Genomic DNA, 139,992 nt, shown 5'->3' with positions numbered 1-139,992 from the left:
TAACAAATCCTGGAGAAGACCCCTAGAGATCACTTGTTATAACTTCATTGTCAATTTTTAGGTAGAGGTCCTGCAGCAGGACTCAAACCTCCCAATACAACTTCACAAGCGATGAATACAGGGGAATAATCACCTCCTTGACCCTTGGCTGTGCTCTTACAAATGCAGGCCTGCATGCACATAGTCAATAGCCACAGAAATTAAGTAGTAAACTTCAGATGCGTAGAGATGCCTAGAATATAAGTTTCCACTAAGATTTAGCTAAAAATCTACTGAAAATAACAATCTTTCCTGGCTTCACCTGGCATTCATTTGAAGTCTCACTAGGACCAAATCCTGCATGCCCTAAGATGCATCTGCATTAATGCATTTAACCCAACAAGATACATCAAAGCAAAAAAGTACTTTATAACTGCTCTGATCAAAACGCATCCAAATGAACCATCCGTCTTCACTTTACTACAAACCCTACTTCCCAAAAAAAGGGACAGATTCTTCCCTGGGGATACAAAAGCACCATAGAAGGGATCAAAGGGATTTCTACAGCTCTTTTTGTTATTGCCACCTCATAAAACAGGAGATTACTGGGCATACTAGAAAGGAGAATCGGGGAGTATACCCAGTTATGCACTGAGTCTGAGATAGACAATAACACACACACACCAAAACAACTGTAGCATGGATAGGTTTGGATAATAGCGTGGTAGCAAGAAGCATGAAGTAAGTTTTCTTTTCTGCAGGGATATCCAAGAATGATATTCATCAGTAAAGAGAAAGCTCAGAAGAACAGTGAAAGTTATCAAAGAAATCCATGATGCTGCATTCCCCTCTTGCATTACACACGTAGCTTCATAAATGGAAGTGGAACAGATTCCAGAATTTGTCTACTCAGTTTGGTTAAAAGCAATTCAGCCCACTTACAATGCTAGAATTCATTTATTTTGAAACCTTGCCATCTTGCATGAAGATGAAGCAGAAAGGTGGCTTAGTGAGCCATAAAGTATTAATATTGCCTTTTCTTAGTGGGGTTGACTGAATAACTAGTTGGAACTGCCATGATTAAAAAAAGCATTTGTCTAGACTTCTGGTTCACATCAGCCTCAAGGTGGACTCAAGTGTGACATTATGGAACTGAAAGGGAGAAAAAGTGCTTAATGGAACATCTGAAATAAAAGGGCAGTACCTAGTGATGCATTTGCTGAACATCTGTAAGTAAGAACAGCACCTCTCTGAGGAACAGGAGAGAAGCTTTCCATTGTAATATTAAAGAAAAAACACAATATACTCATGTAGGTGTTTAAATACTACAGAGAAGTGTAAGGGATGGAAGTAAGCTCTTTTCATTGCCCCTAGGTAAGTAACTTCACCTTGTGGATCCTGACTGTATACAAATGCCTGCCCTGATAACAGTAACCTACTTCAAACATTCTCCTGCATTTCTCCTTCAGTATGAGACCTAGCCAAGATTTTTATGCTGGTATAGCTTCCTTGGTGAGAATTCTGACTTCTGCACTTCTTCATAATCTTTTAAATCCACTTATGATCATAATTTGTCTAACTAACCTGACATTTTATCATTCCAGAGCTATCTGTTTATCATGTGTGTTCAGCCCAAGAAGGTACAAGCCTATTGTACAGCTAAAAGCTCTGCACCAGAACACTCCTGCTTTCTTTAATTATGTCTGTTCCTTTAGAACACCTATTATACAATGCCTTTATCTGATGTTTTCCTTATAGATCCATGCATCATCTTTATGATGAAAATAAAACCAAATTACAGAGTTCTTACAGTTGTACAATATAAGGAATGGCTTCTAGAATACAATACTCAGAACTAATAAGTGAATAGTTAGAATTGCTTCAGAGTTTTAATGTGTTCACACAAAAATCCCTTTACCCCCCCCATACAAAAATACATAAAGTATGCAATTTGTAATGATTCATTAAAAGCTGCTGCTCTCAACAAAATTCAGCAGTGCACAGGTAAAGCCACATGAGCCCATTACTTCCTTGGCAAATATTTCAAAGAGAATATAGAGTTAATTTCTTAATTTAAAGTAAGAGTATTCCACCTTTCATCTTTAAAAGAGATTGGAAAGGTGATAAATGTGATCTGCTGAAGGAGATACTTGCACTTTTTAAAATCTAAAGTCATTGCAAAAATGTGTATTTTCAGAATAATTATTATCTACTTGTTGAGAAAAAAATAACTGCATTAGAAGATCTTAAGTGACAAGCACTGCAGAGTTGTTTAAAGAAAAAAACAGTTATAGTGATAGCAATTTCTTATATTTGTTCTTAATAGTCTACAGCCTCTGTTGTTGACTTCTACTGAAAATAATACTCCTGCTACCTGCCCTGGGACCTGAGTCAGTCATCCACATGGAATGATAACATCGCCCCTGGTCCTACAGAATATTCCACAGTACAGACAGCAGGAAGTGAGGAAACCTCACTGCACCTTCTCCTTCTGCTCACAAATTTCCCAGCAGCGTTGTTGATAAAATGATGTTCTCCTATGGAGCTCTTAGGTGTGGTCAGGAGCTAACACAACATACTTATGATCCAATCACAGCAGGTAATTTTAAAGAAATAAGTGTTTCAGAAACAAAAACAAGATAAGAAAACACCAAGAAAATTCAGACTCCTCTGGCCCCAAAGAGCTGATATGTGGTAAGATCACTTTCAGCACCCAGCAGTTAGTCAGGCTGTACTTACTCAAAGCAGACTGTTATTCAGTACTTAATCTCTGGTTTCCTCTGAGTTAAACTCCACTCTTGCAGTTGGCTTATAATGCTGCCAATACTCAGCCAAGGGTGAATCAGCCTTAATTTCAAGTTAACTGTCTCAAGTACTGGAAATGGTCTAGCCACAGCAACAGTGTCAGCCAGCTTACCTTGCATATGCAAACACACAGATAGAACTACCTTTGTGATGTGTAAATTAGCTTACATGATGCTACACACTGTAGAGTCTTAAAGTGCTTCTGTTACCCAACTAATGGATTTTAAATTTGTTTGTCCATTTCTACACTCGCTTCCCCATCACACAATTCCTCAAAGAGCATGTGTGCAAACTTTAAAGAGACTGAGGAGCATTTCATACAGTTTAGCTGTTACAAATACAAATGCCCTCACATCTGTGGGAACAGCTTCTTTCCCCCAGAGCAAGCTGTCTCCAATTTTGCCATGCAATTGATCTTTCTGAGCTTTCCCTGACACTGTACATCACAACAGCTGATAATCCTGCAAACATCACAGACTTTCATATTGAAGAGGGACTTTCTCTCCTTCTCATTCTCTCTAATTAGGAGGAATCTTCAAATATATTACAACAATACTCTGTTTTCAAAGATCTAACAAAGAATAGTTAAAATCAGCTCTGTAAGACGTGTTTGTTACCAAACAAAGAATCACCTGACAAAAAAAATGCAGGCTGTTAAAAATGGCAGAAGTAATAATGTTCAGACAAAACTTCATGTGAAACAAGTGTCTATGAAAACTGACAATTCCCTGCCTAATGAGTTCTGCATATTGGAAGTCATCTATTCAGAATCCGTGGTATGATAGAGCTCATAGAATTTCAAAGAAACTAAGGGAACGATCTGCTATGTTTCTGCTGCTTTTTTTTTTTTAAACATACCAATTGTATTAACATCTTGAATAAAGAAGAAATACTCTCCTGTTAACTACATAAAACTAAATGAAATTTGAGGACATTGGAAAATGTAAAACCCGAAATCTACTCAAGCGTGAAGAGTTTGAGAACATTTCAAAAACAAATACCATCCATGTTACTGTAAAAGTTAAAAGAACTCTCCCTTCAGGAAATAATGACATTTGAGATCTTTAAAGCACGATCATAACAATAAAAGAGGAGATGAGTCTTCCAAGTTTCACTTCCAATCAGTGCAAGTGATTATTTCATGTTGTTGAAAACCACCTAACCCTGCACGCAACTTTAAATGGATGAAGACATGCAAGACTGATTGCTCTTCTCAAAATTGCTCTCACTGAAGCGCTTCATTTCAAGTAACATTGCTTCTCAGAAACAAAATGTGTGCCATAACGATGCAGAAAATGGAACTGCAGGTGTTGACCTGACCTGCTGAGGAGATCAAGAGCAGCAGAGGATTAGAGCCTCAGGCCTCAGATTGGAATGAGCACAACACAGAACTCTCCAAGAGAGGAGATGGCTGCAGGCTTAAATGGGGCACCTCAAAGAAGGCTGAGCAAGGTCAGCAAGGCAAATCATTTAGGAATTATTACAGCACTGACCAACATAGGGTAGAGAGACCACTTGTTTGGTAAGTAAAGGTAACAACTCTTTCAAACACTTTCCTGTCTCATGATAAGCTCACTGTCAGGACAAAAGGGTGGCAGGAGCCTGTCCTGAACAACAGAGTCTGTGAAAAGCAGTTTTAGGGAGTTCTACTGAGCACTATAACCAAATCAGTAAGACTTCATCAAGTTATAGAGACCTGTCACAGGTCCCAAGCCATCAGTCCAGCAAGATGCAGGAGATTTTCCCAACAGATCTTTTCCTCACAAATATACTCTTTCTATGCCACCATGAACTATAAAGGGTTGATTAGATTACAGGTCACAGATGCACTTTCTACCTTTCTATCTAGAGAGAAACAACTCTTACAGTAGAACAGATTTAAATATATATAAAGTGGTAGATGTAGCTGCCAAGGCTTGGTTAATCATTCTTACTTTGGAACTAAGCCAAAACCATCTGTGTTTGTAACAATGCCTACCCCTCCTAAAACCATAAGACTAGCCATAACTCATAACTGAGAAGTGCATTCATTAAGAAAGCAATAAGCAAGAACACTTATGAAAGATTAAGTGTAATGTAGCTCATGACAAAAAAATAGTACCAATTTATATAATTATTTAACAGGTCTGTAGAAAAGTACTTTATTTTTCCATTGCCTGATGTCTTAAAATATAAGAAATGTAAGTTCTTGCTCTTACACACTTCCTGATTTTAGATTAACCTACTCAAACAAGGTTGAGCACATGAGAAGAGAGCTCTGTGAGGATTAGTGCAAAATAGAGTGTTTTCCTCTACTTTATACTGATATGCTTTGACTGGGTCTGACAACTTTCACAGGAACAAAAGGTAGTGAGGATAGCACTGGGTGCTTTAGGAAGTTCCCTCTGAAAGAGTACATACAACTATACATTCTGTTAGTCACTCAAACAATTATTTTATTCAGACTACTTAATTCAGATATCTATTTTTACTGCTAATCACTACAATACCCCTACAGTCATTAAATTACAAGCCTTCAGTGAGACTCCTGGACTATTTAATGAAAGGAAGGCACAAAATTACTTTGATCACAAAACTCCACAGAAGTCAAAGTTCCTTGTTATCTCAATGGGTTTTTAGATCAGAGCCAGAAAAGCTGATTTTGATATATATTTTGTATTAGAAACTCATAGTTCCTTCTATTTATTTTGAGTTGTAATATTCACTGAGATGCACAAAGATTTCCCCATGGAGATATCCACATGTTTTTATGTTTCTAAGTAAAATTTTTCTTCTTTTCTTTCCGTCATCTTCTACACCAAAGGGGTTCATGTAACCCAAATAGTGACCTAAGCAAACATTTGTCCTTGCAGTTAGGTTCATACAGGTGATGTGATTTTCAGAAGTCCCACAAACCTGCAGTAGGATAGCTACTGTTAAACAGCTAGAAGCTTCTGGAGGTCCTTGTCCTGATGCCAACGTCACCACAACACTGACACCAGAAACAGAGCAGTTCCTAGGAGTCCCTCAGCAGCACCTCTAAAGAGAGCCTTAAAATCTGCTGAGCAAAAGAAGTCTAATTGATTTATTTATACATAGTATGTGTTCACTGTAACTGAGATCACATCTCAAATTATTTCATTAGAAACTCAAGGAGCATATCACTAAATTTGAGAGATCAAAAGCAACAACTACTATTATCAGGCTGCCACATTTATGTTCTACAACTCTTGGTGCTTTGGGAATCCTAACTTTGCCAAAGGTTTGGGACTCATTTTTCTGCAAGATCTGCTGTTCCCTGCGCTACAAGAAAATAATTTCTTTGGCTAACTGCACCTCTCTTAGTTTCTTAATTCTGGTGTTTTTGGCAACAGCTCAGACCACTGCCTTCTCTTTGACTACTGAAAGTAATGTTACCCATTCCAGCTTAGCAGCAGCACAAGGGAAATAAGAGAATCTGAGCAGCAACATAGTGCAGCCTTTTGTTCAGAAGTTATTTCTTCTGTGGAAAAATCCGGGCTCAGTCCCATAACCTTTATGTAGTGGGATATTCTGAACATTTATGTTAGAGTACAGATAATCCCTTCCACTTCAGACAAACAAAAAGTATAATAATAAAAATAAACACTAGACAGGAATATTAAAAGCTTAGAACACATTATAGCCACTTTCAAAGACTACACATAACCCAAGGCAAACCTGTTGTGTAACGACATCCAGTGATTTACTTGTATTTAAACAAAATACTCTGTGGGAGTGCTTCTGAATGACAGACACGAAGCGAGCTAATAGCTGGCACATTGAGTCAAGGAGAAAGAGCTTTCTGGAGAAATTTGATGAAAACTGTGAAAAGTCAGAATCAATACTGCATAATTCAATCAGTGCTTTGGATCTCTGAGAAGCCTTGAGACAGCCTCACTTCACCTTTAGAGAAAGACATTTTGCCCCCAAAGTTTATACAGTATTCAGCAGTAAAAAGGAGGGGGCAAACTAGTTGATTTTGGTAGCATTTTGCTATATTTCTTTTACTTACTTCAATTTTCTGTGAGATTATTAATTAAATTAAAAACAGGGAAAAAAGAAAGCTATCATCCCTACCAAGTGCTAGGGGTTGCTTCTCCATTCCTGGGCCTCATACCTGCTTCTTAGAAAAAGCTCCTCTTTTCCTTTGTGGTGGTGGAGATCTAAAAAAGACTTCCTACATGCTTAAGGTCTTCAATTCAGCCTTTTTTTTTTTTTTTAATCCAAGCCTGTTAATTACGTTATCTTTGTTCAAGTTCAGATTCTCACTCTTCTCCCTCTTTTCTTTGAAAGGTTCTTTCTCAGAAAGAAAATGCTTCATCACTAATGAAATACCCACAGTTTATTACCCTGATCTTTTTTCCCCTCAGATCAGGAGATATATGACACTTCAATAAAATACTCTCTTTGAAAGTAAACGTTCTTAATTACACCAGTGCTGGGAATATTTCTGCTGTTATGCATTTAGCAATCCATAGCTGTGAGAAATCTGTGCATGCAGCATAGAAACAACAGCTGGGGTCAGGGGCTCAATCAAATTATTCTACAAGCTCCAATACCCTAGGAAACACTTTTTTAGAGTATTCTGATGTTTAAATTCCTTCTCCCTTAATATCAATGACAACCTCACTTTCTTACTTCCTTCAGGCCCAGTTCCTCCCCAGAATATGCTCTGGATTCCTGAAAGGACTGAATGTGTAGACTTCACAGTCTGGAAAATACTGAGCAGCAGCCTCTATGACACCAGGCAAACAAAACATGCAAGTGGCACAGGGCTTTGTGTTACCCTCATGTGCACTGTGTCAGCCTAGACAACCTCTGTGCACACAGCACGGACATAGGCCGTCACCAAACAGACAGTACGTCACAACTGGGCACACACAACACACCTCACCCACATTTCCAAACACCTGGCAGACACACATCCAGAAAAGCAGCTGCTTTTTTTTCCTCCCCCCATATTTTCATAGCATGTCACATATGCTATCTGTAATACGACGTGCCCTCTGGGTATCCTCAGTGCAGAACAGAGTGCCTTCCTAATTTTGTCACATTATGTAATACAGGAATTCCCATGCTATATCCCAGCTCTAGCTGATAGGTCACACAAACTCTTTGAAATGCAGGCTTGGGGCCAGGCCCTGTTTGCTTATTCAGTTTTGTAATTTTTGCAGTTCTTGAGCTCATCCCTTCAGGCAGTTCAAACATGTTAAGCTCTGTCTGTCACCGAGCAATTACCTCCAGTGCTCTGAAACAAAGCAGCCTTCAGCTCCTCCCGATCTGTACCTGAGGGAAGTCAGCAGACAGCCTCAGTGTCCCTTGAAAAATCAGCTACTGCTCGCCAAATAGGTGCACAAGTGGACAGAAGTCAAGTGTAACCCAACAAGTTCCATCATTATTACCCTTAATAATGACAAACACCAGAGCTGACAGACTCAATGAAAATGATAGAAAAAAAATCTCTTAGATACAAAACAAGAACGTCGCTTTCTGGAAGAAGGCATCACACCAGCTGCAGTTCTGCTGTGCAATAATAAAGAGGAAGCAAAAGCTGGAAACATGCAGAGGTGGTGTTTTTAAATCCAAATTACAAACACCCTCTTTTGAAGCATGCACACTAATATTTGTCACACCAAATTTCAATTCAGATTGCCCAGCTTGAGGGCAGAGAAAAGAGGAGCAGTTAAGAAAGCAATCCCATTCGTACAGTGATCTGGATTTTGAGTTTCTTTAATCACAAAACAAAGAAACAACAATGTATTTTGATCATAGAGGCTGCCAGAAGGAACTGACATGTTGGCAAGAGATAACACTGTGGTGTCCTGCTGCAGGAGTGAGTGTTTTATCAGTGTATAAATGTGAGGGCTGCTCCAAAAGTAACACTCCTATTTTATTGTGTTGGCCCACCACTTTGGAGGCAGATGCTGGTGTTATGGCAGCAGCAGTTGAACCGTCCCACCAGTGTCCTGCTACATGCTGCCACGTGATGGATGGCAGCAGAAGGGCAGCGTGGCAGAACAGCATCTAGTATAGAAATGGAAATGTGTATGGAGCGATTACAGAATTGAACTCCTCCATGTGGAAAAAAGGGCACTCATTGACATTCATCAGTGCTTTGTGGACATTTATGGAGACCAAACACTGGATGTGAGCACAGTGAATGGTGCACTTCAGCAGTGATAACAGCAATAGTGGTCACCTCTGCTGGTGCTGATCCATACAAGCACAGCATGGAGACTCTCGCTCATCGCTGGCAAAAAAAAAAAAAGCACAGCTAATGGTGTTGAAAATTAATTGAATTCTCAGCTACAAAATGCTAGTTTTCAAATGGCCCATCACATGGTGCTATTTTGCTCTTTGGATCTGTGGTAATTTTTGTGGAAATAAATAGCAGGCATTACTTCTAGAGCAACTTATGTATGATCTGTGCTACTTTGAATGTTGCTGAAGAAAATAAAATCAGATAAAAACCTATATTTTTGGTAGTCCTTCTTTTCTTTCTAAGATAGATTAACATTTATGTTAAAGGCCATCAGTAGGGCGAACGCACACAAATTCCTGCCAAACACTGTTAACTGTTCTGGGTTCTCAACCACAAGACATCAGCCAAGAAGGCAGCCCTTCTCAAAAGGCACGGGTAACTCGGCAGATAACCCGGTAAAAGAAATCCGTCCCTCAACAACGGAAGGAACGCTGTCAGCAGCGGGGCGGTAACACCACAAGGTGCTCATTATGCTCATTAAAGAGAACGGTACACAAATAAGACAACAACAATCAACGCCCATCGATAGCTCCGGAGCACCGCCATCCCCCGCCCGGCAGCGCCACCTAGCGGGCCGGCAGACTGCAGCCACGCAGCCCGCGCGGAGGGACGGAGCCGGGAAACTGACACCAAAGATGCTCGCGACAATTTCTCTAAACAAACAAAGGAGATCTTCCTTCAAACGCAAATACGCCATCCCCACCGAAGCCTTTTGGAGCTGTATTAAGGCGGAGCTGAGTGTTTCACAAGAAACAATATTGCCTCTATAGCGAATGCCCACCTTTTCCTGCTTGTGCAACAGAGATGGCAGGAGCTGTGGTGTAGCTTAGTGTCTCAAGTTTCACACGTTGTCCTAGAGAAGAGTCTCACCAAGAACTAATACCATGGCAAATCTAAGCTTCGAACATGCACCACTCTTCTAAAATAGAGAACAGGTGTGTTTTCAGAAGTGTGATAAAGCCCACTATGGATTAACACTTCTTAAACTTGTCAGTCTAGTAATACGTTGTTCACAGAAACATATTCAACCAGAAAGCTATTATGAATCTTGCAATTTTTGAAAACATACAGTAATCAAACCAAAGGATTTCTCCATCTTAAATTCGCTACTTGTTAGAACACAGAAGCCTGGACCCTGGATTTACAATGCAGCAAAACACCTTGCTTGATATTGAAGTTTTTTTGAGTTCTAGAAGCAAAATTGAAATATTTAGTATCTTTAGATCGCATAAATATAACAAGCAAACACCAAAAAACCAAACCCAGCTCTCCCTTCCCCTCAGTTAACCACTCCCCTAGTTATTATCCTGAGTACCAAGGAATTTGGAAACATAACGGACCAGGAAGTATTTTGAGCATTCTCAGTTAAGCCTGTAACAACTGAAAGCCAACAGCAACAGTCAAGGATAGACCTTCTCTGGCTCAAGCTTGCTTTTTACTGTCTGCTTTGCAGACTAATCGTTGACCCTTGGTGTAAGAATGCTGCTGATTCTTATTTTTCAGTGTTCCTGGAAACCTGTATTAAAACCCTGACGACTTCCCTAAGCCCTGAGCTTAATACCACAGACAAGAATGTTTGCTAATGAATTTCCATTTATTCAGTCTTGTTTTAAGTACCTTCTTGTCTTCATCTGATGAAGCAGCCCTCAGCCATGTTTTTCTCCACAGAGCATCTCCAAACACTATCCCTCATCCTCAACATTTGGTCCTTATAATTCCTTCTTAGATACACGGTTGTTAGAGATTACAATGGTCTCGTGTAACTGTTCCATTCTTTCTAATTATTTACCATTCCACAAATCGCTGCCATTTGTGATGGTTATATATAGTAATCCTGAAGTTGTTCATGAATAACATAGTTCACCACAAGAAGACACAGGAAACACACGGTCTGGGCATCCCTGAGCACGTGGCCTACATCCACGGCAGAGATTTGTTCTGCCCTTCAGCCTAACAACCTTGGGAAACTCACTTCACATCCTCACACCACAACAATGCCATCAAAAATGAGACCAGTGTTGGAACACTATATCTAAACTCTTTAAGACCTACATAGGTATAGTGGTGTGGAAAACACAGCAGCAGGGCCTAGGTCACACCATGGGAAGAGTTGCTCAAACGCAACAGCTGTAGGCAGAGAAATAAAGAAAAGAAGCTGCTTACCTTCAAAAGGCCTCAGGCATTCAGGGATCTCCAGCAAGATGTCCTCACCTTCACTGCCAACACTTAAATGAGGGCTGGGAAGGGGTGGATCCTGGCTCCAGCCCTTCCAATCACTCAGGTACATTGCATGCAGCTGAGCTCCCTGGGTTGCCCTGCCTTCGCACCTGTGCTCCATCACAGCTTCAGGCCAGGACAGTATTACTGCCACAATAGGCCAACCATTTCCTGACAGATAGATAACTCCCTGAAACAAGATAGAAGGTATGTTAGTGTATCAAACTGAAAAGTTGGTTATCACAGAAGTAGTAACAGTCCTTGAAGCCCTCAGTACTTTTCTCTATTTTCTGAAGTAATCTGATTGATCTATTTATTGCTCAGATGTCACACCACTTTTTGAACCCTTAATGCACCGTCTGAACTCCACATGATAAACAAAGAGTGCACTTTCATTTGTTGAAGCTAACAGCAGCAAAATGATCTTTGCTAGTATTTTACTAGTATTACTGCAGCTTTCATATTTACAGTACAGCAAATAAAAATAAGAAAGCTAGACTCATGCTCAATCAGATTATTCCTGTGTCCTCTGGACAAGAGCAGGCCAGGGACTACCAGCCAGGTAGCAGCTCTGCAGAGGATGCGTCCTGCTTCAAGATAAGACAAACCAGGATTGGCTGCGAGCCCCTGTAGTAACAAGGGCTAACTGGATAAATAAAAGCACAGTCAGTCAGTAAAGGAAAATGATTTTTCTCTTTTTGGTACATGTGAGACTTCATCTGGATCTGGAATATTGTGTCCAGTATTGGGAGACTCTTTACAAGAAAGAGGCAGGGAAAGCAGAGTCAGTATAGCAGATGGCACAAACACAGAGGGCTGGAGCACAGGTTGCATGAACAAAGTCTGATAGAGGTGGCTTTCTGCTGCCTGGTAAACAAAAGATTGGGAGCAACCTGCAGTCTGCTCTGCCTATAGGGCAGAGATGCAAAGAAGTTGTTTTTTAGGGATGCAAAGTGTGAGTACAGAACATAATGATCAAAAGTTGCAGTAAAGGAAACAAATTTCAGAACAAAACTGAACAAGTTGTTCACAAAGTATGGAACTCTGATCCTTGGAGACTTTTGAAATATGACTCGTCCTGAATAAATATAGTCCTGAACAACCAGATTTATCTTCACCTACAAAATAGCCCTCCTTTGAGCCGGAAGCAGAAAGCCTGGATAATCTCCACAAATTCCTTCCAGTCTAAATGTTTTCATGGTTCTGTGATTTCTAAAATGGGATTTGATTAAATAAATACATATATACACAAATGACCTTGAAATACAATCATAAGATTGCTGCTTTTACATTTCAGTAAACTACTAAGAGCCAATTAAAACATGCAGTCCTCCATTGTATGTTGAAGTTCCACATGCAGTTGGGAGCAGGGTTTCAGCACAAGGCATTCTGTCAGGGTGGACAAACACAGGGGCTTGTGGCCTTGTACAAGGTGTTTTACAATCTGAGCTGCTTCCATTTCTTATAACTAAGACTACAAAGCCATTGCGAATACCAACGAGTCAAGTTGTCTTCTTTCCCACTGGCACAATTTGATTGAAATTAAATGTAGAAAACCTGCAGAGCTTTCCTTTCCTTTCTTCACCTTTTCCTAGTTTTCAAGGGAAAACGACACAATGCATGATAGAAATGTGACTCTGAAGGGGAAGCTGTCAGTGTAAGAGGTTTCTTTGTTATTAATAAATAAATTATTCAAGTTAGTTTTCTTCTGGCAAATGTAAATTGGAAGTAATCCACATTTCCATTAACATGATGCAGTTTTTGATATAAATTCTTATTTTGTCAAGAAACTGCATTCTTTATCAGTCCATTTAAAATGCTTACATTCATCAGGCCAATGACCTGCTGACTCTGGTAGACGGTAGAGTTACTAGTTGAGCAGGTTTATTTTTATTGCATTTCAGTTCCTAAACTTATGGTGTTTTCTTTGCACAAACTAAGTAGCTGAGGTTAGGTAATCAGAACTCGAAGGGTTATCATTGGTATGAAACACAGGAAATTAGTAAGATTTGGATGGTTACCATGCCAAAAAGTCATTGCTAATACAAATGTTTCTTCATTCAGAGTAATGTGGTAGTTGAACAGTTATGGCGTAGCACACGTTTGTGATACTTTCAGAATCCTTTGTGAGAACTAAGACCAAAGCAAAACAAGAACACTTATAAAAATGTTTTGTAAATGAACTACTCCAGATTACTCTTCTACAGGATATATAAACATTTAGGGATAAAAGTCCCATACGTTAAGAGAGTGGCTTATTCTAAAAGTTAGGATTTTTATCATTTTACTTCTGGGACTCTTCCTACTTGGAAGCAAGCAACAGAATTTAAAGTAATAGTGGCTCTGAAAGTAATGCCTCCAGTTTATTTCCAAGAGAACTACTAGGGATGCAAAGAGAAAAATAATACCATTTGAAAACAGTAGAGGTTTGGTCAGTGAAGTGAAAAGCATTTGATAACTAGAGGCCATGGAGTTAGGTAATGCCCTTAATGCTTTAGCATGGGAAAGGAGCACAAGCGTACAAGAAATTAGACTCCAGTAATACCATCATTTTCAGCTAAATTTGCTGCTTGTGTCAACCCTATTGTAATTTGTACTGCAAATTGAGTAGGCATCAATAGGAAAGGAAAATTGATTTCACAGGCAGGAGGTTTATAACACAGAACTGGAGAAATTAAGATCAGTGGCTAAAGAAGGCCTTCCAGACCCTGCCTCTTCTGAGCAAAGAACATTTCAAATTAAGGAAGCCCAAGTTTACACGGAATAAAATAATGAAATATTTCTACAAATCCTGCAGGCATAGAATTTTCTCATGCCTCCTTTAAGATCATATTAAACAGAGATTCAGTGCAGGAAAGAAATAGTATTTTTTTCTGCATCTGGCAAAGCACTTTGTATCATTCAAAATGTCTCATGTAAAACTTGCTCATATTAAAACAGATGGTGTAAGGTCTCTATAACCCACTGGAGAACAGCAGTTGGGGCCCCTTTTGTGTGTCACATTTATCAGAGAAGAACTTGCTGCAGTCACAGGTATGAAATACAACCTAAGAAATTTGTGTACTTAGATTACAACTTTAGCAACTAAATTCTCTTTAGCAACTAAATTCTGAGTTTCACACACTAAGCTTACTGCTTCACACTGTCCTCCCTTTCCCACACAGTTTATTAAGTGCATAACAAAATAAATTCTACCCTTGTGAAATTCTACAGTTACTATTTTCCTGCTTTGCATTACCGTGTTCTGTGATGCATTTTGATTTAGAAAAATCTGGAGGAAATAGAATTTGGCCTATTCACCAACAACACAGAGATCAAGGCAGCTCTGTGCTTTGTCACGTCAGTAAACAAACTACAGTAAAGAAGGGCACTTGGGCAACTGAAGAAATAAAAAGACCAATGCTGCAAAATGAGCTGGGCACGCCTCTGCAATGCCCTGTGAATGTGTAGGGGGTCTTCCTTTGATCTCTGACCTCAGCTCCATGCAGAGGGCAATAGCCAGCTCATGTTTTATGACTGACTGATGGCACTGAGCCCAAGATTATTTTGGCAACTTGCACCATGGCTTTTAATCCTATTTCTCGTCTCTACTTCCTATGACTCACTTCTATCATTCATCTTCACCTCCCAGAAAGAAAAGTTTTTTTTCCAGGGAAGAAAATTAACTTAAAATACTACAATCTTGGAGCAGGATTTAGCTGCTTATGGAGTTGCATATTTTACCATTATAAATATTTATTGCAATTTAAACAACAAAAACCATCTCCACAGGCTTGAGCTGCTTTTGGTCGATGACTAAAACAGCATTGACACAGCAGTGCTGCAGCTCCATCTTACTTTGATGGAATTAAGCACACTAATTTCTAGTCAAAGAAATCAAGCTACAGAGAGAAGGAAATATATCTGTTTCCATTTAACTCTGTACAACAAAGATACTTGAGGTCAGCTTATAAAATCTGAACAGTAAAGCTTCACAAAACAAAAAATGTGCCAATTACACATGAGCACTGGCACACAGTTACAGTACCCGAGTACATAACAAGACTAAATATGCCACTGACTGACACGGTCTCTCATTGTGTAGATTGTAATGAGAAAGGACAAAGGACAAAGTCCCCCTCTGAATCTGGCTAGTTGCCACATCTCTCTGCGTATATGGAAAATAACCTCACAGAGAAGATGGAGATGATGGCTTCTTTTCATCTTCAGCCAGGTGACAGATATCTGTTACCAAAGTCGATATTGCATGTTTAGAAAGAATCTGACATAAAAACTTGTTCTGACAGCATCAGATGGCCACAAGGACTCTCACCACTTCCTTCAGGTTGAGTAAAACGGTCCTATAGATATTCATTCAAAATTCTTTCAAGATGTGAGCAATTCTGGGAAATGATAAGACTGTGACAAGTATCTGTTTTAAGACTGTATCATGTTATGACTTGTTTCATTAAGTAGTTGCTTATGATTTAATTTCATTCTTGATTCACTGCAGTGGAAATCCTGATTATATTGACATTTCATTTTGTAAGGAAAATACCCAACTGGCAGTTTGCAGTAAGAAGCATTCTTTACTTTCTTTTGGCTAAGTACAGTGCTGTAAGCCCAGTTCTTCTGGTTTCCAGGAGTGCAGTCTAGAACAGCAAGTCAACTGCTTTCCTCAGACATGGAAAAGAAAGTATACAGGAACACAATTATAAACTTTTACTTGACAGCTCACCCAAATGTCTGCCTTGACAATTACTACGCAATTTCTTCAAATATTGAATATATCCATCTTTTCCAAAGAATACAGCATTGTAAGGTATTTTATAAATAAATGTGTTTTTGAAATTTTTTTCCATTAGAATTTTCAGGCTCCTTGTAGCAATCAATCCCCTTTGCCTCTCATGTAAGTGTCAAATTATTTATCATCTGTAAATCATTTTCAATTTCTATTTTTATAAGGTTTTCTTTTAAGGAATTCTTCCTTTGAGAAGATGAGTTGTACTGGTTCAGACTAGAACAATTTCCAGCAGTGACAGATATTCTTAGAATTCCACATGTGCCCAAATCTCCTCTCTCAGTTAAAACTCTCCAATCTATTCAACTTGCATCCTGATCCGATGCTATTCATGTATTCAAGATTTGGCTCTCAGCACAACAGTATTCCGGAAAGCTCCGATCAAAAAAATTCAAGCAGATGAAAAGATGTTAAATTTGCAGTGCTGTCAGAACATACACCATCATCTCCCTCACTGTATTTTACTCCTGTCTTCCTCACCTTCTTGGTTCCAGAGCTTGCACACAAGTGCCCACAAGGATCAACCCCCAAAGGAAGGAATGAATACAAGTGCCCACAGGACTGGACCCTTCGAACTTAAAAGGACATCTGGCTTGGTGCAGCTAGTTTGCTACTCAACTTCATGAGATTTTAATAGCAGGGTCTAATTCAAACAGTCTATCTCAAGAGAATGCAAGTGACATGGCAAAGATTAATCAGGGTTATATATCATGCCAACTGATTCAGCATGTAAATAATCAGCACTCTGAGCTGAGTTAAACTACTGTGGATTTATGACTGTATCTGTTCTTCAGAAGTTTTTTGTTAGAAAATTTCATTGTATTTAATAAAATTTTAAATTTGACATCACCCTGATTTTGAGTTTTACTGAAGGTGAAAGCTGTCACATGTAATCATTCCGCAACGATTAGTGACTAGTAGTACAGTGACTTAAAAATCTACCTGGCATTGACTGCTCCATGTAGCTCAAGTACATAAACATTTAGATTATACATGCAGTGTCATCACTTTAATAGCAAAAACATTCAAATAAAGTCATAGTAAATATAAAAAACATTCTTAAAATATATCAAACTACCTCAAGCAGCTACTTACTATAAAAAGGAAAGATGTCTATAATGTATTAGATCCCAGAAGGATATTGATATCAATTTTGGAAAGTTTGGGAAATTAAGATGACTCTGGAGATCTCCCTGTAAAAGAGGGGTTGCTGGAAAGCAAATCATTCAGGCAGGGAGAGTGCTCTTATTTGGATGGCTAAGTGACAAGAACTTGTTACAAGTACTGGTGCTAATTGGTAGATACAGCCACCTTTAGCTTCGCAGGATATCTGTGATGACACAGAAATGCTTACCTGGTCTCTATAACTGCATTCTCTGAGCATCTCAAAGCCGTCAAAACGTTCAACCTCTAACCAGCCTGGGAGGGATTTAGCATTCTATCTGTTCTACAGATCAGGGACTAAGACACAAAAATTATCTTCATTGTAATGGAAAACACAAACTTTCCAAAAAGAGCAGATTTATGCAACCCAATCTTCTTGATCCTGCGTGCTTTCAGAATACATTACTGCCTGTCAGCATGGGAGGAAAATACCTACACCACTCAGCAAAAACTGATCTAAGGATATTCACTTGGAGAGTGATTTACTTCATGTGTGCTGAGCGGTCTTTTGGTCCATTTAGCCACATATGGACAAAACTTCTCTATTAAAGCAGTAAATATACTTGTGCTTCTACTTGAGCAGGGAAAACTATGTCTCAAACCACAGCAATGCATTCAAAGATACTAGAGCTGGATGAGGAAAACCACCTCCATACTCAGTGTCAACACATTAGCAACACACTGTGCAAAGTAACTGCTATATTTAGGGTGAGCTACCATAGTGTTGACATAGCACTGCCCTATACAAGGAAATATTAATTCTTTGCAATTTGTCCAAGTCACACAGAAAGCCATTAGCCTTAGATTTCAGGACCTTAGAAGAGCAGACACAAGCTCTTTGTTACCTACTTCTTACTCAGTGGTGCTTGCAGAATGAAAAAACTCCACCACTTCTTTTTTCTTAATTCAACAGATAAAATTTCCATTGTGAATTTTAGTTCATTTCACAAGAAGCTGAGATGGGAAATTTTGCTCACACAAACCTGAGTTTGCAAAATCAGGTACGAAGCTTCTTTTCTGTTAAAGTTGTATAGTAGCCATGATTTCAGTGTAATCAATGCGTCAAAGAGAAGTACGATTATTTACTGAGATGAAATATGCCAGATGCCTTTGCTTAATTTCCATGCAGGGAAATATTAAAAGTAGTGAAAGGCTAAACAGGATATTAAAACTTTTCCCCTTCTCAAACACACAGGGAGTTCAACCATTTGATTATGGTAATTAAAGTGACAAAGAACAGCTGAGCTCAACTGAGCTAGCCTGAAGTATCCTCCTAATGAACAGCCAGGAAAACTAAACTTCTAGTAGAAACCTAGTAGCAAAACACTGTCTGCTTTCAAAGGCAGATTCTTGTTTTCTTCAGGGCTTAATACAGCCGTTCTCTCACTTTAACACTGAAAATACAATCCCAATCAACTGCACATCAGAATCAAGATTAGACTGAAAAGCTGAAAGACTTGAGGATCAGCCATAATGTAAGCCACCTCCAATATGCCACAGTAGTTCTCATGATATCAGACAAACAAAATAAGCATAAAAAAAAGCATAAGCAGTTTTGGTTAGAAAACCAAAAAACACAGAGATGAGTGTCACAAGTGATGTGTTTTTGAGCGACATTCAGTTCCTCCATGAACATGACTTCCCATGTCCTCTCAGTCTGAAGTTAAATGATAAATTTAAGCAGTTGAGCCCACACTTTATAATTTAGGGTTGTTTGCTTTGTACGACTGAAAGGCAGTGTTCCCCTTTGCTTTATCAGAGTTTTATCTCAGTGTCAAGGAAAATATGAATCTACCTTGTATCAGTATCTATTGCACTTCCAAGTTCATTGATTATTTACACTATTTTCTCCTCTTAATGCAAAGTATGAACATTGGGCAGGAAAGATTGCAAAAGGCAACAATGAAAACCCAAAAGACCTGAAAAAGATGATGTGCTGACAGAAAGAAAGTAAAGACATTATCAGTTACATCCAAACTCAATTATTTAAGAAGAAAGATACAAGGCACTACTTCTCAGCACAAATGAAACAAATCTTAGAAATGAGAGTAAAACTGCCATTCTCCATAAATAAATTTGTAAGTGGCAACGTTTTCATCATTTTCACATTGAAACTGTGATAAATAGCCTGAAAAACTACCTAACTGGAGCAGAAAACAATAATTCAAGCCAAGAAGAAATACAGCAAAAGAGAAATTAAAACAATGTAGACTTAAGCATTCTGGCTGGATTGATCATGAGGAATTTGTGTCAAGCAAGAAGTATTTAACTGCACTAGTACCAAGCAAGTTTTAGGACAATTTTGAAAGATCTCCTGAGGAAGTGTAAAACTCTCAATTAAAAACCCCACAGATTATTAACATTCTTGGAAGCAAAACATATAGTAAAATTGTGTTCCATAATTAAAGTGGAACTCTCTAAAAACTCTTCAAGCTTGTAAAGTGGTAAATGTGGTGCTGTGACAACGGACCTGCATGTAACTGACAGATTTTATAACATTCCCTCCTCCACAATCCCTCCAAATAAAGAGAGAGATATTATTATTCTCATATTTCATTTAGGCACGTACTCAAGACAAATTCTGCTACACAGAGAATACTATTACTTTTCAACACTGGGATTTTACCCAAACAATAACACAAAATATTTTTTAAAATCACATGGATGGGGTGAAAAGTTTGAAAACTTCTGGTCGACAAAGATTCTTTTGCTGTGAAGTTACAGATTTTCAACTAAAATGAAAGGATTGCATTTAAAAAAAAGCATACATATAAAATAGTAAATTTGATTGATGGTGTGAAAAATAAAGAGACTTCCAAAAGGCTGCATGGAAAAAATACACAAGAAACAAAACCAGAACAATGTTTCCCTTTGCCTCCACAGTTCAGCGCACTACTTGGCTTTCCAAAAGGGATTATGCAATTCCCCTACAGTTAAACAAACATTGGATATATCCCTCTCATTGGATTGGGGCAAACCAGAAGCGTCTCTGCAGTCAATGCACTTCAAATTCAAATATGTTCAGTTAAATCCTACAAATCAGACCTTCAGCTGCTGTATCTACTAGCTTGCTTTCATATTTAATATAATTAGATAGCTATAGTTACTGCTTTTGTCATCCTTCATTCACAGATGCTGAAACAACTTCAAAAGCTCTAAAAGGCAAAGCAAAACTAAGCTAATACCAAGAAGCGCTCCTTTGCCATGAGTGATAACCAGAATTTTCTTGATTTCCTGCTGCTAGCAGGGAAAGACAAGAAGCTCCAGCCAGCTTCAGCTGTTGGAAGGTGTGCTGGAGAGAAGGATGCCAGGCAGTTCCAACCTACTGCTCATTTGTGCTGCAGCTTGTTTGGCTGGACAGCTATTTGGATGCCTTCAATGATTTGTGACCACAATATGTATTCATTATCAGATACATCACAATGTTCATCTGATTTTCGAGCACGTGTATTTTCTTGGGAACAAGCTGTCTAAATATTTTGTCAACTTGTATAGCAACTGGCATGAGGACAATATGGATTTTTTATTTTCTCCTGCCTCAGCCTTAAAAAAGAGAAGAGAAATGGAAGGGGTCAGTAGATGTTTGCATTCTTCCACAGCAGCATTTTTATAGCAAATCACAATTGGTTTATTTTACAGCTTTATTTTATCCTTAACAACTACAACAAATGAAGCCTGTGGACTGTGGGAAGATGCCATAGCATGTAAAACCTTAGTAAATAAGGAATTACATGTTGTTGTGCAAGAAAGGAATTGAAGAACCAAATGTACCACCAGCAGCCTAACCCAAAGCATGAGACAGAGTAATAAGTAATATTCACTTAAAGAACTAGAGGAAAAAAAGAACGTATAACACATACATAATTACATTTGCATAGCAATTCATAAGCCAAAAGAATTTGTTTCTGTGATTTTCCCAAAGGTCCCCGAGACAACAATCTATAATTCAGTTGCATACAACAACATAAAATAGAAAAACAATTGCTTGATTTCATGACCTAAAGTTGGTCCTGCATTTCAGTTCTATGGCACACGAAGCCAGAAAACTTGTCTGTTTGCATAGTTAGATCCCATGACTCTCGTGTGAAACCAATTAAGCCAAAATGACTTACCAAGATATGATTGGCCCCTATAAAACACACACTTATTTTAAAACAACAAATGCAAGGTTCAAAAGGACTCCTCTGGATATACAAAACAAGTATAGGATTTATGAGAAATTGATGGGAGGAAAGATGTTTATTTAAGCATGATAGGATGAGATATTAGTCTGTCAGCTATGCATATAACACAACTAAATTTAATCAAAAAAGTGCATCATGTTTTGTAACTTCATAAAAGCAGTGATGTTGCAGATGATTGAAGAGAGATTTTAAACCAAAGGCAGCAGCTGGAAAAATAACACAACTAATAAAATAGGTAAGAGCACACATTGTTTTTGAGAAGCATCAGTAACCCCAACAAACAGTGTTCCAGGTTGCTACCATAACATAAGTTCTAAGGTATATTTAGCAATGCTTTTGTACTCATCCTTACATTGTTAGTGAACATCAACATTCTACTCTCAGGACAAAAGGAAAGATAAAAAGGATTAGAAGCCTGGAAGTGCCTATCAGAATTATCAGTCTTTGAAATGCATGGCAGGGAACAGCAAGTCCTATGAGCCTTCACTTATGACAGGTTTATTTGTACTTCCATTCCAGCTTTGAAAACAGAATTATGGAACACTTATAGTATTCAGGCCAGAGAGCCACAAATACTGAAAACCTACAAGCCCTGGCACCTCACAGGAAGCGTGGGGAAATAAATCCAATTTTGCTTAACTTCCTTGCTTCATCCAACCATCATCTCTTCAATTAAATGCCCACCTGTTGTTTTTTTTTTTTTGAAAGTATATTCTCCAGTGTCACAAAACAGAGTGGTGTTTTCTCACAAAAGAAAACTGCAATTCCACAGAGGATTAGGAGACTTCCAGTGGTCACCTTGACCCTTGCTTCTAGTTTTGCATGCCTTGCATCAGTGAGTCTTCACTAGTATTTTAGAGATAACACCTTATGCCTTTCCAGTTTATCTTCCTCTACCCAGCAGCCACTTAACTTTTAGTTGGGGCCATTTCTTTGTTTCTATTTTCCCCACTGTAGCTAAACTAATACTAAGAGGAAACTTTATGTAAATGCCATCCTGGAAGACAGCGTACAATAGAAATAAGTCTTGAAAGAGTAGGATTCAATATCCAGAACTGATGACTGTGACATTCTTGAAGAATGTCTTTAATAGCCAGTATCAGATCAAATCTTCAGATGGTCAAATAATAAATGTGCTTGTTTCTAGCATCAAAAGCCCACAGTGTTCACACATGCCCTCTTCCTACAGAATTGTGTTTCCAATGCTTTTAAGACATTCTGTTTAAGTTGGACTTTTTTCATCTTTGGGCTTCTATATTTTGTGTTGGTTCTGTGTCTGTTTTGGAATACTCCCTAAAAGAAGAGAATATATATCAAAATATTTCTATACAATCAACATTCCTGCAGAAAGAGCCTATATTCTTTCTCTAATTCACACGATTTAGCTATCTGTGAATAAAGAGCCTCTTAAAACTCTTCCCAATTTGTGGCTTTTCCACAGTTTTAATTGCCTTTACGCACACTTGATTGTCAAAAGGAAAAGCAGCAGGTGATGACTAGTTATAAAAGCACAAGAAGCAGCACGTTAGGCATAAAGACTTCTCTCAGCTAGTTAACATGCTGCTGACACTGGTCTTTTATCCCTAGTTGCCTACGGGCTTCCTAATCAGGATCACTTCTCCTTCACCCACAGCACTAACTAGTCACACCAGTACCAGCACGTCTGAACTGCTTCACTGAGGTTTAATTATTGTTTGATAACACCCACATGATACAATTTCCCATTGTTATGAAATGCTATTAACTGCCTTCTGCGCTTCAGAATAAAATACATTCAAAAGTGGAAAAATAACTGCTATTGTCTTCGTAGTCTTTTTGCAATGAATTGCACTAGTTCTTTGCCATATTTTCTACACATTCTTGGGCTGCAATTTGCTACCATAAGCTCCAGATATCTATATAACCACCTGTCCAGTGTTGAGACCTTTATCTCCAAACTGAAAGTTTTTGATTTAGGTGGAAGGATTAGATGGAAGATACGACTTGGTTACTTCTGACAGAGCTTTAGAGTTCAAGCCAACACATCACCTCCTTCAACCCTGTTTGCCCACCCCTCTTTTGATGCAGCCCAGAATTCAGTTGACCTTCTGTCCTGCAGGTAAACATTGCTGGCTCCTGTCCAGCTTTTTTCCATCAGCATTCCCAAGTCCTGCCCTGCAGGGCTGCTCTCAGTTAATTCTTTTCCCAGTCTGGACACACATTTGAGATTCCCCCAGATTCCCCAGTGCCACACCTTTCACTGGGCCCCATTGAACCTCCTTAGTTTCAGGGTCCAGTTCTCAAGCCTGTCCAGGTCCCTGGGTGGCATCCCTCTTCCTACTGAGTCAGCTGCACCACTCAGCCTGGTTTCATCAGCAAACTTGCTGAGGGCACACTTGATCTCTCTGCCTACATCACTGACAAAGGTGAGATGTGAGATAAGGGAAGTATCAATCACTCCAGATACAAACCAGCTGATAGGAATCCCTATATAGTTACTGCAGGGGAGAAAAAACAACTTGCACACATAATAGTCCTCTGACCTTCCTGTTCAGGTGATGGGAATAAGAAAGCACAAACAGTTCAAACATTCCTGCTATCCGTGTCACATCTGCTGGAACACTCCTCACAAAAGATCTAGATCTCAGTGATTTATGATGATTTCAAAAAGTAATTAAGACTCATTGATATAAAATTACTGTAAAGAAACATGCTTCTTCTTCATCTTTACATTGAGAGACTGTTTCGGAAAAATAAAGTACTAGTATTCTGGAAAAGAAATAGTGCAGTAATACATATGTGCATGTAAATAAGAATAATCCAAGTCAATTGTAAAAAAAAAAACCTGAAGCAAATTTAATATTCTAAGATTAAAAGTGCAGATTCATACAACGCATCTGGGAACAGATTATCAGCCAATACAAATTACTATAGTTTTGCAATTGATAAATGTTGTTGCATTATTTTTTATTCCTCCAAGGCAGCAATTGCTATGACAAAGCAGACAAACCAGTGTCAGGTAGACATGGGAAGAAGTAGCTGGAAAACTCATCTTCGAGGCTTAGATCCAGAACATGCAGCTTTCTTACACATAAAGTGGCTCTCAATCAAATAGGAAATGGCTAGAAAACTTAATTACACCAGAAAATACATGATTAGATGCTTTTGATAAAATATGCAATGAAACGGTCTTAGTCTGGGTTAAAGGCAGTAGAAACACATTACAAATACATAACCAGACACAGGCAGCTAGACCAAGGCTAAATACTCAGTTGGATAAACTCTTCAGGATTTGCTGTAATTTTGCTAAATTTAGAGCACAAGAAAAAAAATGTCTGACTTTTCTCATCTCTCTTTTCCAAGGGGAAGAAAAATAAATCCTTCTCCTCCTAATTCCAGTATTACTCCCCCCAAATCCTGTGTCATTCAAAAAGAATTAAGAACTTCACCGTTAATCTTGATATGAATTTTTAATTTACAGTTTTTCTTATGACAGTTGAACATAAAACCATTCTTACCATTCTTTTTTTTTTTTTCCAAGAATAATTGAAAGACTCATTTTGGAACAAAATCAGTTTAAAAGACTTGAGACCTCTGTATAATACAATATCCACTCTCTTTTAAAGTGGATTAGTAATATCCTTGTAGACATGTAGGAACTCCAGCCAGAGGCAAGCCATGTTGGGACAGAGAGAAAAGACATTAAAAAGGAATGTTGCCATCCCACTTCAAATAGAAAATTTTACACAACAAAAACTCTGTTTTAAGGCAAACAGATACAGAAAGCAGATGAGAATTGTTAACAGACCACCAGTTGAGTAGGGAAATCTTATGAAAGAAGCCAGAAGATGTAACTCAAGAAAAAAAAATATAAGGAAAAATTCCCCATGTGTTAGAGGACAGAATGAAACAGTTTCTTAGTAGGTAACAAGAGCAGGAGGAATGCTGACAAACAGTTCTAAAATTATTTCCATTCCAGTTAAAGGATGGCAACCAGATTCATAAGCATGCCAACAGTAATTTACTAAACAATCTAAAATGCCAATTTCATTGTACAGTAAAATCAAATTACAAATGGATAAAGAAATCCTCAGAAAGTAATCAACAGAATTTGCCATGCTATGGCTAAACTGACTAAAGCAGAAATCACACATCTCCTGCTGGTTTATAACTCCATTACATTTGAGACATTTTCAAACACTCAAAATTTAACAGAAATTACCACAGTTTCACACTTGGCCAAAGATATTCCTTTGAGCAATAACTGGGAAGTGTTGATTCTGCCAAATTGTGCTTCTGCATATACAGTCTGGTTTCTGGACACTCAGTTTTACCAGTAAAGCCTCTTGATTAAGAGAAAACACTAAGAATTTCTAATCTGAAAATTATACTTCATAAGGGATCTGGACACCTCAGGACAGCTCTCAGCCAAGTTATTTGCAATAATATCATTATTTATTTTAATTCTACCCAGATAGAAACCAAACCCAAATAAACAAAATATAAAATAAGGAACATAACCCACAAATTGAGCAAGAATTCAGGTGCTTAATCATATGTATTATCAAAAGATAAGAGTAAAGACATCATCCTTAATTAATTCAAAACATATTAAAAAAATTACCATACTTCAAATTCTTTTCCAGTCTTTCTGTGCTATTTACTTGGCCCTCACTCAAACTCACCCTGAAGCTTAGATGTAAGAATGCTTGATGTCATGAAACAAGCAGTCCCAGGGAGAGACCAGTTCTATGCAAGCCCTCTTGTCAACACAGCCATAGAACCACACTTTCACAACCCCTCCATGCAGACTTGCTCTTCTGACACACTCTTGCCAGCTCTTTGCTAATTTATACTGGATATTTAATCCTCTTGTCAGTATGCCTAACAGTACAGAATCAGTATCTCCTGCCTAAGGCAGCTGCTTACTTCCAGTACAGCATGTTGTGGAAGGGACCACATCCCCCTACACATCTTCTTGATTCCTGTAGAACCAAGACACCTTCTGTTGCTGAGGAAGCACTCAGATTAGAGCAGCTGAGAGCTGTAAATCATTTTTCTCTCCATTTTCTTTCAGGAACATTAGTTACTCACTATACCCCAAGCAAGGCCCACCCTGCACAGGCAGTGAATTAGCTCCTGCACAATCCTAGGCTACGCCAAGTGAGGATGAGTCCAAATGCAGCAACTAGAGATGCAGAAACAAAGAAAAAACCTATCCTTAGAAAACCTCAGGTATGCAAGGATCACCAGCAAGATCCCCTCACCTCCACTGTCAACCCTCAAATGAAGGCTGGGAAGGGGTGGATCCGGGCTCCAGCCCTTCTGGTCACTCAGGTACACTGCATGCACCTGAGCTCCCTGGGTTGCCCTGCCTTCCCACCTGTGCTCCATCACAGCTTCAGGCCAGGACTCAGCATTCCCACTACAAGCACAAATTACAGAGTCACTATTTGTCCATAGAGCTCTTGAGGGATATCACTAAATCTACTCCATGCTGAGGATGTGGATGAAAAAATTAGGAGAGGAAAGATGCTTCAAGAAAGGTTTGCTTCTGATATTCCTGGAGAAGCTACATCAGCCTACACCAGTGAGAGCTTAGATTTCTTAAAAAACAAGACAACAAATCAAGGAAGATTTATGCCTTTAGCACTGTCTTAGAAGTTTACACTGATGTGCATTTTGCTTTGTGGCTTCTCTCCTCTGGCAGAAAAATAAAATAACAGTGCAGAACCCTGGCCAGGCTCTTCTGCTGTTCTTCTCAGGAGTACAGGCGTACTCTCTCTGAGAAATGTGGGAAGAAAGAGGGAGAGAGCTGTGAAGTCCTAGCAGGTTAAGACATGCTCATGATGCCCTTTTGCCAACAATCATTGGTCAGGTGTAATCCTGAGTCTGAGCCTGGGGTAAGAATGTCTGTTTGTCAACATTGCCAAGTAGTTGAGATATTTCAAGTTCACACAGACGCTGACCACAAAGTAATTTATTTATGTGTGCATAATCCAAGAGGTTTGCTCAAGGTCAGTCACAAAGCCCTGGGCTCTGCAGCTAGTTCAATGATTCTTCACTATCTTGGGACAAATACTATGCTTTTTCACAGTTCACCAGTCTTACCTTGTAGCAGAAATGCTGAGTCGTGGCTTGAAGCAGTGATGGAGCACAGGTGGGAAGGCAGGGCAACCCTGGAGCTCAGGTGCATGCAGTACATCCAAGTGACTGGAAGGGCTGGAGCCAAGATCCACCCCTTCCCAGCCCTCATTTGATGGTTGGTAATAGAGGCAAGGGGAACTTTATGGAGATCCCTGTGTACCTGGGTCCTTCTATGGGTAAGAAGTGTTTGTATAAATAAATGTAACGTCAATCAGGAAAGAAAACATCAAATGTTAGGAGCTGGAAGAAAGGAGCAGATCCACTCGAGCATCATTTTCTCTTTAAATCACTACCATTGTTGTTGAAGAAATGGAAATTGAAACGGGAAAAAACACCCAAGGTTATCTACACATTGTAAATCGTTATTTGGTCTGAAGGGAAAAACAGACCTTGTGTTAATTGCAGCCCTGGCCTTTTCCTGGCTGTGTTTCAGACCCCGGTAAAAATCCTCACAGGGCAAGAAGTGAACCGTTGTGTAAGTGCTCCCCGGGAAAAACTGATGTGCAAAATGAAATGCCAGAGGTGCTAAAATCTAGGTCTACTACACTTGGTTCAAAACTAAAGAGGACTCTTTCAAAACGTCACTTGAAACCTCTCCTATTTAACTTCGTGCCCTATTTTTCTGTTCGGTTACCGCACCCCGCTTCAGACAAGGTACAGTCGCAGATTGCCCTCTGGTGGTTCCTCAGTCAGGATGCTACGCCGGGCTTAAAGCTGGCAAAGCAATCAAAATAATCAACTGCACCTCCTGTCAGCCACAGCTGAGTGAAAGAGCAGAGCCTATCCATATATCCATAAAGCACGTCGGATAATTGAAAACATGCCCTTTCTCCCTGTCATACTACATCCGTTCTTGCTTGTCTTCAACACCTTTAATTAACTGCACACTGCCAATCACTCTCCTCAGCCTTCAGCACCTTTTTGAGATGCAGAACATTTGATGAAATGATCTGCTGGGCAGCCATCAAACACTGAGAGAGAGCAGAACGGAGTGGTAAGCCGCTCTTTATCGACATTACCGTATCATAGGCAGGTTGGGAAACTTTGGGATGCTAATGCAACTCAAGAGTTGCTTCTGACATTGACCTCTGAAGTGCTGGCATTAGCAGTTAGGTAGACTGGCATCACCAATTATGCTGGCATTCAGATAGCAGCTCCTTCCACCTTGGGTTTACCACTTTTGTGTGTATTTTTTATTTTTGTTTCGTAGATATCGATGCGGTTGCCATTGGCCAATCTTTACTTTGGGAGGTAGGCAATGGAAGAAGCAAGATTGTTTCCCAAAAGGGCTGATCCAGAAAGAAGAAAGCACCTTCATCACTGTCCACCTGAGGAGGTTATGCCATGGAAGGCAGTTCTAGTTTGCTGAGGAGTTCCCTTCAGCGTAAGCAAATGAAGAAATGCAGATCGGGCTCTATTGCATCTCCAGAAAGCACCTGCACTAATCGCATGCAAAATTAAGCGAGCCGTAAGTTGACTATGGGACAGCAATGCCACTTTTTAAAGCCTACCTGACCCCAAAAGGGGAAAAAATCTACCTAATTTGACAGGCTGCACGAAGACCAGCAGGGACCGCCCTCACCCCCCTCACGGCGCCGCCTCTTTCAGTTCCCGTTCCCGTCCCTGCTGCTGCCGCGCATGCGCAGCTGCGGGCCCACGCGGTGCTGTGCGTTACGCGGGGCGGGGGCCGGACATGCTGCGGAGCCTGGGCCTGGTGGGCACCATCGCGGAGGGGGACGAGGTGCCCGAAGAGCCCGAGTCGGGAGATTCTGAGGATGAAGAGGTGGGGTCGGGTCGGGTCGGGTCGGTTCATCTCGGCCGCCTCGCGGTCGCCGATCATCGGTGTCGTTGCAGGAGCCGCTGCCGGCGCCGGGCCCCGTGCGGCGGGGAGCGGCGGGAGGGGACTTCAGCGCCGCCTTCGTCTTCGGAGAGGCGGAGGGCGGCGGGGAGGGCGCGTGGGCGGCGGCGCTGAGGCAGCTCCGCGGGAAGGTGAGAGCCCTGCGGCCGGCAGCGCGACCCCACGCGCTCTCCCGCTCTCCTCTCACTGCGCCTTGCTTTTATTTTCCTGCCTAGAGATCGGCTACCACGCTGGATGAGAAGATTGAGAAAGTGAGGCAGAAAAGGAAGTGCCAGGTCGGGCTGTCTCCGCGTGCCTCCTTACTGCGCGGGCTGGGATGCGTTTGGTCCCTCAGATCGCGGCTCGGCTGGCGGTGCTCGAGCTGCCGTGCTGTGGGCTGAATTGGTAACGCATACAGCGAAGCAGTGGGTCTGAGTGGGCTCATAACAAAACAAAAAAACCTCACAGAGGCGTAACGTTTCCTTCTTTATCCATTCCACATAATCCATTCTTTCTGCATTTCACTTTATCCAGTTTGCTTATCCAGTTTATTTTCTACTCCTGTCCAGGAAAAAGAAGCTAAGCAAGCAAAAGTGAAAGATGGTGATGCAGAAACTGAGGATAATCACTCTGAAAAAAGGGAATGTGAGGACTTTGGTAGAGAGGAAGAAGAAGAAGACAATGAGTCCCAGTACTCATTGGATGATGAAACAATCTTCACTAAAGCAGGTACGTAGATGGAGCAGAAATGGGACAGGCCACCGATTTGCTGGAGAACAAAATGAAAATTAATGAAATTCATTATTAATTCATTTAATGAATTAATGAAATTATGGTGGGAATGAGCAAGAATTTCTTGCTTTGTGTCATCTGTGGATCTCTGTGCCTCTGATCAAGCTTATTTTAAATGGTAGCTCTGGTGCTTTTGTTGGACTGGTTTTTGAAGGAAGAGATTTACTTGATATTTTACTCCATTGCTTGTCTGTATTTGTTTCTGAGGCTTTTGCCTCAGTAACTTCTTAAAAGCAAAACGTACCAAACAAGGGCACGCAGAATATATTGTTACATCTGTAGGTGTGCTAAAGTTCCTGTTGTATTTCTCTTTTTCTGCAGATACAGTTAAAGTGAAGGAGAGGAAGAGATCGAAAAAAGGAGGACAAAAAGTAAGTGTTGGAAAGAAGGACATTCTGCAGTCAGCATAAATTCTGGAAGGGTTTAACAAACTAGGCCACAGGGCAAACCAGAGCCCTTTGACTGCATGTTGTGTTGCTGACTGGTTTTCTTGTTTTGCTTCTGTTGCTGTCTAGGAAGCAGAGAGGTTTTTTGAAGATGCCTCTCAATATGATGATAGCTTGTCATTCCAGGACATGAATCTTTCCCGACCTTTGCTAAAGGTATTTATCTAGTTTTGTTAGTACTGTATTGTTGTAAAGAGTGTTGGACAGTCTCCCTCCACCACTCAAAACTATCACATTCCTCCATTCTTTGCAATCTGAAAAGGAAACGAGGTGGGGTATAGTGTGATAGTTAGCTCTCTATGCCTTTCTTGGTGTGTGAGGTGCTCCAGTCCCTTACCCTTTGTTGAACACCCTCCAATAGTTTCACTTGTGATGGGGAGCCCACAGCTGGAGAAAGTATTCTAAATGCAGCCACCACAGACTTGAGTAGAGACAGCACTTAGAACTGTTTTATCTCCTTTGAAGGCGATCACAGCTCTTGGTTTCAAGCAGCCAACTCCAATTCAGAAGGCTTGTATCCCAGTGGGCCTTCTGGGGAAGGATATTTGTGCTTGTGCTGCTACTGGAACAGGTAGGGGCTTGAGCCACAGGGAACATGGAGAATTCAGAGCGTTCACAGTAACTGATAATTCTTGGTAATTCTTCTTAATTTTTCTTCTGTAGGCAAAACAGCTGCCTTCATCTTGCCTGTGCTCGAGCGCCTGATTTACAAACCTCGTCAGGCCCCAATAACAAGGGTACTGGTTCTTGTGCCAACACGAGAACTGGGTATTCAGGTGCATTCTGTCACAAAACAGCTGGCACAATTCAGCAGTGTCACAACTTGCCTTGCTGTAGGTGAGTATTAAGTTGCATTCATAGCTTGCACAGATCACTATAAATTGCTATATGGAACTGGAATTGCTGTGCTCTGAAACTGGACACTGTGGTTGTTGCAGACATGCTTCTTGTTGGTGTGCTAGAGTTTAAAATCTTACTTTCCAGTGCCATGCAGGTTTTTTGGTTGTTGGTTTTGTTGTTTTCCATAAAAAGAAAAGGTGAGGTCACTTCTGGTTGTGAATGTGTAATTAATCTGCATTTTTCCCATTTCTCAGGCAATTTGGATATACGTACTTTGTTGCACCCTGCTCAGGGAGTCAGTAGTCTGTTTGCTCTGATTTAGGTGGGCTAGATGTGAAGACTCAGGAAGCAGCTCTGCGCTCTGGGCCAGATATTCTTATTGCAACTCCTGGGCGACTAATTGATCATCTCCACAACTGTCCCTCTTTCCACCTGAGCAGTGTAGAGGTGCTCATTTTGGATGAAGCAGACAGGTAGGCTAGACAGAACGGTGGTGTGATGATGGCTTCTCCTTTTCCCAGGGTGTAAGGCAGGGTAACAAAAGACTGCCATACATTATGGTTCTGAGCTAGAACTGGATAAAGCTGCCTGATCTTGCTGTGTTTCTTGTCCGTAGGATGCTGGATGAATACTTTGAGGAGCAGATGAAGGAAATAATCAGGCTATGTTCCAAGCATCGACAGACAATGCTGTTCTCTGCCACGATGACAGAGGAGGTAAAGTAGGCTGCTGGGAAACATGCTCAAGCACAGTCGAATAGGTGGTTAACTATTAAATCTTTCACCAGAAAGTATTTTTACTTATTTATTTGTTTGTTTAACTTTTCTGGTAGGTGAAAGATTTGGCTTCTGTTTCCCTGAAGAATCCCATCCGAATTTTTGTGAACAGCAACACAGACGTTGCACCTTTCCTGAGGCAGGAATTTATCCGGATCAGACCCAACCGAGAGGGAGACCGTGAGGCCATTGTGTCAGGTGAGCAATGACCAAGGAAAAGATGGAATTAGTAGGCGGCTATGAAGCAGGCTGCTGAGAGGGCTTTCTTTCAGCTCTACTGACACGGACCTTCCCAGATCATGTGATGCTTTTCACCCAGACAAAGAAGCAAGCTCATCGTATGCACATCCTGCTTGGGTTGATGGGTCTGCGGGTTGGGGAGCTTCATGGGAACCTCTCCCAGGCACAGCGGCTGGAGGCACTCAGGTATTGCCAGGCTTAGTGGGCCATCATAGGAAGAAACAAGATAGTTAAAAGCTGGAAGTTTCAGAGAAGAAGTGAGTCTCTGTATTCATAGCTAATATCTTGGGATTTTTGCTCAGGCGTTTTAAGGATGAGCAGATTGATATTCTGGTGGCGACAGATGTGGCTGCACGAGGACTTGACATAGACGGTGTTAAAACAGTGAGTATTCGCAACGCTGATCTTTTTAACAAGTCCTTCAGTGTAGTTTCCCTACTAACACTTTATTTAATAGGTAATCAATTTTACCATGCCCAACACCACCAAGCACTATGTTCATCGAGTGGGTCGAACAGCGAGAGCTGGTAGGGCTGGTCGCTCAGTTTCACTCGTGGGTGAGGAAGAGCGGAAGATGCTGAAGGATATTGTGAAGTCTGCCAAAACACCAGTGAAAGCCAGAATTCTCCCTCAAGGTATGCACCGAAATAGATAGGAGAGCCACAGGCAAGGAAGGTTGTGATAAGAGACTCTAAAAGAGGTGCTAAAAAGTGAAGTGGACACTGAATAGGTTGCTTCTGGCATCGTTCATGCTGGATCTTTTTCAGATGTCATATTAAAATTCCGAGAAAAGATTGAGAATCTGGAAAAAGATGTGTATGCAGTTCTGTGCTTGGAGCGTGAGGAGCGTGAAATGCAGCAGTCAGAGGCCCAGGTAAGCTTTATAGAGGATGTTGATCTGGAGTCTGTAACATGTAATGAGAAGATGACCCCAGCATGCTTAACATGCATACTTCAGAAAGGAAAGAGGTGGATATTCCTTGACAACCATGTGCTTACATCTTCTCTGACTTGTTTCAGATCAATAAAGCAAAGAAGCAGTTGGAGGAAGGAAAACAGGAGGCTGCGACCAAGGGTGTAGAGCGGAGCTGGTTCCAGACCCGAGAAGAGAGGAAGAAAGAAAAATGTGAGTCATGGCTCTGCTGGGCATGTTAAATTCCATAGCTGCAAGTAGAATGTGCTCTGTACTTTGAGAGTTCTTTATTCCATGATTTTCTCTGTCTTTCTCCAGTGGCTAAAGCACTGCAGGAGTTTGACCTGGCATTACGAGGCAAGAAAAAAAGGAAGAAGTTTATGCAGGACACAAAGAAGAAAGTCCAAATGACAGTGAGTATAATTAAGGGTAAATGAGACCCTGGAGTCAATTATCCTAGTTTTTCCTTCAGCAAAATCTCTCATTGCTGTAAACTTTCATTTTAACACTTTCTAGCCCGAGGAGAGGTCACAGTTTGAAATCTTGAAATCTCAAATGTATGCTGAGCGGCTGGCAAAAAGAAATCGGCGAGTGAAGCGAGCCCGGGCTCTGCCAGAAGAGGAACCAGCAACAGTACCAAAAGGTGGAGAAAACACTTCTATTTCACTGCTGTTATATCAATCACTGTGTTGCATGTTTGTGAAGTGAACTAAGTTGCGTAGCAGGGAGCACCAAGTGGGAAGGAATGGCTGCTGGTCCTGGCCAGGATGCACATCTGCAGAGGGGAGAGTCATTGCTTTTCCTGATGGTGATGCTAAGTGTTGTGGTCACAGATATGGGGCTTTAGTAAACAAGATGATGCTCTTGCCTTTACAGCCAGTGCTCTGACTGTTGTCTCCTTGTATTAGGCCCCAAGCGGAAGAAAAAGCTGTCTGTGTTTGATGAAGAGCTTACCAACACAAGCAGGAAGGCTCTGAAGCAGTATCGTGCAGGGTAATGGCTTAGCAGTTTCTGAACTGCCTCAGCTGTAGTTGGCCTGGTACTGGGTAAAATGATCAATTCTGGGGGCAGAGCAGGCTATCTTTCTAGAAGTACTTGTGCCACTTACTTGCTTGTTTTTCTCTTTCTCTCTGTAAAAGTCCATCATTTGAGGATCGGAAACGCTTGGGTATGGCCCAACGTAGGAAAGGAGGAAACTTTAAATCCAAGTCCAGGTATAGCTCGCCTTTCTATTCCAAGTTTTTTTTGATTCCTTGTTACTGTGATTGTTTGAAGGTCCTTTTCTAACACATCTGATGCTTCTACAGCAGTTTAATCTGTTGTGGAGTCTGGGAGAAATCTAAAATACTATAATAGCACGTTTCTACATTTAGGGTGGGAAAGCATTCCCTAATGAAAGCACTGTGCTGTTCCTCATTTATCATTGAGAGGAGGCTGGTGCGGTGTGATTTCAAGGATCTTCTCTTTTAGGTACAAGAGGAAGTAACAACTGTTATACCAAGTGGGTAACTGGGGCTATCTGGACAACTCAGACTTCTCTCCGAGGCCTGGATTTCTTTTCACTGGGAGAATACATCTCGATGAAAACCTGTTCCATTTTACTGAAGTGTCAGAATAGCTTTGGACTGTTCTTTTATAGCTGGTTGATTGCTCTGCATGAAAACATCTGCAGCCAACATAATAAATAAAAGTACAACTCTATTGTGACAAACTCTATTGTTTTCCAACTTTATTAAAAAGGGCAAATTTTACAAGCAGTAAATAGAAAATATACATAGCAAAGTTCAAACAAGTGATACTGCTCAGTATGTTTCCTTATTAGTCTTCTCACAGTTGTAAGGTATGTTGTGGAGTATCTCAGGGCCTTGGTGGACGCATGCCAGGGGGAGGGGGGCCTGGAAATAAGGAAAGAGAGTTGAAGAGGTCAAAGGAAGCTAAGGTAATAAGTTCATAAGTTCATAAGGTTGGAAAGGACCTATAAGATCATCTAGTCCAACCATCCTCCTATCACTATCTCTACCCAACTACTAAATTAAGTCCTTTAGCACCTCATCTAAACGCCTCTTGAACAGCGCTAGGGATGGTGCCTCAACCACCTCCCTAGGCAGGCCATTCCAGTGCCTGACCACTCTTTCAGAAAAGAAATGCTTTCTGGTAATAAACCAGAAAGACCTTTTCCACATGCCCAAGGTGGCCTTAGGCCCCTTTTTTGATACTGACACATTACTGGCACCTAGCATAGCTAGGGAGGCACTTAAGTGTTTATCACTCTTCAAATGTGTTGTATTTTTTTTTTACATTCTATCTTCTATAGAAGTAGAATAACCTCCACTCACCTCTCATTCCTGGGGGTGGTGGTCTCATGCCTGGTGGTGGCATTCCCATAGGAGCACCTCGGCCAGGTGGCATTCCCATTGGTGGACCCATAGGTGGTCTCATGCCTGGAGGAGGTCCCATCATTCCTTAAACCAGAGAAAAAACATTCATAAATTCAATGCTAAATGCCCTAACAGTATATCAGAATGTTATCCTCAAAACCAGCTCTTCATTGCCCATCTGGACCCATAATAGAGGCTCTGTGCTGTTCCAGTCTACAGTAAATCCTACCTGGAGGAGGGGCTCCTCTGCTCATGGGTGGAGGAGGACCCCCACGCCCTGGTGTGTACTGAGTTGGGGCTCCTGCTATGCTAGCAGTGGCTGCAGCAGCAGCAGCTGCAACCGTTCCACGACCCTGAGGTGTCATCACCTGCAAACAACATCAACATGTTCACAGAAAACTGGATCTGGTTTATATGAGTAACTTTACCATAAGCAAAACTTACATTCTTGATTCCTTCCAAAAACTATCCCAGTCTCCCCCCTTTACGTTTAAATAATGCTACAATCATGTAATACAACTCCCTGAATACCACTTGAATTCAGGGAAACTCTTCTTTCAGCACGAGATCCAGAGTACCTAGGTGGGGTTAGTATCAAAATAATAATTAAAAATAAAACCAATAAAAAGCCCAAAGCTCAAGCATCCTTGAAACAGAAGATTAGTTTTTTTCACTGTACCAATTTTTCGCATTACAATTGCACCTCAATATTATACTGGAGAAGTTCTTTTTAATGGCCCATAGTATCTCACCTGTTGGGATGGTCCTCCCACTCCTCTGACAGGGCCAGCTAACCCTGCTGGAGCCTGGGGCATGGGGGCACCAGCTGGTACTCCCCTTCCAGCTGCTCTCCCAACTCCAGGTCCTCCAGCAGCTCCAGCGAGAGGCACGCGGGCAATTCCAGTCTGAGAACAGACAAACATACACAAAAAAACTTATCAAAGCAGAAGTCCTCAGGTTTTAGGAATCCCCACAGCCCTCTTCTGTCCAATGAACATCTGAGGCAATGGACAGATTAATTTCCTGCAGGGAAATTTGCTGCACTTAGAATCACAAAAGCATCTGGAAGTCTAGAACATGGCATAATAGCCATCTCTTGCAAGAACACATCCACCAAACATTCCTCCTGTTTCTCCTCAGTTCTGCACTCATTCTCCTTACATCTTTTGGAGGTGGCCCTTCAACTGTCATGGACACCAAGTTTTCTCCTCGCAGCAACACAAGACCAAGGACTCGTTTTTCTTCCCGCTCTGGCTGTTTTGAATTCTTAGGTCTAATGAGAAAAGAAAACATGACAAGGTAGTGAAAGAAAAATCACGTTGTTCTTTGACCGTGCGACTGAATAGAGAAACACAGAATCATTTGAGTTGGAAGGGACCTGTACAGGTCACCTACTCCAATCCCTGCAGTGAGCAGGGACACCCACTGCTCCATCAGTGCTCAGAGCCCCCCCAGCCTGACCCTGAGTGTCTGCAGGGACGGAGCACACACCTCATCTCTGGGCAGCCTGTGTCACTGTCTCACTGCCCTTACTGCAAAAACTTCCTTCTATACATCCAATCCAAATCTCCCATCTGTTAGTTTGAAACCAGTCCCCTCATCCTACAACAGAGGCCCTACTGAAGAACTCAAGTCCCCTTTTCTTACAGCATCATAAGATACTGAAGAGTCTGTGTTCCCTTCTTTCTTACAGCACCTTAAGATACTGTGAAGGATACAGTCTGACTGTTCCAAAGCCTCAAATCTGCTCTGAAAACAAATAAACGTGTAACACCACCGGTGCTAAGCACACCGAGAAGCCCAAACACAAGATGTACACCATCTCCGTGCCCTTTCCCCCCTCCATCACTCTTAACGGCGGCACCATCTGAGGGTACGATGCGGTTATTACAGAGCTGAAACGAACTCTTTGGAAGAGGCGACTGAGAACCGAGCGCTGCCCCTTGAGCCGCGGGGACCCGACGCGCCGGGCCGCTGCTGGCCCGCCCGGGGTTCGGTTCGGTGCCGCCACTCACTTGATCTTGCGGAACTCGTCGCAGTCGCAGAGGATGAGGTTCATGTGCTTGTCGAAGGCCTTGAACGTGCCGATGAAGACGCGGCCGTCCTGCAGGATGCACCGCATGCGGTAGTCGATGTGCTGCAGCATCTTGCTGCTCTTTCCCACCGTCTGCAAGAGATCGCCGTTTCACCGCGCATCGCCCGGCGCGACCAGGCCCGGCCCCATCCCGCCCCACCCGCGCTGCTCACCATGGTTGCGGCTCTCTGCGTCCCGCACCGCCGCCGCTCGCTGCACCGCCGCCTCCCGCTCCACCGGAAGCACCCTTACGCCTCCCCGCCACTTCCGCCCGCCCGCACGAGGACCTCCGCTGCGGGTCCCGCCCCTTCCGCCTCGGGATGGACGCGTTTCCGCCGCCGGCGGGGGCGGTGCGGGCGGCGCTGCCCTGCTGAGGAGGTGCGGGCGCTGGCGGGAGCGCGGGCGTTGGTGCGAGCGCTTTGTGCGGGCCCCGCCGGTAACCGCCGCACGGAGGGCTCTGCCGGTCCTCGCGGGCCGGGCGGCACCGAGGGGGCGGAGGGGCTCTGGGGCCGGCGAGCCTCCGTTCGAGCCCGGGGGGGGGCCCGGCAGCGCCGGCCGTGGGGCCGCCCCGCACCTGTGGGGCTCTGTGGGGCGGGGCCGCCCGGGCCGCGGTCTCTATGGCAGCGCGGAGGGACGGCCGGCGGCGGCTGTGGGCGGCGGCGCGGGGACTGCAGTGTGGAGCGGACCGTGATGGGGTCCGGGTGAGCGGGGCCGGGAGCTGCTCGGGGGCCGCTGGCGTCGCTTCCTCTCGCTCCGCGGCCCTTCCCCTCTCGGAGGCTCCGCCGCGGGGCTGGGGCCGAGCCGCCGTCCGGAGGGTACCGGAGCCGAGCGGAGCTGAACGTAAACAGACGGCGGTTCGCCAGAACAAATCTTTCTCCCCTTAGGTCGGGGTCTGGCCCGCCCTGGGGTGTTGCTGACTGGCGTTACAGCCTGTTTCAGCTCTCTTGATTGATGAAAAATAATAAAGCGTTCTCTCTTTTTGCCTGTTACCGCGTTTCTGTGTTTGCTAGGGAGCCCGCGCAGCCGTGCTGAACGTCGAGCCTGGTGCCGCAGCCTGCTCTGCTTTGCACAGCCGTAAGAGGCCCCCGGGGCTTAGAGCCCCAGAGGCAGCGATCTGAGTGCCTGGTTCGTTGGTTTCTGCAGCGAATTGAGTTTCTCTTTGCTCGGTGTGGCTGTACGTGGCCCTCGGGTCGGACTGCTGTCTGCTGCTGCGTTAGGGAAGCGGCCTGCTCTGCACGCTCAGCCACTTGGTCACTCTGCTAGTGGCACTTGCCCTCGTTTGGCCTGGCCTATCCGTCCCACCTTCTGGGGGCTCGCTGGGAATTGGCTCTGATGTTTTCAGAAGCTGTGCAGCCGTGCACTGGTTAACTGGGGGGTGCTACCAGGCGGCTTTTCTTTTTTGTTGAATGTTCTTTCATCCTCCTCATTTTTATTCTGCGTGCAGCACAATTTGTTCTATCTGTGATGAAAAGAAGATTGAGTTTGTGAATAGGGAAATTCTGTTTAAAATACTCCTGTTGTTTTAGCTTGCAGCTTCTCAGAAGTCTTTTGAATAGTGCGTTACAAGTGGCTCTGCTGATTTCTCCTTGCTTTGCAGCCCTGCATTGCTGATTCATTTGAAGGACCTCGCTCTGCAGAAACAGTGTATTTGCTTCTGATGGATTTCAGCTTGGCTGCTCTCTCCCTGCATTGAGCCTCAAGAATTGCTTATGCGTGATTTCTGAAAAAAAAATAAAATAAAATATGCTGTGTGAGGTCAGGAAGTGACCGATCACAATAAATATGTGAAATTGTAGCGACTGCTTCTCCACAACAGCTTCTAAACAGTTCCTTTATCAGATACATCACAGTGCACTGCAAAATCTCTCTTCTGACATTTAGCATCTGTCATCGCTCGTGCCTGCAGACACACAGTAAAATCTTTTCAAAGAACTTGTCAGTCTCTTAAGAGGAGATGGTCTGACGTGAAGTACAGTTTGTATGCTTAGTCCAGTCTTTATTCTCCTCTCTGGAAAGCTGCTGCTGAGGGACTGATCTGTGCAGGCCCTTCAAGGTGCTGTTTTGTCCCAGACTGACAGAAAAGCTTTCTGCCTTCTTGAATTTTCCAAGTTGTTTGGTTATTTGTTCCGTGGTGCTGCTGTTGAATGAAGTAGTCTTTAAGCTGTGTTTTATTTGCTACGCCTTTATTTTCTGAGTTTGTAAGCAGCAGAAAACTTTTTGTTGAGTAGTGTTGGAAGGAGTGCACTTGATTGGGTTCTCTTTTCCTTGTGTCATACTGAGGGAGCTGTGGGTGTAATGCACTGTCCATGGGAGTGAGCCTCTGCAGTGCTTTGTCTGATGAAACATGAGTTTATTAGTGTGAAGAATTTTCCCAGGACATCAATGTCATTATTATATTCTTCACAAAGGAGGAGCCAGATTTTGTTAAGAGCTGTGAAGATTTCTCCCTGCTGTAACCTGGGCAGTTCTGCTTTGCTATATAAAACACTCTTTCTCATGTTCTGGAACAGCCTTTGTTAAAGCTTAAACTCCCGATGTGGATGCCTTCAGTAGCAACTCACAGTAAAAGCTGAAGTGTAAGTAGAAGACTGTATGGCAAGAGGCTGAAGGGAGAGGTGGTAATTAGATCCTAATTAATTGTGGATGTATTAGTAAAGCCTTGAAGGTCCTGTTAATAGTCGTTGAGCCTCACCTCTTCTCTGTGTATCTGTAGAGCTTTGAATGCTGGATGATTTACGTGATTTCTAGTCATGAGCTAGTTCATCTGTGGAAAAAGTAATTATCTGTTCTGTACTTGCAAGCTAATCTGAGTACTGGAGCTGCTGTGTGCTTGTGCCATACAATTGTGATTTTTCAGGCTCTCGGGTTTATCACAAGCTTTAGTTGCAGAATGCAGAGTGGGGATTTGCAAACTGCCTGTCTGCTGCTATAGTTGGTAGATAGGAATCTATAGGTCTAGCACATTTGGAGCTGTCATGCAATGGGCACTTTGTATGGAGAATCTGAATGGTGCTGTGCTACTGCTTCTGTAATAGTAATTGTCATATTGGACTTAGGGGATGAGTTGATGAGTTATGCCTGTTCTGGGCTATTGCTACAAAAGTCATGAAAGTTTGAATGATTCTGTGTGTGTGTGTGGTTAAGGAAAAGGAAGCAAGGAAGATTAGCTCCTAGTTTTATTAGCCTCATCTTTATGAGACAAAATGATCCAATAAGTGCAGAATTTTTATGACGGGTGCTACATAATTCATCAGTTCAGCAGGCTTTCTTGGTTTTGCCTTGTCGTTTTGTTACAGCCTGCTTGGATGTTAGAGAAGGTCGTAGTTTTAGGATCTTCTGATGTGCTGTGTGGCATGCTTGGGAGACCTTTTCTGCCCTTGTAGTACCTGCAGGTACCGGGCTTCGTCTTGTGAAGGGACTGAGGATAAGTAGGCGTAGCATAGGTTTGCTGTGATATCCCAACAGTCCTGGGTTCCCTTAATTCTTAGACTGGTTTGGACAAGATCTGCTTCAGAATAAGGGTAAAAGAAAGGAGCCTGATTTACTGGTTCCAATGAGATTGAAAATAGCATCAGCAGCTGTATATGTGTTTAGGGATAGAAACCTTTTGAAAACATTTGTGCTGCCTGTTAACATGTCTCTCTTAGCATGTATATTTCTCTCCCTTGGAGTGGGAGACCAGTGGAATGATAATGAGCATTTGTGAAGAAGCAGGAAGATGTTACCACATGGGATGTTTGGAGACAGTGTTTGCAGAGGACAGCATACACTCAGTGCTTTCTGTTTGTAAGTAAGCCTAGCTAGCTCTGTGGGCTGCATGGGCTTCTTTGAAATACTAATCTAATGCAGCTCTTGGCTAATACAAATCTAATTAAGCTGTCTTCCTTTGTGTGACCTCACCCTGTTCAAGTTGGAGGTTTTTTTTTTACCTGGTGTGCATTCTCTGAAGGACAGACTTGTTAATGGAGAGGTCATTTATTGATTCAGAGTGAATCTTGAAAAGGGAGATAGCTTGATTGTCTTCCCTCCAGGATTAAGAAGTCAAGTACCAAGTGTTGTACTAAATTGCCTATTAGAGTCAACTAGTTACATAAACAATGCAAGTCATTATATAAATGTTTTTTTTCTCTTGTCCTCAATGCGTGTTCAGCCTGATTGGTGCCCTGAGTTTGTTGCTTCTCCATGGGTGGCTCTTTAGGGATTTTAGTCTAAACTAATCCTGTGCTGCTTATCACTTTGAGAAACTGGCAAAGCTGAACCTGACTTGAGTGGGTTGTGGTTGGTTTGACTTGAATCCTGCTTTTCTGCATGACATGTGCTTGGTCTCAGTCATTTTTGGGGTTTGGAGATGTAAGCTGTGATCTTCTCAGAAGGTTGGCCCAGAAGTCACAGCTCTGTTTTCTAGGCTTGGAGGCAGAGAAAGGAAAGCTGCAGTTTGTGTGTTGTCTTAAAACTCGAGTCAGGAAGTTGACTAAACCAAAGTGAAAAGATACTCACAGGTTTGTGTGTGTGCAGAAGCAATGGGCATGTCTGAGACTGGGTGTCCATGGGGTTGTACCAGTCCTTGCTAGGGAAAGAAGAGACATGTAAGCTTTGTTTCTTGAGGTTATCTGTGATTCTCTAGGCCAACATCTCATACAGGCCAGGCATGCACATCTTTTGTGGTAGACTCAGCAGATTTCATAACGTACTGTGTCCAAGGGCAATCCAGTCATGTAGACCAGCTTCTTATGCCAAGTACCTCTGCAGCTGCTTGGTTTTGCTGATCTATAGAAAGGTCTCTCATCTGTGCTTCTCTGTAGTAGTCATTCTCCTTGCATCAGGAAAACTTCTAAGGTGGCTGGTTTCCCTTCAGGTCTTAGCCTGTCTTAGCATCTCTTTCCCAGTTGGTCAAAGAAGTTGAGCAAGTACATTAATCGTGAAACACTGTCCCTGCTCTGCATCATCTCACCTTTGTTCTGGGAAAGTTGAATTGTGTTGCCTCAGCAGGAGGTGGCACATGAGCTGGGGAATTGTAATTTATATGTTTATATCCTTCTGGGTTTTCTGGAAATTGAGTATAAAGAAGAGTCCTTAAGGACAGGACTTTTGTGGTCTGTCAGATCTTACATCTGGAAGCATGAAGCTGTTGTATCTGAGAACTGTTGGTGGGAGGGTGTCTCTCTCCAACGTGACTTTTTCCCCATGTATCTATGGGAGAGAGTAGTGCAAGTCTTTCTGTGTGGGAGAGGATTAGAAAGGAACTGAACAAGTACATTTCTTTACAGCCTCTTACTACCAGATGAAGCACAAACCACCGTGTCTGACAGCTGTGTGGGACCAAACCCTGAACGCAAGCTTATGCTCTAAGGTAGATAAAGGAGTGAAAGGTAGACTTCCAGAGCAGATGTTGAGTTGCCTTTTCTTCTGTAATGGTTATTCATATTTTGAAATCAGGGTGTTAAAGGAAGGGAAAGAGATAAAGCTAACTGCTGCTACTCTGCGTAGGAGTATCTTGAGTGGATTGAGATATCTGAAATGTGATAAGAGCATCTGTAATCACCAGCCCATGGGAGGGAGGCTGTCTGGTCAGCATGCCCCTGCTCTCCCATTCTGGCAGTAGCTGAGTCTAGGAAACTCTTTTCTTTGTTTGTTTGGTTTTTTTTACTAGTCCTGAAAACTGACCTTACAGTGTAGAGCGGATGTTAAATGAGAGAGTTAGTCTGCTTTTTGTATGAGTACCCTAACAAGCTCTCAGAAGTATACCTTAGGGATTAATTTTAGGTGTAACACTTCATAATGTGTTGTTTTAGTATGGTGCCTTGCTCCATGGTATACTGGATGCTTTGTCTATATTGAGCATGCCCAGCAGGCTATAAGGCTGCTCTTCTGTAGCCTTTTGAAGCTTGATGTCAAATTAAATGTAATAAATCATTTCCAGAGATCTGCTCACTGTCTTTTCTCCTAACAGGTGTGGGAGTTGCATGCTGTTGTAAACACACCTGTAGGAGTCTGGAGCAATGCCACCACCTTCAGACATTGTGAAAGTAGCTGTAGAGTGGCCAGGTGCCAATGCTCAGCTGCTGGAAATAGATCAGGTGAGATCTTGTAACTAAATGGAGTAGAAGGGTATTTCTTCTATGCACTGTTACTTTCATGCTGGAATGTGGAAAACACAGAAATGTTTATTTCTGTTTGAGAGTAATGTGCCTACTGAGAACTCTCTCTCTCTGTTTTAGAAAAGGCCTCTTGCATCCATCATCAAGGAGGTTTGTGATGGGTAAGTCTAGTTTCTGTTGTGCAGAAAGTCTGTCCCCCTGACTGTTGCTGAGCTACTGTGGAAGATCTTCTGGTTGTCAGTGCATGGTTAGCACCATTCATGTCACCTGCTGCAGTTTTAGCCACAGAATGAACCTGTGTTTATGTCAGGGATGAAAAGAAGCTCTAGAAAAATAGAGGCTTTGCATCTTTATTTTGCTTCTGAGGATATGTCAGTGGAAGCCACTCAGCACCTCTGAGGACTGGCAGTCTTCTTGCTGTTCTGGAACTGCAAGTGTCTTTAGAAATTCCATAGATCTTGTCTTAGAATAGGCAGAAATTCCTCATGCCAAGGAAAAGGTCTTTCACCTTTGGGAGATTTAGTTACCCGTGCTAAGGTTTTGCTTGAAAGTTCTTCTCCACCCACCTGTGATCAAGCTGCTGTTCCTAAATGAGAGGAGGAAGCTCACATGTTCTTCCTCTTCCAGGTGGTCACTGCCAAACCCTGAATACTACACGTTACGGTATGCCGATGGTCCTCAACTGTACATCACAGAGCAGGTCAGTCTGAGAGTCAGAAACATGCTGATGTCCCAGGCAAGAATGGAGGATGCCCTGAACTACTGTCATGGAGCAGTACTGTCACTAATCCTTGAGAGACAGCATCTCTGCTATCAAAAATATTCATTGGTGTCATTCAAGTAAAAAACCTTGCACTTCTCCATTTGCATGGTGCAAGGACTCGATTCGAAAACCTAGCAGGATTATACAGTATAGGAACCCCTTTACTTTTGCATGCACATGTGCACTGTAGATTCAGATGCATCCCTTTTCAGACACTTCTCTGTAGTTTCTGTTTCTTTTGTCTTTCAGACTCGCTGTGACATCAAGAATGGAACGATCCTGCAGCTGGCAGTCTCCCCAGTAAATACTTCCTTGCGTCCCTGTCATGGCATGTAGTTGAGAATGTGTAGAACAGGAAGAAGTTACTTGGGCAAGAGATGCTTGAGAAGATATAGCTGATCTATCTTTGGGAAATCTAAAAGAATGTCATGTGGATACATAAAATGGGCTTATGCTTTAGTAGTGTCAGTCCAGATTTGTATATCCACTTTCACTCACCTCACCAAGCATAAAAGCATGTTCTTTTACGTGTTAGGGTAAATGGCTTTTACTCACCTGTCTGTCACCAAAAGCAGCCTTTTCTTAGTCCATCTTAGACTTGGTGATGCTGCTACTTATTCTGTCAAATGCTTGCCTCTCTCTAGCTTTTTACTGTCCATGGATATCTCAGAGAATGTTGCTGATGCTGTCAGGACTCAGTCTCCAGTCTGTAATGGCATTGTCCCTCCTTTTCCCCAGTCCAGGGCAGCTCGCCAGCTGATGGAGAGGATCCAGTCACACAGTATGGAAGTCCGACTGGATGCCATGAAGGAACTGGCTAAGCTTTCAGCAGATGTGACCTTTGCCACAGAGTTCATCAACATGGAAGGAATTACAGTGCTGACACGGCTTGTGGAGAGTGGGACCAAGCTTCTGTCCCAGTAAGTTTCCTGTATTCTATAACTCTGGAACAAGGGTATTGAGTTAATAAAACATCCTCAATTAGAGGCTAATTTTGCTTGTTGAAGGGTGTTAAGCAGCTAACCTTATAGCAAATGCTTGTATACTAATTGAGGCAAAATCTTACTAGTATGTTGTATTAAGTGACATTTTTCTGCTTAGTCTGTTCAAGCTATGTTCTTCCTTGCTACCAACAAATGTCATTGCATTCCTTATCATATATATATATATATATATTTTTAGTTACAGTGAGATGTTGGCTTTCACCTTGACTGCCTTCTTGGAGCTCATGGACCATGGTATCGTGTCCTGGGACATGGTCTCAATAACCTTCATTAAACAGGCAAGTTTGGGTAAAGAGGATGAGTGAATACTACTTGTGCTTTAACGCAGCTTCCAGGACTTACACAAAGACTCATAGAAGCTGAATACAAACTGATACCACAGTGTGATACTATGGTTTCATCTCAGCTTTCTGAGTCATATCTCCTTTTACCTTGTCTTGTTCACCACAAGGTTTGCTTGATGGGCGTCTGTTGTTGACCTGATGGTTTATCTGGTTTTAGATTGCAGGATATGTCAGTCAGCCTATGGTAGATGTCTCCATCCTGCAACGATCCCTAGCTATTCTAGAAAGTATGGTGCTGAACAGTCAGACTCTGTATCAGAAGATAGCAGAAGAGATCACTGTGGGGCAGCTCATTTCTCATCTGCAAGTGTGAGTACCCACCAAACAATGGTGTGATCTAAATAAATGTTATGAATCTCTGTTAATTTGAAAATATATACATTTATCTTTAAAACACACACAGATGCTATCTTTAAAGTACTTCTGATATGATGTCTTACTTGAAAGTGAGGCTCTCTAATGTTTAAATTTAGTGTAATTCAGTGAAAACAAGAAAAAGATTGGGTTGAGCCAAACTGGAAGGTTGGAAGGCAGTGCCATACATCTGAGTAATCCTTCCTCATTAGTTCCCTTAGCAGAGATGAAAGTGTTCAGTGGCTTCCAATGACATGGAGAGGAATAGGACTTCTCCAGTAGGGTTTTGAGCTGAACCCATATAACAGGCTGTGTTATAGCTAGGCTTCAGAGTGATACCTTTCTCTGCTGAAACCAACTGTCATACTAAGCTCAGAGGTCTGCTAGGCTGCAGCCCACACCACCTTCATTATAATGGAGCTAACTAGAAGTTAGGGAACATTTCCACAACTGAGTGGTCAGACAGTGGAATAGGCTTCCTAGTGAGGTGGTTGGTACCTTGTGCCTGCCAGTGTTCAAGAGGCATTGGGATAATTCCCTCAAAATAGTATACTTTAACTTTTTATTAACCCTGAACTGATCAGGTAGTTGGACTTTGATGGTGTTTGCAGGTCCTTCCCAATTTACTTGTTCTGTTTTATTTTACTGGTAATTTGTCAGATTTTTTAGCTCTGCAGGAAAGATTGGATGACATTAAAGTAGTTTACCTGAATCCTGCTTGTACACTGAAATGCAAAAGAGCTGCAGTAAATGTTCTTACACACAGGCAAAGAGTCTGTTCTCTTCTTATGATCTTCCCATTATTGTTTCTGCAGCTCAAACCAAGAGATTCAGACATATGCCATTGCCTTGATCAACGCCCTCTTCCTGAAGGCACCTGAGGACAAGAGACAGGTTTGTAGTTGCTTACTAGCATTAAACTCAAATCATGCTTACTAAATTACTTCATATTTACTGGTTTACTGTTGTGCCTTATAAATTGCTTTGTCTGACTAAGGCAGACCTCAGACCTTGGCAAGAACTTAATGTCATTCAGAAACAGCTGCTTATAGAGAAAAAATGCTCTTATATAATAATTTGTTCTGGGGACACATCTGTGTTTAGAAGATTCTCAGAAATAAATTTGAAAGGCCTTGAGAGACAGAAAATGATAATCTGTATGGCATGACATTTTTTTAAGAAACTGAACTCTGTATGGGAGAGAGTGGAAGGCAGGGGGAGGTTCTGGGTAGTGTCCTTTATGTTGGATATGCTTACTTAACACAAACACACACAAAAAAGGCAACAACAACAACAACAAAAAATACATTTCTTAAGTCATATGGGAATATTTCTGATGGCAAATGAGAGAAATGAAGCACCTGCTGTGAGGAATCCTGTGACATCTCAGCTCCATGCAAAATGTGTGTATGTCTGTACTGTGTAGCTTTGCTGTGTTAAGCCTTTCTTCTCCAGTGCCCTGTTTGTGTTTTTATTTTTCTGGACTCAGAGCTAAATCTTGTCTGCTTCTCTTTGTGCCTTTTTTTGCTTTCTGCCATCAGGACAAGCTGCTTAACCCGCTAGACCTGCCCATCACTGTAAGTAACTCAAGGCTGGGGGCTGGTCATGCGGAACCGTAGGCATGATAGCTCTTCTCCAGTTATGCCTCCTCATATCTTAGAGACAATGCATACAAGATTCAGATAGTGTATGATCCTAGGGAAAAAGATGGGGGCACTCCTGCAAATGTATTCAGATTCTGAGGGGGAGAAAAGATTCAGTTAGCATGAGAAAACTGCATGACTTAGTGTGTGCACAAGACATTAATGATCATAAAAGGCTTGCTTTGAAAACTGATACTATACTATAAAACTAATCAGGTGAAACAAATTTTAAACTGGACACAGTTCTGTAGAAATGTGGGTCTCCTTAAACCTAAATAATTCATTTTTCTTGCTGAAGATGTGGTCCTTTCAGAAGGCAAACTATGACCTCAGTAAATGTTGCATAATAATCCCAAATTAATTAATATGCATAACATTTGAAAATGAGGAGGAACATATTCCTCTGTAGGTAAATTAACTTGGATACTAAACTTCATGGCAAACAGAATCCCAAGAGATGCATTACTTTCTTTTCCTCCCTTGAACACAATACACAAGGCCATGAGGGGCTATGAAGATGATTAAGGGACTGGAGCATATTTCATGTAGAGGCTGGGAGACCTGGTGCTGCTCAGCCTGAAGGAGACTCAGGTGAATCTTCTCAATACATATATAAATATCTGATGGAAGGGAATAAAGAAGATGGAGTCCAACTCTTCTCAGTAGTGCAGGACAAGCAACAATGTGCAGTTTAAAAACCAGGAAATTCTATCTGAACACAAGTGGGAAAAAAACTTAACTGTGAAGGGTGGTCAAACACTATAACAGGTTACGCTGAGATTGTGTAGCCCATGGAGATACCAAAAACCTGAGTGGTCACTGTTCTGAGCAGCTTCATCTAGCTGACACTGCTTAAACCAGATGGATTGGACTAGATGACCTCAAGAGGTCCCTTCCAACCTGAATAGCTTTGTGATGCCACAACCCCATCAGGTGGTGAAGTGGGTATTATTGGACTCTGTGCTACACACAGATCCTTTGGCAGTGGTTAGGCTGTGTGCATGCTCATGCTTCTTACTATACTGTTCAGAATCATTTGATTGTCTTTGTCCTTCCCACTGTTTCTGTGCTTTAGTCACCTCGTACTTTCTCCCCTGTGCAAACTAATTCCTTTTGAGTAAGAATTCTTTGCGTTGCATTCATGAACAAATTTTTAACAGCAGGCCTTATTCTAGTAGCATAACACCTCTTATGAGTCATAGTTAAAAATAATGACTCAGAGGGCAGTCTGAAACCACTTCCTACTTCATTTAGTTGCTTCTTAAGATACCCTTCACAAAAGCATTGGCTTATTTTGGTTGTAATGTGAGCGCTGCTCGACTTGGAGCCACTACAGCTTGGCTATCAGTCAGCATAGCAATCTTGTTTTAAGAGGCTTCTGCTTGGAGCAGAAGTGATAATAGGGACTCAGAATGAGGCTACTACGTGTATTTTGCTACACTTCTACAACCTGTCAAAAGCAGGATTGATATGAGAGGTTGTAACAGTCTTTGAGTTGCTCAGAATGTACTATTGATTGAGTGCATTTGACTAGAACTGCACATCTGCTTCCAGTTCTCTATATGAGTTGCATAGGGCAATGCACAGATGTGAGACTGGCAATCCTTTTGGACCAGATCATGCATAGCCCAACGGATTTTTCTCACTCAAATATGTTGCTTGTACCAGCAAGCTTCTGACAGTATTCCACTGTGACATTAGCACTTGTGTTGCTCTCCTAGCAGGTGACATGAGATTACCTGTATTTCGAAAAGTGAATCTTCACAATTCACAAGGAGAGAGCAGGTTAGGTTTTTGCAGATGCATGTGCGTGTTTTGGACCCAGAACTGAAGGTTTGTAGCAAGCAGGTACTTGAATCTGTTTGTCATCATGACTTGATGGTTGGGAAGCTCTCCTCATCTGGAGAAGGAAGCCAGACAGTAAAGGTAGTAATAGAAAACTTCTCCTGAAGCATGAAATTTGTTTGCCTTCTATTTTTGTAAATTGGAGTGGTTCTGCAAATTGTCCTTCTAAACTTCTTTAGGAACTGAAACAGAAAGCAATGTACAATTTAGAGGGCAAGTTTTGAGATGAATGCGAACTGAACACTGTGTCCTCTGGCCCTTGTTATCTTGGGTATGAATTTAGGTACAGAAAACTGCAGAATACTTATTGAAGGAGCCTTTTGTATATCACAGGTTCCCTGGGCAATCCACAGTATGCTCTCTGCAGCCACATCTCCTGATACCCAACTATCATTAGATGTTCAGTGTTAAGCTAAATTTTCTTCTATTCTTGGTCTACCTTAGTGCCTACCTCCACATTAATGATGTTTTGTATGGGAGCCATCCATGAATTGTGCCATGGTAAAGATGACCATTGCATCCCAACTTAACTGCTTGCTTTGTGGTGAGACCCCATGCTAAATTGACAGTCTGTGGTGAGAGCACTCTGCCATTTGTCAGTGCTGTCTCTGATTCATAGGCTTCATTCTTTTTCTCCTTTCTGCATGATGTGGACTTCTCGCTTATGTTTCACTCATTTTTATTTCATCTCTGAATCTCCAACAGGAAATGGCTAATTCCTTTGCCCAGAAGCACCTGAGGTCTATAATCCTGAATGTGAGTATGTCTGAAATGACTGAGCGCTTTCTAATGTTTCCTTAATGGAGGTCTCGCTTGTGCACAGTTTAAAGTCTGCTGCCCTCACGGCACTTCAGGAAAGTGGAATTGGATCCACTTGTTCAAAAGGGAGTTATCAGCCTGCTTCTTCCTGCTGTTAGAGAGCATTATCGTTATGCTTCTGATGGAATATGGAGGTTAAACAGTTGAACCTTCATATGCAGAGATGTAGATGCAACCTGGCATATTGCCTGCAGCTAATACCTCGCTGTCCGTTTGTATTATTTTCATAATGTCCCTTTTCTTTATTTTGCAGCATGTGATCAGAGGAAACCGTCCAATTAAAACAGAAATGGCTCATCAGCTATATGTGCTGCAGGTCCTGACATTTAATCTCCTGGAAGAGAGAATGATGACCAAGATGGATCCCAATGATCAGGTCACTATTAGAGCTGAGTAAGAACTGGTAGATGGTAGAAGGGGCCTTAATCCTGAGATGCTTTGCTCTACAGAATTTGCAGTAGATTGTATATAAAGTTTTGAAACTACTGCTCACATTGTGGTCTTTGAGCTTCTGGTGTGCTCATGGCTAACCTGCTGTATGCTGTGGGGCTTTTACAGATGCAAATGACTGCTGGAAGATGTATTTTCCTGACCAGTGTGATGCTACCTGTCAAACTGATTCTGTGGAGGGCATGTCCTTTTGGGTGATGCTTTTCTTTGCAGTGTGCATGGAAGCTGGGCAGTTATTAAGGATTTTGTTACTTAATTATTACATTGCAGTCTTAAACAAGAAATACCTTAGCATTATCTGAATACCTAAAAATCACCTGTGAATGAACTTAGAGCAGTTAAAGGAAAACACATGAAATGAACACATTGTATTATCCAGTATACTGAAAGTTGCCATTTTGAAGTGGGTTGCCTTGTTTTATGTAATGTTGATGACCTTTGGCACCTCCTTGTGTTCACTGCATGAGCTCTGGAGAGAGGTGGGTCTGTGGGTTATGGAAAAACACTGCCCTGCGGATTGCTCCCGTGTTACCATTTCCTTCCCTTCTGTCCCTCAGGCACAGAGAGACATCATATTTGAGTTGAGAAGAATTGCATTTGATGCAGAGTCTGACAGCAACACCATCCCTGGCAGTGGAACAGAAAAACGCAAAGCCATGTATACCAAGGACTACAAGATGCTGGGATTCACTGTATGCACCTAGAGAGTTGGTGGGGGGGAGGAAGAGAAACAGCTGTTTGCTTCACCATGTTTCTATATCTGACTTCTAGAAACTCAGCTAAACTCAGACTCCCAGGGCAGATTATTATTAACTTACTGTTAGGACAAGTGCAAGGGCTTGTTAGGCATATCCTCTGAAGATATTTACTTACTCTTGAAGAACTCAGACTCAGCCTCTCTTCTAGAAAGTTTAGACAGCATTGTCAGCAGGTGTCCTAGATTACCTGCTGGGTAGATGTGAGAGAGTATTTGATGGGCAGGCTATTGTAAAATTAATTCAGGAAAGATTCTAACAACGTTTCTTTGGGCTAATGTATTTGGTTTCTTTCTACACACTCTTTTCTTCAGAATCACATCAATCCAGCTATGGATTTTACTCAGACTCCTCCAGGGATGCTGGCATTGGATAACATGCTGTACTTGGCCAAATTTCATCAGGACACCTATATCAGGGTAAGTGAAGCTGCTGTTCTTTGCAGGTAGCAGCACCTCAGCAGCACTTCTGGCTATATCTTCTCTTCTCTTCCTTTAGATTGTTCTGGAGAACAGCAGTCGAGAAGATAAGCACGAGTGTCCCTTTGGACGCAGTGCCATTGAGCTTACCAGGATGCTTTGTGAGATCCTACAGGTTGGGGAACTTCGTAAGTAATGTTACCCTGCAGCCTCTTGAGCAACTGGGCTGGTGTTTCCAGGGTTAACATATGGATCGGTGAAGATTCGTGAGCATTTGTACTTGGGTCTCTTTTCTGCCTTCTAAGGATCGGGGTAGCTTGGAATTGCATTGACAGTTTCCCCATAATACCAGCATTGAATTTAAAAAAGAAAATTTGTTATATGGGTTCTGATTCTTCTTAAAAACTGAAGTAGAAGACTCCAGCTTCCTGAAGCCTCATTAGGATGCTATATGAAAACCATTCTAGAAACCACCATAAACTTAAAAGTCAAGTAGCTGTGACAGTCTCAAAAAAACACTCCAAGGCAATTAGCAACTATAAGAAATTCTGTCAGAGGAAAACGGGAAACAACTGCAAGCAGTCATCTGGGGAGACTGCTCCAAAAAGGGTTCATCCATTGCAGAGGCTTGCATGATGAAGTGTGGGGGTAGTTGCCATTCCCAACAGACCCCCTATGGGGAGACAAAGCACTGAACTGTCTTTATCTCTGAGTGAGTACTATTGTACACCGCTGCCTTTCTGTCACTGTAGTGGATTTTAGTTACTCCTGTTAGCTCTTTTTCTTTATATTCATGTGATTGTGGTTTCTGTTTATTCCTGAAGCTAACGAAGGCCGGAATGACTATCACCCCATGTTTTTCACTCATGACCGTGCATTTGAGGAGTTGTTTGCCATTTGCATCCAGCTGTTGAACAAGACCTGGAAAGAAATGAGGGCAACAGCAGAAGATTTTAATAAGGTCTGTCAGAGTGAGGAGTTCTTGGAGAATTGTTTGCAGAACAGTGTGTTCACTCAGCTTTGGTTGCGTGATAAGTAGACTGGGATAAAGAGAAGTGGGTGGAGAGTACGTCAGGGCATTGATGTGGGCTGTAAAGGAGGACAGTCCAATCTTTTATTTGGTATGACCTGAGATGATTCTTTGTTCTGGATCTTCAAAGCCACTAGTACTGACACTCCTGGCCATGGCTTTGTTTTCTGATGCCACCGAGCTCAGCCCTTTTCTGCCGTTAAACAGCAGAAATGTCACTTGCTTCTTACCTTGCCTACTTCAGGTTATGCAGGTTGTGAGGGAACAGATCACACGGGCTCTCCCCTCCAAACCCAACTCTTTGGACCAGTTCAAGAGCAAACTGCGCAGCCTGAGCTATTCTGAGATTCTGCGACTACGCCAGTCTGAGAGAATGAGCCAGGATGACTTCCAGTCACCACCTATTGTGTAAGTGCCTAACAAGAACTATTGCCTGTGCTTGTTGTTGTCACTGGTTCCTACTTACTCTTCCGTATTTGGATTGCCAGGGAGCTGAGAGAGAAAATCCAGCCTGAGATCTTGGAGCTGATAAAGCAGCAGCGCCTGAACAGGCTCTGTGAGGGAAGCAGCTTTCGAAAAATTGGAAATCGCAGAAGACAAGGTGAGGTGCCAGTGCATACTGCATCTCTTCCCTTGAAGGACTGAGGGCAAAAAATACCTAATGGATTAACTTGTCAGCAACATGTTGCCGGAATGGGAAGCTGGCTACCTGGCCCATCAGTACCAACCTGTAGTTCGGGGGGGAAGAGATGTGCGTTTCTAAGAACGCAGCCTCATAAGCAGCAAGTAATGCTGAAGGATTGGAGGAAGAGAGGGATGGGTTGGTGGTTGTGAGACCTTAGGTGAATGATCCTGCTCAGCCTGCTCTACTTTTTCTGAGTTACAGAAAGATTTTGGTATTGTCGCCTGGCTCTGAATCACAAAGTGCTACACTATGGAGATCTGGAAGATAATGCCCAGGGGGAAGTGACCTTTGAATCACTGCAGGAAAAAAGTAAGTCCCAATTAGCACTGTGTGAACACAATGAGTGTTCTGTGTGCTGCCATCCCGAGGCTGTAATGAGTCCCATCCCAGAGAAAAGAGGGATGGCTGTGGCTGAAGCTCCTAACAGCAGTGAGATGTTTTTTGACCCTGGCACAAGTCCTTTCAGCAGTGTCTATTAACTAGCTATCCTCCCTTACAGTCCACATTTTTTCTCTGTTAGTTCCAGTTGCAGATATCAAAGCCATTGTCACGGGGAAGGATTGTCCACACATGAAGGAGAAAAGTGCACTGAAACAGAATAAGGTAACTGCTCCATTTTTGGTCTATAAATAATACCTAAAGCTATGGAGATATGAAGGCCAGAAGCAAACAAGAAGAGCAGTCGGACTTTGAGAATGGCAACTTTTCATTGCCTTGTTTCAAAAAAACCTCCAAAAACTCTCTGGACCTTAATCCACATGATTACAGTGTGCTGTGAGCTGAGGCTGCTTGTGCTGTAGGCCACAAATACTGTCAGAGAGAAGTGCACTGAGATGCAGAAGGCAGCTGCTCTGGTGTTAGCAGGATGAAAGCGATGTGATGTTTTATTCCATCAATGAGTGAGGTTCTTTTCTGTTCAGGAAGTGTTAGAATTGGCCTTCTCAATACTATATGATCCTGATGAGACCTTGAACTTCATCGCACCTAATAAATATGAGGTAAGAAGCACAGTGATTAACTATAAAATCATAAAGTTTCTTGGGTTGAAAGGGACCCGTAAGGATCATCCAATCCAACTGCTGGCTCTGCACAGGAAAAAGCAGAATTCAAACCCTTTTCCTGAACTGTGGTGGGTGTGGGGCCATGACCACTCCCCTGTGAAGGGATAGAATATAAAACAAGTCTGCTTCAGGAGACTAAGCATGATCAGCCAAGGTTCACTGAAAAGGCCTTCACTGTTTCGTCCTATTTATTCAGTCACTTCCTTCTTTGCTGTTAGCTTTTTCTGCTTTTAAGCCCCAGTAGAAACTTGTCCCTCCCCCTGGAGCCTCGGGCCCATGCTTTTCCCCCTCTGGGTTGCTGACTTATGTTGGGAACCTCTGTGCACCCTGCTTCGTTGTTTTTCTGTTGGGCTTTGCTGCCGTTTGCCACGCAGGTTCCTGTGTTACCTATTTTGGAGCTGTGTAGGGGAATGGTTGATGTCTGGAGCTGTCGGTTGTCCTTCTTCTCCACAGTACTGTATCTGGATCGACGGGCTTAACGCTCTCTTGGGGAAGGACATGTCCAGCGAGCTGACGCGGAGCGACCTGGACACGCTGCTGAGCATGGAGATGAAGCTGCGGCTGCTGGACTTGGAGAACATCCAGATCCCCGAGGCGCCGCCGCCCATCCCCAAGGAACCGAGCAGCTACGACTTCGTGTACCACTACGGCTGACCGTGGCTGCGGCCCGGCCGAGTTGGGCCGCCCTGGCGGGGCTCCCCGCTCCCCGCCGTCCCGGGCCGGGGCCGCCGTGCCGCTTTTGTACGAGTTCCAATAATAACCAATAGCACGGCACTGGCTCCCGGGCCTCCTTCCTTCCGCCCGCCTCAGGCCCCGCCCTCCGCCGCGTCGTCAGCGCCGCCTCCGCCGCGCGGTTCCTCGCGGCGCTCCGCGGGGCCCTGTGAGGGCGCATGGGGACGGGCGCGGCGGCGCTGGGCCGGGCGGCGCTGGTGGCGGCGCTGGTGCTGCTGTACTACGGCTTCTCCATCGGCATCACCTTCTACAACAAGTGGCTGATGAAGGTGCGGGGCGGCGGGCGGCGGGGATGCGGGCGGGCGGGCGGCGGCGGTGACGGCGGCTGTCGGTCCCGCAGAGCTTCCCGTTCCCGCTGCTCGCCACGCTGCTGCACCTCCTGCTCATCTTCGCGCTGTCGGCGCTGTGCCGCGCCGCGCTGCGCTGCCGCTCCGGCCGGCCGCCGCCGACGCTGTCCTGGGCCGAGTGGCTCCGCCGGGCCGCGCCCGCAGGTACGGGCGGGGACACGGGGTGTTGGGCGGCGGGGGCTGCCCGCGGCTTTGGCCGGGGCCACGGAGATATTGAGGCTCCGCTTTCTCAGGCTGAACCGTCCCGGCCCTCCTCGTGGGAGAGGTGCGCTCCGCTGATGTGTTTGGTGGGCCTGCGGGGTGCTCTTGCTGCCGTGTTGCCCGCGTACCCGGGCCCAGCACCCGGCACCGGTGCTGAGTAGAGTGGAGGGGTCCCCTCTCCTGACCTGCTGGTGACACGTGGCCCGGCAGAGCCAGGGATAGCTTCCTTAGCAGCAAGGAGGGCATGCTGCTGGCCCGTGTGCAGCGAGGTGTCCGCTGGCTCTCCTAGGTCCTCTTCTGGGAAGCCACCCTCTGCCTGGGCAGTTCCTTCCCAGGTGTGGTTATCTGCCCTCAACCTTCATGAGGTTTTTGTGAGCAAAGCTCTCCGACCTGCCAGGATCTGTCTGGGTGTCAGCCCCTCCCCCTGGGTTCATGTCATCCATGGATGTACTGAGAGTGTATTTTAGCCCACCATCCTAATCATAGAATCATAGGGGTTGGAAAGGGACCTCAAGAGATCATCGAGTCCAACCCCCCTGCCAAAGCAGGTTCCCTACACCAGGTAAAATCCTTAATGAAGATACTGAGCAGAGTTGGACACAGTATTGACGCCTGGGATAACCCCCAACTATGCTTTGTACCACTTATGGCTCCCCTCTGGGTCATGCTGTTCAGTCCAGTTTTGATACGTCTGACTGTTCATCCAGCCCATACTTCAAGAACTTTGCCATGAGTGTTTTCTGGGAGATGGAAGTCTGGGAAGGCAGTATCCACTGCTCCCCTCTCATCCATCAGGATGGTGATTTCATTATAGAAGCTTATCATATTGGTCAAGCAGGATTTCCCCTTGCTGAATCCCTGCTGACTACTGCCAGTGGTTGTCTTCTTCACATGCTTGGAAATGATTTCCACGGATAGCTGTTCTGTGACCTTCCCGGGGAATCCCTCTGGGTGGTTGTTGTGGCCCTCTGGTAAATGAGATGCTTCTCCCAGTTTCCTCCTGAGCTCTGTGTTTCTGTTGTATTAGCAGGTTTCTCTGGCTCTAACTTGGTCTTTAGCTCCAACTTGAATCACAGGGAACAGGATGGAAACAAAGCTGAGCGTATCCAGGCTGTGTCAGTACTGAAAAGTTAGCAAGAAGAGAACCATTTTTTTTCTGGCTCTGCTCTATATTTGTGATCGGTTAGCAGGGATTTCTTTTGTGTGGTGAAGACAGTTAACTTCAGGACGTTTTCATTGATTCTTCAGCTTTGTCAACTTCTTTGGACATTGGGCTGAGTAACTGGAGCTTCCTGTATGTCACTGTGTCCCTGTGAGTACAAATCTCATCTTTCCTGGGAGTCCTCTGGTGGGGCTTGGGAAGTTCTGCATCAGGGTTAGGATCTGGAGGGCACGTGGCCTGGTGGGTTTGGTGTGCAGGGGCTGTGTTGGGATGGCTGGCAGCTGCATAATACTGTCTCCTTCCCGCACTAGTGCTTTGCTGGAAGGACTGTGTTGACGTGTCCTGATAACGTATTTTGGTCCATACAGCTACACGATGACCAAATCCTCTGCCATTCTCTTCATCCTTCTGTTTTCACTGCTCTTCAAGCTGGAGGAAATGGTAAGGGACGAAGTGCAACACTTTAAGGTGGCTGAAACTCAGGCATGGGGAGACAGGCCGTACATGTGTGAGAAAAGCAGAGGAGGAATGCAGTTGTGTGGATGACTGAAAGAGTTAACTGTTCAGCTCCAGGAGTCTTTGTGTAGTGATTCTGTGTTCCCTCTCACCCAGAGGGTGGCATTGGTGCTGGTGGTTGTGCTCATCGCTGGGGGGCTCTTCATGTTCACCTACAAGTCCACGCAGTTCAACACGCAGGGGTTCATGCTGGTGCTCTGCGCCTCTTTCCTTGGGGGCGTTCGTTGGACTCTCACTCAGATACTTATGCAGAAGGCTGAACTGGGTATGTAAAGAGCAGGAACTGGGGGGTGGTTCTGGGAAAGGGTGGGGGATAAGGAGACTGCAGCTTACTGCAAAAATGCAACCTCTTGTGTAAGGGATAGTGAAACGTGGGATGGGGATCATCTGTTGGTGGGTAATAAAGGTAGTTTGGTCTCTGCAGCAGCATCAGTGTGGGCATTACAAAGGTTTCCATCACATAGTACTTAGAGCTCAGGGAACTTATTACTCTCTGGCTTTGTTGTTTCTGATTTGTTATTGATTTTCTTCTTGCAGGGCTCCAGAACCCCATTGATATCATGTTTCACCTGCAGCCACTCATGTTCCTGGTGCTCTTCCCTCTGTTTGCAGTGTTTGAGGGTGCGTGAGTTAATTAGGGAGAGCAGGGGTAGCTTAATAGAGTGGTTGGGAGATTGCTTAGCTGCTTTTTGTTCAAGGTGATTCATGTAGAGAAGTGAACACCTGTGACCTTTACAAAGCAGTCCTGGAGTTACAAGGACCAAGATGTAACTTAAGCAGAATATCACAGAGCACGTAAGAATAATAACTTGCCATGCTTGTGGAAGTAAGGGGAATAAAGAACTGGCTCTGTGACCTCCTGATACTGGAATGTGAGCAGCTCAACCACATCTCGTTGTGGGAGATCCTGGGGGTTGGGAAGGGTACTCTGCTACTCACTGTCTTGTTCCTAGGCCTGCCTTTGTCCATATCAGAGAAGCTCTTCCGTTTCCATGAAGCAGGAGTGCTGTTCTGTATGGTAGGAAAGCTGTTGTTGGGTGGAATTCTTGCCTTTGGTCTAGGCTTTTCTGAGTTCCTCTTGGTTTCCAGAACATCTAGCCTCACCCTTTCTATTGCTGGAATTTTTAAGGTAAGGCATGGTTCCTGTGCTAATACTAAAGGGCAATTACTGAGTCACCCCTAATGGGCCTAATGTGGTGGGAATTTCCTTACAGCCTCAAAAGTTGTCTCCTATGATTTGTATTCTCCTGACACAGGAGCTTGATGCTTTGACTTGCTGTTTCTGCAGTGAGGGCTGTTGGTCCCTGCTGCTCTAACCAACAAAGGGCAGAGGCATTAAATGCTATTAAGGGCTAAAGTTTGTTGGGATCTGGAAGAAACTAGAACACATGGGCCTCGTGAGCAGTGGGTGGTGTGGGAGGGAGGAGTGTTAGGAAGAATGCTTCCTACCATCGGATCTGGATAAGGATAAACCACTGGTTAGAAGTAACTCAGTAGCCTGGTTTGACACATTCCCTCCTTCCTTGAGGAGCCCAGTGTGTGTACTTCAGAGCTGGTTGGTAACATGTGAATCTCAGCTATGTAGGAATCCTATAACTTCCAGATTAGATGAGTGGTTCAGTCAGGGGATGTAAAATCCCTGATCCAAGTTTGACAGGTCATTCTGATTCTGGAATCTGTTTTTACAGCTTTTTATACCTGGAAGAACACGCTGGTTTAAATCAGCAGCCTGACATCTTGATTTAGGCTTGAGCTTGAGCTGCAAAACATCTTATGTGCATCTTGTCAGGTCCTGCGCTGCCACTTGTCATGTTTTTTCTTTCCACAGGAAATCTGTGTTTTATTCCTCGCCACACACCTGCTGGGAGACCGCCTCAGTCTCTTGAACTGGCTTGGCTTTGCTGTCTGTCTGTCAGGAATCTCCCTTCATGTCATTCTCAAAGCTGTAAATTCCAAAGGTGATTTTGTTTTAAGTACCTTTGTGTTTCTCTGTAGGCATTCACCAGGAGCTGCTTCTGATTCCAGCTGCTTGCCAATGACAGGTTTGGTGGGTGCTCCACTGAGCTGGCTTGTTAGTAAATGAGCTGTCTGCACACAGGTGAGAAAACACTGAATCTACACAAAGAGACATGCTCTGAGCCTGACCTGGAGCTGCTGCTGCACCACACTGAGCATGGGGAAGAGGAAGAAGATGTTGAGACCCTACAGCAACACTGAATGAATGTGAGGCACAAAGTCCCCTGCTTTGTACTTACCAGGTCTGCCTGACAACTGCCTAGGAAGAAGGTCCAAGATTCTCTGTCTTTGACTTCACAAAAGAGAATGAGGGTCCAGTGGGAATCCTGCTGCTCTGCTGCAGTGTGGATCCATAGATGCTGCACAGCAACCAAGCAATACCCTTTTGCTGGAGAGTGAGCAAACTTGGAAGATGAATCCCAGATCAGTGGAAGTAAAATGGTGAGACTGGGAAATGCTGTAGAACGCTTTCTAGGGAATCCTGAAGGCTGTATATTGCAATTGTAGACCATGAGCTGTGGATCAAGTATGGACATGTCTGGACTGCAGGCTGAGTGCTTCCAGGATGGTTTTAGTGGTGTTTAGGCTTTAGCTGCCAAGAGGAAGGTAGGTGCATCTTCCTGTGCTTGTTTCGTGGTTCTGACGAATGGGAGGTCCTGTCTTTGTGGAGCAGATAATTGCATGTAATTCCCAAGACTTGTCCCAGTGAGAAAGAGCCTTTGTGCCTGATGACCTCCATGTGTGTATGTGAGGAGGGAAGTACCTGTCTGGTATTTGGGACCAATTGAATGCAGCCAAACTATGTGGCACAGAGAAAGAACAAGGGTGCAGGAGTACTGCTGGCCCTGCAGCCAAGGGGGGAGAGAGTGCAGGACATCTAGCTTGAGTAGTAGGCTTGTCAGAAAGTATGTGGGTATTTTTTATGTTTGGTGGCTTGGTTTTTAATTTCAATAAACTAGTTTTCTGATTCCGTATTGTCTGCACATTATAATGCTGTGCTTCAGCAAGCAGAGAACTTCCTTTCTTTCTTTTGAACTTGTAGACCTGCAGTGACCATGCTGCTGCATGCCCAGTTGATTTGGATAAATACTACTTGCCCATTAACAGGTTGCTTGACCTCTAGGATTAGGGGGACCTTCCTGCAGCCTGTCCTATTTGCCAGCCAAGGAGGACTTGTCTGCCTGGATGTGCCAACAAGACCCCATATCCTAAGAGCTCTTCATATTTTGTTTTGCTGTAGGAACCTTAACTCTGCCCCATTGGTTTGAGCTGAAACTTTGACCAGGAAAGTGGAATAGTGCAGGGTTTAAGATGTACCTACTTCTTTTCTCCTGAGCCTGAAGTGGGGTTGGGCAGCAGCTCTTTATTTTCTTTTTTCTTTGCCTGGCAGAATTCTCACCTCTTTGGAAGTTCTGTTTGTTGTACAAGCTTTTAGGGTTTTTGAGGTGGGAATGACTTTGAGAGCACTTCTCAAAGGTTTAGCAATGGAGGCTTTCTCTCAGGAGGTGTTGTACATTTAAGTGGGTTTCTCATGTTCTGTTTGAGAAACTGAAGCATCTTGACTGGTTGGACTGGTTGTCCCTCTGTTGATTTTGCTCCGTAGCTTTGACACAGGAGGCCTTTCTTGGTGGCTTTAATCAAGAGCATGTTCTGCAAAAAAAACTCAGTAACAAAAAAAACCCCAAAGCTGATTCTCAGGAAAACTTTTGTCTATGGTGATCATTTTTCATTGTGTTGTAAGGGAGACTGGTGTCTTGCTTTAGAGCAGACAGCAGGTGGAGCAGCTACCTCATGTAAAGCTCCTGAAGCAGTGCTGGTGGCCAGGCAGCGTCCCAGGGGATCCTGTGTGCCAAGTGGGACGTGTCCTGGAGTGAGAATGGTTTGCTCTGTCCCTGGCTGGATTTTCCAGTAGTTAGGGCTCATGATGCCTGCAGTGGGGTTCGCCCTGTTTGCCTGCTGTGAGTTGTAAGCAGCATCTTTTGTGAAGTGCTGAAGACTGTTTTTTACTTATTGGGGGGCAATGGTGCATTCTGCACCTGGGCTGCTAGCAGTGCTGCAACTGCTCTTTGTGTTTTAATTTTCACTCTCCTAGTACTGAAATTTGGGTTTCTCCCTGCTGCATAGCTCTTGGGATGGGATTTCAGGTCCCTGAAAATCCAAGGTAAGGGTGACTTTGCTCGCAGAGATTTGCATCCCATATGGTGCTGGAAGATAAAATGGTTCTAGGGAGCCATAGGGCTCTGTAGTTTGTTTCTTCCAGAGTTGTTTCTCTGTGACGTCTTGGTGTCCAATAGTTTGTGTTTCTGACCTAGATACAACTTCTTGGTGACAAATATACCACCACCATTTACTCCAGTTAAATGTACCACCAATAGCTTTTGTGACAGAGGTACTCAAGGTCTCTCATTGTCACTGAAGCTGTTGCAGAGTTGTTTTGATGCAGTGAGAGGAGTGAGGTGGTCGTGCAGACCCTTCTCTCACAGCCCTGAGTCAGGAGCTGCTTGAGAGGATGGGAGGTCGTCATCTTCCGTGTGCTGTTTGGTTTGCCTCTCTTTCCCAGTGGAAGAGTGTGAAGGTTGGACATGCTGGAACACACGAGCACTGCAGTGCTGAGGAGGTCTGTGTGTGTTTGCAGCAGCATGGGAACACCAGCACCTTAGGTGGGAAGAACACATACACGTGTTCCTGCTGGGGAGGTCTGTGTGGCCCTGCACACACACTGACACGCAGCCAGGCACAGGAAATAGAGAGCTGTGATTGAATACTGATGATGTTTGAACTAATTAATGAATGGAAGCAAAGCTGAATGAGTCCCAGAGGTGCTGTGCTCCTTCCACAGACTGTTCTTGCCTCAAAGGCCGGGTGTTTACGTGGATGCTGATTTTTGCCCCCTGCCTTCCCCTGGGAGGACTCTTTATTTGAGCAACAGCTGCTTGCCTTCCTGCTGTAATTTCAACACAGCAAACACCCTGAGGGCAAGGAGAAATTGTCCCTGCAAACCCCTGTGCACTCTCCAGTTCTGTGCCCAGAAAACAAGGTGTCATCAGCAAGCTTACTGTCAGGGCTTGTGTGCATTTGTGATTTCTGCCATGGCAGGATCTTGCCCCTGCTTCAGCACTGAGCCTCTCCCTTTCATCACTGTGATGTGGAAGTTTTGATGTTCACAGCCTTAAGTCTCTGCACTCCAAGGGTGGTGAAGAGCCTTTGCTCCTAGTCTGTACCCTGTGCATGGAAATGACATCTTTTCACGTGGTCATGCTTACCTGAGAGATTCTGTCTGAGGAGTCATAGGTTGGGAATTGCCTTTGGGACACGATTGTTCATCTTGCTTTGCACTGGAAAAGCAGTGTAGCCAAGACAGGGCTGTGTCTGGGAGTTAAGAAAGTGGTGGTGGATTTTGCTTCCCTCTCCCACATGGTGGTCTTTCTGGCAGAAGCAAGGATGTCTGAGTGCCCAGCTGGAGCTGTGCTGCCCGCCTGGCCTCAGGGCAGCACCCAGTACCTGCCCTGCTCTGGACCTTGCCAGGAGCACAGCCACTGCTGGCTTGTGGCAGCTTGCCCAGTGAAAAGCAGCAGAATTGACCGTGCAATTGTTAATGAAAATCACGAGCAGGAAGATGTAGCCAAGGCCTGTAATTGCACTAATTGGAGGCATCCTCATGAATGTGTCATGAGCCATTCTCCTGATCTCAGCCTAGTAGTTCTTCTCATGTCATGTTCAGCATCTCCTGCGTGAGGCAGAGCCACCTGCCTGGTGGACATAATCAATGTGGAAGTTGGTGTAGAGCTGCTCCTTTGTTTTCAGATGTTGGAAGTTTGGATAATGGATAATCTCTTCTCTTGACCTACCACCTGCTGTGTAGCTAGCAGTTAGGATGCCAGTGCACACTGCTCATTCATCTTTAAGGTCTTGTGTACTGAGATGCCCCAGTGCTATTCATAGGAGGAGCTGAAGAGCCAAGGGTGATCCTGGAGGCACTTGGACAGAGCCCTATGCTGCCCTGATAGGAATTGTAGGCTGCTGTTGTGGCACAGAGAGCACAGGGACATTTCCTGAGACAGTGTGATTTTTGAAAACAGCGTGGTTTTGGAGGGCTTGACTTGCAAAATTGTTAAGATAGTGCTGGTGACAGTGGAGTCAGGCCTGAAAGAGGAGGGCTTGGCAAGACCACACGGTGTCCTGCTGTCACTGCCCTGGCATGGCTGACAGTTGTCCAGATTCTGAGGCAGCTGCAGGTTGGCCTTGCTATAAGCTCTGCAGGCAGGGTCTACTCCCAGCTCTCAAGAGCATCAGATCCTGAACCTTTTCTTGTCCTCTGTATATTCTATGGAGAGGGATGCTCCTTCTGCCCAACACTCTCCTCCAAAGTTGTATCCTATGAGATTGAATCCCACAAACCCACTGTAGGTTTTGCCCTAGAACAGGTCTTCGGCTTCCTTGACACAAGTGTACTGCTAATGTTCTCTCCAGTTTCTATCCCTGCATTTGTCCTTGACCTGCCAGTGCCCTCTCAGCATCTGATCACCTACCTGTACAGCGTGCAGGATTCCCCTTGAAGCTCTGATTCTTCTGTACATCTGTATTCTCTGATGCTCAGCAGCCTCACCCTTCCTGTTAACACTCTTATCAGAGCCCGCAGCTGCACTCCCCTGCTGTTGGCACAGGGAGTGGAGGCAGTTCTGCACTGCAGCCTGATGGGCTTCGGTGTGGGTGGTAGGAACAGTGCAGTGAGAAAGTAGCATGTGTGGGAGAGGGCCTGGAGGAATGTTCTTATACCTGTCCTTGCACCAGCCTCAGAGGGAAAGAAGTGCTGCTCCCATCAGGGGCGACCCTGTCCATCCCAGAGCCATCCCCTGTAGTAGTGCTGTCCGTTGTGGGTTTGGGCAGAGGTGGGCACTGACGTTCCTGGGTCCATCCTTCTGAGGTGGCAGGGGAGAACAGTGGCTCAGAGAGCTCTCTGCAGGTGGCAGGGATGCCTCCTTGCTCAGTGCTGTCTGTACCTTGTGCCCTCAGCTTCGTAGATTTTAAAGCCTGAGGTGACTGTTCAGTTATCCAGGGGCCCTGTTTAACTCCAAGTGAAAAATGCCATTATCTTCTTTAGCCTGTAATGAACTCAGCATCTCTCGGCTGATGTATTTTCCATGACAGGATGGAGGATGCTAGGAGGCAGAGCAGATGGCACTTCCCTGGTAGCGTGGCCCAGTGCCGTGTTTCGTATTTGCACTTGCTTGACTACAAGCTCCAGCCTCTTTTCTTCACAAAGTTAAAGAGCTCTTTCACACAAGTATTTTCTCCCTGTGAAGTGCTTACAATCAAATCACCTCTCAGGCTCCCTTTTTGGTGAGATAACAGACTGAACTCGTTCATTCTCTCTCTGGCAAGTGTTTTCTCCAGCCTCCAAATCACATTTGTCATTCTTCTGTACATCCTACATTATTTTTTTTTTTCAAAATCCCTTTAGAAATGTGTGCACCAGAACGGCGCCGTCCCACTCACCACAACCATCCACATCTCTGAGTTTGCTGCCACTGCTTTTCCCACTGGGAATGCGTGCAGGGGACAGAAAGTGCTCTGCACAGAGCAAAAAGGGCTCTGTAGCCCCATGAATGACTGATTTCCCCTCTACCTGATATGACCCCAGGTGGGTCAGTCTCATTGGCACTGTTGTTCTCCCAAGGGGCTGTCCCACTGGGTTGGTAGGTCCTGGAGGACAGGAGCACAAAGAGCAGTGAGTTTTTGCTGGGAATCACGTGTCCTGTTGTTCCCATCATCAGTATGTGACCCTTGGATTAGCCACCTTCTTCTGCCACATCATCCGTGGAAAAGCAAACAAAGGGAGGTTGTAAACAGAGAGGAGGAGGAGGAGAAGGCAGCTGACCAGCAAAGGGCACAGAAAACAAGGGATGAGGATGGTGAGGGATGGATGAGGATGGCGAGGGATGCAGTTGGGTATGCAGCTAGAGGGCATTTGTGCAAGAACTCATTCTGTCTGGCACTGAAAGGGTTTTGGTGGGGCACAGAACTGTCCTACAAGACCCCACTAGCATAAGGCATTCCTGCTATCCTATTTGCTCTTACACTTCTTAGCCTTGCAGGACTGGATGATTGCTTTATCAGAGCTGCTTGCATTAACAGGCAGTAATGGGCACCTGTGCTAAAGAGCCTGCTTTAGATTACTGCTGAATGCAGATCAAACTCTCCACAGCTGGGAGATTACGTGGGGGAGGAGTGGTAATGCTTATGTTTACTCTGTCTTTCCACCAGGTGTTCCTCTTCCCCCAGGGCTGAAGCATTTTTGGTGTTTGTTTCTTGTGTCTTAAATCTGCAGTGGCACCAACCAGGGCTGCATGGGAAGCATAGCTGTGTGCTTCTCAGGAGCATAGAGAACAGGCACAGCTCATGCAGTGCTCATCTCTATCCTTTGTCACGTGGATGTTTCTTACAGAAGCTTCTGCTAAAAATCTTATATTGAATGATGAAGGTGTGAGAGGGATTTGGCCCTTGTGGTTGTGTTGTTCCCTTAGCCCCACACATCACCAGTGATGAGGGCTCTCCCCCTAACTGTGCTCCTGCTGCATCAGCACTCCCTGTGCAGGGGACCCAGCCCCCTTCAGTTGCCATTCGTCATTTCTGATCCAATAAATAACAGTACAGTGTGGGACTGATTTAGATTGTGAGTAGGAGCCCTAGTGTCAGGAGGGGAGAAGTGGAGAGCGTCTGCAGAGGGGAGAGCACTGGGTTGTGTGATGGAAGCACAGGGGGTTGGCTCTGAGCACCTCGGGGTAACCTCAGGAATGCAGCAGCCTGGTGGCTCCCAGGTGGAGTCCTGCCCCATGGGGGAAGCAAGGCCCATGGTTCAGTCTGGGAGCCCTGCCTTGAGCAGTAGCAAATTCCTGACCTAAGCTATTCTGTTCACCTTTTGCTCTGTCTCTGCAAGCTGCAGTCCTCTGGCAGATGCCCATGAGAGGCACCCAGTGTGTACTTCAGGGGTCTGCAGCAGCTGTCCCACTGCCATGTACCTCCAGAGCTCACGTAAGTGGCCAGAGTAGGTGCAGAAGGAGTTAAATAGTGCCAGGAAAATTGGTATTTAATCCAGCACTGTCCCTTCTAGCAAACCTAGATGGGAAAATGCCTCCCTGTTGGAAACAGTACCTCTCAGAAATGGAAATGCAGGATGGCTGGGGATTAGGGTGCCTATCGCTGGAAATGGGTTTCTTATCGCCTCTCTGTGCTGAATTGGTGGGACAGCCTCTGAAAATTGAATTGCCTTCCCTGTTTCTGTCTCTGCCATTGCATCCCTCCTGTGCCGTAGCTTTGTGCCTGCCTTTCTGCCTCTGGTCTCCCTTGTCCTCGTGCTCAGGGTCTGCCTGCAAGGCATTTGTGCCTGTGGAGGGGGATGGTGCTGCAGTGCTCTCAGGGCTGGCTGTGTCAGGAGGGCTTCATCCGTGGGGTTCCCAAGGCCAGGAGGATGCAGAGCCTCTTTCCAGGCTTCCCTCCAACCCTGCAAGGACAGCAGAGGCAGAGCCTGATGCAGGGCAGCACACAAGGAGGAGTGGGATGATCAGAAGACATCAGGCACAACTGGAAAGGAGAACTGCTGATGAGCTGGGCGAGAAACCAGTCTGAGTGTGGAGTGGGAAAGAGGATGACTTCTCGTGAGACAAGAAGCAGCCTTGATCCCAGAACTTTGCTGTCCACGCAGAGGTGTGGCACCCCACATCTCGGGCTGTGCCTGCAGTGGCCATTCCTCCTTGTTCCCCCTTGCAGCTTGTCTGTGGTGTGAAACACCCATACCACAAGCATCAGTCAGCCTGTACACAGCTCCGTGCTGCTCTCAGGTGAACCTGTGGAGCACGACTGTTCACTGCACCAACCTGCAGCCATGGTGCTGCACCTGGGTTTGCTCGCTGCCCTTGTATCTTTCTGTGCCACCTGTAGAGTTTGCAAAAAAAAAAGAGGTGGAGCAGTCATTACAGGAACCAGCACAGAGCTGTCCCTGTGTCACCTGTGGATGCTGAGTGTCACCCAGCTGGGCTGGCTGTGCCTGGCATGGATGTGCATTTTGTCACATGGGGCTCTCACAGACCCCTGGGTGTGGTCATGTGTTTAACAACTATTAAAACAATTTCTGTTTCGTTTTGGGCTAAAGCTGATAAATCAAGGTGACTTTGGGGAGAGAAATAATTCCTTTCCTCAGATTTGCATAATCCTGGCTGGTGATATGATAATGGTGTTTGTTAAAGACAGGACACAATAAATTAATACTGTTAAGTTGTTGCTGCAAACTACAAAGCAGGTAATTTACTGCGGGTGCAAAGGAGAGTGTGAGTGCTACAGGCATGGCCTGGCCTCTGTCCTCAGCTTCCAACACGTGCACCTCGGTTCAACTGATGTGGTGCTGCAGGACAAGTGAGGAAGAGCTGGTGTGATGCAGAGGTAGAGAGAGGTGCTTGGTAGAGTGCACTGGAGCCTCACTCGTTCCCTGGGCTGCTGCTGCAGCTCCAGAGCCATCCTTGCATGTCATATCCCACTGGAATCCTAATGCACCATTTATCTCTGCAGTTTCACAGCTCTATTAGAAGGAAGATGCTGTGTGGGAGCCAGAGCAGGGTTTCAAGCTAATTGGATTCTGTGTCTCCGTGGTTTCCCATGTAGGCAGGCAACAGGGATTAGTGCAGTGTTTCTGAGGAACAGAGGAGAGTTGAGGATGACCTGCATGGGGATTTCCTTCTGCATAACCCCTGCTGCTAACAAAGGACTATTTTGGACAGGCTGTTGAGGTGGAAGGGCTGGGAGCAGCATGTCCTTAATCTATGGTAGTGTTGCTGCCTGAATTTCGTATTCTTTTCCTAATTCTTTGAGCCAGGTGCTGTTCACTTTCCAGGGAATAAACCAGCTCAACCAACCTCTAAGCACAAGCAAGCTTGGCACTGTTCTTGTCTCTCCTGCTAACCCCTTTGTAGGGGAAACCAGGTGGAAATCAAACTGTTGGTGTCTCCTGAGCACAACTAACCACCTGCCTGAGTTACGTCCCTTTGCCTCCCTGCTCCCCTTCCCAAGCCTAGCTGCTGGCTGGAAGCAGTGCACATCGGATATCCATCCTCCCCAAGTTCCTAGTCTTGTACTAGAGGCTGTCAAGGTGGGAATAAAATTCACCTCATTAACATAGATTTATTCCTGTATAAACACTTCATTGCTTTAATTGCAAACCAGTCATACTGCAGGCAGTGGTGGCAATGCCTCCGTTTACACTGAGTGTTGGAGACAACAGAGTACGTATGGCACGCAGCTGAGTGCATGCAGGTAGGACATGCCATGGTGTCTGCATGCAGAAGTGTGTGCTGTGCAGTGCAGTGCAGTGTCAGCTGGGCTGGGTAAGTGGCCCTTCTTCCTGGCAATAGTGAGGCCCTGGGGCCCCATCCAGCTGAGCACCAGTGCAGGAGGATGCACCCAGGCAACGGTCTGCTGGGCTGACAGCTCTGTAGGTGTGGGGGGGACTGGTTCTTGACAGCCCACTGCTGCATTTCATGCTCTCTGTTCTCCCACATTCTCACCCAAACGTTAATTTTATGGATGCCTTTATAAATCTCGCCGTTTTCTCCTGTTCATGGGCTTCATAGATTTCATCATGCTGAGAGATGGCTCTTCTGGCCTCTGGTACCAAGCTATCATTTTAATACTCTGAGTGTAATAAAAAACATAGGACGGTCTTAACTCACAATTACTCTGCTGCTCCTTGCTGTAACTCCTTCTGCTCCATCTGAAAGCCTGGGGTGCAGAGTACATGCCTCAGCTGCTGGCAGGGCCACAGGCTCAGAGCAACCAGCACCTCCCAGCATGGAGCTGCCCATTTCCCAGATGGTGAGCTGCTTTCCTGCTTGCCCAAAATACGGAGCTGCATTCCTACCTCTCTGTCAGATCAGACCATGTGGATGGTGCCCTGCATTGAAACTGCTGCCTTTCAGAGAGCGCTTTTCCAGGTCTGTTGAGTAAATATGGACCTAAAAAAGTCTTTTTTTTTTTCCTCCTCTGTTCCCTTGCTGTTTTGTGAAGTCGGGACATTTCTCATACAGAAGGCTCCTACAGCAGCCCAGCTGCAGGGGGCGAGCACCCAGCTCCCGGCTGACCTGTCTCTGGAAGAGCAACAGCAGATGGATGTGAAAAGCCTTTAAATTCAGCACATGATCAATGCTAAACCGATCTGCTGGAGCCCTTTATAAGATTGCCCCAGCCTCATGCATCCAATTGTAACAAAAAAATCACTCGGCACGCTGGGGAGATGTGAGAAACGCTGTAGATCCCATTTAGGATGCAAAGAGCCAGAGTAAGTAACTTCACATTGTTTCTCGCAGTAAATAATTTATCCAGCATACATTTTGGTTTATTGCCTCTGCCCTCCTCAGCTCCCTTCTCCCAGTTTCCTCCTTTTGTCCTGAAATTCCCTTGCTGGGTCACTTGTGTCACTGTGGTTCCCTACCACGCACGTGTGTGTGCTTGTGCACGCGCAGTGCCACACATCTGACCCAGTTCAGCTGCTGCTGCTGGCTGCGTATCGGGGCCAGCAGTGCTGGGACAGGGATGCTGCCTTTTCAGCCAGCTTCCCCACCCCGGGCTCTTCCCCAGCCCTGGTTTTTACACGGTGTCAGGATGCGTTAATGAAAACGTTTGGAATGCGTGAGCAATGCTAATAGTATTGCCGTGCTAATTAGGAATGCCATTTGAACGAACTCCCGCTTAACGATACAAATTACCAGCCAGCCAGGCGCGGAGCGAGGACTGCAGCTGCTGCAGGAGAGCAGCGATTGCGGGGTGTGAAGCTCTGGCACGGGGCCTGGCAGCAGAACCCAGGCCCTGGGCTTTTCTGTGCTGTCAGAGCCAGGAGGAGCCCTGCAGCGGGCGTGAGATGGGCCACATCTGGGCCAGGGTGCGTGGTGGGCTCTGTCCTGATGGCACAGCCTTCCTGGGGCAAGCTGCAGGGGTACTGCTGAAGCAGACGGTCCGTGTGTCGATGCATGTTGCTACAGCTGCAAAAAGAAGGGGTTGACGTGAGTCCTTGCCATGGGAAGGAGCTTGTCTGGCCCTGTTAGCAGAGGCAAGGCTTGTACTGCAGCTCCGAAGCCCTTGGCAGCACAGTGGCTCCTGGGGCAACCTGCTTTTGGGAAGCTTGGTGGAAAGGGCTGAGTACAAATTAGCAGGTGTCCCCTGAGCTGAAAATCGTCGTCGTGAAGAGCATTGCCTGCTTACACCTGTCCCCAGCCTGCTCCTGCACGTTGCTCTTGGCTGCTCTGATGGCACAACAGGTTGAGAAGATCCTCCCAGTGAGAACCACTTGGTGCCTGAGAAAATCAGAGCCCTGCAGACACCTTCTGAGGAGTGGTTTCATTGGGGCAGGTGTATCTCTGAGTATCCAACCCCACCTTTAATTCTGTTCACTTCTGGTTGCCGTGAAGGGCAGAAGAGTCGAGCCTGGGGCTGTGGCCTGCTTGCCAGACCCAAACGCACGTTCAGGAGTTGATCTTCAGGCCTTGTGCACCCCTCTCCATTGGCTGTTTTAGTGCTCCTTCCAGCCAGGCAGCAGGTAACCTTTTGGAGAGAAATGATCCCAGCATCAATGTGATATTTTGCGTGCTGTCCCCTTGGGAACTGGTAAGTATTTGTAGGCCAAATCTGAGTTATTCTAATCCTTTGTTTTGTCATGTGCTGGGAAAGTGTCACCATGTGGAGGTCAGGGGCTGCTCTGGGTGTTTTGGACCCAGACCAGAATGCCTGTAATGCCTGTGGGACACTTTACTGGCTGGGTCTTGGGCTGTCAAGGGCTGGAGTGCTTCAGACAGGAGCTGAGTGCTCTGACTGCTGCTGCTCCCTGCACAGAAACCAAGCTGGGAGCCCAAGCCCCAGTGCCTTGGGTACAGCACTGCCAGCAGCTCCAGGTATGGCTGTGCACACCGTGGACACTGTCCCAGGAGTGGCCCTTCCTGTGCAGAGAGCTCACACCTGACATCAGCCTCAGGGTTACCTGTCAGGTCGCAGTAGCAAAGCTTGGTCCAACCAGAGCTGATGCTAACAGGGCGTGGAGCACTGCATACCCTGCAGGGGAGAGCTGTGGCACTCTAGAGCTGCTCTCCAGGCTCTGACTTGGCTTTCTGTCCAAGGAGAGGCCTTGGCTCGACCCCGTCTTCTCCCTGTGGGATCAGGTGTGCAGTGCCCATGGGGCTCTCTGCTGGCACACCCCCTCTGACAGCAGTCAGTGGTCCAGGACTGCACACAGCCGTGTCAGGCTGTGCTGACAGCCCTGGTGTGAAATAAGATGAATGGGCTGAAGTTGGTGAAAATGATTCTAATTTATAATCTGCTGCTTTGTGGAGCTCCCCAATTAATTCTCTGTAGATACATAAGTAGGCCACATGTTTGCTTTGCTTCAAGTGTAATAAACATTGTGCTCTGTCCTCTGCTTTTGGTGCTGGTTCCTGTCAGAGTGTTAGTCCCTGTAGCTAATTTCTCACACCTGTCTCCCAGGCTCTTGGGAGCTGGGCTGAGCACGGGGAGGAAACGCCAGGCTCCAGGAAACTTGTGGCATGGAGAGATAAATTGCTGATCAAAGGGCTAGCACACAGTGCCTCTGAATATTTAGTTGCAGGCGAGGCAGCCAAACCCACTCAGGAAAGAGCTTTGTTCTTGAAGAGCTGTTTGCCTGGCTCTGCTCTGCAGCAGCAAGCAGCTGGGGTGCGATGGGGCGGTGGGATCTGCACACCCCGAGCCACGCAGAAAAATGGGGAAAGGAGGGGATGCTGGGGTGTGACAGCAGTAGGGCACTGATCTTTGCAGCTGACAGGGAAGAGGTGGGAATGGTTCCAGAAGGTAGAGTGGGAAATTCATGGCCCTAAAGCCCAGTGGTGCCCAAGGAAAGGCTTGCACTGCCTCTTACACCTCCCAAAGCTTCAGGCACTGCTGGCCATGGAAGGGCTGGCATTTTTGCCAGGTGGTAGTAGAGCTGCATGACCAGAGCCTTGTTCTTCTAAAGGCCTATGCATTTAAAAATAGGACTGATTTTGCATAGTTTGCTCATCCTATCACCTCCCTTCTTACTTCCAGGGGACAGAGGTTGGTTACTTTCCAGATTTGTTGCTAATGAGTGTGCAGGGAGGGTTGTGTGACAAAAATCCAAGTTCTGGGCCTTAGCTTTGTGACCGACCACAGCCTCCACCTTCTCTGCCTTGTTTTTTGCTTCATTCCTTGATGCCATCATTGTTATCTCTTCACCTACTTGCAAGTCAAGCCCATCTCCCAGGCACTGACTGTGGGCATGGGTTGAAGAGCTCAGATTTTGACTTTGCCATCACATCTATCCTCCATCTATGGCAAGACGATAGATGGCAAGACACCTCAGATTGAGGCAGCAAGTTCTGATGAAGAGACAAGCACAATATTTTGCTGGGTGAATGACCTTCATGTTCGTCATTGATCTTTCTAGGTCTCTGGGCAGCTGGAGGCCTTCCCCAGGGCTTCCTCTCCATTCCACACCCATCAAAAAACCATCATCATTGCTTACTTATGCCAACTTACTCAGATCCCTGACCTTGCTCTGGTGCTCTGTCAGTTCATCAGGTGAGGAAGCACAGATCTGTTTGCTTGTTGTGGTGCCTTTGAGAGGGGTGAATGAACTGGAATTGCTCGAGACTCTGCCACTGGCTGGAGGCAGATCTTTATGGCCCAGGGCACCACAAAAGGAGAGCTGCTGCTTACTCTGTCCCCAGCAGCCAGATCCTGGCAGCTACAGAGTACATTTCCAGGCCTGAGTTGGAGTGTTTCTCCCTCATCAGTCCAGTTTGGTTTGGGAGTGATGGAGCACTCAGAGCAGGAGTGGGCTGAGGCTGCTGGGCAGCCAGGCTGCTGGAGCATGACATTTTAAATGCTTTCCATTACAGCTCTCTGTAGCCTGTGTCTCTCAGGAGCTGCTTTCTGCACAGCAGGGGGGTGGAACTAGGTGATCCTGAAGGTGCCTTCCAACCCAAGCCATTCTGGGATTCTATGGTCTCAGCAAACAGGAGCTTTCAGAGTATGTTGCTGCAAGGGCAGCTCTGGGCTCCTTGAATGTGTCCCTGGGAAGAGCTGCTCTGCACCTTGGCACAAACTAACACCTCTGGAGAGGCTGTGCCAAGGTTCTGGCAGTGGGGAAGGAGAGAGCAGACTCCTATGGAGCAGGACTTTTTTTTTCAGCCTTTCTTAGCCCAGCTCTGCTCCCTCTGTACTTGTCTCCAGCTCTTTCCTTATCACAGCAACATCACAGAGAGAAGACAAGGGATTATGAGGAGTGGGGAGAGGTGTCAGAGCTGAGCATCCAGTCCCTCCAAGCTCAGGACTTTCCTCAGCCCCAGGTTCCCTCATCTTTGTACTACCTGCTCACGCTCAGAGAGCTGCCAGCACACTGCTTGCACCCAGCATCCCCACCCTGGCCTGGCTCTTGTCCTGAATATATTTTTACATTTTATGACTCAGAGGTTTTTAAATTTAATGGGTTCTTTTTTTCTTGCTTGCTTCTTAGCACCTGAACTGGATCCTCTCTGAGCTGCTGCCAGCTTCAAGGGATTACAAGTGAATAATTCAGGTTTGATGCTGTTTGAAGTTTCAGGGAAGGAAGTGGCATGCGTAGCCTGCTCCCCACACCTGTCCCAGGGCCACGCTGCTCCAAAGGCAATCTCAAGAACACCGTGAGGAGCCACACTCTGAACATTTCTCAGCCCTCTGTGGATGTTGCTTCCCCAGCTCCTGGCAGTCTAAGGCTGTTCGTACAGGCTGCAGCTCTGCACGGGGGCAGCTGCCCAGTGCTAGAGGATTGTTGCAAGGCTTGAGAGTGCTGTGGAATGAAGCACAGCATCCTTCCTGAGAGCCCAGGTCCAGGAAGGGTTAAATGCCAGTCTGCTGTGTCCGTTCCAGCTGCAATGAAGCATAGAGAAAGCAATAGACAAGCATGACGTGCTGTAAACAAATTTACAACTGAAGTAAGAGCTGAATGGCCTTCAGAAACTGACAATTCTTCTATGATAAGGATGGTGAGAGCCACATCCACAGGCACTCTTGTTCGGCAGCTTGTTCTCAGGTGGCCTTCAGAGAGGTTGTGTTAAGACAGGAAGAGGGAGGGCTTGCAGAAAACTTCTCTTCAAATTTCAGAAAGGCTCCTAGGGATCTTTGGAGGATGGTGATGATCACAGAGGGAGTATACTTAGTCTCAAGGGGTCCCTGCTGCTAGGAAATGCCTCTGGGAGTCTGTCCTAGATGAGGAAGTGTTTTCCCACCCCACTGCACCACTGCTCATACACCACTCTTCAAACAGGACTCATAGATCGCCTATCACCATTGAAACCAGCGTGGCACTGATGGCAGAACGAGGAGGAATGAGGCAGTGGGAGCTGTGGCTTCATGCTGCTCTGGGAAGATCACTCGGCACGCATTCCTCTGCTGCTGAACTTGAGCAGGAGAGCTGAGCTGGGATAGCTGCTGCCTGTAGGATCCTCAGGCTGCTGGCGTGGCTGGAGGAAGAAGGAGTTTGCAGTGCACTGATGGAGACGTGGAGCATTTAGCTGAGGTGCTCATCTTTGCTAAGTGCAGAGCACATCTCTGCTCAGCTCTCGATCCCCTCGGGGTCAGGAAGCAGAGCTGACTTCCCTCTCTGCATCCCGGGGATGTGTGCTCCCATCAGTGCTCTCCACGGCCTGTGTTTGCACAACGCCAGGTGTTGCTAGATCTTGAGATGAGGGACACAGAAAGATACGCTGGGAAATTATTTTTAACCTCCTGCAATTTACTGTTCAGAAAGATGTCACATTCGTCAGAGTGGGTTCATAGCAGCTTCAGTGGAGGCAATCTTTCCCTCATATATACACTTCTTTTAGAAAGGTGGCTCACAAAATGTAAGTATGATCTTTGATGGCTTCTGAGAGCTCTTGGAAGAACTAACAAGCATATCACAGGGTCCAGCATTCAACCCTTCCCTGCTGGGATGCAGTTGAGAACAGGAACTATCAGGCAGTTTGAGATCCATTTAGCAGCAATTAGTGTAGATGAAAGAAACACTAACGTGAAAGCGTCAGTCTATGTGTCTAGGGTCAGAGGAGGAAAAAAATGTGGAAAAGAAAATGTAAACACGACAAAACGTGGTTATGTATCCCATGAAACAGTGACTCCTTTCAACTTTTTCATGCGAGCAGAAGCCAATCAGTGAGTGACATGATTGAAGACCTGCAGTAAAATCATGGTGCTGACCGAATTGCAATTCTGTATACAGTATGAAGGGAAAAGCAAGCATGCAATGAATGAGAGCCAGAAGTCTAGACAAGAGGACCACCCTTTGGAAAGGAAAAATCACCTCTGGGAAGAGATATGGAGCACCTACAGAAAGTAGGAGTATTTTCCAGGAAAATCCCAAGCTACAGCAACTGTGGCCCTAAAATACACCCTGAAAAATGTGGCTCAGCACGTGCTCTTAAAGGCTGCATCTTCTGAAGGACTCTGCTGGTAAAAGCATAGCATGGACTTCACACTGTGAAGTGCAGTACGAAAGGCAGCAGTGCAGTCAGCTTCAGAGGGGTGTGGGGTTGGAAGGGTGGTACCCCTGGAAAATGGAAAGGAATACACAGCAGCTGAACTTAGTTCTGTGGGCAGAGGGCACAGTGGGCTACGTTTCAGTCTGCTCTAAAAATACCCACACTGCTAGGTCCTACACTTGAAAAGAAGGAGGGAAAGGCACCGTTTCACAGTATGGAAATACTGATGTTCTTGGGATGATTCCCTGGATCCTGGTAACTGAGTGAGCTCGACGTGGTGCACTAGAGGTGTGCCTTTGGGGAGCTTCAGCTTCCTGCAGCTGCACACGCTTATCGTGAAGTGATGCACAGGGAAACAGAAGAACAATTCATGGCACAAGGAAAGCGTATTTCAAAGGGAACTCTCTATGAGGGGCTGTAGGAGCTGGGGGACTCAGCAGGCAAGCACAGACATCTGTTCAAAGGTGGTGGATCTGACAGTGATGGATGGGCAGGGAGAGGACTGGGCATGGGGAAGGGTGGGCAGAGCTGGGTCTCATGCCATGCCTCCAGATGCAGGCACTGGACAGGAGCTCCTCCAGCAGCAGTTCTGGGGGGCTTTGCTGGTCTCTCCCAGCCACGTTATTTTTCAGGGTGATGGTCCCAGCCATTGCAGCCCCAGTGTGCTCCTAAAGTGGTCACATTGCCATGCCTTGCTGGGATGTGAATCCAAAGACCGTCCTAGTACCAAAAATAAACTACTGCTATTTTCCAGCTTACATGCTCTCTACAGCTTTTTGCAGCAAAATTGGGGCTTTCAGTGCGTGTGACGGCACCATAGCTCTCCCGTCTTTATGGGAAGATTACAGTTGCTCTGAGCCCTGTTTCTCCCTGCTCTCAGCTGGTGTAAGGACACAGAAGAGCACGTGTGTGTGCGTGTGCATGCATGCGCATTTACTAGGGAGAGAATCACGAGAGGAAGCTGTGTCATGCTCCTCCTTCCAGTTAGCTTTCCATCTAGCTGGGACCCTTTGTGTAGCCCAGACCTCTGGAGCTGTGCATCCAGCTGTAGGTCTTGGAGTAAACACCGCTTGGAACAGAGCATCTGTGCTGACTGCAGAAGGGCACTGTGTGAGCACATCCCATAGCTGTGGGTCATCCTCTCCCGATCACCTCTGTGCCACTTGCCCACCAGCAGCTCAAAACTCTTGCTGTCGGGCTTTCTTCAAGCCACAGTCTGGGACTGGACCAGCAGGGCAAGTGCTGAGTCACTGCTACAAATGACTGCCCCAACCATTAATTTCTGTAGTCTGAGTGACAGCATTTCATGCTGGGCACAACCAGCGGCAGAGATGAAAGCTTGAAGCCAAATAGACATCGCAAAACCAGCACAAGTGCTATTTATTAAAAAAATGCCTGGATTGCAGAGGAAGCAGAGGGGTGCACCTTGAAAGGAACCTTTAACACCTGTGAGCAAAGAGCAGCAAAGGGCTGCGGAGCCAGGGGAGCTGCCAGAGGCAGCAGCTAATGGCCCTGGTCCTGGGGTGAGCTGGCAGCAGGGATCGCATGGCTGGGAGCCAAGGGGTGCGTTGTGCTGCTTCCTCTGTAGCCATAAAAGCAAAGGAAATGAGGGCTGTCGTACTGCTGACCATAGGAGCTGCCCAAACTGAGCTGAGAGGCAAGAAATTGCAGGTGGGGAAGGGAATATCCCTGGGTTTGTGCAGGGAACTGCTGCCCTGGCCTGCCTGCGGGCAGTGCCACGCGTGTGTGCCCGTCCCCAGCCTTGGAGTTGCTCTGTGCAGCAGAATGTGCTGCATTAGGTCGATTTCAAGAGCCCCTCAGGTCAGTTAGCAATTACCTGCACCAGATACACGCTTGGAAAGGAGCTTCTGATCTCTTCAATGCACTCGTTTTCCTCTCTCAATTTCAAATTCCCCTTGCTGGAAATAGGCTCTTCAGCCTCTTTTACAGACCGTAGTAAATTAAGATTTTGTCCAGTTCTGTTGGTTTTGCTGATGGAGATGTTTTCCCCTACTGAGGCAAAGCCATGGCCAATCTGAGGTGCGCTCAGACCCCTCTGTGCCAACTCTTCCAGGTGACGTCAAGCTACTCAGAGTGTTTCTGCACGGACTGCTGGCACCACTGTGGGCTCAGGAGCCTGTCCCAGGATTGTCACTGTGGTGCCAAAGCTCTGGTTATAAATTCAGGCTCCGGGGAGGGGCTCAGCCTGTTTGCTTTCGGGCTCTCTGCTGGGCTCCTGCTGTCTGATGTGAAGTTGCGTGCCTCCGTATCCCAAACGAGCGGTTCAGCGCTCAGAGGCAGAAGCAATTTTACATAAAGTTCAATTAAATATTTGCTTTATAATTGCGCAACAAATTATTCATAAAGGCATTGGAATTTAATCACAAGGCTGACACCGCAGAGGCTGCAAATGACATAGTACTTGGGGAGAATAAAGATAGGGAGAGTGCCTAACTGCGCGGGACAGTGGAAATGCTCCCAGAAAAGGACTGGAAACAGCCAGCAGCCAAAGCAAAGCAGCACTGCTCGGGCAGCTGGAGCAGAGCAGCATGCAAGAGCTGCTTTGAGTCACAGGCTGAGGGAGATGGGTTGCTCCGTGTGTGCCCAGCAAATGTAGGGCAGTGCACGGCTGTGTCCATCCCAACTGCATCCTGCTGGCTCTGATGTCATGTAGGGCATCATCCGTGTGGTGCTGAGGAGAGGCTCTGCTCAGCAGGACCTGTGTGGGCATACAACGTGTGCTGCCTGCTGCCCCCACTGTGCTCACAGAGTTCCTGGTCCTTTTTTAGGGTGTGGAAGCCCACCCCTCACCTCTCCCTAGCACAAGGAAAGGCATCACACGGAGCAGCCAGCTTCTGGGGTGATCCTTCTAAACCTGTACCAAGGCAGCAGGCAGGGAAAGGCAGGAGGCAACCTGGGTGCAAAATGTGGCATCGCAGTGCCCAGGAGGCAGGCATTGTGAGGCAGCACTCGCAGGAGGTGGCTGCTGAGCACAGCAGGAACAAACGAGACCACCCAGGGACCCTCTGCAGGGGATGTGCTTCCAAGCTGCCTCCGTGGCATCTTCAGCTGCAGCCCTGGAAGTGATGCCTTCTCTGCCAGCTCCAACAGCTGCTGTTAGCTCCTTTTAGGCTGAACTTGGAGAGCAGAAGGCTGAATTCTCCCCTCCGTGGTCTGGGGGGAGTGAGCTGTGGGAGTATCTGTTCCTGAGATGGTGCCAGGTGAGAGCTGAGATATCATAAAAACCTTTGAGCTGATGCTGAGCACAGCTCTCACTGCAGCCCGATTTTGCTTTGCCCAGGAAGGACCGCTCCATCCCAGGTTCTGTCCCTTACTGTCATCCTGGGTAATGGGGACAAAGTTGTCCCACCATCCCACCGTCCCACTCTGCAGCGCAGCAGAATGAGGCAGGTTGTGAGTGACAGGGAGCTGGGTCCTGGACAGAGAGCAGGACTGGAGATGGATTGCCTGCCACTAAGATATGGACATTAGATAGGGAGTTAGATTAATGGGAGCTGGCTCTGCCAACATAGAGGTGAGTCACAGAGCTTGTCCTGCGCTGAATCTGCTTCTCCAATAGGGAAGAAGTAGGAGGATTTAGCAAGATCAATCCCTCACAGCGTTGTGAGAATAGCCAGCATTCAGAAGCCCCTCAGCAACTAATTTCCATGTGAGCAGACAGCTTCGTGTAGAGCATAGATCCACACTTGGGAACTTTGGAATTCCCTGCCACCGGTCACAGGTAAGGTTGGCTGTCCTCACCCCAAAAAGCACAGCCCGTGCCAAAGCACATGAGAGCAGAGCTCTGAAAGCAGTTCTTCCCAGAATATTCCCTGGAACCATTGTCACAGCTGCTGTCCCGCAGACAGTGCTGGATCCTGCAGGGCACATGGGAGAGGGGTGAGAACTCCGGGCAGCCGAGAGAGGCACAGACAAATCTCCATCTGTGAAGTGTTTATGGGAACGGTGGAGAGAGATTATCTCAGTGGTAGCGAATGAGGGGGGCTCTCATGGAGAAGACACATTTCCATCTGATGCTGGGAATCCTGGTGGGTTTTTTAATTATTATTATTATTTTTTCTGATGATTCTTCGGTATTTCTTTAGTTTATGTGATGACTTTTTGGTCTGAGCAGTTTTACAAATGTGCTGTGGAGATGAAAGCACCAGAGAAAGCTGCTTGGGATGAAGTTGGAAAAGCTTTTCGTTTTCAACTCCTACAGACAAAAGCACATGGGAGCTGGTGGAGTTAGTGCAAAGAATTGGAAAAGGAAGGGGAAGGAGCAAAAGGAGGTGAGGAGAAAAGAGGAGTGAAAGAGACAGAGCAGAGAAGACAAATCTCAACCCAGGAGATAGAACAAGTCAGTAGCAGAAAGAAAACAGGAGAACAAAGCAAAGGGGCCTGGAGCTCTGTGAGATGGGGAGAGGATAAGGGATGAGTGCTGCAGGTACAGGGGGCTAACAATTACAAAAGAGCTATTTGAATGCTGGGATAAAGAAAGAGAGGAATAGGAGGAAAGCAGAAGCCAGATAAGGACTAAATTGCTATGGAGATACAGGAGAAGCCAGCAAGGTTAAAGGATAACTGATCCATCCTTGCATCAATGAGAACACAAGATATGACATGGGAAGGGATGTGCTGGTGTTTGCTGTGGAACAGAGCTGTGGGGGCTGTGCTCAGTGCTCGCACGAGAGGAGCTGTGTCCCTGTTGGCCTTCAAGAATGGCAGTCATGCAGACATACGAGGTTTGGAGGCCCTGTGTCAGCCTCGAGCAGAAGGAGGAAAGTCTGTGCCTTGCTCAGCTCCAGGTCCTGGAAAGTATTCATTTCCCCTGGATTCATGCTGTGATTGTGAGCCACTCTCTTCTGCTTTACATCCTCTTCTCCCTGACCTGCAGACAACCCGCCAGTGCAGAAACACCATACCCAAGTGATATGTGGGAGAGAAACCCTGCTGCTGTGTTACCACTGTTTCTTGCCCCTATTGGCCAAGCACAGGATGTCACTGCACAGAGAAGGGCATTCCCTTCTCTGCTACTCTGTCTTATTCTTTCCAGGGCCAGAATCCAATACCCAGTTCTAGATAGAGATCACTGTGAAAACAGTGGAGACTGGAAAACATCCCACTGGGGCCATTTGCCTGAGTTGTGGCTAAACCCTGACTCATAAGACCAGATTTATCAGTCCTAAATTGATACTGCAGCCTCACCGGCCTTGATCATCTTTTCTTCCCTGCTTCCACTTTACCCCTGTCCTAATAATGCCCACAGCAATCTGTAAACTTGTCACCCCGTTATGAATCCCACCAGCACATGGCTCTACACCGCAGGCAGTGAGCTGCACAGCTGTCCCTGTGACTGCAGGGTGCTTCTGGGCCCGGATAGTGCCTACAGTACAGCTCTGGATGAGGCAACTGAGACCTGAGCTTGCACACCGAGGATGCTCCATGCACATGCAAAATCAGTGCCCCTTTTGAAGCCTCTGCCAAGCTTCCACTGTGCCATGGGGATGAGGGAGGGCAGGCTGGGGTCACCCCGCCCCATGGATGCTCTAGACCCCCAGCCCGGAACTATGCTGCCGTGCTCTGTGTCTGTGTGTCCCCAGTCATGGATGACGCCGGGCACCATCGGTGCTCCGTGGGGCCCCGTGTCCCCAGCGCCGTGGCTCGCTCCCTGACTCCGGGATGGCCCCAGTCGCTCTCGGAGAACCCTAGGCGGCTTGGTACCTGGATGCGAGGGAATAGGAGGCGGAGGGGCGGCTGGTCCGGAGGGTCGGGCCCGGACCGCCCCGAGGGCAGGCGTGGGGCACGTCCCCGGAGCCGGTCCCCGGAGCGAGGAACGCGCCTGTCCCCGGGGCGGGACCCCAGGGCCGGTCCCGGGCGGGGACCCAGCGCTGCATTCTCAGAGTCTCCAGCAGAGGCTGGGCTGGGCAGGGCTGCCGGGGAAGGAGGGAAGGAAGGGAGCGAAGGAAGCGAGGGGGAGGAAGGCGGCTCTCGCCGCACATGCATCCCCAGCCACACACCCCGCCGCCCGCGCCCCGCCTCGCTCCGTGCCCGCCCGGTGCCCGCAGCCGCTGCGCTCCGCTCCGCGCGGGGCCGCCGAGAGCCGCTCGGTGCCGGGGAGCGGAGCAGGATGCGGCGGGAGGACGGGAGCCCCGAGCGGGGGGACCGCCGCGGCCGCCGCCCCAGGTAAGAGGCGCTGCGGGGGCTCGGCGGGCAGAGCACCGCGGGGGGGACCCAACTTCGCCGTCCTTCGCCGCGCCGCAAACTTTGGTGCCGCTCGGAGAGGCTGCGGTGCGAGATCCCCGCGGGGCTGTGCGGGCTCGGCCCTATCCCCGCCGGTCCGGGACCGCCGCGGTGCGGTCGGAGCGTTGGGCGCTTCTGCTCTGCAGGGCGGGCTCGAGGACTTGGATTTATGCGCCGTTGGGCATCGCTGGTGGTACCCGGGGCTCTGCATACCCTCCAGTAAAGGGCTCACAGAGCTGCAGGTCTTTTTAAACCGGTGCTGTCTTCAAGCTGCCTCTTCCTACCCGAGAACGATCGCATTTTTCTTGGTGAGATCGGAGCCCTCCATGCCAGCTGCGTGCTCAGGGACGTGTGTGAACGTGCGTCTGGGCTGCCCGAGGAGTCCTGCCCAAGTCCCTTCAGCAGGCAGGGGGACATCTCTCTGCGTGGAGCCGCGGTTGTGGTGTTTGTTGATGTTGCTGCTGTGTTGTGTGTTTTTGTTTTGGTTTTTTTTTTTCCTAATAACTATAAATAACCTCGCTGAAAAAAATAAATAAATAAATAACCGTGCTAAAACTGGCACTTGCCTAATTGAAAACGTGGTTCCCCAGTGGCTGTGCACGGCCCTGCTGAGGGCAAAGGCTGCAGCCTTGTCTGCCCCTCCTGCGTGCACAGCCACAGCACTCACCCCAGCACCGTGTGCCAGTGCCCTGGGAGCTCAGCCCGTGGCAGCCAGGCTCCCACCACTGCTCACCGTGCCAGCAGGGCAAGGAGGGATGTGGTTGATGCCTCCATTCTTCTTTTGTCTGATTTCTGAACGTTGTAACATTCGGTTGTACAGTACAGGAAGATCTGTGCCGTCTTTTCTCCTAACCTCATTTTATACATGAGCACGAGCAGTTACAGGCGTGATGGTGCAGGTAGCAGCAAGGAGAGGCAGGCACAGAGTTCAGGGATAACTTCCCAGGACAGCACAGTGCATTTCAGAGAGACCTTTGCACCTGAGAGGGGCAAGAAGGATGCTCCAGCAGAGCTCTGCTTCCCCAGGGCTCTCAGAGCATCAGGGAGATGTGCCTCTCCCAGCCTCTGCTGCTGGCTTGGTGCTGTGCTGCTACGTGTGTGTTGCAGCAACAGCCGGTCCTGTGGGCTTTTGTGCCACTGAGGAAATCCCAGGTAAGGAAATCCCGGGTGATGACGGTTTCTTCAGGACCTGTTTGGAGGACTAATGTTTCTGCTGAAGCCTGCAGAACGTGTGCCTTCAGACCTGGTGCCCTGCTCAGAGCCCTGGCTGCGCTTGGTTTTCCCTTACGAGACCAGGGGATGCTCTCCACCTTTTTTTCATGAGCACCAGTTAAGGAATGTGTGCAGCAAACACTTATCAGGGCTGGAGATTGTGATCCTGGCACATCAGTTTTCAAACGCTGGAAATAAATTGCTTGTCTGGCTTTGGGTATCGCATAGCAGAGGAAAATGGAAACAAGAGTCTGAAACCATTTTGCTGTACTGATACTCTGTTCATTTGTGTTCAAGGCCAAAAGGTGGTTTTGCTGCTTATTGATGAAATCCCTGGAAATGCTGACAGGACCCTGAGAGCTGCACAGGGGAGAGCCCACTGAGGTGGGATAAGATGGCCCAGGGTCTGTACTGACCTCAGTGCTGCGTGCATCTCTGCTCCAGCAAAGCAGGGGTTGGAGCAGGGGAAACTTGGTCTCTGTGCAATGGTGATGATACATCACTGAAATCGGTGGGCTTCTGAAAGAAAACAGTGGGTGCTGCTGCACGGGTAAAAAGGAAGCAGCTTTTTTCCTTAAAAAAAGAAAATAGTCCTTTGCTTTTTGGTGCATTGACTGTGTGTGATATGACATGGTGATTTCATACCTAGGACAGACAAGTGGCGACTGAAACAAATCACCCTGAGAGCCCATACTTGAAAACTAAAGTAAACCACACTGAAGAAGTAATAGTGTGGTGATCCGTGTTTTCTTTTGCCATCAGCTCACCCAGCAGCATTTGTACATGAGAATACAACCGTGCGTGGGTTTGCGTGGATATCTTTTAACCATGTCGTTATGCAACTGTGTTTGAGTTTACAAGGAGTGACACTTCTCTGTGGATAAGTCCACGTGTCCTAAGGCACGGCCTGTTTGGAAGGATCTGACTGTTGATAAATTGAATGTAGAAATTGGGTTTGGTTGATGAAGCGCTGCCCGACAGCTTTCCCTGCTCTTGTGCAGACCCAAGGCATGGGGAGATCATCTCAGGGCTGTGGACCTGTAATTGGGTGCCCATGGGACATCTATGCCTGCAGCCACATCCAGTTTGAGCATTGGTTTCCACTTCAGGGAACTGTGGAGGGACAGTGGGAGTCGCTCTGACCCCACCAGTAACCACTGCAGAGACCCTTCCCCCAGGATCACAATTCTTTTTTGCATTCATCGATGACATTTTATTATTTGCAAAGCTTGGGAAAGGAACACAGCACATCCTGGTTGTTTTCAGTTTTATCCCTTGCAATGGCAGGCAGGGAGAGCTGGGGCTGTGCAGTCCAGAATGGAGAAAGAGGGAGAGCGACCTGTCAGTGCCTAAAGGGGATGTGAGGGAGGGGGAGGGCTTTTGAGCAGGGTCTGTGTGATGGAACAAGGGAAATGGTTTCAAATTGAAAGAGGGGAGATTCAGATTGGATGTGAAAGAGGAAGGTTTTGACGGTAAGGGCAGTGAGGCAGTGGCACAGGCTGCCCAGAGCTGAGGTGGGTGCCCCATCCCTGCAGACACTCAGGGTCAGGCTGGGGGGCTCTGAGCTCTGATGGAGCTGTGGGTGTCCCTGCTCCCTGCAGGGGTTGGGCCGTAAGGCCTTCAAGGATCCCTTCCAACTCAAACCGTTCCATGTTACAATAATAAAGACTTTACCTTATGTTAGCCCTACATCTCTTTCACTTCTGTTTTTTTTTTCTTTTTAAGTTTTGTTTTGTGTTCTTTTGTGCCACGGTTGAGAGGAGATAGTTTCGTGCTGTGCTGTTGGGGAAGTGCTGTTGGTTGACATTGTATTGTTGGTTCTGTGGTGCAATGTCTGCATAGCAAAAGCAGATGTCTCTTTCACCACTTTCTGCCTTTCCCAACCCTCCAGGCTGGCTGGGATGCCTGCAGAGGGTTTTGGGTCCATATTTTCCTATGGAGACCATAAGAAACTGTAAGACTCCTTTGAACAAAATGTGAAGGGCAGATCCTGCTAAGGTGGGAGGCCCCTGCATTGCTCCTCTTGAGGCTGCACAGAAAGCAGCCAGCCCATCTGCCTGCAGCCCAAGGGTGAGGTTCTGGCTGGATCATTCCCTGCTGCCCCAGGAGCAGTGCTGAAAATCAAAACGCTTTCCAGAAAGTGACTGTGCTCTGTGCTGCACCTTCTGATTTGGGATCAGCTGTAAGGGAGCTGTGGCTTAGTCCCCACACTGCAGGACTGATGCCTATTAACACTATCACCCTACTGCTGTGCGCAGGGTCTGCTGCAAAGAGAGCTGCCTCACCTCTCTCCTGTGCTGATTTTGGCACAGAGTGGCTGATGGTGGAAGGAAGCTGTGGGTACGATGCAGGTGATGCTGGGCCTGGTGCTTGTCAGCAACAGCCACGAGTCTGCGCCTGCAGCATTTCGTCAGGTGCTCCAGTGAGAGCTCAGTAGCAGAGCTGAGAGCATCCTGGCCCTCCTTTGGGAAGCAGCATGGCAGGGCCAGCGTCCCTGTGCTGCAAGGGTACAGCCCTGTGCGCCTTGCTGAATGGCAAAGCCTCCCCTTCCAGGGAATCATCACGGCACAACTCTGTGCAATCCCCTTTTGCAGACGCCTCTACCCTTCTTTTCTGCTCTGCCATGCTACAGTACTCCAGAGGACAATGAGGGAAAAAGGCTGCAGAACCACTCCTTTTTACTTGCAACATTGCTTCACTCACCATTGCCACTTCAAGGAGGTTTTGTTAATTTTTTCCTAATTAACCGTGGCTGATGGCAATAACAAATGCTGGTGATTTGCAGCTTGAAGCCCTCAACCCACCTGAAGATGCTGATGGCCAGAAGCCTTTTGCAGCCAATGATGGGAGTCTCCATAGAAACATCCTGGGCAATAAATAGAGCCTCAAAAGCACTCTGCTTCTGGCAGAAGCCCGTGCACAAGTAGGGGTACAAACACACAGTGCTGTGTGCAGGAATGGGGAAAGGTGTGGGCTGTGGCTGGTATAGGGCAGGCTGTGGGGAGGTTGTGGTTCATAGGAAACAGCACACTGATTTTTTGTGTGTGCCTGAGGATGCTGTGCTCCTCTTCCCAGTCCCACTTCCTTCCCTCTCTGTCACACTGGGATTATCTCCCTCCACTCCTACTGCAGCTGCTTCCTGGAATTTGCAATCCTCAGAACGCTGTTTCTCTGGTAATCCTTGCTGCTAACAGTGGCTCCTAAACTCCGAGCACCTCCTCTCCCCAGCCAGCACTTTGGCATCCTTTCAAGAGAGACAGTTTAAGGTGGCCACATACTCAATGTGAGCAAAGTAGGTTGGTAATCAGAGAAATCAGGGATGAGATACTGCCACCCCTCATCCTCAGTGACCGCACTCCAGAGTTACCCCGACCATGAGCTCTTCTGGACTTTCACTGTTGTTTCTGACAGTACAGAAATGCTCTTCTCCCTATTGCTGTGGCCCTGGCCAGTGGGGCCATCAGTGGTTGTGCTGTGTGTGAGAGGCAGCTCTCTTCCTTTGTCGCTGAGTCTGGAAGGTGAAGGACATAGAAGTGAGCAGCTCCTTGAGGAGCTGGGTGTTGCAGTGTTCAGAGCTCGGCTGGTTACAGTACGGTGGAGCCTTTGGATAGCAAGTGAGCATCAGCACAGCCCTTAGGAAGGGATGTCCCAGCTCCAACTTCTGAAAGTTGGCTGAGCACCTGTTTGCAATGGCCCCCCAACCTGTTCCCCAAGGGCACGCTTTCCTTCAGCGCAGCAGTGCACTCAGGGACAGGCTGCTCCCCTTCTCCGTGTGGGACTCGGACTGTGCCCCCCCCCCATTCCAGGTGCTGCAGGCAGGGGGCAGCAGGAAGGGCAGTGCTGGGGTCCCCTCATTTTTTGGGGAGGAGAGGGTGTGGGGCTCCTCAGGCCGTGTGCCGGCAGAGGGAGCCATGCATCCTCCATTCCTATGCGCAGCCTGACATGCCAATTAACGAATTAATTTGAAAGGTGCTCTGAGAGATGAGATTAGAAGCAGGATTCTCCAGTGGGCAATGGCTGAGGTAGGCTTGCCGGGGCTGAGAAGCAACCACACCCTTCCCAAATCGTTCTGTGTTGCTGCCTGAATTTGGATCAGGCAAACCATCAGGTGGGTCTGATCCTGCCTGGTTTTGGTCAGCTGTGCCGGGCACAAACAGTCCTGAGCAGGTGCAGCTGGTGTGTGTGCTGTAAGCAAGGTACCCAGCAACCAGGGCTGCAGGGGCTGCAGCTGACCCTGCCAAAGCAGGTGGGGCCACGCTTAGCCTTGCTCAGGGCTTGGCCATGGCTTAGTTGGGGCACGCAGGAGCTCGTGGGTTGGGTCTGTGGAGTCTGACCCTGTGAGTCCTGCCTTGTCCTGCGTGCTGTGCTGGCAGCTGGTGCTGCTTCCTTCCTTGGTGCCACCCCGCCATCAAGGCATGAAGTGCAAGCGCAGGGTTATCTCTGGGTGGAGAAGCAACTGCAGGTGAGTATTTACAAGCTTTGAAAAAGCTGTTGGCATTTTTGTGCAAGTGTCTGGGACCAGTGGTTTAGGCTACACCAACGTATTGCATCCTGGGCACCCGCATACTTCCATGAGTTACAGGTGGGCGGTGGGTGCTGCCCTGGGAGGTGACCCCAACTGGGTGAGCTGGTGGTTCTGAGCTGCTCCATGACAGATGTGGGCTCACACCACGGGACTGAAAGGCTCAAAGGATTGTGGAAACACTGTGGTGGCTTCTCACTGTGCTGGGGCTGCTGGTTTCTGGTTAACGGACTGGGAAAAGGTTTGATCTGTCTTCCTCTGCTCTGGGCTGTGCACGCGGCCAGTGGTGATGCTGCCACGTGTTTTGGGACTCCTAAACACTTCTTACTGCACGACTCTTCGGAGTGCCTGCAGGGTAGGAAGTTGCTTGGTGCCTTCTGCCAAAGAGCCCTCGTTAACCTGGTTAGCACAGTGGGAGACTTGGCCTGTGCCCTGTGGGTCTGATGGCAAAAGCACGTCTGGGACTGCCTGTGCTGCTGCCAGTCATATTTCTGTTTTGATAAGACAGGGAGAAACTGAGTGCCAAAAAACAAGCCCCAGAGCAGGGCAGTGAGCTACCTCAGCTGTTGCAAATTAACCTCAGTTTATTGCTGTGGTTGAGCTCCACAGACAGGGTCTGACCTGTGACCACCCTCGGGGGTCTGTGGGCACTGCTGAATGTCCCTCTTTGGTTCCTGGGTACAGACTTCAGTCCAGCTTGATGCTGCTAGGAAGGTCTTTTCTGAGCCTTTTGCTGTCCAAGAACCAGAAAATCTGCAGCTGGGTCTGTATTGTTCATGCCAAGCACCGTCCTGGTTGTGAAAAGCTGTCTGCTGCAAAATAGCAATGAGAAGGAGGGGCTGTGAAGCAGCAGGCTGGAAGGCCCTTGCTTTGAAGCACAGCTGAGCTGGGCTCAGGGCTGGGAGCACACTGCCTGGTCCTGGCTGCCACAAGGCAGCACGTGCGTTTCCCTTGTGAGAGCTCAAAGGATGGCACCAAGACTCATCTCTGTCTTTTTTTTCTCTTATCTGCTCCATCGCTGTGCTACCTGGTGCCTCACAAGTATATTTGGAAATAGCAATACCAGCTTTTCTTTCTCCTTTTGTGCCTGGTGGGTGAGATCTATCTGTGCACCAAAACGAGCAGCTGTGTCCTGAGCATTTGGTGTTCCCACCAAGGGCTGAGGCCTGGGCAGACCCAGCACCTGTGTCTGGGTCATTCCTGAACCTCTCGGAGGACCACTCTCAGCACTGCTCAAGGTAGCTGGGACTCATTATTCAGATTTTGAATCATGCTGCACGTTCAGGTGTGAGTTTTGGTGTCAATTCACCATGAGGCTGTGATGGGTAGGGGGCAGGAGATGGGAACAGCTCCGTGTGCACCACCAGGGGAGAATGGCTTTTTGGCTGTGCACTGCTCAGCTTTGGGTTCCCAAACTCTGCCTGAGGCTGCTGCTAACCCAGCAACCTGAGAAGGTGGTTATGTGGAGAGAGCAAAGAAGCACATCTGCGTGCTACTGCTCCTGGTTGGCTTCAGCCACACTTACAGAGCTCAGTGTTCACCTCCCTCAGCGTTAGGAGTGATGGGGGTTTGGGGACTACCATCCTACTGTGCACAAAGGAGACCAGCACAGCACAGCTGGAGCAGGGGCATATCATGCTACTGGATGGGAGAGAGTTAATTCTCTTTGTAGAGTCTTCTGTGCTTTGGATTTTTGATAAAAATGATGGTGATAACAGTGATGTTTTCAGTTGTTGCAGATCGGTGCTTATGCTGAGTCAAGGACTTTTCTGCTTCTTGCACTGCCCTGCTGGAGAGGGGTTGGGGGAGCAGGTGGGATTCCAGCACTTTGGCACTGGGACGCTGGGCTCCGGGTGACCCTTTCCCTGTTTAGGTACACACTAAGGGCTCTGGGGCTTTGTGTGTGAATTCTGACATGATCGTCATGGAAAAAAAGCTAAAGAGGACTGTGGAGGATGAGGGGGAAGCAAAACAGCTCAGGGAATAAGGGGAGAGAGAGCAAGGGTCTGCAGTATAATGATAAAGACAGCAGGAAGCAAACATGCAGTGTGTGAGAATGACAAAGCCAGGGAGAGCCGTGTTTGCATGTGGGCAATGGGGGAGAGTGGCAGCACACAGACACTTCCCTTTCCAGCATGGAGCTCTGGGGAGGGGGCAGGCACTGCTGGCATGAGCACTGAGCCTGAGTTACAGCTTTTGGCTGTGAGGACTGTCAGGGCCATGGGACGGCTGTGGGGTCTGTGCTGGATGGAGTGAAGTGGTCGCAGCATCCTGTGTGTGCAAGGGGCAATGCTGCAAACCCACAAAGGGTCTGAAGGGCTCAGGGCTGTGCAGGGCTGCACCTGCACACGTGGGTTTCCGTGCCCCCTCCTGTGTGCATTACACGCTCACGTGTTCCAACACGATCTTGCTTGCTCACGTGGATGCATATCTCTCCTTGGCTCTATTCTTTCACATGCACTTTGTCCATTTGCTTTTCTGTCTTCCTCGTTGCTACTGTAATCTCTCTCTCTGTCTCCCTTTGTTGCCTGGGCTGCTTTGCTGCCTCTCACCTCACCATGTCCCTCTTTATTTCTTTTGATAATAACAACGTTAGAACGAACACGCAAGGCCTCAAGGTCCCTGCTTTGTGCAGATACATCAGGAAAGACCCTTCAAAGCTTGCGTGCTGGAGAGAGCAGATTCCCACAGTCTCCCTGTGTCCAGGACTGGAGGAGGCGAAGGGCTCAGTGCTGACTTGTGACCTGTGCAAAGCCCTGTGTGTGCCCTGTGTCTGTCCTGGTATGTTGGAAAGGAAGATATGAGTCTCCTGTTTGAAAGAGTTCAGCACCAAAGCCCTGAACCCTTAGGCCTGGTTGATGGATTGACCAATTAATCTCCTTTCTTTACTTATGTTGAGCCCAATGCTCGTTCCCAGAGCTCCTAGTCCGTCCCATCCTCAGCGTGACGTTGGATGGATAGTAACAGGAAACCAAAGCTACCTGTGGATGCCATTCGAATTTACTGCATTCACATGTGTTGGGCTTTCAGGAACATTCTCCTTTTCAACTGCAGTTTGGGCTCTGCTGAGAGCTGATAAACTTCAGTGGCATGCTGAAGGTGGAAAGCAGCACTCCCAGTGCCATGCTGTGCCTGCTGCCCTTCCTCTGCTGGCAGGTCTGTGTGACTTCTGGATGCTGGGCCATGTTCTGCAAGCACAGCACTGGATACAGGGGGGGAGGAATTCAGTTTTTATTTCTCACCTGACAAAGTGGTCAGAGTTCCTCGCAGAAGGAAGGTGGGTACTGTCTCCAGCTTGCCAAATCATATCCAGAAAGCCAAGGTATTCTTTTTGATTTGTCAGAGAGATGAGGCTCTGCTGTGCCAGTCCATTGTGATTTGTCAGTGATTCAGACTTGAACTAGGAAAGGATTCTGAAGTCAGAAAACAGATTTAACACACTTAGAGCCCTCTGAAAAATGTGTGTTCTGTCTGTAGTGATCTCTTTCAGCTTTGTTCAGCCACACTTCACAGTATTCAGATGCTTCCTTCTGTTCTGGCTCTGGCAGAAGAACCTTCTGCTGTGCCTGTGTCAGCTCCTGTGTCCTGAACCTCCTTGCTGATACCTGGATCTGGGGAAGAGCAAACAATAGGCAGTAAAACCAAGAGCCCTCACCTGGTCCTGGGGTATGTGGTGGTCTGCGAAGGTTGCTGAAGCAGCAGGTCACCTTGGCAGATTTGCTTACCCTCTACTTTCTCCAGGAGAAAGTCTGCTCCCAGAACAGGTGGCCAAGGTCCCTCTTGGTGAGGTCTCACCCTGGGCTCATCACCCCTGGAGAGAGGTGTGGTGGTGATTTGCCTTCCTCCAGCAGCTGACATTAGATCTGCCCGTGGCAAGTGGAGCTCCCATCTGCTCTGGGCTGCTGTGCACCTGCCTGCAGCTGTCAGAAGAACTCATTGCCAAAGGTGGAGGGAGGAGAGCGTTCCCTCTGCAGAAGAGGCATGCTGCTGAAAAAAGACTGGATCTGGCCAGGTGAAGCCTTTGAGAAGCACCTGTAAGTACCAACAGGCTGTTCTGGAGTGGCTGCCTCTCTGTGGGTCTGTGTGCCTTTGGTCTTGGCCAGGAGCTGTGCACGGTGAGTGGAGTGACAGCCATCGTTCTGCCTGAGACAGCACGTGAGAAGCAGGGCAGGGTCCCTGTCCCACCAGTGCAAGGCATGCTCCCTGGGCAAGTGTTGTGGGAATGGAGTGGGCTCTTGTGACCCATTGTGAGGCTTGCCTGTGTGTAGCATATGCCCTTACTTATGGGGAAGTGAGGGCAAGCACTTCTGCACACACAGGATGGCAGTGGGGCTGGCGTGCCTGCCTTCAAACCGTCCTCTTACTCCCGCTCCGCAAAACCTCCTCCCATTGCTAGTTAATATTAGTATTCAGTTTGTGGAGTGGGCTATGCAATTAACACAAAGGTACAGTCATTCATTCCGACTGGAGGACTCATGGGATCAGATGTACTGGGGATAGGAAGCGGAGGCTTTCTGCTGGGAAAGAATGTCACAGCACAGCGGACACAGAAATGAAAAGCTATTAATAATGATCCCGGAACTTCACTTCCATCAGCTGTTTATTTAAAGGTGCTCCGTATTCAAAGCCTCCTGATTTATGTGGGCAATAACACTCACAGTCCTGGGATCACTTTTTTAAGCAAGGCTAATGGGGTGAAACCATCATACTGCGACAGTAGAGATCAAGCTGGGAAAATGATACTGGAGAGAAAAATAAACTATTGCCTAGATTATCCAGGAGCGACGCTGGGCTGGGAGTCGGTGCGAGCTCCCTGCTCTTCCAGCATTTATTAAGGCTTTTACTTCTTCTTTTTTTTTCTTCTTGTTCTTTGTGAACAGAATTTATTGGGCGTGGAAGGATATAAAAATTTGATTCTACCAGACAAGGTGCCAAAGGCTTCTGATTTTGCATTAGTATGATTTTTTTTTTGTCTGTAGTAGGACCGTGTTTCTTCCCTGACCCAGACACGTATCTGAGGCACCCATCTCCTCCAAGGAAAGGGCTTTCTGCCCTCTCTGCTCATTTCTTGGCTTTTACTTGGACAGCAATGTTTCTGGGGCACCTCTGCCTTCAGCTGTGCGCCTGGAGGGTGGAGAGGAGAAGAGTGGTGGTGGTTCAGCCCCTGCTGTGCTCTTCCAGGAGAAGCCAACTTTCAGGTTAGGCTTCTGCAGTCCTAATGGCCAAGATGCACTTCCCGAGGAGGTGACTCAGCCACCAGGGATTCTTGCCAATTCTGGATTTTTCTGAGCAATGCCGCATCTTAACAAAACGTATTTTCTTCCCCTTTGAGGGGTGAGGCTGTGCAGTCTTCACCTCCAGGTTCCCGAACTGGTGCAGTACTGAGATTCCTTTCCCTGCTGTGGTTGCTCAGCAGTTTCTGGAGAGCAGAAGGGTTTGGGCCTGAGTCCCTTCCCCGTACCAGTGCATTCTGACTTGAGGTGGTACAGCCCATGTGGCAGTGTGATGGTGATGGCGATGGCACCGGTCTGGTGCATCCCACAGACAGAAGTTCAGGGGCAGCCGGGGGGCTGAGGATTGCAGCTGCAAAGCAGTGGATTTTGGCAGGTTTATTGTTGCAGAAATAATGTTCTTATCTGTTATACTATCTTGCTTCTAATTCTTATTTAATGAGCTCCTCTGAAAATAAGAAAAGCATTGGAACAGTTTTCTTAAGTGTGAAAGATCAGGCTGAAATTGGCGTTAAAGAGACTAATTACTCTCATTCTTCCATCTTCCTGACAGCTGTTTACTGCTGCAGAGCTTGTCCTGAGGTGCTGAGGAAGTCACTTGCATCTTCACAGGCTGCTTTCGGCCTGAGGTGCCAGCAACAAAGTCGGTGCCTGCTTCTGATCTGGGCTGCGTGCAGCTGATCATCCTATTACATGGGCGGAAAGCACTGTCAAAGCTGCAGGCATGAGCCCTGTGGTGCAACTCCCCCAAGTCTTGTCCTGCTTTTTGCTGCTCTCTGTCTCCCTTACGTCCTCCTGGCTTCAGTATGTGTGACCCTGTGCTGCCCTTGGTCTCACCATCTCAGAACGATGCTGTGTTGGGTTGGGAAGAGGCTTCCTCGGTGTCAGGTGTGCTGGAAGGAGGTTATGTGCATCCTATTCTAAGGACAATGAGGTTTCCAGGGACAAAATTGCCAAGAACATCAAAGAGAATAATAGAATGGGCTGAGTTGGAAGAGACCCTTAAAGGTGATGCAGTCCATCCTCCTGCAGTGAGCAGGGACACCCACAGCTCCATCAGTGCTCAGAGCTTCCCCAGCCTGACCCTGAGTGTCTGCAGGGATGGGGCACCCACCTCATCTCTGGGCAGCCTGTGCCACTGCCTCACTGCCCTTATTGTGAAAAAAAAATACATAGGAAAGAAGAGCTGGCAGCAGCAGCAAGAGCTTCCCAAGAGTGACATGTGTCTGCCATAGCATTTATTTAAGGTCTGAACCTGTCCTCAGACCCTGAGCAATAAATGGAAGGAAGCTGCTTGGAGCCCTTCTGACTCAGTAATGCCCGCGTGCTGTTTCTGTAGGAATGTGGGGAGACTTGCATGGGAGGTAGAGAGTTGCAGGTAAGAAAACTGTGAACATCCTCTATTTTCTATTTAACCACACAATATTGAGTGATAAATAATTCATACATCTGCCAAACATTTGATTAAAAGTACCCAATTCCCTCCACATTTGTCAAAGTCTAAGAATTCCGTTTTGTGTCTTTTATTTTAATCTGTCCTTTAACTCTTATCCAGGTGCTTGCTTGTCGGGGCTGTCAGCCTTGATTCCCCTCACCCTGTGCTGGGCAGCCCAGCGCTGGGGCTGTTCCTTTCTCCTCTGCTGGTTTTCAGGGGCTGAAGGAGGTGGTGGGTTAATATCCAGTGCTATAGGCAGGAACAGCTATGTCACCTTGTTTGCCTTCTAGGCTAGAGACAAGCATCTCCTTCATGCGCTCTCTTTCAGCTTCACCTCTGCATTAAAGCCAATTTGGCACTGCCTTTCAGTTGCAGTTTGGCCAGTCCCCTGGCTCCAACCCTTCAGAAGTTCCTTCTGAGAGCCCTGACTGGGATAATCTCCTCTGCTTTATGGGTTTTACTTCTTACGTGAGCCCCCTTGGCACTTTCTGGCAGGTCACGATTGAATTTGCTGCTTGCTTTTTCCCCTTTCTTTGTCAGATTTGTCAGATCTTTGTCAGATTTGGACTTGTGGCAATGAAATATGTCTTTTTAGGTTTGGGTTTTGTTTTTTTTTATGTTTGTTTGCCCTCTTGGTTTTGTCTTCCATCAGCCACTGAGGACTGATTCTTCTGCTCCATGAGCCTTTGGAAACCTATAATGGGAATGGAAGGAACAGCCTCAAGTTGTGCCAGGGGAGGTGTGGGTTGGTTATCAGGAAGAATTTCTCTTCTGAAAGAGAAGAAATTGGCACAGCTACCCGAGGAGTGGTGGGGTCACTGTAACTGGGGGTGTTTAAGGGCAGTATAGATACAGTACTGAGGGATGTGGTCTTCAAAACCTGGCTGGACATCTACATGTGCAACCTGGGAGCTGCTTTGGCAGGTGGTTGGACTCGAGGACCTCTGGAGGTCCCTTCCGACCCATACAATTCTACAATACTGTGATTCTGTGGCTAGTGGGCAACATCGGTTGTAGGTGGACAGTTGGACTTGATGGCCTTAGAGGTCTTAATTAACCTTAATGGTTCTGTAATTCTTCCTCTGCCAAAGCAATCGGTGGGTGCTGGCAGACAGCTTTGCTATGTGAGGGGAAGACTATAGCCATGCTGCTGGCTCCTCACCTGGGGGGGCACGGTGCTGCCAGCTGTGCTCCAGGCTCAGAGCCACTCCACGTTTTCCTCTCCTTCTGGCTTGGAGTCAGTTTCTCTCAGACGTGGGCAGAGATTGTGTATGTAGTCAGGGCTGCGGGAAGCTGCCTTTGCTTTCACCTCCTCTGAGTTTGTTTTTAAAGGCAAATTAAAAGTATTGTATTCACGTAGACAAGGCATGAAAATTCCGTTTTGGAAAAGAATTGCTGCAGAGCGAAACCGTTATGGCTGTAAAGCCCTCTTCCCTAAGGCAGACTTTGAGATTTTCTTTGCAATTAAAATTTCTTTGAAACTCAGACCAAAGATGATTTGGAGGAAAGAAAAAAAAAATAGAAAAAAAAAATCCTGAACTTTGAAAATACGTTTTTCCAAACACTGCTTGTGTGAGAGCTTTAACAAATACTGTTCCTCCCAGTGTGTCTGATAGCAGAAAGTGGCTGAGCACATGAAGCCAAGAGGTTGTGAATAGCTCCTGCTCTGACAGTTGCTGCACCCTTCTATTGGAATTTCTCAAGGCAGCATCAAAGGGGACAATAATTAAACTGAACTTAAAAAGGAGGGAGAAAATGGATGTTTAGTCACACGGTCCTGGGCGTTGTTGATGTAGAAATTCCTTTGGAAAAACAACTACACCTGAACTGTGTGTGTGCAGGTTCACCTGAGCAGGAAAGCAGAGGCTCAGGGCAGAAGTGCAGAAATGCACTTTGCCATCAGTGTTGCTTTGTGCACTCCTGAGCTTGGGATCAGTTCATCTGCTTTACAAAGGCCTTTCACTGTGTAAGTGAAAAAGCTGCTATGGTTTTGAATCCCTTGGGCACTTACCTGCAGCACTTTTACGCACGTTTATGCCGTGTGCCACCCAGATCAATATCTCCAGCCTTTTCTCTATTACTTGATTGGTAAAATGCATTGAGATTCTGGAAAGGGCACCAGATTAGAGAATGCCTCATGCATGAATGTATTCCAGCAGAGGGATGCTATGGGGCACTCCTGAGCTTGCAGTGCTGACAATCTCTCTAGCCTGCAGTTGCTCTCTGTGGCAACACATCATTCAGACATAATGTCCAGCTTTGTTCCAGCAGAACATTGGACCTTAAATGGGATCTGCTATGGAATGGGGACTTGCAGTGCAGTGACTATGACCGTGGCTGCTCTTGATGTGATTTGGCATTCCACACCTTTGCTCTCACCCGTGTTCCTTACGGACTTTGCAATGCAAGTAATATATTCCAACCAAAGGCACTTGTTCATGGTGGCAGTGGTACTGTAGTGGTAGAAAGGGAATGGTGTTCCCGTTGTGCTCAGTGTGCAGAGGTCTCACTCCCCGTAGGGGGGAAGCTGACAGATGCCCTGGCTGTGCTGTTGTCCAGCTCACAGAGATGCTCTTAATATGTCTCTTGGAAGCAAGGGAGGAACCATGGGAAGATGTGGACATGTAGGTGGGTGCTTGGCCTGGCACTGTGGTTATGGTTGGTGTGCCACTGAGGTGGGTTGTCAGAGGCGTGGGATGCTAGATGCTGGTATGGGAGGTCCTTGCCTTTTGGCCTTCTCTGGGGTTGGCAATATCTCATGCCTCCTTCCTCTCTGGATTTTGAGAAGTTCATAAAAGGGAAAAAACAAAAAACACTATTTGCCTCATTTTGTCTTACAATATCCAGTAGAGAAAGTGAGCTCCAGAGAGCCTGAGCTCATATCTTAGCCCTAGGCCTGGTGATTATGAACCTTCTTAAAGCTTTGCAGCAACCTTGTCATGCTTGTATTGCCTCCGTATTCCAGACAGCAGTGCTAGCTGGTTCCATGTCCCAGGAAGGGGAGCACTAAGTGGCTTTGTATCCTGTTTAACAGGTGAGCTGTGGTTACATGCCATGTGCTGAGCTGCAGGCAGTATGAGACAAGAATTTGCTGGTAAATAACTGCAGAATTTTGCTGCTCCATCTCCCAGAAAAGCGTGTCTGGACTCAGGGATGGTGCTCTGCTCTGTGCTGGCATGAGTGTGGTCCTCAGAGCTGCTGTGCTCCTGCTTGCACATGGCCTCAGCTATTCCCTTGTGACTGAAGCAGCTGGTGAGTGTGGGTGGTGCTGGGCCCCGTGCTGGGCTCCAGCTCTCTGCTGTCATTGCTGCATTCAAGAGATGGCAGAGATGTCCCACCCAGCTTCTGGGTAAGGGCACATTTGGGCAGAGTGGAGAGCTCTGCATGTTGCTGGCAGCTTGCTTGTTGTTTGGAGAGGATCTCCAGCCGTGCTCTACTATTGCTGCAGTGCTGCTGCATGTCCAGCTGTGCACTGGGAGCTCAGCAGGATCCTTCGTCTCTGCTGTCCTGAACTGTCTCCAAGGGCTGCAGCTCTGCCTGCCACGAGCAGTGCTGTGAGCTGTGTCTGAGCTCTGCATCCCTCTCCAGCCACTTCTAGGTGCACCTTCCAATGCTCTCCACCTTCCCTGTGTGGCAGCTATATGTGGTGCTAAGGCTAATGAAGCCCCAGGATGCAGGGCTGAGGCGTGGACTGCCCAGCTGCCTTCCTGCTGAAGCTGCTGCTGTCTCACATACTCTGGGCTGTGGGTGTGCTGTGGGAAGGCAGGAGAAAGCCCAGACTGCAGGGACCTCCTGCCCTGTGCCCTCTGGTGGGGCATGAGCAGTATCTGCCCATGCAGTGGAGATGCAGCTGTGGCACAGCAGATGCAGTGGGTGATGCTCTGCTGCAGGGAGGTGAGGAGCAGTGTGCTGCTGGTTATACATTGCTTGGGCAGTGAGCTGGGGGGCAATGGAGACCTTCCTGTCTTGTTAGCTGATGGTCAGCTCTGCGTTTTCTGCTGCATGTGGGCTCGTCTCAGGAGCAGTGCAGGTGTGGCAGTCCTTCTGATGTGTTTGCAGGCAAAGACAGTGCTTGGAGCTCCCAGTGCATTTACCTGGTCCTGGCTAGGTCAGCACACTCTGCGCTGCTGTGGCACTGCTCCCCAGCTGCAGGGCTGTGATGGAGCAGGCAGTGCTGCCTATGCTTGTTGTTGTCTAGCCATGCCTCCCCTCCCCCTCTCCCCCACCCACTTTTCCTTGCACCAGGCTGCATTTGTAAAATGAAATAAATATTGACACGGACGGGATGCTATTCAATTTGTCCTGATCACTGGGCTGCGGTGAGTCCTGACAGAGCAGAGTGTAAAACATAAGCTCAGGATGTAATTTCTACTGTCAACATGATGTACAGTACGGCTGTGCCAAATACACACCGACGAATGGCACAAGCTCTTGGAGGGAGGAGAGGGAGAGTTGTGCTGATAATTGGGAAGTGGGGATCACAGAGCAGCAGTAGGAGAGGGGGCGCACTGGGGTGGTGTGAGAGCTTGCCTGGCAGAGCAGGACCTAGGCACACAACCACGTGAGTGCACGCATGCTGTGCAGCATGTTTGGGATGTTAGGCTGTTTGGGATGCTGTGCTGGGTGGCTGCAGCAAGTAGCAGCTCCCACTTTGCTGTTTGTAGCAGGAAGGAGCGGCACCTCCAGTGCTATGACTGGATGCTTTTCAGTGATGTGGGGAAATAAATGCTGCGTTGGTCACTGTCCCCATGTGTGGGACCTTCTGTGGTGCTTTGGGGTACATTTGATCCTGCTGCAGTACAGACATGAGCATGGGATGAGGGGCAGAACACCTTCCATACGAGGACTGGCTGAGAGCTGGGATTGTGCAGCCCAGAGGGGAGAGGGCTGCAGGGAGAGCTGAGAGCAGCCTGCCAGTTGGACTAGATGCTCTTTAGGGGTCCTTTCCAACTCAAACCATTCTGTGATTCTGTAACGTGGAGCTCTGAAGTACTTTGTCCCTGGAAGAGCTCAGTGATGTGACAGCCAGAAGGAAAGGTGTGCACAGGCACAACTTTAGTACTAGGAATGGCCTGAAGTAGTAATAGAAGAGGAGTGAGCTGAAAATTTCAGGGTAGAGTGCAAGAATCTTGTCTGTGACAATGAACCTTGCCAGAGATAGGTCTCTGGGTACGTGCTCTTAGTTGGATCTGGGTACCAAGATCATGGAATTATAGATTTGCTTTGGTTGGATGGGACCTTAAAGGTCACGCAGTTTCAGCCCCCTGCCATGAGCTGGTTACCCCTGCCACATCAGGCTGACCAAGTCCTCATCCTCCCTGGCCTTGAATGCCTCCAGAGATGGGGCATCCACTCACTCTGGGAAGCTGTGCCAATGCCTCAGCACCCTGAGATCTGGAGCTTACAGTGGGGTGGGTGGAATCTGGGGCCCAAGAGCCTGGGAGGTGAATTGAGACTGGGATGAGCTCTGCCCCCACACACAGCCTGCAAAAACCGCTCAGCTGAATGGAGCTGAACTTTGTCAGTGTGAGATAGCCACTAGCAAACCGCATTGGTTCAGGCATAGCTGTAAGATGAGAAATCTGTTAAATGTAAAACGCGGCATAATGGCTGGGACTCAGAGCAGTGTTGTGGTTCCCACAGCAACGGCAGCCCAGCCCGTGCGCGCCCAGCAGGACTCTCCTCGCCGTGCCAGAGCTGCTCTATGGAGTGCTCAGATGCAACAGGGCTGAGCAAGTTGCCTTGGGAACTGTGGGCCAGCTCTGCCGGAGCCGTGCTGGCCCACTGCAGCATCCCCTACCCTTGCGTACTCTGCTTTGCTTCAGTGTGTGCATTGAGCTTGTTCTTTTAGCGCTTTGTTGGTGCTGTTTTGGATTTAGTTGCTCTGGAGGTCTTCAGAACTGTTGCTGCCTGGTGAGGTTTCTGCAGGGCGTTAGGAATCACACGGCAGCAGCCTGGACAGCCTCGGGGTGTGGGGGAGATGGCCTCTCCCTCATGCTCTGCTTATGTGGCAGTCCTTGAGAGTGTGTACCTGCACGGGAGTTAAGTTCTGTTTCTAGCAGCTATGTTTACCAGTTACGATCCATTTGTAAGAGGATTCTGGGCACATCTGGAGGCATTGCCTGCAGAGTAGCAAGAGCAGAGATGCTGGATTGGGTGTTCTTCCCATGCATATTGCATATACCAGGTGCTGACCTGGAGCTCTCACTCTGACACGACTTCAGTCTGCTGACATCTCTCGCTGTCAGGGGAACTCACTCAAAAATAGCTACAGACTTCCCAGGCATGAGAAACTGGAGAGAGGCTGTTTGTGGCAGTGATGCTCTGTATCTTGTTGTTTGTATCTTCTCTGTATCCACACAAGAATGATAAAAGCCGATCTGTATGTGTCCTGTTAGTCTGTGAATCCCTGTTCTTGAAGTCTGCTGCAGGTGGGGCAGCTCCTTCACATCTGTGTTTGGCCCACGAAGGAAACAGTTGCTTTATGCTGTCAGACTTGTAACAGTGGGAGGGAACAAGTCAGCCCATCACCCATCTGCACATCGTCCTGCTCCCCTGCGTGTAATCTGCCGTGTAAAACGTTTTGTAGTGTTTGTTTATAGGGATTCCTGCCCTTTATGTTGGCAGGAATAAGGTGTCCTCGTGGGGCAGTGGCTGCAAGAGGGAGCTTTGCCATCACCAACGACCTTATGGAGCCAGTGTGACTATGTCTGAATGACAGCCTGGCAGGGCAGAGCTGGGGAGAGGAATGTTAGTGCTTCTGCACCGTGGTTCCTAACAAAAAAAAAAAGAAAATACACTGGAGACTCTGTGCTTCCTGGAGCATGAAGTGCACAGGGCTTGCACGTGTGAGAGCTGATACGTGCATGTGTGCACTGAATATGGCATGGGTACATTGAGGGAAACCCAACACGTGCAGACCCAAATGAGGCACAGATATGGACAGAAAGGGACGGTGGCGTGAGTACTCTTAGCTGTGTAAGTGAAATATGAGTGAGCCCTTGTGTGCAAATGTGTTTGTACACACTTCCAGACATGCTGTGCACAAACCAGGAGTAGGCAGTGCTGAATGATGCCTGACGCTTCCTCGGGCCAGTAGCCCTGTGCTTCTCAGTGTTTGTCTGCATTTTCTGTCAGTTTGTTTGAACTGCAGAACTGGCAGTGTGGCTCCTTGGATGCTGTAGGTGTGGTCACTCTAGGAAAACAGCAAGGGCAAGGAAAGGCTATGGTGATATTGCTGGCTGCCCCTTCTCTGGGCTGCTGGGGCTGTTTGGTGTCCTGCAGAGCGTGGTCTGGGCAGCTGCCTGGTGCCCTTCTCTGGGGCACCTCACACGTGTGATCCAGGACTGTCCCCTCTTTCCATCCATCCACCTTCCCCTTCTGCTTAGTGTAACAGATGGCAAGAGATAACTCCTCCAACCAGTGAAGATGAGCATGTTTCGTGCCTGGCGGGCATTGCAGAGCTCTGGTGGAAGCACAGGGTGTTGGTGGAGGGAGGGATGGGTGCTGCATGCCTCTCCTCCACCTTTATCAAGCTCCCTCTCACCGGATGCTCTCGTGCTTTTATCCTCAGTACCTCATGGGTGGCTTGAAGCTTACTCCATAGGCCCTTCTTTGGAAAAAAATGAAACTTTGGTTTGAAGTCATTCAAGTGATGAGCCCTTGAACAGCTGCCTTTCTCCAAGGTACAGAAGTGAGGTGCCAGGAGCACAGGACTGTTGGCAGGGGCTGGAAAGCCAGCAGCTCTTACTGACAGAGCTCTGCCAGTCTCTCTCCAGCAGCACCAGTGGGGCCAGGCACTGCAGTGGGGCACTAAGGCAGGGTGGGGGGGACATACCGACTGAGGGCATGGGGCAGCGGGAGGCACGGAGCCCCACTCTTGCACCAGCACTGACACTTGGCCTTTTCCAGGCTCCCAGGGATGCTGCTGGCTGCCCTACGCCTCTCTGCATGAGCCGGCAGAAGATGGAAGCGATTGGCATCAGCTGGGCCGAGGATCCTTTGCCAAGTCCTGGGATGTCACCCCCCTGAAGACAGGATTTACAAATGGGCACATGAGCGGAGTGTTCAACGCAGACCCCTGTGCTGCTGGACCCCTCTCACAGTGCTGCGGGGCCACCGTGGGACAAACAGAGGCTGCCTGCAGCACCTCATCCTCTCAACTCCTCTGTGAACCTTTCCATGGAGAAGCTGTCCTGTGCTCCCTGCGGATGCTGGTCCGGGGTGGCAGTGCCCCGTGCGTGGCCGTGGAGTCTTGCAGCCCTGACCCCGGGGACAAATGCCAGCTGCCACACTCTTCTCTGCAGACACAGGAGTAGCCTGCAAGGCACCAGTGCTGACTGCTCTTGAGCTAGCAGAAGGCAGCCCGGGACACTTGTAGTTGCAGACGAGACTGCAGCCAGCTGGAACAGGAGGTCTCCAGCTGCAGGATGTGGCATGCTGCAGGGATGGGGACACTGCAGTGAGTAGTGAGTCCTACGCTGCTGATGTTGACTTTACTCCTCCTCTTCCCATAAGGATGCCAGTTGCCTGTCCAAAATCTGCAGCTCATGCAGCCTCCTAGAGTGCGATGGCAAAGGGTCTGCAGGGCTGCTGCTGGACCATGCTGCTGCTGCTGCTCTGTGCCATCCAGGAGCTGGGGGCCTGGGCCGTGCACACCGCGGCAGAGGGTCCTGGCCTGGGGCAGCCAGGGGATCCCACACTGCTGGCCGGAGGGCGAGTGAAGCGTGGCTGGGTCTGGAACCAGTTCTTTGTGGTGGAGGAGTACACAGGCACAGAGCCGCTGTACGTGGGGAAGGTAAGGCAACCCTGTGTCTTCCCAGGGCTGGCTGAGCCTGGTGAGGTGAAGGGGCCCTATTAGAGCAGCAGCCAGGGTGCTGAGTGAGATGGCATGAGCCTGGCTTTGCCAGGGTGAGTTTAATGCTCTGCCTTGGACCTTGGGCAGGAGCATATCCAAATCCACCTCTGTCATCTCCCACTTGTGTGCCAAGTTCCCACGAGTGTGAGGAAGGATGTAGTGCTGGGTGACACAGGGGCAGCAGGGAAGGCTCAGCCACACCTCTGGGAGGCCAGACCAGTGGGATGTGCACTTGCTTATTCTGCTCTGCTTTGTCTGCGTGCTGCAGTGTTGACGGAGCAGCCAGGGCCTTCCTGCCCCAGCAGCTGCTGCAAACAGCACAGCCTTGACCTCCTCAGGATGGTCAGTTCCCTGTCCTGTAGTCCTTTCAGCATGGGGATGATGTGCTGGGTGTGTTTCCTTGTCCCTCCATGGGACTCCCTGCCAGTCTTGGGAGGACTGTGCTGTTGGACCTGTGAGCTGCAGCTGTTTCCATGCTAATCATCTGAGCAGACTGGGGCTGGCAGAGCAGATGCCCCGCTCTGGCTGGGGCATGGAAATCACGTGGCCAGAGCGAGGTTGGTGTGGGGCTGAGGCATCTCAAGGTGACCTGTACAGAGAGGTGTGAAGGCACTCGGTGCAGGTGTGTAGGGGCTGTGAGGACCAGCACTGGGGACAGAGCTCACCAGAGGTGTGCCCAGCATTCAGGTGCTGCAGGGCTCTGTATGGGATCTGCCCTGTGCCACCTTGCTGACCCCATGCTGGGATGGGCATGCACAGTGGCATCCCGAGGCCGCTTGCCTTGGGGCTGCTGTGCTTTGTCCTCCTCTGGGAGCTGTGGAGAGGGTGTCCTGTGGTTCCCAGGTGCTGGAAGGATGTGATCTTCTCTGAAAGAGCAGTGCTGGCTGCTGGGCCCAGCCCAGGGGAGAGCTGCTCCTGGGGGTGCATGGGCTCTCCCGAAAGGAAAACACCCAAGCAAGAGCTCATGCAGCAGGGCTGTCTGTTGGCTTTGGCTGTCTGGTTATGAGTCTGGAGGAGGCTCGAAAATGGGCTTTTTGGCTGGAGGCCAGGTGGGATTTCAGCCGTGATTTGTGTCCATTTCAGCAGACACTCGAAAGCCGCACTCCTCCGCCGCGACGCTCGATGCGGTTACAGTTAATTCACAGCTCCCCTGGGAGGTGACTCGAAGCATCAGGCCCTGTCAAACTCCAGAGGTAGCCTAGCAACAGCCTCATCTCCAAAACGAACCCGGGAACCTAAAACTAACCCATTTTACAGCCCCTTTCACATCATTCAATGCATCACCCACCCTGCAGCCGGGCTGTGCTGAAAGCAATTCCCTTCTGGTGATGCTCCCTGGGGCTGAAGGCAGCCAGAGCCCATGGATGGGAGACACTGGTGCCTACTGGGAAGGCTGTGCTGGGAGCTCAGAGCACCCGTGGGGCGTGCCCTGCGTGGATGCTCCTCGCTCACCTCCGTGAGCTCTTCCGAAGGCCGATACTGTTTCCCTGAAATCTGGGTTCTCCAGCTAATCCTTGCTCTGAACTGTAATTTCCCCTGAGGCCGCTGTCAGTTTGATGTGGATTTCTTTGTTTTATTTTTTATTTCTTTTTTTTTTTTTTTTAAGCAGAATTATGGGGTCAGCACTAGTTACAAACTTCTGCATGTGGACAGATCTATTTTAGATAGAGGAGAGGATTAAAGGGGGAAAAAAAGCAGATTTAATTAAGTTGCTAATATTTAAAGAAAATTGATGAACTCAGGCTTTATGAGTTGGAGCAAACAAAGTGCGCCTTTATTATGGGCTAGTTTTTATTTGATTTTCTTTCTTTTCCAGCCCCAGAGTCATTTTTTATTTGTGTATCCGTGCTTTCTGTTTAATCGTTTTTAATAAGGAATGTGCACCTCTGTTCACATTTAATTTCGATTTAATTATTAGCAAGTAATTAATGGCTCTGTGAAATTCCTGGGTTCGGCTCTTCGGGACGAGGGAACTGTTTTCCTGTTGAGCAAACAGGAGTGATCGGACCCATGGGTGCAGTGGTGGCTGTGGCACTGCTGTCCCTGCACTGAGCAGAGGGGGGGTCCCCTTGGAGGGGGCCCATGGCACACAGCACAGCCCAGAGCTCCTGGGGAAGGTGCAGCAGTGCTGTGGGAGCACCCTGGGATACGCTCTGCAGCATTCCCCCAGATGTCTGTAGTCAGTTTTCCAGCCCTCCCCCATTACTTGTTGTTTAGCCAAGCAGCACAGATTTAGGTCTTTTAATCTTCCCTTGTAAATCAATCTGTACAGCCCCTTGAGCCCAAGCTCCATTTTTCTTCCTTGCTCTCCAGTTTGTGGGGATGCTGGTGTCTGCTCCGAGCAGTCGGCGGCGAACAAATATGTAAAGAGGATGTGCTGGGAGCTCAGCGTGGTGCTGGGTGGTTGATCTCTGCCCTAATTATTAATCACCAGCCTGGTGTTCAGCAGGAAAGCACAGCTTTCTTCTACCTGCACTGAGCAGAGCAGGTGCAACTTTGTCAGAAAAGCTCAATTGCTAACAGGGTGATAATGAACTTCAGGGATATTAATAACACAGAGGGGGTGGCAAACACCCCACACCCTGAGGGGTGTGTGGGTTTACAGGGCAGGATCACATCCCCATGGGTGCTCTGACTCCAGTGGGTCTGTGATCAGATGGCTGTGGGCCCCCCCATTGGCCCTGGAAGGTTCCTATTGGTGCTATAGGGCCCCCACTGGTACTATAAGACCCCCGTTGATGCTATGGGATCCCCATTGGCATTGGAAGACCCCTATTGGTAGTGTGGGACCCCCCCATTGGCACTGCAGTGCTCACAGCCATGCTCTAAGTGTGGGTCTGCATCCTGGGGGGGCTGGCAAGCTGCTTCAGATGGGAAGTAATATGGTAATGTATGAAATGCATTGAGTTGTGCAACATGCAGGCACCTCGCTCATGAAATAAATATATAAACTGTATCTAACAAGACAAATATAATGAAGGCATCATAAAAAAAAAAAAGGAAAAAAAAAGGAAAGAAAAAAAAGAAAAAAGAGGCAGCTCTGGTATAAATTCTTGCTGGTAGAGCTGTGTGTCTGAAAGGTGGATTATAGAACTGCAGTTTGGAAGATTGAATGGCCCATAAACATTTTCATATTTCATTAGCCGATTAATGGACAGCTTTTTTCTTTTTTTTTTCCCTCTTTTTTTTTTTTCTTTTTTTGAGTTGGTGGGAGAACTTTGCTGATTCTAAGCAGAAATTGCAGGGAGCAAACGAAGATGGCTGATGAAACCTTGCGGGTCCCTGTCCTGTTATGGATTGTCCCAATTAACGCCCGTGCTGCTCTCTGTCAAGATGCATTCTGCCTGTCCGGTTACTGTTAATAGATTTCTCATAAGTGGCTAGATTGTAAAAACCTCATAACTCAGCTTAATGCCACCAATAAAATTATCTCTGGACGTCTGGCCTGGCTTCCAGTCAGCTCCCGGTCCAGGAGGAGCTTCTGTTTACCCTTTCTTTTCCTAATTTCAAACGTTGTCTTAATTAGAAAATGAAATGGAGACTGGCTACAGAAAGCACCTTCCCCAGGGTCTGTTTTTCATTCAGCACAGCCCGTCTCACCTCATTTCACTGCAGGCTTTGCCCAGGAGTGATGTCTGGCAGCGTCAGCTCTGCCACGGGGCTCCCTAACCCTAACCTGAGCTGCCTTCCTGCCCTGTTCACTGTGCAGCCTGCAGGAAACAACCCCACACTGGATCATGAGTCCTTGCCATGGGGTAACCTCTTTTTAGGGGTCTGTTGGTGAGTTGACTTCCCCGCACATCTGGCCTCACGGTGGTGAGTTCTGTCGCTTGGTTTGTGGTGTGGGTGGGTGGTGGCAGCGTTTGGGACTTGCCAAGCTCACCGTGGCAAAGGCAGAACTGATGGTGCTGTGTGTTGTGCCCCCCCATGTGCAGCATCCCCTGTGCTGCTCTGCGTTCTGGTGATGGCAGAGGGAGCAGACACGGCTCCTCATCCCAGCCTGCTCCTCCTCTCTGCTCTTTCCCTGGCAGATCCATTCGGACTCGGATGAGGGCGACGGCTCCATTAAGTACACCATCTCCGGGGAGGGCGCGGGGACCATCTTCCTCATCGATGAGATCACAGGTGACATCCACGCCACCGAACGCCTGGACCGGGAGCAGAAAACCTTCTACACGCTGCGGGCTCAGGCCCGTGACCGGCAGACAGACCAGCTGCTGGAACCCGAGTCCGAGTTCATCATCAAAGTGCAGGACATCAACGACAGCGAGCCGCGCTTCCTGGAGGGGCCCTACATCGGCAGCGTGGCCGAGCTGTCCCCCGTTGGTAGGTGTCCTGGTGGGGGGGAAGCCTGCATCACTGCCACAGCACCTTGAGCCTGCCGTACCCCACGAACCTGGCTGCAAATCACAGGGATTCCCTCTGAGAGCAGAGCTGAGAGAGCCAAGTAAATAAGGTAGCTTAAGGGAAAACAAGTGAATAAATCCTCTGAGCTGATTGCCAGCCTGTGGCTGTGCGCTCAGCCCCAGCCCTAAGCTGTGCCCTGGGGATGGGTCGGGGAGGTGCCAGATGCCCACTGTGCCTTGGCCCTGGCTTTGCTCAGCCCCTGGTTCCCAGGCAGTGTGGGCAGGGGGTAGGAATGAGCCCTTATGTGCCAAGGAGCCTATGGCTACCTGTGCTCTGGACCAGCCTGAGCGCTGTCTGTCCCCATGTGCCTCAGTGCCTGCTGCCCTCAGAGCCCTGTGACTGCTTCTCTGACCCCTTCAGCATCCCCAGGCAGTACTGCTGCTCCCTCTCGCTCGCTTTCTGGCTCCCCTCCAAGAAGCCCAGCATTGCTGAGGTCAGGGAATTCATCCCAAATGTCATAAAAGTGGTTTCTTCCACTCTACTGCTGGCCCATCTTTCCTGAGTGCTGGGAAGGACACTGGGTGGGGATGCAGCACCACTTGAGCAGGGGAGGTCCCGCAGCTGCTGCCTGGGTTCCTGTCAGCAGATGGGGAGCAGGCTCTCCTGAAGCACCCCGGGCTCTCCATCCTCTTCCTTTTACCTGCACAAATCCCCTTCTGACTCAGATGGTGACCCCTTGAACTACAGCCCACATGCTCCTGGAGCAATGAAAGGCAGCATGTGGGCAGCAGAGCAGGAGGCATCCCGTTCCCAAGGGGAAGAAATAAATTAATCTATTTTGCTTGAACTCCTTTTAAACAGCAAAGAATCCTCAACTCTGAGTATTAGACAAGGATCCCAATTCTTTAAAAAACGCTAACAATTATGGAGCTGCCTGATCACAGACTGATGTGAACAAGACATATCAAAGGAGACAGTTTCTATGCGAAATTGGAGATCAGAGCGAGAGAGAATCACGGTTTCACAACATGAAAGGAGGCGATTCCTGCAAATTAAAATACTCAGAAGTTAAAAGTAAAGAGAAGTGCTGTGAACGGCGTGGGATGTGCTTCCAAGCTGCATACTCAGAGCGGGGGGAGCTGGAGCCAAGAGCTTACTGGGCTGAGGTCTGTCTGCCTGCAGCAGCCTCCGAGCAGCCTGGTCAGCCTTGGAGGTGGAAGGGCTCCTCCACAGCAGCCTGGCTAACAAGCAGGGATTCAGCTGTGTTGTGCTGGGGTGGGTCAGCCCTGGGGAGCAGGGTGCTCTCCATCTCAGGTGTGCTTTCCAGGGAGCTGCTCTTCATTCCCAGTCTGCCGCTCTGCATCCCAACATTAGAAGCAAAAGGTGAGCCCTTCTTGCTCTCCTGGACCCCCCTGGGGCTCGTGCTGAGGGCTGGCCACGTGGGTGGCTTTGCTCTCAGCAGTGGCAGCAGTGAGCTGCAGCTCCCCACTCCCCAGCAGAAGCTCCCAGAGGTGGGTCCCTTCCTGGAGCACGAGGAGAAGTAAAACAAATACAGTCAGATCCGCTCTGTGACAGCAGGAACAGATCAAAGGACATAATTTGCATAATGAAGGAGTACTAATTGGAAGGGAAAGTCATTTGACTTCCCAGTGCCTAAGAGGGAATAACAAATAATGAGGGAATTGCACAAACCCCTGCGCAGTGGTCTGGGAGTGCTCACATCTGCCCTGTACGGAGTGCACACATCGGTCCTGTACGGAGCGCAGCCCTGAGGCTGGAGCCCCTGCTGGGTGCCCACCCCAGTGCCCATCACCCCCAGAGGGCTGAGCTGAGCAGAGTCAGCCTTGAAGGAGGAGACCTGGAACCACAGAGGAGGTAGGATGGACCCAGCTGACTGCTGGGGAATGGCAAGAGTTTCACCTTGTAACAGGAGATGCTAAAATTAGCTGTGTTCTCCCTGAGCTCCCTGGGGTCTGCTTAACAGCTGTCTGCCGCACACAGGCGTGAGCCCAAATCCACACTGCCTCCTGCAAGACATCTCTGCTGCATGGAGCAGGTGGCAGAGCCCAGAGCTGGCTTTTGGGCTGGGGAGCATGCAGAATGCCTGGGAGCTGGCATGGCAGTAAATGTGGATCCTTCCATCAGAACAGCTCTTCTCCCTCGGTGCGTTTTGCTTTCATTTCTCTGTAGCACCGAGATTAGAGATGATTTGGCTGTGCAGACAGGAACTCAGGGTCAAACCCTGGCTCCATCGCAAAGCTGGCTGAATGCAAAACTGATTACTGTGAAGAGAAATTGTTTAATCTCCACTCTAGAAGCAGAGGAAAAGACTTTGTTTAACGTGCAGCCAGAACACTTGTAGGCAGTCTGATGGGTTTTTCTTAATAGAAAATGCTCAAAACGTTTGTGTGCATCTGGCAGCAGCTGGGGCAGCAAGTGAGCATGTGCTGAGGATTGCTCTGCCCTGAAAGCTGTGAGTGGTATTGGCAGAATCAGGCTTTCCCCTTCTATAGCCTCCAGGTCACTCAAATGGGGGACTGCTGCCCTCTGGCATCTGTCCAGGGTGCGTGGCTCTGCAGGATGAGGTGCTTTGTGCAGGGCCAGGAGACTGATACCATACGCAGTGTACTGCTGTGGGCAGTGCTGTGGCTGGAGAGCAGGGCTGGGAGCAGCATCCATGGCTTTGGCCCTCCAGGAGCCAGGTGCTGGAGGTGAAAGTGTGCAGCCTGTCCCTCGCAGGCCTTCTCCTTTCTCAGGAGTGTTTGTAGGTGGGATTAACGGCTTCTTTCTCATTTCTGTCGCCTATGAAGACCTCAGCTCCTTTGTTCCTGAGGCTGTTCTCATGTCCTAGGTCCTGCTTCTGTCAAATTGAACATGATGTCAAATTAAAGCCATCACAGGGACAGCTGGAGTGAAGCACCCAGTTTAGCGAGGCAGCGTTGGAAATCAATAACTTAATTGCAGACATTTGATGGACTTTTATCCAATTTATGGTCCTTCTGCCCGGCTACGTGTGGAGCATGACGACACTGTGCAGTGCCTGGCTCTGGACAGGCAATAGCTCTTCCTTCCGTGCAGCTGCTCTAAAATGTGAGCTGACTTTTGGGAGCAAAGCTACCTGCTGCTCAGACCACTGATCTGGAGAGCATGTCCTGCCCTGGCAGCAGCCCTGAGGTGGCCCATGGTCCCATCCTTCTATTTCTGCATGGGACAAAAGGGACAGTACTTCTGGATGTCCTCTGGATGCACTTTAACAGATCCACATCTCTTCTGTTTTTGTTCTCATCCCTTCTGCAGGCACCTCTGTGATGCAGGTGATGGCCTCCGATGCCGATGACCCCACGTATGGGAGCAGTGCCCGCATAGTCTACAGCGTGCTGGAGGGTGAGCAGCACTTCACAGTGGACAGCAAAACAGGTGAGCAGTGCCCGGGGAGCAGCAGGGGACCTGACCCTGGGGGTGCAACCCGCATCTGCACCGCGTGCAGTGGGGTGAGCCTCAGTGTGGGCATCAGTGCTGAGGGAGACTGGAGCTGTCAGACCTGCCCCCCCCCCACACACACACAGACCTGCACCAACCACAGACCACGTGCACCCATGGGCACATAAAATCTGGGAAAGGTTTAAGTACAACCGGAGGGGCCTTACCAAAGGCCACGCTGTTATCGCCGGGGCTTTGATTAAAGGTAGCGCTTCAAATTAAGGAGCGGTTTATAAATGCTCTATTAATATTTAATGAAAGAACAGTGGAAGCTGCTCTGCTCCTTAATAACTTATAATAGAGCCTGTTGTAAAATGCATCTCTAATAAATCCTTAGCAGATGATGCTCTGACATACTGGTTAGAGTAGACCATAACCAGGAGATGTTGGGGTATATATTCTCTTTGCCTCCCAGGAGTGTGACTCTCATTACCCTTAATGGGAACCTTGCAAGCTTTCTAAGGAGGGAAGACACTCAAATGCTAATAAGAGATATTTAAGGTACAAAGCATGCAGTAAAGTACCTTCGGTTTAATGAAAAATTGTCAAAAGATGAGAGCACTGAGCAGGTACAGCTCTGGTTGCAAAGCTGGGCTGCAAAGTGCCCCCACCCTATAGCTGAACCAAAGGGAACCTTGGTGAGATCTCCTCCTGGCTGCCTTCTCTCCCACTTATGCTTTGTTTTCCTTTTATCTGGGAGGAGACAATGAGCTAAATACTGAAAACTCAAGTGTGTGTGGGATCCTGGTTGTCTGAGACAGCTTTGTGTGAGTGGAGGCTGAGGATGGGGCTGCTGGAAGGGAGAGGGACCACTGGGAGCAAAACACACAAGCCGGGACGTGCAGAGGCTCAGCTCCCTGCAACAACATTAATGCTGCTGTATTAAGGCATAAAGTAAAATGCGCCCTGTGGGACTGTGGTGAGAATTAATGTCACTCCAGGAGTCCAAGCTTCTGGATTCCTTGACTTTTTGTGTCTTAATTCTCAAGCTGGCTGTTCATACACTGGCTGTTTCATACACCGACGGGGTTGATTTACGGTTCTGCTTGCGATTCATAAAAGCAAAACTGCTGACAGTCTGCAGCAGCCATCCTCAGCTCCATGGCAGTGCAGCCATGTGTCCCTCTGCCAGCAGTGCCATGTGTGGCTGCCCTGCCAGAGGAGGCAGGGACAGGGGCAGCTGTGCTGAGCAGAGTGTGATCTCCATGTCTGCCTTTGGCACCAGCCAGGAGCCGGATTATCCACCCTGGTGAACCCCATCCTGCTCCCCCTCCAAACTCGAGTAGGTTTTATTGCTCCACATGGGAGTCCTGCCCTGCCCGCTATGGGTGGCCAGGTTTCTTCCCCAAGCATAAGATTTAATTATCCGTAGCAGAAGCATCACTCTTCAAAGCCACCATTGTTATTAATGGCCATAAAAAGAACCATAAAAACCTGGAATGTTACATTTCTCGTAATATACGATAATGAAGAGCAATTTGTTTTCCCTGTTTGGTTTCGAGCTCCTTTCCTTGCAGATCCATACACACGTGCCCTCCCTCATGCCCTTCCTAAGCCCATGGTGCTGGCACTGCTGCCTGGACAGCCATGGGTTATCCAGGGGAGGGGGGCAACCAGCCCACACAGGGGGTTGGAGCTGGGTGGTCTTTAAGGTCCCCTCCAACTGAAGCTGTTCTATGGCTCCTTCCAGCTCCAGTTCTTTTTCTTCTTTGTCTTTGCATGGTACATCATACTGAGGGAGTTGTGTGTATGGGTGTGATTTGCACACTTGTGTACAGGATGCAAACTGTGTGTGTGTTGCTCAGTTTGTCTCCCATTCCTAGGTATTACTAGTGTTAGTATTCAGAATGTGTTTTGGATTTGACAGAGCCTTCAAAGGCAGGACCTAACCAGCCTGTATGCCAGCAGAGCACCCAGTGCTGAGTCCTACAGTAAGGCCTGAAATCCTGTGTCTTGTCTTGGAAGGAGGGAGACGAGCAAGAGCAGGCAGGCATTTGTTCTCTTTAGGCTTTGTGCTGCTTTCCCTATTCACTCCCAGCGTGCCAATAGGGTGCAACTGATCTTCACGTGCTGTTTGTCACACGGAGCTGCATTGCACTGCTGTGTGGCAGCGGTGTTCCTCTTGGAGGAGGCTGCAGTCAGTGCACACTGTGCTTCTCTGCTGCCGCCGGGATGTGGTCACTTCTGATGTCAGATTGGGGGTGTTGGCTCTCGGCCCACTGCAGATTTTGCATGGACATTGGCTGTCATGGAACAGACATCCCTGGCCTCGTGATGTTTGTTGCTTCCCTAACAGCTCAGCTCAGGAGAGTGTATGTGCATCTTGTTCTTTACTGGAAGTAAGAAGCCGTTCCTAAAATCTGTCATTCTGCTGCATGCAGAGAAAAAAAAAACCCAAAAAAACAAAAAACCAGAAGGACTCAGAAGGCTAATTGGAATGCAGTCTGGCATTTCTTATTACTTAAAACAACTCCTGAGTTAGAGCCTGTCTCCTGATTTGGAGGCTCAGCCAGCAAGGGCTCAGAGGTCCCCGAGCCAGGGAGAGCAGGACGAGAAATACTGTCCTGCTGGGAGGAAGTTTGTTTTACTGCGTGTAGTCATGAGTTGTTTCATCCTTAGCTGCCAGCCCTGTTGCTTGGAGACCCCTGGAGACCACAGGCTCGGTCCTGGGGTAGTGCTGGTAGGATGGGAGCTGAGCTGCTGGGAGCATGGGGAGCTGCACTGATGAGCTGTCACTGTGATGTGGTGGTGGGAGGCAGAATGCGTTTCACTGCTGCTCTTGCCGGTTTGTTAACAATGCTCCTTGGTGCCTGGGAACACAGATACCAGGATGTGCCTGTCTCTGTGCTCTCACAGGTTTTAGCAGGTTCATGCCTCATCCCAGAAGATTATACACTGCAGCTGTGCACAGGGTTAAACAGATTTTTATGATGAAGGTGGTGAGGCAGTGGTACAGGCTGCCCAGGGGTGAGGTGGGTGCCCCATCAGCTCAGGGACACTCAGGGTCAGTCTGGGGGGGCTCTGAGCACTGATGGAGCCATGGGTGTCCCTGCTCACTGCAGTAGTTGGACTAGATGGCCTTTAAGGGTCCCTTCCAACTCAGAGGAGCCGCCTGTGAGTTTAGTTAAGGCAACTGCTATCATCAGTGAGACTGAATGTTGGCAATCCCCGCCTGAGACTGGTGCTTCCAGGAACTTCCATTGGTTTAGGACAAATTGTATGTTTGGTCTTAGGGAAACCAGAGTGTATTTACTAATGTGCAGTGGGAATGAATATTAAATGACCAGTGGGGTTTATCTGCTAAAGGAAGACTGAGAATGCTGAGCCCATCTGTCAGAGCTCACTGCGGGGCATCACTGATGTGAGCAAACTGAGCTCGTGGAAGGTGTCCCTGCCCACTGCAGGGGGGTGGCAGATCCCCCCTGACCCAAACAGATCTGTGATGCTATGAAGCTGTGAGTTTTCTCCTTGTCTGGGATTGTGGACATCTGAGCTAAAAGTGTTTGGGAGCAGAGAAAAGCCCATAACGATGGGATTCCTGGAAGACACTTAACTTGCTGACTGCTTTGTCCTGCTTTGTTTCTATCGCCCAAAAAGTGTCTGCTATTGAGCAGTTTTGGAGCTATTTATGTGATGCTGCAAGTGTCCCCTTGCCTGATAATTACATTGATTAATCTGGATCGTGCTGGAAAGCCACATGTGCCTTGTACCAGAGGGTATGCCACCATGTGTCTGTATTATTCAACTATAACAGATGCTGACAAGAACTGGGGAGGTGAGCAAGCTGGAGGTTGTTCTTGCTGTGTTGGCAGTGTTTGGGAAGGAGAACATTTAGCAGTTTCTCTGGCTGGGAAGAAGGTGAATTTGTGGATCTTAGAAGATGATGGTGAGGCTTTTCCATGTTCTGTCCACAGCACAGTGGTCCCTGTCTCTTCTGTCCATGCACACAGAAGGTCTCTGCTGCTGAGTGCTGCTCTGTGCATGGCAGGCAGCCTGGACTTGTTCCCTGCTGGAACGAGCGACCTTGGTGGTGTTCTGGGAAGCCTGAGCACTTCCCTCCCGTCTTACACGGGGTACTCTGGGCTGTGTCATTACAAGCAGCTCAGTTAAATCATTACCGCCTTGGTGAATACATGAGCTTTTTCTCTCTCATCCCAATTCATCACCTTTGTGCTGACATGAATCATTTTCATTATAAAATGCTTCAGACCCTGTTAATTAACAGAATTGCTTAAATTTCAGTGAGATAGTGCTTGCCCAGAAATAACGGCTTCATATTCATAGCAGAGACAGGAGAGGCCCATAAATATGACCAGCTGAGGCCAACCCCATGCAGCCCCAGGGAATGGGCACCGTGCAGAGAGGCTGGGATGTGCCCTACAGGAGCTGTGCCCTACTACTTCTGACCCACCTGGTGGTGGCATGGAGCGTGGGCCTTGGTGAGTAAGTGACAGGAGGGCTGAGACTTAGCCCTGTGTGTAAGGAGGCCAATGCTGGAAGTGCCCAAGAAATGGGGGACAAGACGGAGCCCCCTCTTTTCCATGGGGCTGAAGGTGGTGACAATTCAGGTAATGACAGAACTAAAATGACAGAGGGACTGGAGAGAACTGGGTGAAATCGTGCCTGTCTGTGAGAGTCAGGGAGCTGCAAGGATCTGAAATGGCAGTGATGTCTTTATAATAAATCCTAACAACGATAATTGTTGGAATAATTGCTAGTTTGAGAAAGCAAGGAGAGAAAAACGTCCACAGAGCAGCGTTGCCAGCTACTGCTGCACCCATCATGTCATGCAGGGGAGGAAAAAAGATCCATTCTTCCTTCCAGCTCAGTGGCATTTGATTGCCATTGTGTCACACCACCAGCAGCTCCTTCTCGTGACCTGTCCACTGCTGTTAGGAGGGGGTGACCCCAGCGGGTCGGGCCCCATAGCTGCAGGCTGTGCAGGACGTGGCTGGGTGTCTGCCACCGGGGCCTCGGTAAACCCGAGCGGAGGAGGATGTGCAGGACTCACAGCAAGGGGAGGTAAAGCCAGCAGTTAATCGGAAAAGCCTGGAAGAGAGCAATTACAAAAACAGAAAGCAGTGTCTAAATCTGTGGAATGTTACGAAACTGAGCTAGAGGGGATTTAAAGCTGCTCCGGGCTGCTGCTGGGATAGTGGGACTGGGAATGCGCTGCTAATGACCTTGTATTCATGTACACATGCTTGTGTGCCCCTGGTGCCCCCCCAGGGCAGAGTCAGTTCTTTCTTTCTTTCATTCTGGAAATGTTTCTCTGTGCTTTGTTTCCATGTAAATGAAACATCTTGGCTGACGTAGAAAGTCATAACTTCTGCTTTCACAGTGTTATTTGGGCTTCACTACTCTTTCCTTCTTGGTTTACATTCCTGTGTATTTTAGTCCTGGTCATTTCTCGAAGCTCAGATAAACGAAAACCTGAAAAGACTTTTTATGCAATGAAATCTAGAAGAAAAAAAGAAGCAGCAACATAGCATGCATTTTGTTATGGTTTGTCTCAAGTGCACTCCCCTGACACCGGCAGCTTCCCTGGTCTCCCAACTTAGAAACACGTTTTAGAGACACATTTGAAAGGGATGGGTCTGTGCAGGCAGACCCATGGGAACAGCCACTGGGGGGGCAGAGGCCGGGTGGGTGGACAGCTCTGCCCCACATCCCTCCTGTGCTGCTCTGCAGCAGCTGCTCCTCCCATGGCTGCGAGCTGTGCACATCCTCCTGTGGCTCATGTCTGAGCAGATAAGGATAAGTGGACTGCTGCAGATTGGTGCCAAAGGGGCTTCGTGACTCAGCAGGGGCTTTTACACGGCATTCCTCCATGCAGGGTGCAGCTTGCCCTCCCTAATCCTTCATCCTGACCTCTTTGGAGGAAAACACAGACCTCCAAATCTGGGGCCATGAAGGTTAGTTAAGTGTGGGAGTACCTGCTGTATGAGCAGAGGCCGGGAGATCTCACTGGCCCCACTTGGAGCCCCGTCTTGCTCTAGGCACCCTCCGGCAACCTCTCCCAGCCTCACCCACTGTGACTGCAGATGCTCTGCCCTGTGCCCGCGCTCACTCCACTGCCCATTTCCAGGTGTGATCCGGACAGCTGTGGCTGACCTGGACCGTGAGACGCAGGACCGGTACGAGGTGGTGATCCGCGCGACGGACATGGCGGGGCAGCTGGGCGGGCTGTCCGGCTCCACCACGGTCACCATCGTGGTCACTGATGTCAACGACAACCCACCGCGCTTCCCGCAGAGTAAGTCCTGCTAGTGCTGTTGGCTCCTGGCACAGCCTGGTGTGCACGGCTGCTGTGTGCCCGGGTCTGAGCGTGTCCCTGATCGGCAGTGCCCTGGAGGGACTCCCTCGGGTGAGGGTGCTGCAGCTGGAGGTGGTTCAGCCCTTTAGCTGCTTCTCCTTGAAATTAGAAATGGTGAAGTTTGCCAAGAATTGGATAACGCTTCTGTGCTGAGGGGCACAGAGGCGTGCATCAGGCCGGGGACGGTGCAGGCAGAGCTGTGACCCCGGTGCCCTTCTCTTCTCCAGAGATGTATCAGTTCAGCATTGTTGAAACTGCCCCGGTGGGCACTGCCATTGGGAGGGTGAAGGCAGAGGACTCTGACGTCGGGGAGAACACCGACATGACCTATCAGATGAAGGACGAGGAAGGGGTGGAGATGTTCAAAGTCACCACAGACAGCAATACCCAAGAGGCTGTCATCACCGTTCAGAAGGTGAGAGAGGAGGAAAGCTGTCTGCGGGGGAGGGCTGCATCTCCAGAGGAGCCCTTTCCTTTGGGGGCTCCTACTGCATCTGACTTGAAATAAACACTCCTCCGAGCGCAGCTCTAGCTGTAGCGTTTCTGTGCTTGCAGATGCAGGAAGAAACCTGTTCTGCCTGGATAGCACAGCACAGACCCATTTCTGGGAGGAAAAGCTGAAAAGGAGCAGCAGTGCAGTGCCTTTTGCTGCCTGCACAGCTCCTGGGAGTGAGCAGTGCTGGCGTGAAGTGGTGCACAAAGTGATGGAGAGCAGTGCTTATGGCTCTTATTGATAGCACCTGATAGAAGAAACATGCCCACCTAATTCCCACACCTGAGCAGCAGCACCAGCTGTGGCAAATGGGGCTCCTGGGGCCAGGTGTGGCTAACGGGGTGGTCCTCGGGCTGGGTGTGGCTAATCCTCTCCTGTTGTCTCAGCCTCTCGACTACGAGTCAAAAAAAGTGCACACCGTGGTGGTGGAGGCCCTGAACAAGTTTGTGGACCCTCGGTTTGTGGACCTGGGCACCTTTCGGGACCAGACCATCGTGCGGGTATCCGTGCTGGATGTGGATGAGCCCCCTGAGTTCTGGCCCCCGTCCAATACAATGGAGGTCCAAGAAGATGCTCACGTTGGCTCTATCGTGGGGGTGGTCACCGCTCTCGATCCGGACACGGCAAACCACCCTGTGCGGTAAAGCACTGCTCCAGCTTTGTGTCCCCGTCCTTCTTTTCTGGCACTGGGTCACAGCGTGGGGTCCTCGTGGCCACCGCATGTGGCAGAGTGGGGGTGGGGAGGTGGTCCACATGTGTGCTGCAGGGTTGGCAGCAGGCAGTGAGCAGCAGTCTGCACACGGGTACTGGCAAGCCAGAGCCACCATCTCGCAGGTGACAGACACGTCGTGGGCAAGTGACAGGACTGTGAGTGGCAGGGGAGTGCCAGGGAAGGTGTCTGGGTGACACCTGCGTGTCCTTGTGCTGACAGCCAGGCATCTGCAGTGGAGCCTGACACGGGCCAGGCAAGTGAGCGGGAGTGACAAGCGGGCAGTGATGGGGAATGATAAATGAGGTGAAGCTTGGGAAGTGCAGAGCAAGAGCTTGGCTGTGTGTGCGCGTGCGTGCACAGGGATCAAAGATCAGAGGAGTTATATTTGGGCAGGGGACATAATCCAGGCAGCGGCTTATCTGCACAGGACATTTCCCATTTCCATTTAATTTGTGGCTAAAGAGATTGTTACCTTGTTAAATTGTTATTACCTAAGGCACAAAGCAGCCTTCTGGCTCTGCCAACTGGCCTGAGTCATGAGCAGTTGGGATGAAAAGCTGGTGTTCTGAAAACATCCTCAGCGTGTGGAGAATTTCCTTGAAATGTGTGTTCTCGTGCCAGGTGACAGCGGGGCTGCAGGCACCTTGCACACAGCCTCACTTCAAGTGAGCAGCAATGGCTCTGCACTGAGGTTTCTCCACAGAGCCCATCCCTGCCTGGAATAAAGTGGGGCAGAGCCTCGGGATGTGGGGTGGACACCTCTGTGTGTGCGTGCACGAGTGGCTGTGCTTTGCACTGGCACGTTTCTAGCAGTGCTACAGAATGGAGGTTTTATTTTGTGATCTGCAGCTGTAAGGAAGGTATCTTGGGGACAGAACTCTGCTTGTTTTCCCTTGTTCTCCGTGCCTTTCCCCGTGGAGCTTGTTGCAATATTTGCAGACAGAACAAAAGGAAGCAGAGAGGCTTCCTACCGCTGTGCAGAAGGTGCTGAGGACTGAGCAGAGAAGCAGATCCAAGTGATCAGCAGGAGGGTTAGGGCCCAAACATTACCATACAGCGAGCTCAGTGCCGGGGGGGCAATGCCACGTGCTCAGGGACTGGGCACAACCAGCAGGACTCCAGGCAGCTTGGGAATCACAGCGTGGCTTAATAACAGGCTTTGCCATGCCTGCAGCTTCAAAGCAGCACCCAAACATGAACGTGAGCATCCTGCCAGGGCATGCCAGCAGCCCCTCAGCGGGAGACAGCAGCATGTGCCCTCGCATCTCAAGTGGGCAGCTCAAAGCACAGTCACAGGAAGCCAGACTTATACTTCACCTCTGGTACATGAGAGAGCAGCCAGTCCTGACAGCATGACCAGTGTTTGATCCTCAGCCCCTTGAAGTCGGTACGAAGCCTTTCAAGTTGGTGCAGTTCAGTGGATCCCTTTAACTTCCTGATCCCTGTCTGCAGGAGGTGGGAGCTGGAACGTGGCTCCCGGGCTCTGGTCCATCAGCTCTGCTGTGTGCAGAGGAGAGGGCCAACACTGTCTGCTGTGTTGAGATGCGTTGAGATGCACTCTCCCCTCGAGGCAGGAGAAAGCAAGGACCGCCGGAGACAGCCCAGCAAAAACCAGCCCCGTCAGCATTCCTGGTCCTGCTGACACCGGGCTGCCAGTAACGAGGTTTGGGAAGTACTTTAAGCCAAGTGGGACAGGAGGTGCCCTTGGTTCCCTTCTTCCATCCCCAGGTGACACAGAGGGTTGTGCCACGTCCCAGCTGCACGAGGATACAGTGCCCACAGAGTGCTCACCTCTCAGTGGGAGCAGAGTCATCCCCCACTGCAGTCACCCAGAGGGGCTGTGGTGCAGCGCTGGAGCTCAGCACGGCTGGGTGTCCTCTGGGGAACACAGGAACCCAGCGGGGGCAGCGGGATGTGCCTTGTGAGAAGAACAGTGCTCTTCCTTTTATTCCATCCTTATTTGTTGCCTGACAAAAGCTGGAAGCACTCTTTTTCAGAAAGCATTCAGTTCCCATTTGCCTTTTTGGCATTAGCTGTGTATTTCCTGAGCGTAGCACTGTTTCTCACCCAAACCATTGTATTAGGTAACACAGAGATGGGCTGTGTGTGTGTGTGTGTGTGTGTGTGTGATGCTGTTTGGATGGAAGCCTTTTGTTTTTCTCTCTGCAGTGAGGCTGTGCTCTGATTGCGTGCATCCCAGGCTTTATCAGCACTGGGAAAATGTTGCTTGGGATTTAAGGTTCTCAGAGATATTCTCGTTTGGCATTCACCAAATCCAGAGGCACGTGTTGGACATGGGCATTTCACAGACTCCAGCAGCACAGCGAGAGCTACAGCCCGCTTCAGTACAAAAGGGAGAGGAGGAAAAAAACAAACATAACAAAAAGCTTTTCACACAGTGGTTGAAAAGCTCGCTATTAACAAAACACATGGCATAAAATGTGCTTCTCATTGCGTTCAGGGGGAGAAGTGAAACAAACTGCTCGAGAAATGCATTCACGAGAAAGATGAGCACCGAGAAAGCTGTCTAAATTAAACAGTCACTTGTAACATCCAGACCAACAGGCAATGCCAGCAGGAGGAGAAGAAAATGGTTTACAAGGTCTGCATCCCAATCAGAGCTGGGCACTGCAGCTCCAGATACGGAGCAGCAGCAGCAGAGGAATGCAATGGCATCCTCCCTCTGAGCACCCGGGAGGACCTGGGACTGATGGTGTCCCTTCCTGGGCAGAATGTCAGTGGAACAAAGAAGGGAAAGTTGCAGGGAGAGGATTGTGGAGAGCAGCACAGGCTTTGGTTGATAAAGGTCCTATTACACAGCGTGGCATCAACTGAGCAGAACTGGATTCCTTCCTGCTGGAAGCCCTGTTCTCCATGGGGTTGGCCACAACTCCTTGGGAATGGAAGGCCTATGGCCGTGTGGAGTAGATGGAGGGCTATAGGTCCACCTGGGCTGGCCACGTTCAGATCTCAGTCCCACATTAGCGACAAATGCAGGCAGCACCCACAGTTCTGCCTCCTCACATCCTTGCTTTGAGAAGGTGTGTGTAGCAGCAATGACGCAGGGATCAGATTTCTGCTCTGGTCTGTCCCTTGCTGTAGGGTGTGGGCAGTCAATCCTCCCCAGCCAGCTCCAAAATGACAGAAGACAAGCTCAGCAGTGAAGCAATTAGAAGCACAAGAAGTGGTTACCAGTGACACCGTGCTGCTCCCCGTGTCCTCCTGCCCTCTGGCCGCTGCCAGATGTGATCACAGAACAGGACGAGTTAGAGGTCAGCAGCTGTGGGAGAACAATCGGAGCAATTACACAAACGCATCAATCATGCTATTGGAAGGATAGTAGGTTTTGTCATCCCGGTTTCTTTTCCTCCTTCTAGCAGAAAATGGATGTGCAAGAGTGGCCAGACCGCTCCTGTCCCTTCACTGTGGGTGAGTGCGGAGTGGATGAGAGGCTGCGGATTGTGCCGGTGTCACTGTCCCTTCTGGAGATGGCTCCATGTTCAGAGTGGCTCTGATTGCAGCTGGGAGCTGGGGCAGGAAATGCAGGAGGGCTGGGAGGTCCCAGGGGCTGGTTCAGTGGTGCCTGGGCTTTGTGTGATGGATCCCCATCACCTCCAGGGGAAGACGGACACTCAGGTGCAGAATATGATTGCTTGTGCACGTGCACCAGTGAGATTTAGGTTGTGATTTTCAAGCATTTTCCCTTAACTACAAGCAAGTGCTGTTGCACATTCTCACCCCCATCTGCCTGAGCAGGAGGGAGCTGAGGAATGCAATCTGGTGCTGTGTAACAGTGAGTGCTCACAGGGCGCTGATGTCTCATTCGTGTGCCTCCAGCAGGTAACAGTGCTCAGCTGTGTGACCTCCTGGACCCAGGGATGGGAAGCACAGGGCTGCCCATGGCTCTGTGCAGTGTGGCCATGCCTGGAGCTCCAGACGTGAGCTGTGCACTATGAGCTGCACACTGTGAGCCACAGGTGCTCAGAGCAGCCATCACTCAGAGCGCCTGTGCCACCCCAAGAGTGCTGCTGGCCTGGGGCTGCCCTGGGCCCTGCCCTGTCTGCCATCTCTCCAGCTTGCTTTGTCCCCTATGTTTATCTTCCTCCTGTTGTCGGACGTGTGACGAAAGGTTTTAATTTATTCCCGGTCCTCCTCTTGGTAATTTATCCTTTGTGCTCATTGCTGTCTCGTATTATTTAATTCTGTAAAGCACTCTGGGATGCAGCGCGTATGAAAGATGCCGCACACAATAGCATTATGCTGCATTGTTGTGATTTGTAGGCCTTCTGGATTTCTAATTCCGATTGCGGCGGTGCTGGTGGTTATTTGTGTTACAGCTGCACCCGATGGCCTCGGTTGGGTTGAGCTTCCTTTCCAGCCCTGCCTCCACACAGGGCACATCCTCTTCCTCACGTTTTCCCCTCTTGCCTGCTCCCAGGTACGCCATTGACCGCAGCACAGACATGGAGAGGATCTTTGACATCGACGCCAACACAGGTGCCATTGTGACAGGAAAGGTCCTGGACCGGGAGACAGCGGGGTGGCACAACATCACCGTCCTGGCCATGGAAGCAGGTGAGCAGTGGAGCAGCCATCTGGGCTGGACCAGGGCGTGATGGCCATCTCCTGTGAGCATCTTCCCTGTGGCTGTGCCACCACAGAGCCTGCACACGCAGTAAGTGCAGGATCTGCTCACGCCTGGCTGGGAGAGGCAGGAGGGAGCTGAGCGGCCGTGAGGTTTTGTTGGTTGATCTTCCCTCCCTCTGTGTGATGCTGAGGGGACGGAGCCCGGCTTGGATGTTTCCAGCAGAAGTTCTGTTTGTCTTTTCTATTCCGGTAAAGAAAGAAAAGAACAAACCTGGGTCCTGCTGCTCAAAGGAGCTTTGAATAAACCTCCTCTCGAGGAATGAAAAGAAAATAATAGAAGCAGAGGGAAGGCTTTGAATCCCTGCGGATGCTGTGCTGTGGGTAGGAAGATGTTGGGACTGCCCTGGGCGTCCTGCTGCTCTGTAATGTTTGCTCAGGGCTTTGGTGCAGGGCCTGTGTGGGTCCACACACACATTGGTGGATCTGCCCCACGGACCCCAGGGAGCACTCAGATTCTCCGTGCGTTCCTTTTTCTGAGCCTTAAGATGGAGACAGACTTCCAAGGTACTGTGCTGGGAAGCAGAAAGGCATTGTCGTGTTCTCCAGTTTTCTGCTTCAGCTGCACAGCACCTCCCAGTTCCTGCAAACATTTGCCAAGACCTGCTCATGGGATGGAGCCTTTTCTGGGCTTCCCTGCCACACCACACAGTGCTGCTGGTCCCCCTCATTCTGAATAGGAAGATGCCATTCGGATTCAAGAAACTGCACCAGGGGTTTGGCTGAGGGCCCAGCAGTTCCTTCTGGCTGCAGAACAGTCACCGCCACAGTGGCAATGATCCACTCATTTGAGGCTTCCCCAGCGAGGGCAGTCAGTGACCCTGCAGACCCCACTGCCTCATGTCAGCGCCTCTGTGGCTCTGCTGCCCCACGGGATGCTCTGTGCCCACGGGTGGGTGAGCTCTGTGCAGCGCTGCCCCACTGCTGGGGGAGGAGGGCTGACGGTGCTCAGCATCCATAGGAAACGTGAGGTGACAAGAGTCAGAAGGGAAATATTTATACGCGGCATCTAAGATTTCAGAGCAAGTCAGTAAATGCTGCAGCTCCCCTCGGGCAGGAGCGCCTGTCAGGCTGCATCGCTTCAAAGCCGGGGAGACTCCAGCGCTTCGACTTCTCCCATCAGCGGGCTCTGACTCATCCATTTTAACTGCCCAGACATTCCTCCCCGTGACATTATCCTTAACGTTTTGTAATCATGAAATATTAATGACTGATATTGAATTTAAAGCACAATTTATGTCTGAATCCTCAGGCAGAAAGGGCAGTTGTAAAGGTAAGGCCTTCAGAGTGATTGGGGGGGGCTCAGGAGTGGGGCATTGCAGTGCTGCCCCGGGGCAGCTGGAGGCTCTGTGCTGGCAGTGTGTGCCCTGCAGCTTTGCACAGAGCCCTGGCTGCCCCGGGGCAGTGCTGCCTGGTGGGTGCTCAGCAGGGTGTGGATGTCCATCCTGGGGCTGCCCTAGGGATGCATGGCCGTTCTCTGCCATGTCTGTCTGCAACTGCAGGACTGTGTCAGCTTCATTGGAGATGCAATCCTTATAGAGCCAGGTTCACGGCTCCGGGGCTGGTGAGCAGCTGGGGTGCAGTGTCCTGAATCTTGCCTTCCCATCCCTGGCAGCACTGCCCTGCAGGGGTTTAACAAGCAGCAGCTGCTGGGAACGTGCCAGCTGGCAGCGCGTGCTCCTGCGGCCAGGTTGGCTGCTTAGCTTCGCACAAGACATAGGAGCAGGTGCTCATGCAACAGAGACCACATCCAGGGGGGGGATGCCCCACCTGTAGATAACTTGAGAGACTGTGTTGGCATCTGGGGAGAGTAAGAAAAGCAGAAGAGGGCTCCTGGTGTGCCCGTGCTGGCTGCTGCTGAGCGCAGTATTTGGCCTTGCAGCAGTGCAGCCAGCGGGAAACATGGGAACCATTCAGCAAATCTGGGCTGGGACCAGGCCAAGCTCTCCCAGAGATAAATCTTCATCTCACTCACAAGCTGTTTACCTTCCTTGGGCTAATATTAGCGATTCTCTTCCTGTTTTCCTCTTTGCTCATGTAAAATGATGAGGCCTTGACTGCTGTGTCCACTGCTGGTAATTGAGATGATAAATCTTCCTGCTGGAGACTGGCTTTAATCAGAGCATTGTGTTTGGATGCGATTTAATGACTCTCATGCTGCTGAGTCTGGGCAGGGCTCAAGAGAGGTGAGAGCCATTTGTATGTTACTTGGCTGCTCTACTGCTTCCACTTTGCTTCCCTGGAGCTGCGTTGTCGGCCCCAGCCGCTGGTGTTGGCAGTGTCTGAGGAGCTGTGCCCTGGCCAAGCCCCTGCGGTGTCCCTGCCGTCCGTGCTCCGCTCTGCGGTCCGCAGCTCTGCTGACATCTGTAGAGCTGCCCTGTGCTTCACAGTTGGAAAGCAGTGGTCCTTTCCAGTCTGTATTTTATTCTCCCAATTTGCTGAGATAGTGAGGATTAAAATTCCAGCCCTGGCACTTCTGGCTTTCCACTGTTGATAACATTCTGAATTCAGTATTGTACCAATTTGGTCTTGATGTAGAAGATTGCTATGCCCAGTGCAGAGGCCCCAAGGAGTGCTGCAGCCACAACACAGCCTGTGGCCCAGGGGGCTTTACCTCGAGCTGGACTTTGGGCTCCAGGATCCCTGCAGAGCCGCTCTGTCTGTGGAGAAGCCACGCAGCAGAGCAGTGCAAATGGTACAGCTGCTTCAGCACAGCTGAGTTTGGGGCTGCACAACAGAGGTTTGGTTGTGAAAGTGCAAAGTGCTTTATCCTGAGTTTGCATGAGGGTCTGGAGAGGCACCAGCTAGATCCCAGCACAGCGTAACCACCGCTTCCCCCCTTCCCTGCTGCAGGGGGGGGGATGGTCGAGCATGTCTGCAGCCTCTTCCCATCGCTGCCAGCTTCAGCCACACAGCTCCCAGTGCTTATGGGGTAGCGGGCATCCCCCTGGCAGCAACCTGGGAGCCTCTGTCTAGGGCAAAGCCTGGGCAAAACCTTGCACGGTTACTTTCATGGCTAACTGAATTAAAGAAGCCACTTGGGACTGCAGGTTCAGCCCAGGTTGGCCCTAGCCCTGGTGCCACCCTGCAGTGGGAGCCCACGGATGAGCACCAGCCCAGGGAGTGCTCCCACAGCAGCGTGGGGAGCGGAGCTGCATGGCACAGCTCAGGCTGCAGTGTTTCTCGTACCATCAGGCCCAGGTTGGCAGAGGCAGCTGCCAGCCCTCTGCCTGCCGCGTTCCCAGCGTCTCCCCTGTGCTCCATGTGTTTTCCATGTCTCTTTCCTCAGTCTTTTCAGATTAATAGCATTCCAACTCCTGGAGGAAATGCAGAGACCCGACATGTTTAATTTTAATTTAGGGAACCGTTTAGGTAGCAGCCTGGTTTTCTCGCTGCTGTCAATCAGGTTTTCTCAAGGCTGACATCAATTAGTTTAAAAATATTGAATGTAATTTTGCCTGACACAACATATTGCAGCCACTGCAAAATATAATTTATTTTAGAAGAAGAAATAATTAAACTAATTTGCATGTCAGTCAGCTGAGCTGGGAGAGACACTGCAACAGAAAATGACTTTTTTCCTCCACGGTCGCGCTCGGTCCCTCTGCGGCACACGGTGCTCCGTTGTGCTCTGCCTGGTGGTGGTGAATAGGAGTGTTCACGTGAGGGGTGGGAGTGTTTCTGTGCACGTGGAGGTGCTGCACGGCCGTGCTTTGGGGCTGCAGCAGTGATGCTGGCAGTACCCAGCGTGCTGTGTGTGCTTTCCTTGGCCGTCATAAATCCAGTTAACTCTCCACGAGTCACAGGAAGCGTGTTTCAAAGATGGTTTGGAGATGTTTTTATCAAACACGTCCAAATATTTTTTGTATTTTACGCCCATAAATTCAGGTGCTGGCTGAGAGGAAGGGGGAGGTTTGTAAGGAAAGCATCTGAGGACCCTTCACATAGATCATGGTGCCGCTGGAATAAAGAGGAGCGGGTTGCACTGCTGAACTCGATGCTCGTGGAGGTGGCAGCATCAAAGGGGTCTGGGAGTTTGTGGCAGCATTGGGATCAGCTCCTGCACTGGGGGAATGTGGCAGGGGAGGGGAAGAGGGGGACCTGGGCTGCTCCTGCTGTGCTCTGCCTCCTCCCTTCTGCTTCTGCTTCTTTTCCTCCCGCTCTCAGCAGGGCAGTGCTGGATTGCTTTGGTGCCATGGTGCAAGGAAGGGTCTCCATCTCCCTGCAGCGAGCTGGGGATGGTGTCCCCCTCTCTTTGCAGTGACAGCAGTGCTGTCACCCCTCTCTTTGCAGGAGCTGAACCGATTTCCCCCCAGCTCCTCTGCAGCCCCAGTGGGTACTGAGTGCTGCCCTCGGTTCCCTGCTCTCTCCCACCCCACTGCCTCCTGCTGTCTCTCCCCCTGGAAGTGATGGCAGTTTGTTTCATTGCACCAACATGCTTTTCAAAATAACACGGCGTTCCAGGCTTTTAGTCACGACTTCTGCCTCCCTCCCCCGAAAGCAACCATCTAATCACCAGAGCAGCTGCTCTGGGTGAGAGGGAGTGATAATGCACAAGTGAGGTGAAGGCAGCTCCGGGAGGGGGCTCAGATTCCTGGCTAATTATGGAGTAGTGCTAAATCTCCCCTCCTTTGGGTCCTCCTCTACTGATACATGGGGACAGCATTAATTTTGTAGACAAACAGACAGCAGAGCTCCTGCCCATGACGGGAGAGGTGCTGGGTCTGTCTGAGCTGTAACCTCTGGGTGAAACAAAGGAGATGGAGAATGAGGGATTCCTCATTCCTGGAAGCATGTGAGGAGCTTCAGGAAACGTCATGCCCTCCAGAGTGATTTACTGATAGAGAGGATACCCCTGGGTACATGCTGTGAGCAGAGCTGTGCGTGTGGCTCCAGGCTCTGTGTGCCCCCAGAGCAGCAGCTGTGGTACCAATGGCTCTGACCTGACCATGGGACCTTGCTCCCAGCCGGGCAGAATGGTCTAACAGCTGTGTGCTGGGAGTCCTGGGCACACAGCCCAGCTGTTGGGCGCATTTACTGGGAAACACAGACAGTGAGGCCAAGTGGTGCTCTGCAGGAGCAGCCAGCCCACAGAGGTGGTCACCGGACACGACCTCGGCGCTGGCAGCAGCTGCACAGCCCACCATGGCCACAGGCAGATGGGATGGGGAGGGCTCGCTCCCTGCCAGCAGCACATGGCACTTCCCACTGCAGCTTTGGTTCTCCTTTGTTTCAGATAATCATTCACAGGTGTCGAGAGCCTCTCTGCGCATCCGCATCCTGGATGTGAACGACAACCCACCCGAGCTCGCCACCCCCTATGAGGCTGCAGTGTGTGAGGACGCCAAGCCAGGCCAGGTAGTGAGCAGCCCCCAGCCCTCCCCCCAGAGCTCTGCCAGCTCTGTGCCACCAGCAGTGCATGCAGAGCAGGGGCTGATCCCCATGGTGCTCCCACTGGTTCATGCCCTCAAACAGGACCCCAGTGGGGCTGCAGGGCAGCTCCGGTGCTCACCTCTGCTCTCTCCCTACAGCTGATCCAGACTATCAGTGTTGTGGACCGTGATGAGCCTCAGGGTGGTCATCGTTTCTACTTCACCCTGGCACCTGAAGCCACCAACAACCACCACTTTTCTCTGCTGGATGTTAAGGGTAAGCCTTTGCTGGCGGGTGCGAGGGGCTGGGGCTGTGCAGCTCAGGAGCCCATAGACACCCCCAAAGTTTCTGATTCTGGGATGGGCCAGTTGAGCGTTTGCATTTCCTCATTAAGTGGCTCCACCAGATTCCTCCTTTGCTGCAGAGTGCTGTCTGCTCAGTGTTTTCAAGGCTCGTGGTCCCTTCTTTGATATAAAATCTCCAACCTGCCTGCAGGCAAGGAGATGACGTGGGCTTACAGATGAACGCGTGCCTGTTCGCAGCATTACCACTTATTCCTCTGCAAAGTATGCCCTGGAGCATGGGCCGGCCCCAGGCTGCCATGCAGGTGGGCAGCACCCACAGGAGCAGCCTGGGGATGCTAGAGGGGGGGGGAGCAGTCAGGCTGTGTTCATGTGGACAGTGGCAGTCCTGGAAGACATTTATCAGGCTGCTTCCTGCCTTTAGTGAGTGTTCTTGATGAGTTTAGGAGCTGATTTCAGGTAGGGACAGCAATGCCCCTTGCAGCTATTGGGGTCTTCCGCAGACAGACCTGTGTGTGTTGGCCACAGGGATCAGCCCACGTGGAGCCAGCAGACTGTGCTGAAGGGCTCTCTCCTTGTTTGGCATTGTGTGGGTTGTTAAAAAGAACTTGCAGCAAAACTTCAAATGTAATTGTAGAAGAGCTGATACCATTCTGTGCCCTGAAAAGCACAGCTGTCTCTGACCCACATCCCCCACTGCACTCATGGGGCAGCTGGTCACCAGACTTTTGCTTCTTAGTGTGTAAGCAAGCTTTAATCCTCCACAAGATCTTGCCCCACGCCCAGGGATTAATTTCCTTCCCTGACCTCAGGAAAACATGTGGGAGCTCAGTTTCATGCCGGGTCCATCCCTACCTGCACCCTAACACCAGCTCCAGGGCAGCAGTGCCTGCTCTGAGCCAGGATGTGCTGGACCCGGGCTGGGGTCCTGCTGGGTTCACTGCTGGGGGGTGGCTCAGTGTGGGGGCTGCTCCACTGCCAGCAGCACTGGGGTCAGCTCTGCTCGTGCAGTGGGGCTCATGGGCGGGGAGCTGGGAGGTGGTGCTGCAGGAGGGCCCAGGATGTGCCCCCCCCTCCCCCCAAGAGCTGCTGCTCTTGTGAGTGGGACGACACGCTCATCACGCGGGGTAATCCTCCGTGCTAAACGATCCCACAAACCTGCATGTGGTGCAACACTGCATAAAATGAGTAAAAGCTGGCGTCACCTCCCGCCTTCTGCTCTCGGTAAACAAATGCTGTTGCTGCAGGGTTATTCCCAGGGTGTTTGGAGACCCTCCCAGTTGCCAAGCGGTGCTTTCTGCCACAGCAGGAGGCGGTGGCTGCCTGTGCAGATGGAGGCATTCCTCACCTCTGCTGTGTGTGTGCTCTGCTGTCATCTCCCTTCGGTTTCCCCCTGCCCCGGCTCCTCCGATCCATAGTGAGCCCTGGTCACGCCCCTCCTCTCCCTGGTTCCCCCCACTGCACTCGTCGTTGCCCCCCGCCCTTGCTTCACCCCTCTTTCACTTATCTCTCCTCCTCCATATAAATATCAGTGGTGACAAACTGCTACCACCAGCCCATCTGTTTCTTTGTACAAATTTGTAGCCAGTTTTGAAACGTGATTTATAAATATTGCTTTTGCAGCCAAGGAGTGACACTGATGGATGTCAGCACAGATGGATCCTCTAAGCTCTTGCTTAAATCCTTCTCATGTTTTTTACTTTGCACCTACTTCCCTCGGCTCCCACCAGGCAGCAGAAAGCCATCTCGGGAGGGTGGTGTCCTCAGGGACCAGCATCCTCTTGGGAACACTCTTTTTGCAGTCTATCAGCCCTTGCAAAGTGCCCGCAGTTACTGCCTGCAGCCCCACTCATCAGTGCCCAGCAGCACGCCTTCCTGCCTGCACTGCCAAGAGCTGCCTTGGTGCCAGGTCAGAGATGTAAGAGCGAGAGGTGACCCTGCAGGACGTCCTGCATTAGCTGAATTACCGCTGGAGCTGTGGGCAGGAGTCAGGCTTTTAGAAACAAAGCTGTTTCCTACTGGCATCTCTCTTTCTCTGCTCTTGATCTGTCCAAGTGAGTGCTTGAGCACTTGGTAATTTGTCAGATGTGAATAAAAAGTCGTTTGTGATAACTGCAAACCCAGTGTGGAATACAGATGCTAGCAAATTATGTGTCCAGAGGAGGAGACAGTGCTGGGAAAGCTGACCTTGCCCGGGTCCAACCAATGCCTTTCCAAAGGCATTCACCATCCTGCAACTCCTAACTCACCTTTTGGTGGCCCTAGAAAATTGATTAGAAAAGGATCAAAGGCAATTAAAGCCTGAAATCATGTTCTCCAAGAAATGCTAATTGTGTTGGAAGGGACAGTAGAGAGCATCTAAGCCCAGCAACCTGGAAGGGTGGTAGATAATATGGAGCGACACATGGAGCTATTGACTCTGGAGCTCAAGGGCTAGACAAGCAGATGTCAGAACTCTCTGCAGGTCTCATTAAGAGCATGTAATGGCTGATAGAAGATCTTTGCAATCAAAAGCAGAATGTTAGGATTTGGGGATTGCCTCAGGATAGACAAAGCCTCCTCCAGCCCTGCAGGGATGCCGCTCTCAGCTTTAGCAGCGCAGACACTGATCAGATTTGGGGTGAAAAAGAGCATCGAACCTCTGGGAGAGCTGAGCCAAAGGCAAGGGGGCAGCAGTGGTACTGTGGCCTGGCATTCAGAGAACTGGGGAACAGAAACAGGCAGAGGGGAAGAAGGGATCCTTCTCACAGAAGCTGCACCCTCTGGGGCTGGAGGGGGTCCCCACAGGGGTTCTGCATCCCCTGGGCATGGGGGCTGCAGAGCAGAGGCAGAGAAGGGGAAGGTGGGCACCTGCTGCAGCCAGGGACACAGGAGAGGGCACAGATAGCAGAACCCAGGCCAGGGGTGGTCGCTGTCTTCTGCTGTGCTGGTGCTGATCAAGATTGAGTTATGATAAGGATTTATTAGCTCTGCCTTTGAAGCTGCCAAGAGCCTCTTTGGAGAGGGAGTCAGAAGGACATAATTATTTCATTATTCCTAGTTGTGTTATGCCCCCACCAGTGTATATTGCATTCTTAAGTGCTCCTCTCTCAGTGCACTGACTGTCCCTGTGCTCTGCTCATGGTTGTTTCTGCCTTTTGTGACTGCTCCTCCAGTGATGCCAAGTGGCGTGGAGTAAAGTCTCTGTGTGCTCCTGGAGCTCTGCACTGCCTTTGTCCTATCAGCAACTGGGAGGGTTGTGCAAGGAACAGGGATGCAGAAGGTGCTGGGGAGGGGCACACGAGTGGCAGCAGCTGGAGGAGTTGGATCCAGGCACTGCTGAGGCCTGATGGGGTTGTGGCCATGGTGAGCAGCATCCCCAGTGTGAGCATGGCATTTCAGTGGCTCTTCCTCCAGTAGGACATGCTCCCATCCCCCTATTAGGGAGGAAAAATGTTGCTTTGTGATGACTGAAATAGTTCTGTGCTTGTGATTTTTGTCTCTTCCATGCACCATTTTGAGTTGCACAGCCCCTTCCTGAGCAGAGGTTTCTCACACAAAGCTGGCTGCTCTGCTGCTTTATTTTTACTTTGTGGGTTCAGCAATGAAAATATTTCTCCCTCCCGCACTGGGCGGTGCAGAGCTCAGTGGTGCAGAGCTGTCAGAGTGAGCTGAGGGTGGCAGCTGCCTCTGCAACTTGCATGTCTATTTCCCCTTCATTTCCACAGACCATTTGTAAGGATGCAGTATGCAGTGCTGCGTGGCAGGCCCTGCTCTCAGCAGGCTGCAAATGAAGGGGATTCCCTGGCCCTCTGCTGTGGGATTTGGAGCTGCATTGCGGGGCTGATCCCTCAGTCCCATGGGATGGACATGGAGCAGGGGACTGCTGGGCCAGATCTGGCCACTGTCTGGGAGTGCTGCCTTGTCCACGCTGCCATGACCGCATCTCCACTGTCTCCATGTGCCCAGTGCTTGTGATCAGCATGGGCAGCTGGGAGCTGGTCCTGGCCTCTCGCTGAGATAGCACCATTAATGTTATTTATATCTCCCCGCTACGCTGCAGCAAGCTGAGGGAGCGGCACCGAATGAGATCGTGTTACCTTTGTGCAAACGATTAGCATAACAATTCAATTTTTCCCAGCTTAGCCTTGGTAGGGAATAGGAATCTGCTCTGCTCCTCCCTCCCACTCACTTCTGCACTGGGCTGTGCTGTGCCTGGAGTCACAGCCATGCTGGCAGTGTCCTGCAGCCCGAGGACAAAGACGTCGGGCTGCCTGAGGGCACAGAAGGGCCACACTCCTCTGCAGGCAGTCCCCTGCCCTGTGCAGGCTGCCCACACTGCAGCACTTGGATCCTGTCTGCTTTGGGAAGCGTGAGCCAGAACTGCGTGCTGCAGCCCTGCAATATCTGAGTGCAATATCGCCTTATTGCTGCCTTGTGATGTGGGCTCTGGGGTGGTTGCCTTCCTGAAGCGTGCTGTTGTGAGCAGGGATGAATGAGGTTACCTGGAAAATTCAGTTGGTGGATGAAAGGAACTACATCCAAAGGAAGAATACTTCTAGCAAAAACCGCAGCACAGCTCTGCACGGAGGAACAAGGTTTGATGTTGAATCCTGGCTGTGTGCCATTCAGTGCAGTTCTGAATATTGGTTGGTGTGGTCCTCTGCCCAGTGTCCACGCCTCTCCCCAGCTGGAAGCTCTTCAGGGCAGAGCCTGCACTCTCACATGAACTGGAAGATGATGCCTCCTTTATGCCTAGATCCCAGCCATCCCCAGCAACACAGCCATGGCAGCTGAGCTCCGTGCTCTGCTCCGCCCTGGCCACAGCATGCTGCCCTGGGACCTGCCCTCATCCTGCCCACCCCATTGCCCTACGTGTGGCTCCTGTCCCTCCATGCCCTGGTGCTCCTGGGCTGCACCGATCCATACAGCAATTTCCGTGGTGGCAGGAGGCCCGAGAGCCACGATTAAAATAGATGTCTTTTCCGATCGAATTGCTGATTGATACGGAAAGGGGCCAGTCCAACATAAATCAGGAGCAATGAGGAGAGAGGCTGCAGACAGCAGCACCTTGCTGCGAGCAGGCCAGTCTACGTTTTATTAGATAAAGTCTGCAGATGGTCAGCAGCACCTTCTGACATCTGGCTGCAATTGTTCAGTCCTTTGCTGTCCGCCTGGCCAGCCCTGACCAGCACATGTGAGCAGGGCTGATCCCAGGCCCTTTTCCTATCCTCCGTGCTCTGGGTTGTGCACGGCTGCTCCGGCTCATCTGTGACCCTGGGGCACTGGTGTGTCCCACACAGTGGAATTGTTATGGCACCGAGTGGTGCTGCTGAGCTTCTGAAGCAGCAGGGTTTGAGCAGATGGGGCTGCTGGCTCCAAGGAGCTCAGCCTGCTCCTGCAGAAGTTACGAAGGACTCAGGGGTGCTGGGCACTGTCTGATCCTGGGCTCTTCCCCTGTGGCTCTTGGGTTTGGGGGCAATAAGGGGTGCATAGCCTCTGCTTGGCCAAACTGTGAGTGCTGGAGATGGTGCCCAGACAATAATGTCCGCTCCTGTCTGCACCCAGAGGGTTCATCCCAAGAGCAGAGGATCTCGTGCTGGCCCTGCTGGTTCTTCAGTGGGAATGACTTCGCTGTGGGTTTACTTCTTCCCTGCAGACAACACAGCTGCGGTGCACACGCAGAGAGTGGGCTTCAATCGCCAGGAGCAGGACGTGTACCTGCTGCCCATTTTGGTGGTGGACAGCGGCCCCCCAGCCCTCAGCAGCACGGGAACCCTGACCATCCGTGTGTGTGGCTGTGACAGCACCGGGGCCATCCAGTCCTGCAACAGCACCGCCTATGCCATGTCAGCAACGCTGAGCCCCGGCGCCCTCATCGCACTGCTGGTGTGCGTCCTCATCCTGATCGGTGAGTGCTGCCCTGCCCCTGGCCACCAGGATGCTGTAACAGTGCTGGCACTGCGTGTGCTGGAGCACCAGGGCACAGCGTGGAGAGGCAGAGAAGTGTGGGTTTGTTTGTGCTTGGGAGGGTGATGGGGCTGGAGAGATAATGCTGCAGTGCCCTCAGGTTCAGCACAGGGGGGATGGAAAGCTGAGAGCTCTTCAGCACCAGGGCTGGCCTGCAGCTGGCTGCTGAGGGCTGCCAGGGCTCGGGGAAGTCCCCCCTCCTTGGCACTGTGCTGTTCCCCTTCTCCTGTCACGTCTCCATTTAGAAAACCCTTTCCCATAGTGTGTGCTTTACACTGGTTTCATTTTCTAATGCAGTGCAAACAAATTTCTGCCTAATTGCCCAAAAGAATAAAGTGCACATCGGTGCTAAAAAGGTGATGGGCTGAATGGATGATGATCCAGGACACATCTGTGGCTCGCTGCTCAGGCTCTGTGCCATCTGCTCCACAATTGCCCTCACAACATTTGGCTGCCTCTGTGATTCATGCACCCCGCCCCCCCCCCCCCCCCCCCTTTCCAATGCATCTTCCCCAGCCTCCATCCGTTTTTCTATCCAGACGTGTGCTCATCCATTCATCCCTCCCATCTCAGTGGCTGTGCTGCATGGAAAAGGGATTTCCCCATCTGCACTGAGCTGGGGCCAACCTCTCTCACAGGTGGTGATGTGGCACGACTGTCTCTCTCCTGGTGGGATCTGCTGGGGCTGTGCTCTGTGCTGTGCTCAGTTCTGTGCTGCCTGTGCACCCTGTGTCAGAGGGGTTCTGCCTTTGTGCCCCGGTGTGATGTGAGCGTGCAGCTGCAGCAGCACATCGCCTGCTCTGACCATCTCTCCACTTCCTCCCCCAGTGCTGGTGCTTCTGATCCTCACGCTGAAGCGACACCACAAGAGCCACCTGACGTCCGAGGATGACGAGGACATGAGGGACAATGTCATCAAATACAACGACGAAGGAGGGGGCGAGCAGGACACGGAGGCTTACGACATGTCCGCCCTGCGCAGCCTCTACGATTTCAGCGAGATCAAAGGCGGGGACGGGGGCGGGGGGCCGGGAGAGGGGGGAAACCCGGCCTCTGAGCGCCATGCCCTCCCGCAGTGGGTGCAGAGCCCGGACCTGGACTTCTCCGTGTTCAGAGACTACATCTGCAGGAAGGTGGAGCAGGCGGACGAGGACCTCTCCGTGCCGCCCTATGACTCGTTCCAGACCTACGCCTTCGAGGGCTCCGACTCGCCGGTTCCCTCGCTCAGCTCCATCAACACGTGGTCCAGCGGCTCGGAGCAGGACTTCTCCTACCTGGGGGGCTGGGGGCCGCGGTTCCGGCAGCTGGCCGCGCTCTACGCCGGGCGCCGAGGCGAGGAGGACGGCGAGGAGTCCTAACGGCACGGCCGGACCCACGGGGGCAGTGGGTCTGGAGGCTGCGGCGGTGCCGGAGGGGCTGTGCCGTGGGGCGGGGGGTCGGCGTGGGTGCTCCTTCGCGGAGCTCCCGATCGGGGCCACGAAGACCGCGTCGGGTGCCCGCGGGAGCGCTGCCACCGTCATAATCTCCTTAATGCTGATCTCCGTTAAAGCACTGCACATTAATTTAAGAAAGGGAAAAAAAAAATCTAATTCGAGAGCGTTTGGAGGGGGGTTGCCCCCCACAAATTGTCATTTAAATAGATCTGCTCAGTGAGCCCCATTCAGGAGGAGAAGAGCAAACCGGGAGCCTTTTGTTGTTTAAATTGTTTTTGTCACTTGAGTCTCAGAGCATTTGGAGCGCTTTGATTCCGTTAAGAGCTTTCTTTGCAGAGGGAAACAAGCTTTTAATTCTGTTCTGCTTTTTTTTCCGCTTACGTTTGCTCACTTTTTGGAGTCCTCTCTGCGCGCAGGGGATGCTCACGCTGCGGCTCCACGGGCACATCCTGCACAGAGCGACTGCTGCTCGGGAGCTCTCTCCAAAGCACGCCTCTCTGCTGAGCTACAATTGCTTCTCCTCTCAGCTCTTAGACCTTTCCTGTGGTTGTCTGAATGGCGGTGACTGGACGGGTCTCTCTGCCTTCGTGCACTGCAGGCAGTGGCTGCAACATCGCGGTGTGCTCCACGGCCCCGGTGGCAGATGGGGCAGCAGGGACATGGTGCTGTCCCAGCCCCGGTGCGCTGCAAGCCACCCTCCTGAGCCCCTGCAACACCCTCTGGTTCTGAAAGGTGCGTCGGGAGGAGGCAGGAGGGATGAGCCGTTGCTCCTCAGCTGCAGATGATGCTGGAGGAAAGTGCAATCTGTGGCTCCTTATCTGTTCATGCTGAAAACAATCAATGATATAATAGATAGGTAACTGATAAGGTCTCCCACGGTCTGACACATCCTGGGCTTGTCATTGGGTTTGTCCTTTTAGTTTAGCCACAGACAGTGTTTTCTATCCTTGGAGAGGGTTTAAACGTAAATGTGGATGTGTGTTTGTTTTATGCTGTTTTGCTTCCCGGCCGCTGGTGTCAGCCCTCTGGCCTCAGCGTGACTCCCAGCAGTGGAGAGGTGCGGGGTGCCCCTTCCCCACAGCCCCAGTCTGCACTGCTCCTCCTGCTCAGCTTCCTGCAGGGCTGGGAGCTGCTCACTGCTCAGGGTCCTCCGGTCCCTGCGAAGGAGGCTGCGGGCACCCGCACACGGCGTGCCACTGGTTCACTGTGACGATGCTGGAGAGGCAGCAGGGCTGATGGGAGGTGATGCCCTGATCCCGGAGCAGGAGAATGGAGAAAGCCCTCTTTTTCCTCAGGAATGTGTACGTGTTTTCCTTCTGGGCTAAAGAGCTGTGTCCAAGCCTCTCCGGAGCCGGCCTTTCCTTTAGCAAAAGTGTTGTGCAATAGTAGGGCTCTGTCTGTAGGAGATGGGGTCTGACAGGGTACGTGTTTAGCCACCTTCCCCCTGGATTTTCCCCCATCCCCAACCAGCCTGTCCTCCCACACGCATGCACGCACGCTTGCGTCTTCATTTCCATCCCCCATGTAAATACACAGGAAGAGCAGGGCAAAGCAAAGCTCTGCACCACCCGCACTCGGCCCTCCCGTGCTCACAGGAAGAGCTGTAGCTGCCACAGTTCTCTATCCAAACTCAATTAGGAGGTTGATTTTCTCACCCTTGTTATTTTTTTTTTTTCAAGGTCTTTCACGGACCTGGAAATAAATTATTTCCTTGTCGTCTAGCCTGAGTCTTATTTCCTTCTTTGCCTGGTTCTGTTTCCTGGTACTGAGCTTCCAGCGTGGTCCCTGAGTATGTGCCCAGAGGGCATGGAGCAGGCTCTGCTTATCCACCTCTTCCTGTTTTTCAAAGAAAAGTTTATCAGAAACAGCACCTTCACGAGAAAGGTCCAATTTTTTCCAGCCGAACTTGGAAGGAAATGGTGAAAAACCAAAATGCACTTGTCTTTCCCCATCTTTTGGAGAGGAGAATGCTGCCCTGCTCCCACCAGGACCCACCCAGCAGAAAACCTGAAAGAGCATCCTCACGGTCGTCCTTCCTCAGCCAGAGGCATTGCGGAGAGCACCAACCCTTAGTGCGGCTGTGCCGGTGCCCCGGAGCTGTCCAAGCACGGCTGCAGATCGCGTCCCTCCCGTCCTCACTCGCACCGGGCATTGATTGCTAGAAGGTTCTGTGACCGTGATCCATATTCATGGGTATTGCTGCAGCATTCCGTTATCAGCTGCAGCAAAAAAAAAAAAAGAAAAGAAAAAAAAATTCTCCTTCAAACCCAGTTTTAATACTGAAGTGATGTAAATAAATGACACTCTATCCTGACCGCAGACAAAACAATTGCTGGTGGTTTTCTTGATGGCAAGAGACTGGGAAATGAGCAGTGTGCCATTGGCCAACGGTGTGAGCCCAGGGTGCTGCCAGGCTCTGGGTGCAGGGGGATGCACAGCCCAGTGGTGGAATCAATGCAGGTCAGTAGATAACGTGGGGAGGATTTGAACCTCTCCATAAAGCAACAGTCCTGCTTGCATCTTGCAGCCTTGCTCAGGAAGAGATACTGATCCCCGAGGTCTTGAAGCATTCCATACCCATTGCTATCCCTGTGCACCTGCTCCCATCCTGCACCCTCGAGCCTTCACTTCATGGCAAGCAAGAGTCATTGGTGACCTTTGATGGCAGCAGTCAGTGAGATGCTGTACCAGGAGGGAGCACGGGGGCTCGGCCAGGCGAGGTGTGCTGCCCACTCCTCCTGTACAGCTGTTTCTCTTTTCACAGCTGCAGAGGGTGCCTCAGTAGCTGCCAACCTTTTTGCAAACATTGCTGTTAATTGCTCACACGCAGCTGTGTGCTTCACAG

At 48.6% G+C, this 139,992-nt stretch overlaps 5 protein-coding genes across 7 annotated transcripts; 4 read left to right on the top strand and 1 right to left on the bottom strand.

The window, feature by feature from the left end:
- The first annotated feature begins 29,177 nt into the window (after positions 1–29,177).
- Positions 29,178–34,942, top strand: DDX27 (DEAD-box helicase 27). The gene is made up of 21 exons (XM_065754438.1): positions 29,178–29,300; positions 29,372–29,506; positions 29,591–29,650; positions 29,924–30,083; positions 30,468–30,517; positions 30,662–30,748; positions 31,058–31,163; positions 31,256–31,429; positions 31,755–31,905; positions 32,049–32,148; positions 32,265–32,406; positions 32,481–32,634; positions 32,751–32,832; positions 32,906–33,083; positions 33,216–33,322; positions 33,469–33,574; positions 33,680–33,774; positions 33,878–34,004; positions 34,270–34,354; positions 34,501–34,575; positions 34,832–34,942. Exons 1-21 carry the CDS (start codon positions 29,211–29,213, stop codon positions 34,845–34,847), a joined length of 2,280 nt encoding a protein of 759 aa, XP_065610510.1. The 5' UTR covers positions 29,178–29,210; the 3' UTR covers positions 34,848–34,942.
- A 120-nt stretch (positions 34,943–35,062) lies between these two features.
- LOC136060126 (small nuclear ribonucleoprotein-associated protein B') lies at positions 35,063–37,909 on the bottom strand. The gene is made up of 6 exons (XM_065754437.1): positions 37,755–37,909; positions 36,901–37,012; positions 36,492–36,644; positions 35,969–36,107; positions 35,698–35,823; positions 35,063–35,256 (listed from the first exon to the last, which is right to left on the bottom strand). The coding sequence occupies exons 1-6, from the start codon at positions 37,883–37,885 to the stop codon at positions 35,219–35,221; spliced, it is 699 nt and encodes a 232-aa protein (XP_065610509.1). The 5' UTR covers positions 37,886–37,909; the 3' UTR covers positions 35,063–35,218.
- Positions 37,910–38,116: 207 nt separating this feature from the next.
- ELMO2 (engulfment and cell motility 2) lies at positions 38,117–55,850 on the top strand. Of its 3 annotated transcripts, none has more exons than XM_065754490.1 (22): positions 38,117–38,191; positions 43,081–43,163; positions 43,764–43,890; positions 44,032–44,072; positions 44,539–44,611; positions 44,924–44,974; positions 45,413–45,594; positions 45,857–45,956; positions 46,180–46,331; positions 47,192–47,270; positions 50,570–50,620; positions 50,937–51,059; positions 51,691–51,825; positions 52,203–52,307; positions 52,387–52,495; positions 53,132–53,268; positions 53,582–53,745; positions 53,826–53,938; positions 54,224–54,331; positions 54,543–54,625; positions 54,943–55,020; positions 55,537–55,850. In XM_065754490.1, exons 3-22 carry the CDS (start codon positions 43,813–43,815, stop codon positions 55,735–55,737), a joined length of 2,163 nt encoding a protein of 720 aa, XP_065610562.1. In that variant the 5' UTR covers positions 38,117–38,191; positions 43,081–43,163; positions 43,764–43,812; the 3' UTR covers positions 55,738–55,850. The 3 variants fall into 3 exon arrangements, with proteins under 3 accessions (XP_065610562.1, XP_065610560.1, XP_065610561.1); XM_065754488.1 differs by having other exon boundaries at positions 54,218–54,331; XM_065754489.1 differs by lacking the exon at positions 38,117–38,191 and having other exon boundaries at positions 42,532–43,163; positions 54,218–54,331.
- Positions 55,851–55,973: 123 nt separating this feature from the next.
- SLC35C2 (solute carrier family 35 member C2) lies at positions 55,974–61,032 on the top strand. Its single transcript, XM_065754065.1, has 9 exons — positions 55,974–56,084; positions 56,156–56,306; positions 57,612–57,675; positions 57,894–57,966; positions 58,138–58,306; positions 58,579–58,662; positions 58,995–59,170; positions 59,870–59,999; positions 60,140–61,032. Exons 1-9 carry the CDS (start codon positions 55,974–55,976, stop codon positions 60,256–60,258), a joined length of 1,077 nt encoding a protein of 358 aa, XP_065610137.1. The 3' UTR covers positions 60,259–61,032.
- Positions 61,033–82,723: 21,691 nt separating this feature from the next.
- Positions 82,724–139,135, top strand: CDH22 (cadherin 22). The gene is made up of 12 exons (XM_065754642.1): positions 82,724–82,784; positions 103,153–104,038; positions 108,130–108,424; positions 111,743–111,862; positions 118,014–118,181; positions 118,469–118,656; positions 119,121–119,374; positions 123,885–124,021; positions 129,327–129,448; positions 129,622–129,739; positions 135,404–135,655; positions 136,543–139,135. The coding sequence occupies exons 2-12, from the start codon at positions 103,811–103,813 to the stop codon at positions 137,070–137,072; spliced, it is 2,412 nt and encodes an 803-aa protein (XP_065610714.1). The 5' UTR covers positions 82,724–82,784; positions 103,153–103,810; the 3' UTR covers positions 137,073–139,135.
- Positions 139,136–139,992: the final 857 nt, after the last annotated feature.

This window comes from Cyrtonyx montezumae, unplaced genomic scaffold (assembly GCF_038088225.1).
Source record: "Cyrtonyx montezumae isolate F1298 unplaced genomic scaffold, pur_monq_1.0 scaffold_9, whole genome shotgun sequence".
Lineage (NCBI taxonomy): Eukaryota > Metazoa > Chordata > Aves > Galliformes > Odontophoridae > Cyrtonyx > Cyrtonyx montezumae.
Note: the sequence above shows the minus strand (reverse complement) of the source record. Positions and strands in the feature narration are given on the sequence as shown.

Bases quoted from the DNA above. Each gene is read 5' to 3' on its own strand.
- CDH22 (XM_065754642.1), top strand. From the start codon at position 103,811: ATGGCAAAGGGTCTGCAGGGCTGCTGCTGGACCATGCTGCTGCTGCTG. The intron at 104,039-108,129 runs GTAAGGCAACCC...TTTCCCTGGCAG, and splicing joins AGCCGCTGTACGTGGGGAAG to ATCCATTCGGACTCGGATGA. The intron at 108,425-111,742 runs GTAGGTGTCCTG...TCCCTTCTGCAG, and splicing joins GGCCGAGCTGTCCCCCGTTG to GCACCTCTGTGATGCAGGTG.
- ELMO2 (XM_065754488.1), top strand. From the start codon at position 43,813: ATGCCACCACCTTCAGACATTGTGAAAGTAGCTGTAGAGTGGCCAGGT. The intron at 52,308-52,386 runs GTAAGTGAAGCT...CTCTTCCTTTAG, and splicing joins ATCAGGACACCTATATCAGG to ATTGTTCTGGAGAACAGCAG. The intron at 54,332-54,542 runs GTAAGTCCCAAT...TTTCTCTGTTAG, and splicing joins TGAATCACTGCAGGAAAAAA to TTCCAGTTGCAGATATCAAA.
- LOC136060126 (XM_065754437.1), bottom strand. From the start codon at position 37,885: ATGCTGCAGCACATCGACTACCGCATGCGGTGCATCCTGCAGGACGGC. The intron at 36,645-36,900 runs GTAAGGAGAATG...GTCTGTTCTCAG, and splicing joins AAGGGCCACCTCCAAAAGAT to ACTGGAATTGCCCGCGTGCC. The intron at 35,824-35,968 runs GTAGGATTTACT...CTCTGGTTTAAG, and splicing joins CAGAGGAGCCCCTCCTCCAG to GAATGATGGGACCTCCTCCA.
- SLC35C2 (XM_065754065.1), top strand. From the start codon at position 55,974: ATGGGGACGGGCGCGGCGGCGCTGGGCCGGGCGGCGCTGGTGGCGGCG. The intron at 56,085-56,155 runs GTGCGGGGCGGC...TCGGTCCCGCAG, and splicing joins ACAACAAGTGGCTGATGAAG to AGCTTCCCGTTCCCGCTGCT. The intron at 59,171-59,869 runs GTAAGGCATGGT...TTCTTTCCACAG, and splicing joins CTATTGCTGGAATTTTTAAG to GAAATCTGTGTTTTATTCCT.
- DDX27 (XM_065754438.1), top strand. From the start codon at position 29,211: ATGCTGCGGAGCCTGGGCCTGGTGGGCACCATCGCGGAGGGGGACGAG. The intron at 30,084-30,467 runs GTACGTAGATGG...CTTTTTCTGCAG, and splicing joins AACAATCTTCACTAAAGCAG to ATACAGTTAAAGTGAAGGAG. The intron at 33,323-33,468 runs GTAAGCTTTATA...GACTTGTTTCAG, and splicing joins TGCAGCAGTCAGAGGCCCAG to ATCAATAAAGCAAAGAAGCA.